At 42.5% G+C, this 144179-nt stretch overlaps 1 long non-coding RNA gene across 1 annotated transcript; it reads right to left on the bottom strand.

Moving 5' to 3' along the window:
• Positions 1 to 24181: 24181 nt before the first annotated feature.
• LOC142664376 (uncharacterized) lies at positions 24182 to 94235 on the bottom strand. The gene is made up of 4 exons (XR_012851280.1): positions 94183 to 94235; positions 73438 to 73566; positions 26003 to 26110; positions 24182 to 24288 (listed from the first exon to the last, which is right to left on the bottom strand). It is a non-coding gene; the product is annotated as an uncharacterized LOC142664376 (long non-coding RNA).
• Positions 94236 to 144179: the final 49944 nt, after the last annotated feature.

Genomic DNA, 144179 nt, shown 5'->3' on the forward strand with positions numbered 1-144179 from the left:
AGTGGCCAGGGAACTTGGTCGAGCTCTTCCAACCTCTGTCCGATATTTCTAGCTGTGTGACATGTCGCATTGTCTTGCTGGAAGATTCCATCTGTCCCAGGGAAGACAAACAGCATGTACGGGTGGATGTGATCTGCAACGATGGGTTCATACCCAAATCAGATGAGAGTGCCTTCCACATGAATGAGTGGGCCCAGGGAATGCCAGCAAAAAAATTCCCCAGACCATAAGGCTGCCGCCACCAGCTTGTGTTCTTCCAGCAATGGCTGCAGGGTGTTTGTTCTCTGATATTTCTCCCCTGACACGCCAACGTCATCCGTTCGATGAAGTAGAAAACGTGACTCATCGGAGAAGGCACCCCTTTGCCAATCATCGGTGGTCAAATTCCGATACTGCTGTGCAAATTGAAGCCTTTTTCTCTAATGTACCTTTGTTAGCATAGAAGCAGTGACCATCCGTTTGCTTCAGAGTCCCTACGCAGTAGGGTTCGCTGATCGGTTGTTTTAGACACACGTCTGTAGCCCCCTGGTTGATTTTCACGGTGAGCTGCTCCACTGTAGCATGTCGTTCGGTCCTCGCACACTTTCGTATCCGACGTTCACCTCTTACATCAATGACACGTGGTGCTCAGCAGTTTCCACGTCGGTTATTCCCAATGATGCAATTTGTCCACTCACGATAGACTTTCACCAAAGCAGCATGCGAACAGTTCATAATTTGCGCTGTTTGAGAAATACTGCCAACCTTGGCCCGAAAGCCAATAATGAACCCTTTTTGCAACTCTGATAAATTGCACCTTTTACCCATGGCAACAACGAGTGATATGTGTTCAGACAGTCTATCGCACACCTTATATACCCACCAAATCAGCCTACGACACATCACTTCCTTCATGGACTACGCGCCGACATCGAAAGTAGGAGGTGGTCATAATAATGTGATTCGACTGTATATAACCAATATTATAATATATTAATAATAATCTTTATTTATATAGTGCCAACATTGCAATATATATCAGGGGTATATAAACAGTTCAGCCACTGACAGGTGAAGCGAATAACATTGATTATCTCGTTACAATGGCGCCTGTCAAGGGTTGGAAATATGTTAAGCAGCAAGTTAACAATTTCTTGAAGTTTTTGTGTTGGAAGCAGGAAGAACGTAAGAATCTGAGCAACTATGACAAGGGCCGAATTGTGAAGGCTAGACAACTGGGTCAGAGCATCTCCAAAATGGAAGGTCTTGTGGGGTGGTCCCAGGATTCAGTGGTTAGTACCTAGCAAAAGTCTAAGGAAGGACAACTGGCAACAGGGCATGGCGTCCAATCCTCATTGATGTGTGCGGGAAGCGAAGGTTAGCCCGTCTGGTCCAATTCCACGGAGGAGCTACTGTAGCACAAATTGCTAAAAACGTTAACAATGTTTATGATGGAAAGGTGTCTGAACACACAGTGCATACCAGCTTTCTGCGTTTGGGACTGCGTAGCCATAGACTGGTCATATTGTTCATGTCGACCCCAGTCCATCGCAAAAAAGCGCCTACAGTAGGCACATGAGCAACAAAACTAGAATATGGAGTAATGGATTAAGGTGGCCTGGTCCAATGAATCAATTTTTGTTTTACATCATGTGGACAGTCGGGTGCATGTGCGTTGTTTACCTGGGGAAGAGATGGCACTAAGATGCACTATGGGAAGACAGCAATCCGGCAAAGCCAGTGTGGTACTCCGGCCAATGTTCTGCTGGGAAACCGTGGGTCCAGGCATTTACAGTGAAGGAAATAAGTATTTGATCCCTTGCTAATTTTGTAAGTTTGCCCACTGTCAAAGACATGAACAGTCTAGAATTTTTAGGCTAATTTTACCAGTGAGAGATAGATTATATAAAAAAAAAACTGAAAATCACATTGTCAAAATTATATATATATATATATATATATATATATATATATATATATATATATATATATCTCAAGGCAGCTCGGACCACAGTCACCAAGAAAACCATTGGTAACACATTACGCCGTAATGGATTAAAATCCTGCAGTGCCCGCAAGGCCCCCCTGCTCAAGAAGGCAAATGTACAGGCCCGTCTGAAGTTTGCAAATGAACATCTGGATGATTCTGAGAGTGATTGGGAGAAGGTGCTGTGGTCAGATGAGACTAAAATTTAGCTCTTTGGCATTAACTCAACTCGCCGTGTTTGGAGGAAGAGAAATGCTGCCTATGACCCAAAGAACACCGTCCCCATTGTCAAGCATGGAGGTGGAAACATTATGTTTTGGGGGTGTTTCTCTGCTAAGTGCACAAGACTACTTCACTGCATCAATGGGAGAATGGATGGGGCCATGTTCCGTCAAATCCTGAGTGACAACCTCCTTCCCTCCACCAGGACATTAAAAATGGCTCGTGGCTGGGTCTTCCAGCACGACAATGACCCGAAACATACAGCCAAGGCAACAAAGGAGTGGCTCAAAAAGAAGCACATTAAGGTCATGGAGTGGCCTAGCCAGTCTCCAGACCTAAATCCCATCGAAAACAAATGGAGGGAGCTGAAGATTCGAGTTGCCAAGCGACAGCCTCGAAATCTTAATGATTTACAGATGATCTGCAAAGAGGAGTGGGCCAAAATTCCATCTAACGTGTGCAAACCTCATCATCAACTACAAAAAACGTCTGACTGCTGTGCTTGCCAACAAGGGTTTTGCCACCAAGTATTAAGTCTTGTTTGCCAAAGGGATCAAATACTTATTTCTCCGTGCACAATGCAAATAAATATATATAATTTTGACAATGTGATTTTCTGCTTTTTTTTAAATATAATCTATCTCTCACTGGTAAAATTAACCTAGCCTAAAAATTCTAGACTGTTCATGTCTTTGACAGTGGCCAAACTTACAAAATCAGCAAGGGATCAAATACTTATTTCCTTCACTGTATGTGTACGTTAATCTGATATGTACCTCCTAACTAACATTGTTGCAGACTAAGTAACCCCTTCATGTCAACGCTATTCCCTAATGGCAATGACCCACTTTCAGCAGAATAAGGCACCCTGCCACACGGCAAAAATTGTTCAGGAATGGTTTGAGGAACATGGCAACAAGAGTTTAAGATGTTGACTTGGCCTGCAAATACCCCAGATCTGCTGGGATGTGCTGGGAAAACAAGGCGGATCCATGGAGGCCCCACTTCGCAACTTACAGGAGTTAACAAAATCTGCTGTTAATGTCTTGATGCCACATACCATAAGACTCTTTCACAGGTGTTGTGGAGTCTATGCCTTGATGGGTCAGTGCTGTGTTGGTTACACGAAAGTGACCTACACAATATTTGGCAGGTAGTTTTAACGACGTTACGGTTGAAAGATGTATAAGGCAGAGGAACCATCAGATTAAAAATCAAAAAGGAGCCTCCATTGTGATACTGGTTCATGCAACAATATCTTCCCTCCCAACCTGGACAAGATGGCTGTCACGTTTAGTTTGTGGACCCACTGGGCCGTACCGCCTTGGCGGTATGGCAGCTGGCCAACAGGGCGCAGGTAACAGTCTATAGTTCGTATAGGGTACCTGTGGACAGTAGCAAGGCAGGCTCGGCTGGGACTAGGCAGCAGGCAGAAGTCAGGCATGGTGTAGCAGGACAGGCATGGTATGCAGCACAGCCCGACTACAGCTCAGCACGGCACTTGACCAGGATAGCACGGGATACAGGGTACAGGTACGGGAAACACTGGGAACTGGTAGACACTAGGAGACCATTTTCATAGACAAACTTTGGGTATGAAGACAACGCTCAGGCATGGGAGGAAGGGGCTGGGCCCTTCTTATAGTCCAGGGTGCTCATGGGCTAATTAAACATAAAAGTCTGCTGCACGCGCTGCCCCTTTAAGAGCAGGCACGAGCGTGCGCGCGCACCCTACGGGACCCGAGGTGAAGTGAGCGCTGGCCTCTCCTGAGTAGGATACTGGGACCAGCGCTCCCAGACCCATGGCTGCGGTCGTCAGGAGGTGAGTGAACCTAGCGGCCCGTGGCCACGGACATGACAGTATGCCCCTCTTACGCCCCTTCTTCTTGGGACCAGAGCGAGAGAGAAACTTCTTCAGAAGGATAGGAGCATTGAGGTTCTCCTCTGGTTCCCAGGACCTCTCTTCAGGACCAAACCCCCTCCAATCCACCAAATAAAAAGTCTTTCCTCTTACTTTCTTGATATTCAAGATCTCCTTAACCTCGAAGTTGTCTGAAGGACCGCTGGAGGCAACTGCAGGGCTAGGAGTCTTGGTAAAGCAGTTCAGAACCACCAGTTTCAGGAGGGAGACATGGAAGGAGTTGGGAATCTTGAGGGTAGGAGGCAGCCGAAGCTTGTAGGCGACGGGTTGATCTTCTGTAGGATCTCGAAAGGTCCGAGGAACCTGGGAGCAAATTTGTAGGATGGAACCCTTAGTCGAATATTCCTGGAGGACAGCCAGACCTTCGTGCCAGGGAGAAACTGAGGGGGTTCCCTTCTCCTTGTGTTCGCCTTCTGTTTCATGCGGTCGACATACAGCAGGATGGAGGATCGAGTCTGCTGCCAGATCTGCAGAAAGTCCCTAAAAGCAGTGTCAACAGCTGGTATCTCGGATGTATCAGGCACCGGGAGAGGAATTCGTGGGTGTTGGCCATAGACAATAAAGAACGGTGTCTTCCTTGTGGACTCGCTAGAATGATTATTGTATGAGAATTCAGCCCACGGGAGCAACTGCACCCAGTCATCATGCTGCTTTGAGATGAAGTGGGGTAGGTAGTTTGATCTGATTGATCTTCTCGACCTGACCATTGGACTGAGGATGGTAGGCTTAGGAAAAGTCCAACTTTACACCTAGGAGTCCGCAGAGGAAAGTGTGTTGGATGAAAAGCTTGGCCAGTTGAGGAGCAGAAGGAAGACCGGCCAAGACCTGGTAAAGAACAGCGACCACCTGACCTGACGAGGATTCAGCTGTTGGGCCGTCTGGCGATAGGTGAGATTCTTGTGGTCTGTAAAAATTAGGATAGAATGAGCTGCGCCCTCTAGTAGATGTCTCCATTCCTCCAGAGCCAATTTGATGGCCAGTAACTCCCGATCACCAATTGAGTAGTCGAGTTCTGCAGAAGAGAAGAGCTTAGAGAAATATCCACATACCATTGACTTGTCCTTGGAACCTCTCTGGAACAGGAGTGCACCAGCACCGACAGAGGAGGCGTCCACCTCCAACGAGAACTGTAGAGAAACATCTGGATGATGGAGGATAGAGGCTGACGTGAAAGCACTCTTCAGGTTATTGAATGCAGACGTCTCAGGAGTCGACACCTTGGCGTACATGCCCTTCTTGGTGAGGTTAGAGATAGAAGAAGTCAGTGAGTAGAAGTTTGGGATGAACTGTCTGTAAAAATTGGCGAATCCCAGAAAGCGCTGTATGTCCATCAAGCCTTGAGGGCGTGGCCATTCCAGGACAGACTTTACCTTTTCAGGATTCATCTCAAGAACTCGATTCGAGACGATGTAGCCCAGGAAGGGTAGAGCATCTTTCTCAAACACGCACTTCTCCAACTTAGCGTACAGACGATTCTCCCTTAACTGCAGTAAAACTTGATGGACATGTCTCTGATGAGTCATAGAATCTGGAGAAAAAATCAAGATGTCATCAAGATAGACTACTACACAAACATAGAGGAGGTCACGGAAGATGTCATTAACGAACTCCTGGAAGACCGCGGGAGCATTACACCGGCCGAAGGACATTACTAGATATTCATAGTGTCCATCACTGGTGTTAAATGCAGTCTTCCATTCGTCACCCCGGCGAATCTGGATCAGGTATTAAGCCCCACGCAGGTCTAGTTTGGAAAAAATCTTGGCACCACGTATGCGATCAAAAAGTTCTGAGATCAATCGCAATGGATACTTATTTTTCACCGTGATCTGGTTGAGCCCCCGATAGTCGATACAGGGACGCAGAGAACCATCCTTTTTCTTGACGAAGAAGAACCCAGCTCCTGCCGGGGAGGAATATTTACGTATGAAGCTTTGCTCCAAGTTCTCTTTAACATAGGCGGACATGGACAGAGTGTCTGGTAAGGAGAGAGGATATACCCTACCATGGGGAAGGGATGCACCAAGAATCAGCTCGATAGGACAGTCATACGCCAGGTGGGGGGGCAGCGTCTCCGCCTCCCTCTTGCTGAAGACGTTCGAAAATGCAGCATAATGACAAGGCAATCCTGCCAATGACTTAGGCAGAGGAGGCTGAGCCGAACGAATCTGTCCCAGCCAACGGTTGTGACACTCGGGGGCCCCACTGGGGAACCTCTCCAGAGTTCCAATCCAGGATTGGGGCATGTAATCGGAGCCAAGCCAGGCCCAGCAGCATGGGGTTAACGGCCTTGGGCAGGACAAAGAACGATAACAGCTTGGAGTGGAGAGCTCCCACTTGGAGCCTCAGCAGCTTGGTCACAGCTATAACTGGGTCTGGCACAGGTAGTCCATTTACCGATCCAACCGTCAACGGACTCTCCAGAGGGGTAGTGGGTAATTGAAGAAGATCTACCAGGTCTCTACAAATGAAATTAATACCGGATCCAAAGTCCAGATACGCAGAGACCCGGTGCGTTTTCGCGCCGGACACTATGGTCACGGGTATGAACAATTTAGACGGAAGTCCTTTTTTACTCATGGTTGTCTCTCCTAGCAACCCTTGGCTTTGGGACTTTTGGGTACACAGACGCCCAAGATGGCCTCCGAGGCTGCAATATAGACAGAGTCCCGAAGTGCGTCTGCATTGTTTCTCCTGGGTGGATAGCTTACACTGGTCCATCCTCACAGACTCCTTAGGAGTGTCGGCACCTGAAGACAGCAGAGGTTGCTGCAAGGGTGGGACCAGACTAGGAAGGCCTCCCTCCCGTTGAGCTTCTTGGAGCCGTTCTCAGATCCTTATATCAATCCGGGCGGACAGAAGGATGAGGTCATCCAGAGTAGATGGTAGCCTCATTGTTCCACAACAGTGAATGAAGCCACCAGGGTGCGGAAGTGGATGGCGTACTCGCCCACGGAGGTGTCTCCTTGGCGTAGGTTTAGCAAGGAAGCCGCTGCAGATGAGACTCGTCCAGGCTCCTCAAACACTATGTGAAAAGTCCGGTGAAAGCCCTTGAAGTCACGGGTCTCTGAACCTGGTCTCTCCCAGATAGGATTCGTCCATTCAAGGGCCCTGCCAGTGAGGAGAGAGATGATGAAAACGACCCTTGCGCTATCAGACGAAAATGCCCTTGCATACAGGCTTAAGTGGATCTGGCACTGGTTAAAAAATCCACGACAGGTACCTGCTTCTCCATCATAGCGGTCGGGAAGTGGTAAACAAAAACGGGGATCAACACTGCCTGGAGGTGTAGTCTGAGGATCAACACTGCCAGGAGGTGTAGTAGGAGGAATGGCAGCTTGTGCCTCCTGCCGACGTGCGAGAATATTCAAGGCCTGGAGGAGTTGGTCCTGTCGAGACCGGAGGTCCAGCATATCCGCCTGCATCTTTTGTGACGTCATCTTGGTCTTGGATCGACCAACGGGGTCCATGGCCTGAGCGTACTGTCACGTTGGGTTCGTGGAACCACAGGCTCGACTGCGACTAGGCAGCAGGCAGATGTCAGGTGTGGTGTAGTAGGACAGGCATGGTATGCAGCACAGCATGACTACAGCTCAGCACGGCACTTGACCAGGATAGCACGGAATACAGGATACAGGTACGGGAAACATTGGGAACTGGAAGACACTAGGAGACCATTTGCATATTCAAACTTTGGGTATGGCAACAAAGCTCAGGCATGGGATGATTAAACCTAAAAGTCTGGTGCACACGCTGCCCCTTTAAGAGTGGGCACGAGCGTGCGCGCGTACCCTACGGGACCCGGCCGAGGTGGCTGCGGCCGTCAGGAGGTGAGTGAGCCTGACGGCCCGCGGCCAGTAGCGTACCTATAGGGGTCTCAGCGTTCGCTGTTGCGACCGGACCCCTGAGCCTGGGGGGCCCACGGGCCCCCGTTGCCATACAGCATACATTTTCTGTGCCGTGAAGCCGGCACTTCCTGGTAACGGTCACATGGTACACTTAGTGTACCATGTGACCGTGTTGTCACGTGACACGTCTTCCAACAAGTGCAGTGGAAGAGTCGGTGCGGAGGACTCCAGGTGAGCAGCAGAGTCTGTATTGTAATGTATTGTGTTGTGTTGTGTTGTGTTGTGTTGTTTTGTAATGTAATGTTTTGTGTTGTCTTGTAAGGTAATGTATTGTGTTGCCTTGTAATGTATTGTGTTGCCTTGTAATGTGTTGTGTTATGTTGCCTTGTAACATGTTGTATTGTGCTGTTTGCGGTGGAGGGGGGCCCGTTAAATTACAGCCCCCCCTCCTCTCTCCACCGCAAACTGCACAAAACAACACAATACATTACAAACTGTGGGTCGCGTCCCCCTGGGTGGTCGTGTGAAGACCTCCGGGGGGTCGCGAGTCACTCACGAGGTCTCAGTTCCATTCAATGCTGGAGCAAGGAGTTGACGTCATGCTCCAGCATTCACTGTGCCCTGAGCGGCTCGACGCAGGCAGGCGGGATGTAGCAAAATCATCGCGCCTGTCTGCGCCGAGTCACTCATAGCACACACCGGAGGAGGTGAAGGAACGGGGATAGGTAAGTAATTATACTATTTTTCTATTATTCACATATGGGGGCATTATACTCTATGGGGGGCTGATATGGAGGGGCATTATACTACATGGGGGGGCTGATATGGCATGGGGGCTGATAAGATGGGGGCATTATACTGTATGGGGACTGATATGGGGGGCATTATACAGCATGGGGGGCTGATATGGCATGGGGGCTGATAAGATGGGGGCATTATACTGCATGGGGGCCGAAATGGGAGAATTATACTGTATGGGTGGGCATTATACTGTATGGGGAGTTGATATGGGGGCATTATATTGTATGGGGAGCTGATATGGAGGCATTATACTGTATGGGGAGCATTGTACTGTATGGGGGCATTATACTGTATGGGAGCTGATATGGAGGGGCATTATACTGTATGGGGGGGCTGATATGGAGGGGCATTATACTGTATGGGAGCTGATATGGAGAGACATTATACTGTAAGGGGGGCTGATATGGAGGGGCATTATACTGTATGGGGAGCTGATATGGGGGCATTATACTGTATGGGTGCACTATACTGTATGGGTAGCTGATATGGGGGGCATTATACTGTATGGGGGGCACTATAATGTATGGGGAGCTGATATGGGGGGCATTATACTGTATGGGGGGCTGATATGGGGGGCATTACACTGTATGGGGAGCTCATATGAGGGACATTATTTTGTATGGGAAGCTCATATGGGGGCATTTTACTGTATGGGGGCAGCTATGTGGGGCATTATACTGTGGGGTCTGATATGGGGAGCATTATATGGTATGGGGCTGTTATGGGGGGCATTATACTGTATGGGGCATTATACTGTGTGGGGGCAGCTATGGGAGCATTATACTGTGTGGGGGCATTATACTATGGGGGCTGTTGGGCAAGGTGTCTGGGCATAGGCGCGCGCAGGGTTCTGATGATGGTGGTGTTGGGAAAGGGTAGGGGGGCCCAAGCTGAATTCTTGCACCCGGGCCCATGAGCCTTTAGCTAAGCCCCTGCCCACGGCCATGGACATGACAATGGCCCAGCATTTATGCAGTTTCAACTTGGACCATTTCTACATTGGCAATGTGGACCTAAACAGGATTACCCTTCTCTATAGGCACTGCAAGATTAGCCAATCAAGGAGAGGGTGCCAGTGTAATGATGGGGGTAAGGAAACAGACAAGTGAGCCCTAATCTACCCGCCACTCAGTCCCTGCCTACTTGCAACGACCCGCCCTAGGCGACGGGGTACAACTGGGCGACGGTCCCTACACTCAATAAGTGCACGACAGACAAACAGACAAGGGTACACAGAAGCAAGGGAAAAGGGGAGTTGCCCACGGCAACACCGTGAGCAACAAGAGTGGTGAACGAGTCGAGAAAAACCAGGAATGTACGAGGTACCAAACGCAGAGCAGGAGAGTAGTGAACAAGCCGAGTCAAACCAGGAGTGTACGAGGTACCAAACGCAGAGCAGGAGAGTAGTCAGTAAGCCAGGGTCAATATGAATCAGGGTCAAATAGTTCAAGAAGCTGCAGCAGGGCCAGGAAACCAAACGAGAAGAATCACAAGCAAGGAGGAACAGGAAAGGCAGGTATAAATAGACCGAGGGCGGGAGCTAGCTCCGTCTGGCCAGGCTGTGATAGGCTCTCCCACTCCTAAGCCTGCCATCCTGAGTGGTGGAAGATGGAGTCAGTCACACAGACATAGAAGCAGGTGCAGACTGATTACCTATGGGCGTAGATACAGAAGCTGTGCCTGGCAGATCCTTAACAGCCAGTTTGATTTTTACTTGCCCCTACTACCCTCTTTCCATTGTCCTATTATGTACCTGAATAATTCTACATATTCCCCGACAACAGAGCCTTTTGTGGTTACAATTTTTTTATTGGGTTTTCAGGCTACCTTTTATTAAACACAAGTTGCTTAGAATATCTATTTCTGTGGAAGAACTCATTAGTTGTGTACTTTCAGCATTTCCATTGTCCTTATGCCTGCACAAAAAGAGCAAACTCAGTATGCAATGGGAGGGCTAGATGGAAATACACTCCTCAACATTGAAATTGCAACACCAAGAAGGAAATGTTTTGGGATTGTGGGAATCACAGGATCAATAGACATGTTAATGATATGCAAATGATAAAAAAAATGGTAACAAAATATTCCAAACATCTTGATTTATTCAGTATCGAGTATGAGCGCCACTCGCAGAAATACACCCACTTACACGCTTTGGCATGCTGATAATGAGGTTATTAATGGTTGTCTGAGGAATGTTATGTCACACTGAATGCACTTGGGCACACAAATCATTAAGATTGGCTGCTGGCAGCTCCTTCGCAATTGCCTACCAATGATGTCCCAAATGTGCCCGATGGGAGACAAGTTCAAAAACGATGCAGGCCATGTTAGCACCTTTAGGCCACGCAGGCTGTTCAAAGTAGCACGAGCAGCATGCGGCCTTGCATTGTCCTGTTGAAAAACGGCTTCTGGGACAGAAATGGCTGTACCACCGGTTCCACCACCAAATCAATGTAACACCGAACCGTTAGTGTACCTGAAATGAAGATTAGAGGGGTCTGGCTACGAAAAATTATGCCACCCCACACCAAAATCCTGGGAGTAGGATTGGTGTGATGTTTCCTTGTGAAGGCCTCCTCATGGCGTTGCCCACGTAAACTCCAGACCAATCTCTGGCTATCATTGCATCTGAGACAGATTGCTGAAAAGATAGACCTCCATACCAGCCTCATTTGCCGTCTTGCTGTGCGCCATGATAGCATTTATAAGTGGTGTCAATAGAACACCTGTAGCTGGACATCTGGCTCATAGCTCAATGTCGTGCAAAAGCCTTCTAAGGGTTTGTGTCGCCCCTGGTTGTTGCCCTAGGCTTGGGATGTGATGCCTGATTTCACTTGCAGTACAGAATGCATCACTATGCACAATTCTTCCAATCAGACGATCCGTCCCTTCAGGGGTTCGGCTCCACGCACCTCTTGCTGTCATTCCTGTTTGCTGTTGTTCTCCCAACCTGCTGAAATCTCGGCCTAGGCGCGTAGCGGACTGCCAGAGTGCTAAACCAAGGTCTCTCAGTTCAAGAAATCTGTCCCTCTCAGTTTGCGACAAGTGGTGATAACTGGCACGTCGATGAAGGAAATATCGCACAATCATCCCACACCACTTGATCCGATTTTTGAGGTTTCACGCTCTCAATTTGACTTTTATACCCCTCCCTCCCACATGCCACAATTTGTAGCTAGTTGCTTGAAAATCAGATCATTTGCAGATGTTATTGACACCTGCTACTTCCTCGATTTTCATAACTGTATGGCTTGCCCTTCTTGGTGTTGCAATTTCAATGTTGAGGCATGTATTTCACGTTCAGACATGTCAAGGAAATGTGATAGATAGTTCCAGAATTTAGGACTCCAGTTCTCCACTCCCTTTGACAGTAAAGCAGGGTGTATGTGCTTTATGGCAGCTGAAATGAATGGGAGTCAATTGACAGAGAAAAATTATTTATTACAGTCTCTATTATAGCCCCTCTTCACAAGGCATATGCAAACAGAACCTTATCTGTGTGTATGGTGTAGAAGAGCGGTCTCAAACTCGGCCAGGTAAATGGGCCGCTTATAGAAAAATTTTGAAGATGATGGCCGCATTACTTTCAAATTTGATACAATACAAATTTATTATTAAGAAATTAGTTATTTGAACTACTACAACAATACTACATTACTATAATAATACTGCATTACTATAACAATACTACATTACCATAATAATACTACATTACTATAACAATACTACATTACTATAATAACAATTCTTCATTACTATAACGATAGTACACTACTATAACAATACTACATTACTGTAATACTACATTACTATAATAATAGCGCTAGGTTTAAACTTAACTGAAATTTGCGCGTTTACTCTACGTGCTTATTTTAACAATCTAGTTTTCCAATTTAAGTGCCGCTAAATGCAGACTGGCTGCTCAGTTGGCAGTGTTTGGCAAGCACAACAATGTCAAGATTGGGCTTGATATCATGCGCGGTAGCCAATCGCAATAATGCACGAACATGTTAATCTGTAAGTCTTGACCGTAACGCTAATTTGTTAATCTTCATTGAATTGAAGAACTGTTCAGATATGTACGTACTGCCAAACATGGCCATGATCCTGGCAGCGGCGTTAACAAGTTTTGGAAACTTTTCTAGTGAGACAAAATTGTAGAATTCTGGAACACCAATGTCCATATACTTCTGTTCAAGAACAGTGTCACACTGCAAGTCCACAATCTCCATCCTCATATCTTCTGAAACGCAAGCAACGTCTACTGCAAACAGAGTGGCAAAGAGTGCAAATTCAGGTTCAAGATCCCGGAACTCGTGAAAACGTCAATCAAACTCTTGCCGTAATTGAGAAGTGATATCTGAGTAATAACTTAAAGGGCTTTTCCACGTTCTGAAAACTGGTGACCTATCCACCGGATAGGTCATCAGTATATAATCGATGTGTGTCCGACACCTGGACCCTCTGGCTGCCTCGGGGCATCGGACGATGATACGGAAGCAGATGGCTCCTGTCAAAGAATAGCGGCTAAGCTGCGGTATTGCAGTGAATAGGAGCAGAGCTGCAGTTTCGCCGAACGTCCGCTATGCAGTGGTCGGAGCCATCTGTTTCTGGCTCCAACTACTGCATACTGCATCCCGTTCCAAACATCCAGTGCACGGAGGCAGTCGGAGTTGCGGATCGGTGTCGGACACGCACCGATCATATACTGATGACCTATCCGGTTGATAGGTCATCAGTTTTCAGAAAGTGGACTACCCATTTAAGCATTGTGGTTCAACTTGTAATGACTGCATAGCTGAAAAATTAGCCAAATTGCCAGACTGCAGCTGTCATACATCATCAGAATCATCTGCTTTGGGCCCTGGAGCTTCAAGTTGAATGCGTTGAGGGGTTCCGTGACATCTGTTAGAAACGCTAAATCAGATAGAAAAGCTGGTTCAGAAAGTTGGAAAACATTGTTATATTTCAGTGCCATAAAAAGCTCTATCTCCTGTCTTAAAGCAAAAAAACTCTTCAACACGCTTTCCCAACACAAACATCTAACCTCGGTATGATGCCACAGTACCCTCTGTAGATATTGTCACAGTGCCCTTTGTAGATACTGCTACAGCACCCTCTGTAGATAGTGCCACCCCTGTAGATAATGCCACAGTGGCCTCTGTAGATTATGCCACAGTGCCCTCTGTACTTAATGCCACAGAGCCTTTGTAGATAGTGCCGCAGTGCCCTCTGTAGATACTGCTACAGCACCCTCTGTAGATAGTGCCACCCCCCCATAGATAATGCCACAGTGCCCTCTGTAGATTATGCCACAGTGCCCTCTGTAGTTAATGCCACAGTGCCCTCTGTAGTTAATGCCACAGTGCCCTCTGAAGATAGTGCCACAGTGCCCTCTGTTGATGGTGCCACAGTGCCCTCTGTAGATAATGCCACAGTGCCCTATGTAGATAATGCCACAGTGCTCCTTGGGCTGCTTGTTTGAGGCCCCTGGTGTAGACTGTTACAGCCCTGCCTTATCTAGGCCTCCAAGAGTAGATTAGAGCTGCCATTAACTCATACACCCTCTCATGATAACTCTGACTCTGCTCATGCTGTCCTAGGCTATACAGCAAAAATTAAAGTAAGTTACAGAAGACAGGAAGTGTCAAACTTGTTGTGACTGCTCTAGTGGAAAAACTGACATGGAAAAAAAAAAACCACCAAAAATGTGTAAAATTTATTTTTATTAGAAAAATCAGATTTAAATCAAATGTAATTTTCTGATGATACATGCCCCGTTTACCAGCTGCCAACCCATGACGAGTATGCACTGTTACTGTGCCCATGCGATCAGGAGTGGGGCAAAGGCTGTTACACACAGCTGCAACCCTTCTCTAACATGAAATATTATAGAAAACGCTGATCTCTGTCGTTTAACCCTTTATATGCCAAGAACAACGCTTATTGCGACATATAAAGGGAGATATATATATAGATATAGGCCAGTAGTATATTGTAGTTAAATAAAAAAAAAAAAATGGTCTATGCAATTAAAAAGAAAGTATCATTTAAAAAAGGCACAAACAAAATATATATTTTTTTACAATAAAGTACATTTTTAAAATTTAAGTCCAAAAACATAAAATAATAGACATATATGGTATTCCCATGACTGTAAAAATTGTACAATAAGTTTATAACATCAATTATGATAATCAGGGTATAGCGTAAACAAAAAAATGAAATACTAACTGCATGGGAATTGCTTTTTTCTGCATTTTTGACAAAGTAAAAATGAAGATAAATTCAAAGGCTAAAGCATATATACAGAAAAATGGCACATAAATAAAGTACAACTTGTTGTGTGAAACAAAGCAAGGCCTCATACAGCCACATTGAACAGAAAATAAAAAAGTTATGACCGTCAAAAATTCTTGTCATTAAGTTCAAAATTGGTCCGGTCCTCAAGAAGTTAATGTGATTTTTCTTGTGTTCCCTGGTGTGTGATGTGGTGTCACAGAACTGTGTCAGCCAATCGCTTCTTGATGCACTGATTTCACTATGAGTATGAAGGAAACTCCTCCCCATAAGGCGGGTGACAGGTTGTGGACACTATAAACCATTTGTTATCTTGCACAAATGAAAACAGTCGTGGGAGTATTGAGAATTGGTGTGTGATTAGTCCTTTTTATATCTAAATTCAATTGCAAATTGTATGGTGTAGTTACTCCATAAACTTGTTTAACAGACACTGGATGTTTTAGGATTTCCTTTATAGACTTTTAGAAAATTGTGCATGGACATGAATATATTGGTGTTGGCGATCACAACCCAACACAGCCCCCCTACTGCACTTCATCAGCAAAGCGGGGGGCATGACAGGGATCGCACCCAACTCGCCGCTTCACTCCATCTGCCCAGCAGGGCGCTCCTGGGCTCTGCTATCCCCTGCCATGATGAATCTTGAGCCGTGATGTCCTGTTTGTTATGTAATCACTGGTTGAGCAATTCCCAGGGAGGATGTTTATGGAATTGCTAGGTGAGTGATTCCCCAAAGGCTGCTGGAGACTGTCAGAAATGAACGTGCAAATAAATCCGCAACCCCAAATCCATCACAACTCTGATCAACAGAATCTAAGGCTACTCTATGGTTTTCGCCAGAGCCCACCGCAAGGCAGGTTGGAATTTGCATCATACAACACAGGTTGTTTTAACAGAGTTGGGTGTTGGATAAGAGGTGCAATGTAGGTAATACCAGAGCAGATAACAAGACAGCCGAAGGGTAAACAGAAAGTCCAAATCACAAAGCTAGTGGATATCAGGGATTGCAGAGGTCAAAACCAGCCGGGAGCAGAAAGTCCAAATCAGTAAGAAAAGGGTAATCCAGAGACAAGCCAAGGTCCAGTTCCAAAAAGTGCAAATAGTCAAAGGTACAGGGTATAGTCAGTAGCTTTATCAAGCACACGGAGACAAGGAAAATTACAAGCAAAAGAAAACAGAACTAACCCAGATTTAAATACGTTACACTTCAATCTGATAGGAAGAAAGACAGAGAAGTGGAATAGGCTCAACAACTAAAACCAGAACCGCCCAGAAGCTAGACTAGTAGTCATGGTAATCTTAAAGGGACGTACGTTTCCTAACACTGTTGCTAGGACAACGCAACAACTCCCTGCTTTGCACACTGTGCGGTTGAGCGGCAGGATCAATCACGGCTGCAGGAGATGACGTCAAAGGCTGAAGACCTTAAAGGGGAACTGCTGCTGTAATTCCTTGCTTGTTTCTATACCCTGGTGGTGAGTTTCCCGGCATTTTCCCTGTTGTTCCTTGTGATTTCCTGTGTTTGACCCAGCTTGTCATGACTTATATCCTATAATTCATGTACCGACCTCTGGCTTGACCCTCACCTTGCATCCTGATACGGATGTAGCCATCTTTATCTTGACTCTGATAACTTGCTGTAGCGTGATATCGCACAACTAAAGCCATTGAAAAGTCATTGTAACTGTCAAGATAAAGGGTCTTGCCACTGTGTATTTAATGCGTTAAAAGTCAAGATAAAGACGGCTACATCTGAAGCTAATTCTGGACCTAATGCAGCAATGGATAAAGAACGGGTTATGCCTTTGACTACGCACCACTAGTGCCAACTTAATAATTGTTCCTGTTATTTTTCCTCTTTGTCTGCTGCCAAATTTTTCCTGCTTTACAGTCAACTCCACTTTCGACAAGCACGTATAGTGCCACTGAAGTTTATTCCTGTTTTGTTGTACTACTCTGCATCACAGCTCATGAGCCTTTACCCAAGTTTTGACCTATGCTAGTCGGAGACCGGCATCCAATACGCTATTTGGCTTATTGCCAGTATGGAGCGTTATAATAGGTGCATTACTTCTAATTACTACTACTACCAACATGGAACTCTGTATAAGATCTAAAGCAGTACTTTTATGTCATAATGTAAATCTTATATAAAAATTACATAAAAGTCTGATCTGTAGGGGTCCAGCCACTTGGACCCCCACCAATCCCGAGAAAATGGGTGCTAAGTTTATCTTCCCAGTGGAGAAGAAGTTCTGCATGTGCTGTCACTTTCCATTAAAAGGTCCATAACAGTTACGGAAAATAAAGTCATTGCTGTGGCGTCCATGGCCTCGGGCCACCGGGTTTACTCCCCCCCCCCCGATGGCCGCAGCCATGGATCTGTGAGCACTGGCTTGCATCTCCTTCCTAGGAGACGCCAGTGCTCACTTCCGCTCCGGTCCGCTGTGTCCCGTAGGGTGCGCGCGCAAGCTCGTGCCCGGTCTTAAAGGGCCAGCGCGCACGCATTTGGAAATCATCATCATCAACTACACATGATTTCCTAGACTATAAGAAGGGACCTGCCCTTCTGATCCTTGCCTGAGCGTTGTTAGTGTATCCCATGTCAGTCTTGCAAATGGTCCCTTAGTGTTATCCCGTTCCAGTTGTTACCCGTGCCCTGTTATCCTGTATCCTGTGCTGTTTTCTTGTTCCTGAGCCTATTAGTGCTGGAGTCGTGTCCTACTGCACCTGCTGTCATTTGCCATGCCCAGTGTCTTCTGCCACATCCAGTGTCTTCTGCCACGTCCAGTGTTGTCTGCCACGTCCAGTGTCGTCTGCCACGTCCAGTGTCGTCTGCCACGTCTAGTATTATCCGCCTTGTCTGGCGCAACCTGCTGACCCACCTCCATCCATACTGAAGCCTCAGCCACTGTCTGGACTAGTTCAGGTACCCGTGTGTTACGAACTGCTATAGACTATTACATAGACTGTGACTAGGCCAGCTGCCTCTCCGCTATGGCAGAGCGGCCTAGTGGGTCCACATACCCTGTGATCGTGACAATTGCGCTGAAGCGAATATGCTATTTAAGCCATTTATTGGTGAAATTAAACTGTCACAAAAAAGGTAATGGACCAATCTTCCAAGACTACTTCTTTTTTTATAACACAAGTTGGCTATTAGTTTGTATAAAGTCTTGACTTTTTGCTTCTGAGAAAGAGACTGTTGTATTAGAAGTATTAGAAATCATCTCTCTCTAAATTGTTGTAGAAACCTTCAAATCCTCAATGATCTCAGAGTAATTAATTCATTTTCAAGCAAGAAACGTTAGAGTTGACCACGTTGTAGTCAAGCTTTGAGCAATACAGTTGGGTAATGGGAATACAGCACAGCTGGAACACGCTGCCTGTTACATTCCAAGCTGTCCTGCCCCCCCTCTGCCGTTACAAGATCGTGTATCCCAAATGTTGAAAGAGTTTTGTACACAAACCGTTCTTATGTGGAACCTCACACAGGCTGCTAGATTTAACCTTTCATTTATCAAGCTTTCAGCAAATGCGTTGCATTGCTTCTTCTAATGGCATCTTCATTCAAACCATTGTTTTTGGGGAGTAATAACATGGTGCACATGCATCTATCTATTCCTTATTTTTACAGGTATAGCTCCAATTATTAAAGCAAAACAGATTTAAACATAACACATGTGGCCCACGATGCCATTCTGTGAATCTCCTAATCAGAACACAGACATGCTTGCAACGTATAGCATGCCAACCTCTCTTCCCTGCACTGATCATAGGTATAAGTGCAGTTCTTGGAGAAAACATTTGAGCGCCCTCTAATGGCTGTTTACCTATATTTTCCATACCTATATTTTCCATGTCATAGAGAAAAGTAACTGCGTGCAGTGGCATGCTGCTGCCACTTCCAATGGGGGGCAATGTCTGACTGGCATCGTTACCGTTGCCACTGTGTGGCTGGCGCTGTTATTGGGGCACTTTGGGGCTGTATGAGTTCTATTTGAAGCGACTTATTAAATGAGCAACTTTGTTATACCTGTTGATATGTCATAAATGGCCAGATGGGAATACCCCTTTAAGTTTTAATGTTACCCTTGTGGCCCATGGACCAGAAAAGTTTGTACACCCCTGGTTTTAAAGGATATGGGGATATGGTAAGGAATTACATATTAGTGATGTAGAAATGTGGAATTTGCTGTCTTCATTTGTCTTGTCACATATTTTTAGATTATAAACCCAAATTTAGCAGGTAAGTTGTATCTTAAATGGTAATCACAGTTTTATGTGATTATGTAATTTTCCTATGCACACTAGATATTCAATTAACTTTATTTGTCAGGTCTGCAAAATACAGATATATATTCACTAAAGAGAAAAGTAAATATGTTATATGGTAAAAAGTAATTGAACAAGTATACCCTTTGTAATGTAATGAGAACTAATGTCAATGCTGAATTCTGCAAAGGGACAAGAAGAAGCTTGGCTACTTTTGGCAAGCATAGGACATGATGGGGTAACATTGGCAGTGTGAATAGGCAAAACGGCGGAGGACAGCTTCTATTATTTCCTCTATTGTACAACCCTTTTCTCTGTGCCCTGTTATTGGCATATAAATGTCATTGAATGTAGCAACCCCTTTAATGATCTCCATATGCTTTACCAGAGCATATTGAAGGGCGCCGTCCAGATGAGTTGAGGTAAAAAATATAATACAATATGTTGAGGCAATGAAGTTCAAAAGTAGAGTGTATATCTGCAATTAATGGGGTAATCTCATGAAGACAGGTTCTTCTCTAAATATCGAAACAGACAGGCCTCTTTTATGATTAGCATATGCCCTTCTGTTGCCAAAATCACCAATTGTTATTTTTCTAACCATATCATCTTTTTTTTTACATTTAACTTAAGACCTAAAATTAAAATAAAACAGGACTTCATTGCAATGCACTACACTGGTTCTTTCATGCCGGAGGGTTATATCTTCCATGTATTTTCCAGTGGTTGCCGCCACAGATAACCAGATAAATAATTCAATATTGTATATGAATGTGACATATGATCTGCAGTATAGTAGAAAAACCCAAGCACTCTATAGAAATGATGGACATAGAAATAGATTTACTCAAATCATTGTTTTTTTTTATTCAAAGTAATTCAACTTTTTGTTATGTTGTTTTTTGTCAGGCGATTTTGGCCAATCTCAGGCCTTTGTCATAATCGCTGTATAAGAGAAGGATGTCTATGTCCTGTTATGGCATCTGCCAGACGCTCCAAAGTGAATCACACAAAACTTGAAATTTGCTCTGAGGGCTTCCCATTTCTCTAGATCATCTTTGAAATGTTTCTACACCTTGATTGGAGTCCACCTGCGGTAAATTGATTTGATTTGACATGATTTGGACAGGCACACCCCTGTCTATATAAGGTCTCACAGCTGACAATGCATATCAGAGCAAAAACCAAGCCATGAGGAGGAAAGAAATGGCTGTAGAGCTCAGAGACAGGATTGTGTGGATGCACAGATTTGGAGAAGGGTGCAAAAAAAAACAAAAAAAAACTGCTGCACTGAAAGTTCCCAAGAGCACAGTGGCCTTCATAATCCTTAAATGGAAAAAGTTTGTAACAATCAGGACACTTCCTAGAGCTGGCCACCCCACCAAACTAATTAATCGGGGGAGAAGGCCCTTGGTAAGAGAGGTAAACAAGAACCCAATGGTCACTCTGGATGAGCTCCAAAGATATTTTGTGCAGATGGGAGACACTTCCAGAAGGTCAACCATCAGTGCAGCACTCCACTAATCTGGGCCTTATGGCAGAGTGGCCAGAAAGAAACCTCTCCTCAGTAAAAGACACATGAAAGCCTGCCTGGAGTTTGCAAAAAAGCACCTAAAGGACTCTCAGACTGTGAGAAAAAAGATTCTGTGGTCTGATGACACCAAGATTGAACTTTTTGGCCCCAATTCTAAGTGTCATGTGTGGAGGAAACCAGGTGCTGCTCATCACCTGCCCAATACCATCCCACAGTGAAGCATGGTGGTGGCTGCATCATGCTGTGGGGGTGTTTATCAGCGGCAGGGCAGGGAGAATGGTCAAGGTTGAGGGAAAGATGAATAAAGCAAAGTACAGAGATATTCTTAATGAAAACCTGATCTAGAGTTCTCTGGACCTCACACTGGGCTGAAGGTTTACCTTCCAATAAGACAATGACGCTAGGCACACAGCCAGGACAACACAGGAGTGGCTTATAGACAACTGTGAATGTCCTTGAATGGCCCAGGTAGAGCCCTGACTTGAACTCAATCGAATATCTCTGGTGAGACCTAAAAATGGCTGTCCACCTTAGGTCCCCATCCATCCTGACAGAGCTTGAGAGGATTTGCAGAGAAGAATGGCAGTTAATCCCCAAATCCAGGTGTGCAAATATTGTGGCATCATACCCAAGAAGACTGGAGGTTGTTATTGCTACCAAAGGGGCTACAACTAAGTACTGTATAAAGGGTCGGAATACTTATGTCAACGCAATATATTCGTTTTTCCTTTTCAATAAATGAGCAAAGTTACTAACATTCTGTTTTCACATTATGGGGTATTGAGTGCAGAATGATGGGGAAAAACTGGAATGTTTCTTTATTTTAGCAGAAGGCCTCAACATAACAATGTAAAAAAAATGTAAAGGGTTCATCATATACATATATACACAGTTGAGTCACATTATTATGACCACCAGCTAATATCCGAAGTAATTGCCGTGTGCAGCACGGACAGCAGCTAGACGGGCTGGGACTGACTCAAACAAGGTGCTAATAGGATGTCTCCGGTATCTGGAGCCGTGCTGACTGCAGTGCATCCCACATTTGCTGGAAGGCGTGTGGGGGAGAATCCATAGAGCGAACAAGACGATCGAGGTGGTCCCACAGATGATTAATTGGGTTCAAGTCTGGTGAATTAGGTGGCCAGGGAAGAACTTGGAAGTCTTGGTCGTGCTCTACCAACCACTGTTGGACATTTCAAGCCATGTGACATGTCGCATTGTCTTGCTGGAAGATTCCATCTGCCCCAGGGAAGACAAACAGCATGTGTGGGTGGACGTGATCTGCAACGATGGATTCATACCCAAATCGGTTCAGATTGCCTTCCACATGGTTGAGTAGGCCCAGAGAATGCCATTTAAAAAACCCCCAGACCATAACGCTGCCACCACCAGCTTGTTGCACGGTGTTTGTTCTCTGATGGTGCTCACCTGACACGCCAATGTCCATCTGTTCGATGAAGGGGAAAACGTGACTCATCGGAGAAGGCAGCCATTTGCCAATGATCGATGGTCCAATTCCGATACTTTAGTGCAAATTGAAGCCTTTTTTCTGATGCACCTTTGTTAGCACAGGAGTAGTGATCATCCGTCTGCTTCAGAGCCCCATACGCAGTAGACTTCACTGTACTGTCGTTTTAGACACACATCTGTAGTCCCCTGGTTGATCTTCACGGTGAGCTGCTCCACTGTAGCATGTCGTTCGGTCCTCAATCACCTTCGTTGCCGACGTTCACCTCACACGTCAGTGGCATGTGGTGCTCTGCAGTTTCCACGTCGGTTAGTCCCCATGGTGCCATTTGTCCACTCACAATACACTTTTACCACAGCAGCACGCGAACAGTTCACAAACTGCGCTGTATAAGCCAATAATCATGAGTGATATGTGTTCAGACAGCCTATCACACACCTTATATACCCACCAAGCCAGCCCACGATACATCACTTCCTTCATGGGCTACGCGCTGCCGACGTTGAAAGTAGGAGGTGGTCATAATAATGTGACTCAACTATGTGTGCATGTGTGTATATATGTACATATATATATATATATATATATATATACACACACACACTAAATATAACACTTGCCTGTACAGAGCTAGCTGCTAAGATTGTGGGTAATGCCTTTTTGTTTTTTTTATCTGGCTAGTCACCATTATGAATCTAAGGATTTTTCTTGTAGATAAAGTTGTACATCTTTAGATCAGATCCTAGACATGTATGTTGCACAGTTATCCACAATGAACCCCTAAAAGATAGAAGCACAGGATTACAAGAACTGTGATGCAACCCTATGGGAAACAAGGTAGTGGGCAACCTTGCCACAGTCACAAAAAGTTTGCAGGTGTCACCTTAGCCTAAGGAAGTGATTAATTTACTTACTTTTTCAACTCCAATTCCTTTGAACATTTGTTATTTATAAACCACCAACATCACATGTTCATCCAACCATTATTCTGGAGGGTTTAAGGAAACCCAAGCAAACACACGGAGAACAAGCAAATTCTACCCAGATGTAGCTCAGGCGCTTTGAGGGCCACATTGTTACAATATGGAACTCAACATCTAATTTCCCTTGATATCCTTTATTCATATGTAAAATCCTCTGATCTTGCTGCAATATGCGGTAGTCTCAGGCAATGCTGATTTTGTGACAATCCTTGTGGTCCACATTACACATTTATTATATATCAGATGCTTGTGATCTGTTTTGATTGTGACTGACCTACAGCCATAGTCACTGTGGATGGTCTGGAGATCTGTCAAACAGATTATGTAATGCTAAAAGCAAGTAGGAAACTGCAAAGTCATCGATAGGCTTTCTAGGGAAGTCACGGCGAAGCCTAAAATCTATTCATTTGTAAAGCTGCTTCTCTTTCATACAATTTCATAGTCACTGATGCTGTGTAACCACCAATGACATCCCCAAGGCAATATCTAACACTCACAAAACCTCAGGTTCATTTTCACAGGAAACTGACAGGTTATCTTTTTGGATTTACTGATTGAGTCCAATAAACCTGGTACTTAACACAATTTGTCTACGATTTGCTTTGGATCGTAAATGCCGACATAAACTGACAACACAAGCACAATGACACACGGCAAATCTCATCCTTAATTACACAGATTAAGAGGAGCCAAGTGGCCCACTAGTGACATCACTGAATTGAAATAATGGATTGCCTACACCATGTGACCTAGGAGATTAAATAAGCAGCTAGAACGGCATGGTGATTCCTAAACTAGGAAGCATGGAAAATTGCATGATAAATTATGGGCCATTCAACAATCCAATTGCTCATATAAAATGGCTCAATTCTAGTAAATTGCTTGGGCCTGGATCACACTTGCTTTTTTTTTTAAAAATTTATTGCATGTTTGTTTTCTTTTATTTTTCTCTGCAACTGATCTAAATGGAAAAAAAAAAATGATAAGCAAATAATAAAAAAATTAACAATATGAAGACTGTTACAAATTGTTGTACTTTACCCTCAGTTTTTAGCCCATAAAACTTAAAAGGATTTGTCATGTCTGTCATATGAAATTAAAATATGCATTTGTATTAGAAATCACTTTTTCCAGGATCCATTGATTTCTATTGGGAGATTATGGGCGTCATTTGACATCTGATGTAGCATGCTGTGTATTGATAAATGGGGACCGTATGGAAATACAAGTAAAATACAATAAAAGCATATGGATGTGTGAATGTCTCCATTGATCTAGGCTTGAATCATCACAACACCGGGAAATTTCCTGATGTATTGGTTGACGGGCCGATAGACTTTAATGGGCCAATATATGCCAAAAGGGTGTCTTGTATACAATTGGCTAGGATACGCTGGGATCCTGCAGCTCCAACTGTGTTTTTCAGTGCAATTATTACACTTTTTGGATTGAAAAATAAAAATAGAAGTCAATGGCATGTATAGGCACGCAGTTACATATGTCTTTTTATATGTTTGACATTACCATTTCAAACTATTCCGTAACTGAATGTAGCGTCGCATACGGTGTATTTCTAGCATAACATTGGCTCTGAATTGTGGAGGAACCTTAATATAGTTATAGTTTGATATATAGCATGATCCAATACCAGATGGCCTTTTATCTATTGGTGATTATGATCGGATAGTATAGATAGGTAGGAGAGGCAGAGATCCTGTCTCCCTTTTCCTTACCTGACAGCCCATGGATACATAAATCAAGTGATTTCATTATGAAGAGTCGTTCAAGTGAAGTTGCACATTTGGAGCCACTTCAAATAATATAACAGGGAACTAGTAACTCCTCGACATAATGTAAAGGAATAGGATTCCTTTAGCTATGGAAATATTAGTAATATACATGCTCATAGGGGGTATTCATGCAAACTTTAGATTATAGTTTTAACATAAAAAGCATATGAAAAAAAACGCACAATTGAAACATTTCTAAAATGTGATATAGATATAATATGTGTTGCTGTTACAGAGGAGGTATTTGTATTTTTATTTCATTGTGTCATATTGTCATATTAAAGTTGTACACATTTTCCTTTCATCTATAAACAAAACGAGTCATTTAGCATATGTATCTTACTATAATTACTAAGCGTATTTATTATTAATGTATTGTAAAGGAAACGAGCTGTAATAGTCCTTGTTTCACATTGCCCTCTCCTTGTATTCTTGTACTATGTGCTTACTAGCCTGAGGCAGCGAAATACCGACAACTATTTGAGAGGATTAAGTGCAATATGGGCAAATGTTCTTCGCTTTACTGCTATTTCACCAATCAGAAATACAGCCCCTTTTAAATGTAAGAATCCTGCAGGTTTACTATACACCGGTTAATAGACCGAATCCTACCATTGTTTTCACTGATATGTTGAAATTCTGATTGGGGATTGGGACATACATTGGAAAAGAAAGAACTAAAAAAATGATGACGTTCAAGATGATATATTAATCTTACACATGATCGCTCATGGTATTTGTTTGCTCAATTGTGTGCTATCACGTTGCTAAAAGTTACCTGTGCTGCATAGGGATAGCCATTAGCAAGCTAACTAGTGATATTGAATAGCAAGTCCTGTGGGTATGGTACTACAAAAAGCGTAACATTTGTTTATGAGAGCGTACCTTATGGTCAGTGTCATCATTGTCTCCTTTCCAGTGATAGGATATGATCATCACAGAAGGACAAATTTCTTTTGTCTTGATTAACCCATTCATTGCTCTGACTGTCCCCTGTAGTCGAAAAGGGTTAAAGGTTAATGTTCGTGAAGGAAGCAAAAGAACACTCAATTAGCTGAAGAAACCCCTTGACCCTCATTGACATGATGTGCCCTTTGGCCTTTCCTCTTGAGAACCAAGGAGTCTTCTTCTCTATACCTTTAAGGAACTGCTTTCACAAGCCTCCTAGCATATGTTCGGAAATCTGTTTTATTCTGAAAGCAATGTGCTATCATGGGCTAGCCTTAGGTCTTGAATGATGGACTTTTACTCCTTCAGTGTCACAGGTCTATTATCGATAAAGCATTATATTGGGAGAAAAGAAAATCAGGAGGCAATTGTTCAGGTTTCCATTTGGAGTGTGAGCTCTTCAGCCCAAGAACATAGGTCCCAATGTTTGTTACACCCTAGTAAACTAGTGGACCATAATTTAAAAGCACTTCATATATATATATATATATATAGAGAGAGAGAGAGAGAGAGAGAGAGAGAGATAGATACATACATATATATGTATATATATATATATATATATATATATGTATATATATATATATATATATATATATACGTATCTATATATATATTCTAATTCATGATTTATACTTAATTCTGTTGTGTTCTGATATTCGAAAACAAGATGCAAAAAGCTTTTGTACTTCATACATTCTTCCTTTTCATATTACACTGTAGATCAGTATTGCTGAGAAGCCTGGGACTGCCCCAACCCCCCTACACTCGTCCTAATAGCAGTCAGTCCGCTTTTTCTTTCCTCATATAGAAACCCAAGATGCTTTTACATCCCTACATCTTGGTAACATTACCTAAGCATTCCCTCTCCATTAAAAATGACTATGACTTTATTCTCTAGAGTAAAATTTAATACCAGACTAACAAAAGTGGGCGACGGATCCCATTTCGGGGCTGTTTGAACAACAAGTGAGTTTGGGTTGATCCTATAATGTGTCCATTGATTTGTGTAAAAAATACCACAGCCTCTAACTGAAACTAGAAGACTGGGCCCACCTCGCTTGGGTTAAATTTTTTGACCCCTGTTATATCCCAAGACCTTTTTCGCTGGTGAATTTAAGACCTGTGCCTCCCTCTCACTAACTGGCTGGGGTAAACAGTGTGGTTATGTAAGTAAACAGTTTGTTTTACTAAGGGAAAGAGAGGACACATCTAATTGAACCCTGCTGACGGACAAGTAGTGCAGACTGCAGCATGTCCTATGTAGAGAAAATTATAGACAGGAGAAAGAGTGGCTTCATTTATATACAGTATATAATATAATTTACATAAACTATAATATTTTAAGTCTGATTCATTACTTAATTTAAAAAAAAGGACAATGTAAATTGAAAATATCTAATGGAATATATTGATAAATATAAAAAAGATTTCTAAAACAGTAATAATTTGAAAGATAAATTGATCTCAATAAAATAGGTACAAAATTTAGGACTCTGCATAGGAGAGTTGTTTATATATTTTTTTCATTCTGATCTTTTTTTCTTCCAAAAACAGGATTGGATTTCAGTAAAATGATGAGGGAATCCTTTGCCTTTTCCCTCTTGGAATCAAAATCTTTTCCCCTGTTCGTCAAAAAAAAAAACAACAAAAAGAAACAAGTACGGAAAGGGAAATGGACATGGAATGTGCTGTTGTAAAGAAGTCATTATTGAATTTAGTACTTTAGTGTTATAAACAATGATCATTGATAAGAATCTAAATCAAGTCCATGATTCAGCGTCCACAATTACATCGACATTTTTAGTATCTGTCAATGGGCAAAGAACAAAATAAACAACTAATAAAGTATAATGAATAATATGTATTTCCTATAGACAATTTATTCTGCAGTGCCTTACACAGATTGTCACCATCAAATCACGGTCCCCAATGGGGCTCACAGTTGCATACACACACTTCATAAAAATCCAGCTAAGAATTGTATGGGAGTGCCCAGAGGCAACCCACGCCGGTGTCAACACAGTGATAACATACAGGCGCCATGCAGAAGTTACCCTTGAGTGGATTTAAAGCCAGGAACCCAGTGCTAACCGTCAAGTCACCATGCTGCCAACTTATATATTTGTACCCCATATATTCATTAAAAAAAAAAAGCCTGTTCAACCCAAGAGAGAACTTGATATGTCAGGCCTCATATGTAAGGATTAGTATGATGAAAAGGTGGAGCAGATGTAGGTAACAAAATTAAAGAAGTGGTCTGGTTGGTTGCTATGGGCAATAACTCAATTTTTTTCTGCATTTGTTAAGTACACTGGCCCTTTATGTGCTTAGTTTAAAGCAATTACAAGTCACCGCAACTTCTGTTTTAAGATGTGTGGAATAAATGCAATTCCAATATTAAAAAAAAGATTTTAATGAAGAAAAAGCGCTCATCTCTCTAGAGCTAATCAATTTTTTCATTGCCAATGACTGAAGAATACATCTATTCAATTATAGAATTCCATAAAATGTCTAATTAACACAAATTGATTCCAAACACATTTTTACTATTTTTTTAATTATTCTTCTCAGGTAATTATTAAAACGAAATACAAATTATTTAATGACATAAAAAGAAATTGTCTGGTTATTTTATGCATCCTGTTGAATTCTATTAGATCCAGTAAGTTTATGTTTTCTAAATGTTTATGTGTGTTTCTGGGAAGTGGTTAATAAGTATACGGCTTCCAAGCATGAGCTCATATGGAGAGAAAAAAAAGAAATAAGACTTCCCAAATCATTTTAAAAAATAAACTAGGAGTGGAAATAGTTTTCCCAAGAGACATGGAGGTAAGAGGCGCGGATTTCAGTCCTCAGCTCCACAATGTCAGATGGAATCAATATGTATACACAGGCAGTGCAATATTACAGCATCTCTTAAACAATTAATAAGCCATCAGGTCATTTCTCTTGGCTTTTATTTGAAAATGTTTCGGCATATCCTTAGCATGTCATTTTTTTTTTGTGAAAAGTTCCCTAGCGCTTTACATTAAGAAGGTAAACAGAACCCACCATGCATAGGCCGACTGCCAAGAAAATGAGACGTAGAAGAGTTGATGGGAGGAAAACCTGAGTTCTCTAGGGTGAATTTAGAATGTGGAAAATGAAATGTCGAGGAGATTATGTTGCGTTGCATATATATGTAAATGTGTATATAATATACAAAGTGTATGTGTGTGTATATATGCTTAAGAGGAGGTTTTTGGGATTTTGACTTTTGTCTCTGGTATGTTTGTAGACTGCTTTCATCTGCCTAAAATGGTCTTGTATATCATCATTTACATCTAGGCCATTTCACTTACTATATTTATTCACGTATATTACCTTTATTGTAGTCTGTGCAGAATAAATGATAAGTAATGGCAGATGCATTTGCAGTGACAGGATAATTGAAGAAGAAGAAGAAGTAAGAAAAAGGAAAAAAACATGGAGAAAGGGAGATTTCTGTAAGTAAACAATAAGGGTTCATATTCAGTAGCAACAAGCAAAGATCTTGAAAACGGTGAGAAAGTAAATTGGAAACTTCTATAATGTTTCAATATACAATAGTAACCTTTATGGATTAGGGCCTCTTGACTGTCCCTTGACAGCACGGAGGTACGGGCTTTATGGATTTCAACATGGATTTATACTTTTATTCTTTTTAGAGATAAGCCACTGCCATAGATGTCCAGCAGGGGCAGCAGCTTGTCTCCATATCACCATTGAAATAAACCTGCATACTCGGCTGAGCATAAGTGCTTAATTGGGAATCAAGGGAGATAGCTTTTGGCCAAACAAGCAATTTACTTACCATTAATTTATGTGTCTGGATTACTTTCTCTGGTTTATCAGTATAATTTCATTTTGTGCTTATTTTAAGGTTATATTCAGATCAGGAGTCCATTAAAATGATGTAGACAGTGTTTTATCATTTTGACCGCTGGTGAGCCCTAGGTATCATCATGTTCTACCTTGTAAGATGGCGGTAGAAAACATTGGATAAGCCCTAGTCTAAAGGAACCACAGACATTTTCATGTATTTCAAGTTGGAGGGTGGGCGGGCTTGCAAAATTTATGTCGCCATTTTTGTTTTTTTGCGTCCTACAAATAAGTGGTACTTTATATTGAAACACACCATCCCATCCTCTGGATTCATTCCTATGTCTTGAGCAATGACTTTTACTAGATACTTTCAAGGGTGCCCAGTTTTACAGCATTGCCATCGCCTTGCTAGGACTTCCTTGCTTTCATTTCCTCTGCTATATTATATGAAGGATTTTCAGACAATACTAATTACAGCAGCCGCACTTGTTTATTTGCATCCTCGCTTGGCTCTGTTGGCAGTGATTGCGAAAACAGTACACATCTATATTTCTAACAACTAGTTTAGGTGACAATCAGAGCTGACTGTGAAGTGTTTGATTCTGTTTTATCCCACAGGATAATTAAAATAGAATTACTGAGGCTTATGGGAAAAGAGAATATTTGTTTGAATTCAGTTCATCTTGCTGTAGCAGAATGGAGAATACTCATTGAATCATTTGTTAAGAAATGGTGGTACAAAGCTTTTTGGATTGTTTTGAAAAATTTTGTTTTTTAAGCCAAATAATTGTAAGCATTTTTTTGTTTTTAAAGGGAAAATATTTTTTTAAGAATAGATGTGTATCAGACATCCTGTCAGGCTAATGATCACTGAGTGCTTTAATCCTGCAATTTTACTTGCTAAGATATCATCCATTATAAATCACTGCTTCACCTAATGATTGCATTTGTCTTGTGTTTTCTTTCAATGCAGTCAGATTTTCTTTGACAATTAATACTTAATACCAAAGGTTATCATGGGCTATATTTTTCCTGAACTCTCTAAGTGTTCTCAGGCTACCGATTAAATAAACTTTGCGGCCATATAAGCGATTTGCCTATATCTCCTTGCATTACAATTTTACTATTTATTTTTGACACCGTCATCCTTGCATAAAATACTTCATAAACCTTCGATTACATGAATTAAGATTATAATTTGCATTTTATTTCAGCATATTAGTACTTCAAGTCATTCCAGGGGGGACTGGGGGGTTGCAGAGGCACATTTTGGAGATCTTGCAATATATATATAATATAATTTATTATTTATTTATTTTTAAATTGGAGTCATTGGCAGTACCAATGTGCAAGTATACAGTTGCATGCAACTGGGGCATACATTTGATGGAAATCTGTAAACATGCATGTCAAGTGTATCCCTCAGACGCATTAACCACATTAAAAGAAGACAATTCTTAAGGCTTGTGTGACATTTTTAATGCCAGAAAAAAGGCACAATTGCATAACAAAATACTGTATGTCATAAGAAATGTCATATTTATTTATGCACTAAACCTCATAAACAGTTGGACCTTCCAGATGGTGCCATAACATAAAATATACTTAAGACGATAACTAGCTGTTATTGCCAGAGGAAGCTACAAAATCTTTTTGAGCCCACCAGGGTGGGAACTGCTCTCTACAGATCAGGTTCATAGGGAAGGGTCACGAGTTTGCGACCCTATAAGGCGTATGAAAATGGGCTCTCCTGATTGGGCAACACCTGAAAGATTTTAGTCATAGTAGAGTCTTTTTTTTAGAGTGCATGGAGCCCATCAGGGGCCTGTCCACAAAAATAAAAATAAGAAGCCCACCCACCGCCGCTGTCCATTCCCTCTCCACCCACGCCACTGCCCATATAAAATTATTCCCACTGATCATGTTAATTTAGAGAAAGAAATTGGTCACATTATATTGCAGGACCCTGCTTCACAAGACTGACACTGACCAGTATCATTACATTATGTTCATAAAACATTCTGGCCCTAGTGTCAGGATTGTCAAGCGCCAGATATGAAGCAGCTCCCAGAAGAGAAGAGGCGCCTGGTGGGAACTGGAGGCAAGAAGACCCGGGAGCAGTAAATACAAAGAGGTCTTCATTTTTAAGGGGGAGAGAGTTTGGTCTGGGGTGTAAATTAATTTAAGGGTCAGATCTGTATTAATTTGGGTGTCTGATTGGGGGTGTAAATTAATTTAGGGTTCGTGTCTGGGGTCTGAATTTATGGGTTTGTAGTCTGAATTAATTTTGAGGCCTGGTTGGGAGTCTGAAATAATGTAGGAGTCTGGTCGGCTGTCTGAATTAATTCACGGATCTTGTTGGGGGTCTGAATTAATTTTGTCATCTAGTCTGGTGTTTAAGCAGGTGAATGTGGCGTCTATGCAGCAGCCAGCCCTGAATCTTGGTGAGTTACTTTGTGGTTTAAAAGCAGCAACAGCTTCAGTGCAATGATTTTTTTTAGTTGTTGTGTGGCCCCCCTACACACCTAGTCTTTTCCCATTGGCCTCCCACAGGACCCCTGCCCATCTGTCTCCCCACGCCGCTCAACAGTATCCTTGTCAGGGTGTGTATACCCCCCTGGAGCTACTCCTGCCCGTGCCACTTTCTGCTTGCTTAGCACAGAACGCTGATACCTAGTCTCTCCCCCTTGTCCCCTGACAGAGCCCCTGCCCACTTACTGTCTCTGCCCTGCCCCTCCACAGAGCCACTGACAGTTTTTTTAGTATACATAAGTAATCGCAGAATCATAAGAACAGGGAAGGTGGGCAGGAAAGAGGTCCAGAACAGACAGAGGGTTGGAAAAAAAACATTCGGAAAAAAGTGAACTTTTTCATACAAACGAAGCATACACAAACACATAATAATACATTCTGCAGAAATGTTATATCAACATGAGATACTTGGTTTTATTTTTAATCCTTAATTCAGCCTTAATCGTTGCTCATCAAATTTTCACTTTCATTAAAAAGTATTGAAGCATCTAACAAGCGTCAAAAACATCCCCAGGTTTACAGGTTACATCAGTATCCCTAAGAACATTAAAAGGAAAATTCTGGATTAACACATTTCCTGTGTGAGATGCAAACGCAAGCAGAAAATTAAAACTGATAGAAATATTGACTGTGTGAGCAGTTTTCGAGACCTCAGGCCTTTTAGCCTGTTTTACTAAATTCTATTAAATATTCAGAACAATGTAATATGTCTTATAGTCGGCACTTCTGTCTTCTAATAATACTCTTTCATACAAGAACATTACAACTTGATGGAACTTTTGTTCAAATAAGAGGCGTAACTTGAAGCCTCTGGACCCCAATGCAAAATTCATAACCGAACCCCCCACATACCCCTCGTGTGTGACAGAGGGGCCCTGACTGCTACAGCTGCACCCCCTATAGCTACACACCTGGTTTAAAAAAACAAAAATTTCAGGAATTATCTTGACATAAGGGATCATTTACTTACAGACTTTGTGAGAAGTTTAAAAAATTGGATATGTTAATACTTCCCACTGAATTTAGCAATTTGACAACCAAAAATATAAAATAAATAAAATAAAAGAAACATTGAAAAACGTCCGTTTCATTTTATATTACTTTATGATTTTTTTAAGGCTGAATTCACACACAACGTTTAGGTCAGGTTTTTGTCGTGGTTTTAGTGTTTGTTTCAACCGTTTTCATTTGCTAGTATTTGACTATGCGGGTTGTTTAAAAAAAACACAGAATGCTAGCATGTAACATTTTTCTAGGAAGATTTACACCCAGAGACCTTCATTTTAACAAACACTACATCAGGCTTTGTTCCGATTTTTTTAAGTGTTTTTTTTTATAGCTCTTTGTAGTACACTAAAGTATTCATGTGTGAAGTAGGCCTAAGAATTGAAAAAGGAGGTGGAAATACTAAACCATTTTAAAAACTCTTTTTTGTCACCCAATTGTCCCATGTCAGACAGAAGCTAACCCACAAGAGGCAAGCGGGGGCTTGACGTATGCAAGAGGGGGGACATTGTGGCTGGCATTGTGCACTGTAGCTGACAAGGGGGTCATTTTGGTTTGCATGAAGGGCATAGTGGTTGTCATGGGGGCATAATGACTAGCATAGGGGCATTGTGGCTTTCCTGGGGGCAATCTGTGGCTGTCTTGGGAGGTATGTGTTGTAAAAGTGAGAAGCCTGGGCAGCAAACTCTGCAGAGGTGCATTATAGCTGAATAATACCTTTATACCTGTCTGGAAGTATTCGTGAAAAATGGGATCGTGTACGGCGCTGCTACTCAATAATGATGCATGAGTTATTATATGATGTTTATTTAATGAAGGCTACGCGTTTCAATGCCGCACCGGCATCTTCCTCAGGCCATATATGATATATATTGATATGGCCTGAGGAAGATGCCGGTGCGGCATTGAAACGCGTAGCCTTCATTAAATAAACATCATATAATAACTCATGCATCATTATTGAGTAGCAGCGCCGTACACGATCCCGTTTTTCCCGAATACTTCTTTACTTTGCACGGGGGCCTATTGGCGTGACCATTTGGGATTTCGGCAGCAGCACTCACTGCTATTCACCTGTCTTAAAGCGATTGATCTACCCTTCTGTGGTAAGCATCCATTCGTCATCAATTGACTGTCATTTTGGGCTTACTCACACTATGTGGCGCCGTGTGTGTTTCTTTCATTTATTTATTTATTTATACCTGTCTGGGCCTGATAGAAGAGATGGTGAAAGTGAATGACTACTATCAGAGCAGGCCACGCCGTAAGTTCTTGGAACTAATTGTTGTTTATTCTCTGACTACGCTTTACCAGAACAGTATTTACCTGCCTGTTGTATATTGGTAATATTTAGTCATGTCATGGCAGTATTGTATGAGCGTCATAATAAAAACAAGTATCACACAAAACACACAAATACCACTGTAGCTACATAACCTTTAATGTTTTTCTATGTGTCTTAGTGCACATGAGTCTGGTTATATCAAGAAAAACAGTTATAGAATAATCAATCAAATTTGTATAATAGTATTGTCATTAAATGAACACATAAAGTATGGTGTAGCCTCAGAAAAAGGCGTTTATGGTTGATAACACTCCTACACCATGGGGGCCTATTAACATATGTGAATTCTATGGGATAGTATATGAACTGATGGCATGGCCCCATGACACAGAAGAAGTAGAAAAAAAATGGAGTATGGTAGACAGCTTGAATACCTTCACTCGGTGACTAATAACCATCTGCTGCTTATTTAATACACAATAAGGGTCAGAGGTACACTTGTTCTATGATCTATAGTTCAGGATATTCTAGTGGAAAATCAATAGCTGCAGACTGCAGACCATTAAACTGCTAAGCTAAAGGGGCATTTACAGTAAAATTCAACTGTCCTAATGTGGCCAATGGAAATTGGACCTGCATATTATTTTCCCATTTATTTTTATAATAAAGAGTTGAAAAGCTCAGACGCCAATGGATCCTTATTGAATTGTTCTCAAAATTCAGTTGTTTCTTTATGAGCAGTGAGATGAATGCTGTTTGGCTCATTCACATAAACACCTTCTAAGGCCAGTTTACATTTAAGTGCCTGTTTTACAACACCCGTCACTTGGACTTCCACGGTTCTACTGAACCGTACTTAGATCACCATAAGACTTTAAGGCACACCTGTATTTGCTGTGCATTTGTGGATGCCTAAAAATATATAAATTTGCATTAGTGTCACAGTCAGTTTTCTTGTTCCTGTTGTTTTTTAGAGATAGATCCTGAAAGTAGGAGGAAGTATAAAGAAAAGTTTTATACTTATCTTAGCACTATACTATGGGGTAGATTTATTAATCAAAATGTGTATCAATTCTGGCTTAAATTGAGTCCCAATTTTGGCGCACATGATGTGAGCCACATTTATAAAGTGTCCTAGACACTTTTTTAAACAAGGGGGGCATGGTTTAGTGGAAAAGGGGGCGTTGTTTAAGATACACCAAATTGCGCCAAAGTTTTGACGCAAAAAAGTCTTGTGTAAGTTCGACACGTGGTGGTATAAATAGTGTCTAAAGATGCGCCAAATTTGTCGTCCAATATATGCCGCTTGTAATAAAATTGGCACATCTACTCTTATTCTAAACTGTCTAAATTTAAGGTCGTATTAGTTAATCTGCCCCTATGTCTTTTGATCCTGGTTTAGAACCGGACTACTGAAAACCAATTGAAAAACAAACTAAAACTAACATCTGATGTCCAATCAGTTTAGATAATGTGTACAAAAACAATGCACTGGGCCAGATTCTTGCTGCAATAGGCCATTTTTAGTAATCCATTTGCCCATCGTTCACAGTTTTCCATTCGTACTAACCGAACCTAGCTGAATAAAGTAAATACATGGTTTACATCCAACCTAAATGAATACAATTTGTAAAGTAAATTGGGCTTCACAAAAGTGTCACACATGGTCCTACCTTTACCTCTCTGCAGCTCTAGTCTTGTACAGTGTAAAATTACCACTAATTTGGGTCAGTCCATAAATTTGTGTGTGGTGTTTAGACTAAGATTTATCTCTTAAAGTGTGAAAACACTAAATGTCAAACACATCTATTAAGGGTGTACATATCGGTGAATGTAGAGTTCGTCCACCATGACGTGAACATTCATTTATTTGCGTAACGCGTTTTGAGGCAATAACTTTTTTTCAGACCCTTAAAAAGTCAGATGTCTTCATCAAGGCAAGTTATCACCTTACCTGAGTAAACAAAATGTTTTATTATTTTCTGATTTTTAGCCTGATGTTCTTAATGTTTTTGATTTTAGGTTCTGACTTTGCACAAGCATGAATTATTCCTTAGTCGAGGTGTTACTGACCTGGATACCCTCTATACTTTGAAGGCTGTTATTTGTGAAATTACAGGAATTGGCACGGTCCTTGGCCCCTCTCAGCTACTTTATAGAGTTAAAAAAAAATTGGCCATGGGAGCTGAATAGCCTTAGTGCATGTACAAGTATACAGAGAAGCAATGCTTCTAGGGTAGAATATGCACACATTATCACACAGTATCTCTAAACTCATCATCACACATACTATACATTAAAGGTATTTTGTCAGTTACGGTAAATGGCTTAAAAAAAAAGAAACCGATGGTGGAAATGCATTTTTCATGCATTTAGCCATTATAAATAGTTCATGTTAATATGTGCTCCAAAATGATTTCTCCAAAAAAAATCACAGCTTCAAACAGCTATGTAGATATAAAAATTAAAATGTTATGGCTGACAGAGTACGTAAAGGCAAAAACGAAAAACTTTCTGTGGTTGTGATCGCCAAAATTGTCTTATTTCTTAAGGAGTTAAGATGTACCCTGACACCCAATTTTTTTGTTTGCACTGTAGAACTCTTATCAAATATAAAATAGAAAAATAAGCTTTTCAAATGGCCATTGGAAAAAAAAAAAAGAAAAAGAAAATTGGTTGCACTTGGCAATAGCTTTTAGTGAGCCATTATAATATTTCTTCATAGATCAATGGAAGCACTTTTGAAACCTCATATTTTAATTTCAAATCATGCCGGTCAGAGAAAAAGAATCGCATCATTTAGCAGATCACATTTTCTACAAATCATTTGAAAAATATGACTGTACCATTTTTAATACACTATTAAAATAGAAATAGCTTTGTAAGGCTGATCCAGTGTGCGTTTCCAGTCACTTAATCAAATAAGGTTTCTCCTTACGGCATGCATAGGAGATGTTAATGATTTAGCAAATTTAGGGCATAAGAAAAGGAAGATTAACATGTAGAATAAATAACAGATTTTTTCCAGTGATTTTTTTTCATTCTGATAGTAAGTTTTCAAGGCAGTAAATTCATTGAGTTCTATTTTAGTGATTTAGAAACTTGCACAAAAAGCACATAACCCTATATAAAATTATTGGTTAATGTATCTAAGGGATAAAGTGTTATTTTGTTGATATTCAATTTGTAATAATGGGGAAATGTTTTACCAGGTGCGTGTGTGTGTGTGCGTGTGTGTGTGTATAAATTAAACACAATGGTCCAGCCACACACCATATATGATGTCCTGTATATTATTATTTTTATTATATATAAAGCACTGACATATTTCACCGAGGTTTACAATTTAGGGAAGTAGCAGGAATACAAAAAGAGCACATGTACGCGGCCGCATATGGATCCATAATATGATACCCATAGACTTCTATGGGACTATTTTCTAACTGTGCAGATATATTTGTACTTTGTACAAAGTTTATTAAGAGCATCTAAAAAACTTAGACGTGCACATCCAAGTTTAAATTTTGAAGATGTTCTTAATCTTAAATTTTTAGTGTTTTTTAAAAAGATTTGCCGACTCCTGGAGGACCACAAATACAATTATATCTAACGCGTGTTTCCCTGAAGACCAACTCTGTGTTTCTCTCTGATATACCTGCAAGCTGTGATTCCAGGATGGGGAGCTGTTGTCTACTTCCGTGTGCCTTTGAATTTATGCAGGGGGAAGACAAATTTTTCCTCACGGATTCATTTAAAATCTGTGAGAAATATATCTTGACATGTTTTAACGCATATCATATATTACAGAGACATTCTCCCCTAGAAGCATTGATTTTAGGGGAGAATACAGTTTCCTAATGAATACAGAAACATTGGGACCCTGAGGCCACCTCAGGGTCTATGCATGAGCCTTTGCTCAGAAATATGATGAATATGGGGCAGGCCAAGATCTGGTGCCAGTGGCGTAACTACCGCTGTAGCAGCTGTAGCGGCTGCTACGGGTCCCGCAGCATGAGGGGGCCCGCGCCGCCCGCCGGCACGGGCCCCCACATAGCCGGAAGCTCCGCTAGCAGCTGCTATGGCTGCTACAGCGCGACGCCGCTGAAGGGTTTGTTCCGACAAAAGACATGCATCCCCTCTCCACAGGAGAGGGGATACATGTGTGATCGCTGGCAGCGATAAGAACAGGGGACCGAAAGTCCCCCGAAGTTCTCCATGACAAACCTCGGACTTCCGGGGTCTGTCGGCAGCTCCATAAAAATTACTTGCACACCGGTCGCGCTTGTGCGCACGCGTGATCAGCGCTCCTGTAATGGCAGGGGGTAGGGAGACGGACAAGTGAGCCCTAATCTACCCGCCACTCTGTCCCTGCCTACTTGCAACGACCCGCCCTAGGCGACGGGGTACAACTGGGCGGCGGTCCCTGCGCTCAGTAAGTGCACGACAAACACGACAAACATACAAAGGAACACAAGCAAGGAAAAGGGGCCGTTGCCCACGGCAACACCGTGAGCAACCAGAGTGGTGAACGAGCGGAGTCAAGCCAGGAGTGTGCGAGGTACAAAACGAAAAGCAGAAGAGTAGTCGGTAAGCCAGGGTCTGTATGGAGCAGGATCAAAAATAGCAGGAGCTGTAGCTGGGCCAGGAAACCACAAGGAAAGAATCACAAGCACCGAGGGACAGGAAGTGCAGGCTTAAATAGACCGAGGGCGGGAGCTAGCTGAGTCTGGCCAGGTTACGATAGGCTCTCCCACTCCTAAGCCTGCCAGCCTGAATGGTGGAAGCAGGAGTCAGTCTCAGGGATGTATTCTCAGGTGCTGACTGATTAGTTCTGGGAGTTAACCCCGAAGCTGTGCCTGGCAGATCCTTTACAGCTCCTTTCATTTTTATTGAACTGCGCAGACTCCGGAAGTCCGAGATTTGTCATGGAGAACTTCGGGGGACTTTCGGTCCCCTGTTCTCCTTATCGCTGCCAGCGATCACACATGTATCCCCTATCCTGTGGATAGGGGATACATCTCTTTTGTAGGACAAACTATAGGCCATTTTTTTTTGGGGGGGGGGGGTTGGTGACTGTATGGCGTTACCTACAGGGGAGGCTGTATGGCGTTATCTACAGGGGCGCTGTATGGCGTTATCTACAGGGGGGCTGTATGGAGTTATCTACAGGGGGTTGTATGGCGTTATCTACAGGGTGGCTGTATGGCGTTATCTACAGGGGGCTGTATGGTGCTATCTACAGGGTGCGCTGTGTGGCGGAATCTACAGGGAGGCACTATCTACAAGGGGGGGGTTGTGTGATACCCAGGGGAGGGGGGGCCCCAGTCAAAAGTTTGCTATGGGGCCCAGTCTTTCCTAGTTACGCCCCTGTCTGGTACACATATTCATACATGTTGGAAAAAGTGGCGCAAGGGCTGCATAAATATGGCCTCCGTCCCATATGGCTGTAACGCGGAATGTGGATAATTGGCTGACGTGATGTGATGTCACTGACTGGAGGAAAGAAGACTGTGAGCTAACTGAAAATATTTTTACTTTTTTTGGGCGTCCTGTAAAGTAAAGGGGTGTTCTGTAATCCACTCAGATCTCACAAAACTCCTTTAAATTTTTTTTATTTAATCCAGAAATAATAATAATAATAAACCTTCAAAGAATTCTAGAGTTGTATTTTTCTCTCAAGTTATTAACCCCTTAAGGACGCAGCCTAGTTTTGGCCTTAAGGCTCAGAGCCCATTTTTCAAATCTGACATATTTCACTTTATGTGGTAATAACGTCGGAATGCTTAAACCTATCCAAGCGATTCCGAGATTGTTTTCTCGTGATACTTTGGGCTTCATGTTCGTGGTAAAATTTGGTCGATATATTCAGTCTTTATTTGAGAAAAATTGCAAAATTTAGAGAAAATTTAGAAAAAATATCATTTTTCAAAATTTAAATGCATCTGCTTGAAAAACAGATGGTTATACCACCCAAAATAGTTACTAGTTCACATTTCCCATATGTCTACTTTAGATTGGCATCGTTTTTTGAACATTATTTTATTTTTCTTGGACGTTACAAGGCTTAGAACATAAACAGCAACTTCTCATATTTTTAAGAAAATTTCAAAAGCCTTTTTTTTAAGGTACCTCTTGAGTTCTGAAGTGGCTTTGAGGGGCCTATGTATTAGAAACCCCCATAAAGCACCCCATTTTAAAAACTAGACCCCTCAAAGTATTCAAAACAGCATTTAGAAAGTTTTTTAACCCTTCAGGCATTTCACAGGAATTAAAGCAAAGTGGAGGTGAAATTTGCAAATTTCATTTTTCTTTCTGAATTTCAATTTTATTCTAATTTTTTTCTGTAACAAAGAAGGTTTTACCAGAGAAACACAACTAAATATGTATTGTCCAGATTCTTCAGTTTTTAGAAATGTCCCACATGTGGCTCTAGTGCGCTCGTGGACTAAAACACAAGCCCCAGAAGCAAAGAAGCACCTAGTGCATTTTGGTGGTGCTTTTTTATTAGCATATATTTTAGGCAGCATGCCAGGTTTGGAGAGGTGTTGAGGTGCCAAAACAGTAGGAATCCCCCAAAGCTGACCCCATTTTGGAAACTGCACCCCTCAAGGAATTAATTTATGGTTATTGTTACCATTTTGACCCCATAGTTTTTTCACAGCGCGTATTTGAATTGGGCTGTGAAATTAAAAGAATGACAATTTTTCCAATAAGATGTCATTTTTGATCAGAATTTCTTATTTTCACAGGGAACAAAATGCCCCATTTTGTTGCCCAATTTGTCCTGAGTGCGGCAATACCCCATTTGTGGTGATAAACTGCTGTTTGGGCCCATGGGAGGCCTCAGAAGGAAAGGAGCGCTATGTGTTCTTAGGAGTCCAGATTTTGCTGGATTGGTTTTCGGGTGCCATGTCGCATTTGCAGAGCCTCAGAGGTATCAAAGCAATTGAAACCCACCAAAAGTGACCCCATTTTGGAAACAAAACCCCTCAAGGAATTTATTTATGGGTGTTGTGACCATTTAGACCCCACAGTTTTTTTCACAGAACTTATTTGAATTGGGCTGTGAATTTAAAAAAAAAAACTTTTTTCCAATAAGATGTAGTTTTGGCTCAAAATGTCTTATTTTCACAACGAATAAAATACCCCATTTTGTTGCCAAATTTGTCCTGAGTGCGGCAATACCCTATTTGTGGCCATAAACTGCCGTTTGGGCCCATGGGAGGTATTAGAAGGAAAGGAGCGCTATGTGTTCTTTGGAGCCCAGATTTTGCTGGATTGGTTTTCGGGTGCCATGTCGCATTTGCAGAGCCCCAAAGGTATCAAAGCAATGGAAACACACCAGAAGTGACCCCATTTTGGAAACTACACCCCTCAAGGAATTCATTTATGGGTGTTGTGACCATTTAGACTCCACAGTTTTTTCAAAGAATTTATTTGAATTGGGCTGTGAATTCAAAAAAATTTAATTTTTTACAATAAGAGGTAGTTTTGGCTCAAAATTTCTTATTTTCACAAGGAATAAAATACCCCAATTTGTTGCCCAATTTGTCCTGAGTGCGGCAATACCCCATTTGTGGTGATAAACTGCCGTTTGGGCCAATGGGAGGCCTCAGAAGGAAAGGAGCGCTATGTGTTCTTTGGAGCCCAGATTTTGCTGGATTGGTTTTCGGGTGCCATGTCGCATTTGCAGAGCCCCAAAGGTATCAAAGCAATGGAAACCCACCAGAAGTCACCCCATTTTGGAAACTACACCCCTCAAAGAATTTATTTATCGGTGTTGTGACCATTTAGACCCCACAGTTTTTTCACAGAATTTATTTGAATTGGGCTGTGAATTAAAAAAAAAAATATTTTTTCCAATAAGAGGTCGTTTTGGCTCAAAATTTCTTATTTTCACAAGGAATAAAATACCGCATTTTGTTGCCCAATTTGTCCTGAGTGTGGCAATACCCTATTTGTGGTGATAAACTGCCGTTTGGGCCCATGGGAGGGCTCAGAAGGAAAGGACCACCATGTGGCCTACTGGGAATTTTCTGGTGCTAAGTCATGTGTGCAGAAGCCCCTGAGGTATCAGTACAGTTGAAACCCCCGAGAAGTGACCCCGTTTTAAAAACGACACCTCTTAAGGAATTCATCTAGAGGTGTAGTGAGCATTTTGACCCCACAGGTATTGTGTAAAAGATAATGCGCAGCAGATGGTGCAGAGTGAGATTTGCAATTTTCTATATATATATGCCATGTCAGTGTCCGATATATTGTGCCCAGCATGTGCCACCGGAGACATACACCCCATAAACTGTAATGTGGGCTCTCCCGGGTGCGGCAATACCCTACATGTGGCTGTTATTAGCTGCCTGGGCACACGGCAGGGCTCAGAAGGAAAGGACCACCATTTGGCCTACTGGAGCTTTTCTGGTGCTAAGTCTTGTACGCAGAAGCCCCTAAGGTACCAGTACAGTTGAAACACCCAAGAAGTGACCCTGTTTTAAAATCTACACCCCTTAAGACATTCATCTAGAGGTGTAGTGAGCATTTTGACCCCACAGGTACTGTGTAAAAGATAATGTGCAGCAGTTGGTGCAGAGTGAAATTTGCAATTTTCTATACATATATGCCAATTCAGTGTCCGATATATTGTGCCCAGCATGCGCCACCGGAGATATACACCTCATAAACTGTAATGTTGGCTCTCCCGGGTACGGCAATACCCTACATGTGGCTGTTATCAGCTGCCTAGGCACACAGCAGTGCTCAGAGGGGAAAGATGAGGAGTGGTAAGCTGTGTGAAGTGGATCAGAGCGAGTAAAACTGGGGTAAATTAAAAATAAAGGGATGGATGATAAATTTTAAAACACTCTTTCATACAGAGCTCTGGTTTTTCGGGACATGTGTCAAATTGATATATTGTGTCCTTCCTTATCCCCCTCTTATAGCAGACTCTGCACCTCATTTGACTTTTTCCCTTCTTGCCAGTTTGGGGAACTTCTCCTAAAAAGTGTTGCCCTGGTACGATGCCTGTGGCCCCGCTTCCAGAAGTACTGTAAGGCTTCAGGACTTGATCTGACAAGTCCACCCCTCCCATGTACCTATTGTAGTCCAGGATGCAGTCTAGTTTGGGGGTCCCTGTACTGGTACCTCGTACAGGTACATGGGTACTGGCGTGGCATCTCCCTGGTCTTGTACTTGACACACAATATGTTGCTGCTAGAATGTGCCCTGCTCTCACCCCTTCTGAGTGTTTGCCCAAGCAGAGTCTTAGGGAGGCCTCTCAGGTTTCTTCTAGCAGTGCCACATGCCGCAGGACTTCTGGAAGCGAGGCAGTTGAAGAGTGGGACGCTGGTATAAAAATTATCCAGGTAGAGGTGGTAACCCTGGTCCAGCAGTGGGTGCACCAAATCCCACACAATTTTTGTATTAACTCCCAGTAAGGGGGGGCATTCTGGGGGCTGAGTACTGGTGTCCTTCCCTTTATATATCCTAAATTTGTAGGTATACCCTGATGCACTCTCGCACAGCTTATACATCTTCACGCCATACCTTGCCCTCTTACCCGGCAGGTACTCGCGGAATTGAAGCCTCCCTTTCAAATGTACCAGGGATTCATCTATAGAAATACACTTCTTGGGGGTGAATGCTGGGAAAACCGGGCACTGAAATGGTCTAATAGGGGTCTCCGTTTATACAAACGGTCAAAACTGGGGTCATCTCGGGGTGGGCACGGCTCATTATGAGTATAATGTAAGAAGCGAAGTATTGCCTCATTTTTATTTTATTTTTTAGTTTCCAGCTCAGTTCTGAAGTTGCTTTGAGGGGCCCATATATTAGACACCCTTATCAAACACCCGATTTCAGAAACTAGACCCCTCAAAGTATTCACAACAGCATTTAAAAAGTTTATTAACCCTTTAGGTGTTTCACAGGAATTTAGAGCAAAGTAGAGGTGACATTTAATTAATTTAATTTAATTTATTAGGCACCATGTCCGGTTTGAAGAGGTCTTGTGGTGCTAAAACAGTGGAAACCCCCCAAAAGTGACCCCTTTTTGGAAACTAGAGACCTTGAGGAATCCATTGTAGTTTTCTTGGGGTGCATGCGACTTTTTGATCAGTTTTTATTCTAATTTTAGGTGGCGTGGTGACTAAAAAAACAGCAATTCTACTATTGTTTTTTTATTCCATTTTTTTTACAGCGTTCACCGTGCGCTATAAATGACACATTCACTTTATTCTGCAGGGCGATACGATTACGGCGATACCCTATGTTTATAGTTTTATTTTATGTCTTATGGCGTTTGCACAATAAAATACATTTTGTAAAATATAATTTATTTTTTGTGTTACCTTATTCTAAGAGCCATAACTGTTTTATTTTTCCATCAGGAAAGTCGTGCGATGACTTATTTTTTGCGTAACGAACTGTAGTTTCGATCAGTACCATTTTTAGGTACATGCGACTTTTTGATCTCTTTTTATTCCATTTTTTGGGAGGTGAAGTGACCAAACAATTCTGATTGTGGTACGGATTGTTATTATTTTCTCTTACGGCGTTCACCGCGCGGGATAAATAACGACATCGTTTTGTAGTTCAGGCCGTTACGGACGCGGCGATACCAATTATGTATAGTTTATTTGTTTATTTATATATTTTTATTAATAATAAAGAACTGATAAGGGAAAAAGGGGGACTTTTACTTTTATTACTTTTAAATCTTTTATTTTCTTATTTTTACACAACTTTTTTTTAACTTTTTCACACTTTTTTTACTTTGTTCCACTAGGGGACATGAGGGCAGGAGGCTCTGATCGCTATTCTAATACACTGCACTACATACGTAGTTCAGTGTATTAGAGCTGTCAGCTGTTCGCTGACAGCAAGCATAGTGGGTCCTGATTTTGTCGGGACCCACTAGGCTTCCGTCGATGGCGTAGCCAGAGTCCATTGTTAGGATTCTGGTTGCCATAGTAGCCATCACGGCCCGCTATCGTGTAGCAGGCCGGCGATGGCAGCTTAACCCCTAAGAAGCCGCGATCGCTATTGAATGCGGCTTCTAAGGGGTTAATCGGCGGGGACCACCGCGATCGGTCCCTGCACACTAAGCTGTGATAGCCTGCTGTCAGAAACAGCAGTTATCACAGCTCAAGCACGCGCCGGGATTAAATGGCGCCGTGTTTACTCAGGTCAGTACTATTACTGACCTGAGCGCGAACGATGTACTTAGCGCGACGTAATAGTACTGACCTGAGCGCGAAGGGGTTAAACATTTCTTCTAAGATAAATCTGCCTCTGGAAATGATGGATGATGGACAACTAATATCAGGATTGTTACCCAGCTTTTCCTGAATCCTGAATGGCAAATTTGTCTAGTTATGCATCAACAGGGAAGAAGGGAACATTGCAGATATGACATGCTGGGGTCACGGAAAGGTGGCCCTGCTTCTCCAAAAGCATTAAAAAAAAAGAAACCACTGAATAGAATTTACAACAACTTGACAAACAATTTATATTAAATAGGTTTTCTCATCAGGGACATTTATGGCATATCCACATGGAAGTGAATGGCAGTTACGGAAGCAACGTAGCTCGCGTGCTCTGCTGTTTCCATAACTGCTATTCACTTCTATGGGAGTTCTGTAAACAGTGTAGCTGAGCGAGCTACGCTGTTTTCTACTTACATGGTCGGAAATTACAGGTCACAGCGGGAACAGAGAAAGATAGAATGGGGTTTAGGGGGCCCCGTTCTAGAGATAGGTACTTGTCCCAGAGGTCCCGCATCTATCTGACATTTTATGCCATAAATGTCCCTGATGGGAAAATCCCTTTAAGAGGAGGTTTATTGATTTTAGGGGGCAAGTATCTTTAATACATAACAAGTACATATAATACCTCACCGGGATGTAAAGAATTTAACGGAGATATAGCGGTTATTTGCCTCTTTAATACATAAAACATCAGTTCCTGAAACTATTGTATATACATAATGCACATATTGCCCGGTTACTATGATTTGCTGTGGATATAAATACGCATGTATATACATCTTGGATTTTGTATGAACAGATTCATTTGATTTCACCGCAGATGAATTCTCAACCCCTTATTGGACCAAGGCAATTGTGTTTTGTTGATGAATCGTCCATCATGGGCCAATAATTCCAGCCACAAACTGAAGACCATGAGTTATTCTTCCCATTTCTGTGGTCCCTATTGAGGTAATACCCATCACTTCCTCAAAGACACAATGGCTTTAACAAGTAGTAATTAGGGATGAAGAAAAGACAAAAGGTGCTTTGCAAGGGCTTAAGTCTTTTACAGATTCTCCATGCAATGAGTTCCCCGCCCAAATCTCTCATTATGTTGGGTTTTGTTGATTGAGAGGGGATTACTATTGCTTTGTTTTGTTAAGAGGAAAAAAAAGAAAAACAACATTAATTGATATATTCCTGTTTTTATCTTCTGTGCTATAGCCCTGTAGGGATTGGGTTAAAGGGTAGAAAAGTGGAAGTAAAGACTTCTGTGTCACGACCACTCATGTGACCTCGGCCATTTGTTTCAATGGCTTCAAAACGCAGATTTATATACCCTTTATTGTGCAAGAATTCCGACACAGGATATAACTCACCTGGGTTCTGCCGTGCTCTGATGCTTCGTCTTAGTGTAAAGCGGGTCATAGAAATTTAATTGTCTGTCTGACAGCCATTACCTCCAACATGTTACTATCACCAGCTGAACTGGCAGGAGGCATAGACAGCTTCTAGTTACATCTGGTGACGCTTATCTCAGAGGCAGGTCTGGGTTTATAGGAAATGGGGCTATGGGCAATAAGCGAAGCAGAGTCCCCCTCCCCCGCTCGGTTTTTAGACATGTCATTTCAAAGGCTGCATGTATAAAAGAATACCGCTATACAATGTCTCAATAGTATTTCCATACAATTTTCAAATTATACCACCATGTAATGCCCTTAAAACACTTCTATTCTAATATGGCCATACAATGCCTAAATACTCCCATGCATGTCCACACAATACATAGTTGATAAAGTTGAAAGAAGACACAGGTTCATCAAGTCAAACCTATAACTCTAAAGTGCTAATACACAGGAAGGGGAAAAAAAACCTATGAGGCAAATGCCTCATATTAGGAGGAAAAATTCCTTTCCGACTACAAATATAGCAATACAAATAAATCCCTGGATCAATGACCCATTTACTGTAATCTAACAAGTATAACTTGTTATATATCTTTCAAGAAAGACATCCAGGCCCAACTTGCCCAACAAATCAACTATCACAACATCCTGTGACAAAGAGTTCCATAGTCTTACTGTTCTTACAACAACAAAAAAATCGCATTTATGATGATGGTGAAATCTTCTTCTTTCCCCTTTCTGTAGTGGATTCTCCTTGGCAGGGTTACAGACCCAGGTATAAAAAGATCATTAGACAGCTCTTTGTACTGTCCATTTATATATTTGAAGGTCAGATATGTTGAAAAAAGAACCACAGTGGAGCGCTGCTACCATCAAGAAGGGACCATATAAGTAGAAATAATTGTGGCTTTATTGTAAAGGATATGCGTTTCAACGCTGAACAGGCGTCTTCATCAGGCCAGATGACGCAGTTATCATCTTATCTGCGTCCTTTTTGTTCCTCTATAGTTTTGTGATCTGCAACATGTGGTGCCGTGTTTTCTGTTCTCTCTTTTAGATTGATATATTTGTACGTAGTTTTTAGATCGCACCCTAAGCCGTCTTTTTTCCAAACTGAATAACCCCAGGTTTCATAATCTTTCTTGGTACTGCAAGCCTCCCATTCCTTCTGCACCCCCTCCAGTTCATTTGTGTCCTTTCCATGCACAGGTGCCCAAAATTGTGCAAAGTATTCTATTTGTGGCCTGACTAGTACTTTGTGCAGAGGCAAATCTATTTTCTTTTCATGTACATCTATGCCTCTTTTGATGCATGTTTTTTTTTGTCTTGGTAACAGCTGCCTGACACTGACTGCTATAGATAAGTTTACTGTACACGAATATCCCCAAGCCCCTTTCAGTGTCAATTTTACCCAGTGTTACTATTTAATACGTAATTGTAAATATGTTTTCTCGGCCCAAGTGCATAACTTTACATTTATCTACATTAAACTTAATTTGCCATTTTCTGCCGATGCCTCCAGCTTTCCCAAATTACTTTACAATATTATATTATCCTCTTTCTCTGTGTTGGTTACTTTATAGAGGCTTAAGGCCCTTTTACAGGAGCCAATTATCGGGCAAACCCTTGTTCATCTGCTGATTATGAAGTTTTAAAAATGAAAAACTATTATCGTTGTCGGCAGCACGTCTCCCCGTATTTTTTTCTTTGTAATTATTTAATGCCTTGCTTTAGTATTGTAAACGCTTTCTTTTTGTCTTTCATTGCCCCCTTACAGTTTTATTCAACCACCATCGGTTTCCTCCTATTTCTAACTGGTTTATTCCCACAAGGTACAGTATATATCTTACACAGGACCTAATTAATATGCTTTTAATTATGTCAAATTTATATTGTATACTTTTAATTTTGAGGACATTTTCCCAGTTTATTTTACTAAGATCATCTCTTAGCAGATGAAAATTGGCCTTCCTGAAGTTAAGTGATTTTTATAGCTCTTCTACTAAACATCTTGGTAAAGGATCAATGAAAACTTATCATGTTGTGGTCACTATTACTTAGCTTATCCTGTTCAGTCTATTTGTTAAAATGAGGCCCTTTCTTGGACCTTCAGGTTTCTGCCTTCCAGTTTATACCAGGGTAGTTATAGTCCCCCATAATAATGACTTCATTATGGTTTTCTGCTTCATCTATTTTAGGGTTGTCACGATACCAGAGTTTGGATTTCGATACCGACACTTAGAGTAGTATTGCGATACTTGATACCAAAACAATACTTTGGCAAGAATAAAAAAAAAACTCGAAAATATAAAGCCCTTCCATTTTCTGATGTGAGGCACATGGTGTTATGAATTTTGAACCTCCATATGTCTCAAATTAATGGTAATTAACCCCATCTTGTACCTCACATTAACCCAATGTTGCCCATTACAACTGTGAGCGAGGTACTCGATGTGATCACTTACTATAATGATTATAGTGGGCCTCATTAAGTTAATGTGTGACGGAAATGATGTGGTTAATTCACATGGCTGTGTTTGGTGCGTGAGGTACAGACTGTATGTCACCCGCTTTTCTTGGATCCAACATAGTTCAGAAAGCCGTGCTCCCGTACTGAAAACATGATTACACTACAGGACAGTATTCCCGCGGGGAGGCAGTGACTCACGGCATCATGGATGACTATAATGCTGGGACCCCGGCTTTCTGAACTATGTTGGATCCAGGAAAAGCGGGTGACATGCGGTCTGTATCTCACGCACCGAATACAGCCAATGGAATTAACCACATAATTTCCTTCACACATTAACCCGATGGTGCCCATTATAATCATTAAAATAAGGGATCCCATCAAGTACCTCGCTCACAGTTGTAATGGGCAACATTGAGTTAATGTGTGAGGTACATGATGGGGTTAATTACTGTTAATGTGAGGCACATGGAGGTACTAAATTCATAACACCATGTGCCTCACATTAATAATAAGTGACTTCATAATTTCCCTCACACAATGGCAACATTGGGGTTAATGTGGGTCATATTAACTACAATGTTCCTCAATGCTGGATGCCTTTATTTCAAGCTTGTGCCCTGCTGTAATACCTGCCTGGGGCCGATCCATCACTTCACTGCAGCGTGAGCGACAAAGGCACGTCATCAGGAAACCTGTGCCGCACGTGACAGTCCCCTCCCTGCCCCTTTCTCACATTCTCAGATTATCATTGGTGGCAGGGGAGAATGGAAGGAGGAGCGTTCGTCCCCCCTACTGTGATGCGGACAGCATTAATGATAAGCGGGCCGCCACAGTAGGAGGGAGGAATGCTCCTCCTTCCTTTCTCTACTGCCACCAATGATAATCTGAGAATGTGAGAAAGGGGCAGGGAAAGGGTCACTGTAAGAAAAGAACGGGCGCTTTAGACTGTGCGGCAGCACAGCTTGGTATCGAAATACATAAATTGACGGTATTGGACCGTTTGCCCCCGCACAGCATCAATATTTCAATGCATCGTGCATCCCTAATCTATGTGCTTTATTAGTAGATTTTCTGCTGCTTCCAATATACTTGGAGACTTATAACAAAAATCTATCTGTATTTTATTACTCTTCCTTATTAGTATGATCATTTCTCAACAAACTGTAACCCTGTTCACTGCCCAGTCATAACTATCTTCCAGTCATGTCTCACTTATCTCCACCATGTCACTATTCTCCTCCAGCATTATCAATTCTAATTCCTCAATCTTGTTATTGAGGCTTCTGGCATTTGTATACATGCACTTTATATGTTTATCTGTATTGCTTTTGTTCTTATTCCTATTAACCCTTCTCTCTATTCCACCCCCATTTTCATTACTCAATCCCAGCTCACTATCTGCACTGTCTTCCCCTCATGTACTATAATTGCCCTCCCCAAATCCCACATGTAAACACTCCTCCAAACTCCTAGCCATCTTTTCTCCTAACACTGTTGCACCCTCCCCGTTCCAGTGCAGCCCATCCCTACTTTAGAACCTGTAGCCAACAGAAAAGCCGGCCAAGTTCTAAAAAAAACAAAAAAAAACCCTCCTTCCTACACCAAGTCTTGAGCCACTTATTTGCCTCCCTAATCTCTCACTGCCTCTCTGGTGCGGCTTGTGGTACAGGTAGATTTTCAGAAAAAAACTACATTTGAGTTCCTTGCCCTAAGCATCCAGCCTAAGTCCCTGAAATAATTGTTAACCCCTTCTCGCCCTATGAAGTACAATTACGTTGTTGGAACTATACAATCTGTGAACTGACGTAATAGTATGTGACAGCGATTTGGCAGGCACAGGAGCTATCCCTGCACCATCACTTGCAGGTACCTGGGTGTATTATACAGAAGACCATCTCCCTCCACCCATCTCTAATAACCAGAATAGGAGATGATAACAAATAATATTAAAGAGGCTCTGTCACCACATTATAAGTGCCCTATCTCCTACATAATGTGATCGGCGCTGTAATGTAGATTACAGCAGGGGTTTTTATTTTGAAAAACGATTAATTTTGAGCAAATTATGCACAATTTTAGTGTCATGCCCATGGCCGCGGGCTGTCAGGCTCACTCACCTCCTGACGCCTTCAGCCATGGATCTGCGAGCGCTGGCCCCAGTCTCCTCCTCAGGAGACGCCAGCGCTCACTTCCGCTCACCTCGGCCGGGTCCCGTAGGGTGCGCGCGCATGCTCGTACCCGCTCTTAAAGGGGCAGCGCGCGCACCGGACTTTAATGATTAATTTGGCCATAGTACCCTGGACTATAAGAAGGGGTCAGCCCCTTCCTCCCACACCTGAGCGTTGATGTTGTACCCTAAGTTTGTCTATGCAAATGGTCTCCTAGTGTTTCTCAGTTCCCAGTGTTCCCCACTCCTGTATCCTGTGTCCCGTGTTATCCTGGTCTAGTGCCTTGCTGAGCTGAAGTCGTGCTGTGCCGGATCCACGCCTGTCCTGCTTCACCACACCTGACGTCTACCTGCTGCCCAGTCCCAGCCGAGCCTGTTTTGCTACTGTCCGAGCTGCCACAGGTACCCTATACACACTATAGACTTTAACCTGCACCCTGTAGGCCAGCTGCCATACCGCCAAGGCGGTACGTCCCAGTGGGTCCAAGAACCCAACGTGACATTTAGATTTATGCTTATTAGTTTCTTAATAGACAACTGGGCGTGTTTTTCCTTTTTTACCAACTGGGCGTTGTAAAGAGAAGTGTATTACGCTGACCAAGTGTTGGAAGTTTGAATAGACATCGCATCCTGGCTGGAAGTGATGTCTATTCACTCCCAAGACACTTCGGTAAAGTTAATTTGGGAGAATGTGACTGCACAGAGTGATCTCGCGAGATCACACTGTGTTGTGAGTACTGCTAAAAATGAATGGAGAGAAGTGTATGACGCTGATTGGTCAGCGTCATACACTTCCCTGTACAACGCCCAGTTGGTAAAAAAGCAAAAACATGCCCAGTTGTCTATTAAGAAACTAACTAGCATAAATCTAAAATTGTGCATAACTTGCTCAAAATTGATTGTTTTTCAAAATAAAAAGCACTGCTGTTATCTACATTACAGCGCCGATCATGTTATGTAGGAGATAGGACACTTATAATGTGGTGACAGAGCCTCTTTAAAAAAAAAAAAAGTGTTTTCCCTTACAAAATGCTTTATTATGGGAAAAAGAAAAAAAAAGAAAAAACAAAAGCTTACAAAATTGGCATTGCTGCATCCATAACGACCCATTATATAAGATAAATATGCATGAAGGGGTTTTCCTAGTTATTTAAAAAAATTGGCCAATGGAGGAGGGGTGCAAAAAAAAAGAGCCATTATTTACCTCACAGATCCCCATCAATCCAGCGCCAACGCTCCGTTGCTCCCTGCCACTGTGTATTGACATAGGTACAGTGATGACGTGCCATATACAAAGGTGATCGCTACAGCCAAGCACTGGCCTCAGCGATCCTGTGCCATATGCCCACTGAGACCAGTGATTGGCTGCAGCAATCATGTGGGTATACAAGCACATCATCGCTGCAACTATGTCAATACACAGCGGCGAGGAGGGACGGAAGTGTTTTTTTGTAAAAAAAATTGGTTTAAGTGTGCAAAGATAGCAAAACATAAAAAACCTATAAATTTGATATAAACACAATCGTGTCGACCCTCTGTGTTCAGTGCAGAACGAGCGCTGTGTCAGCAATGAGTCCTCTCACTGATGCTCTGGAGTCCTCCATATTCATGAGCTGCGGCCTAATCACGCCAACCTGCCCCAGATTTACATCTTTCTCCCTATGTACAGCAATAGGGATAAAGCTGTCAATCAGCGACGGGAGGAGCCCGCTGCGCTCGGCTCACACTCCACCTGATAAACTGTGATTTTATGAAAACTATATTAACAAGTAAGTGACAGCCCGCTGAAATAAGGGTGTCTGTCACAGCTTTAGGTTGCCCTCGGATAGGACAGCATAAGGGCTTATTCAGATGAACGTTGCGTTTTTGCGCGCGCAAAAACCGCTTGTCAGCTCCGTGTGTCATCCATGTATGATGCGCGGCTGCGTGATTTTCGCGCAGCCGCCATCATAGAGATGAGTCTAGTTGACGTCAGTCACTGTCCAGGGTGCTGAAAGAGTTAACTGATCGGCAGTTAACTCTTTCAGCACCCTCGACAGTGAATGCCAATCACAATATCGAGAAACCTGTTAAAAAAAAAGAAAAAGTTCGTACTTACCGAGAACTTCCCTCCCGGCTGTTGCCTTGGTGACGCGTCCTTGGTGACGTGCCTCTCTTGACATCTGGCCCCACCTCCCTGGATGACGCCGCAGTCCATGTGACCGCTGCAGCCTGTGCTTGGCCTGTGATTGGCTGGAGCTGTCACTTGGACTGAATTGTCATCCCGGGAGGTCAGACTGGAGGAAGAAGTCGGGAGTTATCGGTAAGTCAGAACTTCTTTTTTTTTTTACACGTTCATGTATATTGGGATCGGAAGTCACTGTCCAGGGTGCTGAAACAGTTTAACTCTTTCAGCACCCTGGACAGTGACTATCTCCTGACGTCGCGTACCGGAAATTTTTTTGCCGGGTTCGGCCAAAACGAGTTCGGCCGAACCCGGTGAAGTTCGGTTCGCTCATCTCAAAGACACTCCGTTTGGATGTTTGTAAACAGAAAAGCACGTGGTGCTTTTCTGTTTACATTCATCCTTTTGACAGCTGGTGCGCGAAACAGGCAGTTCGCACGGAAGTGCTTCCGTGCGACCTGCGTGGTTTTCACGCACCCATTGACTTCAATGGGTGCGTGATGCGCGAAATACGTGGAGATATTGACCATGTCGCGCTTTTTGCGCAGCGGACAAACGCTGCGCAAAAAGCACGGACTGTCTGTACTGCCCCATAAACTTGTATTGGTCTGTGCGTGGCGCGTGAAAACCACGTGGCCCGCACGGACCCAATACACGTTCGTGTGAATCCACCCTAAATCTGGTGACAGATTCCCTTTAAATAGTAATGTGCGACCAAACCAAGCTCCATAGTATGCTCATCGTGTCCTTATATCATATGCATATTAAAATTACATGTATTTTCAGTGCAGTTTCTATGAAGGCTAATAAAAGTTCTCACAAAATGGGAAGCATCTTGTTTCAGATCAATGTAATCAATACACAACAAACATGCTGTTGGAAAAAACAATATGGTACCATTGTTAGGGAAAATTTGAGTTGGAATGTACAGAAATTGATATATGTCTTCTGTCACCATGGAGATCTTCTGCACATGTAACCCATATGTATTCTCATTAACAACTTGCAAACAAAACTTACAAAGTACAAAGTAAAATAATTAACTCCAAATATGACTAATGAATATTAATTGATGATTTAACTATGCCTTGTCTACTAGCACAGTGCATTGCTTCTGTAAATTGCTTTATATAGATTGGCATAGCGAAGAGTATTATTGGATGTCTGTGTCTTCGCCATCCTCCCTACCCAGTCTGTATCTGCATATAAAACATAATAAACTGAGTGAATCTAGGTTAAGGAATTGCAAATGCAGCAGTCCACTAACTTATTTATTCTTATACCTTTCCTTCATAAGAGGGAACACAGCCTATAAATGGCAACCTGAAGGGCAGCAATGGGGAGTTTTATCAAATGAATTAGAATAAATTTCTGGATCATGGATACAACCACAGTCGTATACTTCCTATAAAATAATATTATTGCACTTAAAGCATTTTAAATATGATGGTGTTTATGGAGTAATAATATCTAATGTCCTCCAGTTGCCCCCCTCTGCCATGGATCCACCGTTTTAGGGTTTCCTCTGTGCTGTCCAAAAATGGCTGCAGCATTTCTTAGACTACAAGTCTGAGACACTCCCACTGTTCTCGGATTGGCCGGAGCTGCTCACGTGAGCAGTCCTGTCCAATCCATGAACTCAGTCTGAGAAGCACTGCAGCCATTTCGAGACAACACAGAGGGAACCCTAAAACAGCAGATCCATGGCAGAGAGGGCAACTAAAGGACACCAGGTAATATTACTCCATATATCCAATCACATTTATAATTTTGTCCTTGGATCGGAGTGCCACTTTAAGAAAGAAAACTATTCTTGCAGTGAGAATCCCCTTCTATATTTGTGTAGAAACTTTGATAATCTTTCTGGGTTCTGTAGTCCGTCCATTCGACTAACGCCTCATGCACATGTGACTCAAACGTAATATTATCCCTCCATAAATAGCTTGTAAGGCCACATCTAGAATATGGAATTCAGTTTTGGGCTCCACATTGTAAAAAGGATATAGGAGAACTGGAGAGGGTTCAAAGGTGGGCAACTAGATTATTAAATGGGATGGGAGGCGTCTCTTTCAATGAAAAGCTAGAAAAATTAGGCCGGTTCAGCTTGGAAAAAAGACGTCTTAGAGGGGATCTTATTAATATGTATAAGTACATGTCTGGTCAATACAGATAACTAGCACATGATCTGTTTCTTCCAAGGACTCTACAAAGGACAAGGGGACTCCCATTGCGTGTGTAAGAAAGACGTTGCAGATGTCAATATGGGAAAGGGTTCTTTACCGTTAGAGTGGTCGAGCTATATGATGCCCTTCCCCAAGAGGTAGTGATGGCAGATACTATGTCAGCATTTAAAAAAAGGCTAGATAATTATTTATTGACGAATGGCATTGAGGGTTATAATTAATCAAGCAATTAATGACGGGTAATTTATTGAGAAAGGTTGAACTTGATGGACCTGTGTCTTTCTTCAACCTATGTAACTATGTAACTATGTAACACATGACCATCAGAACGCAAAAAACCCTTGTGCATCCTTGTGTTATCCGGACGCATGGATCCACAACAATTCACATCTATTGGTGAATCCTGTCACAGTCTAGGGGTATGTGGATCCACTAGACCGCTCTGCCGTAAAGAAGTGGCAGCTGGCAAAACAACAGTCTACATTAAAGTCTATGCAAAGTCCTAGCAAAATAGTACCTGTATGAGTCCAGACAGTAGCAGAGGCTTTGGCACGGATGGTACTTGACGTGGCAGATGTCGCCAGATGTGGCGGATGATACCAGACGTGGTATATGACAGCAGGTGTGGCAGATGACAGCAGACATGGCAGATGATACACACGATTCAAACTAAAGGCTTAGGTACAGGAGACAACAACAGCAACAGGATACAGGAAGCAGGATACGAGAACACTGGGAGCAGGATACAACTAAGGGACCGTTTGTAATACGAACATGGGTAGACAACAACAACGCTCAGACAAGGAATGGAAGGGTGGAGCCCTTTTTATAGCCCAGGGTGATCTGGGGATTGGATAGGGATGTAAGCGCGCACACTGTTTGTAAGCGCGTGCACTGGCCCTTTAAGGCCAGGGACGAGCTCTAGCAGCCAGTCCAGGGCAGGACGGCCGCACGAGCTGGCGTCTCCTAGGAGGGAGACGCTGGCATAAGGCCAGGAGTTTGCGGTCGCATGCCTCCAACAGAGGAGAGCGGCGGCGGTCTGCGGCCGCAGCTGTAACAGATCCGCAAATCCGGACTGTAAAATTACTTGTCCTGAGTTTTTGCGGTCCGGATTTTCGGCCCCTGCTTGATCCGTGTAAATCACAGTCGTTTGCATGTAGCCATAGAAAAGAACAGGTCCGCAATTTATCCCCAAAAATGCGGATAAATTGCAGACGCAAATATACAGTTGAGTGCATGAGGCCTAAGTCTTGGTGCCCAGAACCATACCCAATATTCCATGTGAGGTCTTACAAGATATTTATAGTGTGGTAAAAGTACATATTTTTGTCATGTGCATCTATGCCCCTTTACTTGCACCCTATGATCTTATTTGGCTTGGTAGCAGCTGCCTGACACTGGTTGCTACATTTAAATTACTGTTAGTTACTCTCAACTACAATTCCTAAGACCTTTTTCATGTCCGTTTTACCCAGTCTTTTCTCATTTAGTATAACTAAATTCCTATGTAAATAACATTACATTTATCAGTGTTAAACCTCATTTGCCACTTCTCTGCCCAAGACTCCAACGTATCCACATCTATTAGTAAAAGAATGCTGTCTTCTTTTTTTAAATTACTCTACCCATTTTGGTATTTAATAAAATTAACATTTACCTGTGCAGAATCGGGCCCAATAACTGATCGCTTTGGTACCCCACTAGTAAAGGTGGCCCAATCTGAGTATGTACTGTTAATTACCACCCTCTGTTTTCTATCATTGAGCCAGTTACTGAGCCACTTACATACATTTACCCCCAGTATTCTCATTTTATGTGCCAACCGTTTATGCGGTACAATATCAAATACTTTGGAAAAAGCGAGGTATATGACATCCAATGACTCACGCCTGGTCCAGTCTAGATAGATATAGATAGATATTGTTTTAATGGGCTTGATGAATTGAGTGGCTCCGACTTTCATACTAGGGCTTTAGAAATTGTAGTGGAAGCCGTCTTGTAGTTAAAAATTCTGTTCTTTTTTTTTTTATAAAGTAGTTTATTTGGCCCAATTTCTCATTCTGTGTTTTCTCTGGCTGCATCGATGATGAAAACACCGCCACATTTAAGAAAGACCAAGCATCCAAATTAAACATGAGTGTATTTGTCTTTCTTTCTTGTGAGTAACAAATGACGAGTCCTAATTTACTGGGCTATACGAATCTGCCAGATTAAGAAAAAACTTTGTGAAAAATGATGTGATCTCCAATGTTAAAATAACAGCCCTGTGCAAATGTAAGCTATTGGGTTCTATGTTTTGTCAGTATATCCCCTTATTTCAGTGAGTGCCGCATTCATTTTTAACTTGCTAGGCGGATGACATTGTCCAGTTTATCCAATCATTCACTCTTATTTACTGAAAGTTTGGAAAGGATCAATCTGCAAAGACTATACACAATGAGTGAGGAAACTAATGTAGTGTTTTAGAGCTGTATACAGGGGGATTCCATTTCACTAGGCATGTCACTGTGAGACTTCCTTTAAAGGAATACTAGTCCTGAGTTTTCTCTGCCATTGGACTTTTAGGTATATATGTTTTATTCAAAGAATAGAAAGGGAGCCAATACGCAGCTTTTATAGTCATTTATTCTATTGAGTCAATCAACAGAATACATTCTCATGGACATTGAATCAGCTCACAAATAGCCACCATTACTATGTACTAACAACAAATAAAGACTTTTCACTAAGGAAAACTTGCTCAAAAAGGGCAATTGCACAGGGGTCTCCATAATTTAGGGGTCCCTGCCACCCCGTCGCCACCATACACATTTCCAAACTTCTGGCAGCTTAACGAGAACTTAGGCTACAATATCCGAAGTGGTATAATTTAGGCACTACATGGTGGTATTATTTGGGCACAGTATAGGTGTAACGTACTTACCTTGCTGCAATCCAGTGTTGTCTTCTCTTCCCTCCAGCCGCCAGTGCAATGAGAGTCGTGGTAAGGCTGGCAGGGAAGCCAGGCGGAGTATGCTCAGGGTGCACGACTGTCTAGCTAAGTAGGACAAAGAGCAGGGTAATACAAGCCAGTCTTAAAAAAAAAAAAAAAAAAAAAGGGCAGCTGCATCTGCCTATCGCTGCCTGTTGCCCACTCCATCTGCCGCTGCCAACCTAATACAATTAGACCAATATAGCTTCAATTCAACAATGTGAAAGGAACAGTCCCCATAATATCACGAGGTCTATTTGTTTTAACTTAGTAAAATTATATGGGCCCCAAGCGACTGTCAGTACCATCTTCGCTTCTCCTTCTAGTCATAGGGATGGGATGTGGGTCTGCATGTGTGTGAGGATGTGAGTCTTACTTTGAGGTGCGCTATGGCAGCTGGAGTCCTGATGTTTGCCAACAGTCTGAAGCCAACCCAGTGCAGCAGTGTCAGCCCAGCAGTGCTAGACCATTCAGCAATGAGGACAGCCTGGAGAGAGTCTGCTTAGGTAGGTGTCACGTTGGGTACGTGGACCCACTCGGCCGTACCGCCTTGACGGTATGGCAGCTGGCCAACAGGACACAGGAAAAAGTCTATAGTTCAATAGGTGTACCTGTGGTAACTTTCAGACAGTAGCTGGACAGGCTCAGATGGGACTTTGGCAGCAGGCAGGCACCAGGCTTGGTGTAGCGGAGCAGGCGTGGACTCAGTGCAGCATGACTCCAATACTATACTTGGACCAGCTTAACACGGGATACAGGTTACAGGAAGCAGGAACGGGAACACTGGGAATTGGAAGACACTTAAAGGACCATTTGCAGAGACGAAAATAAGTAAAAACAACAAAGCTCATGCAAGGCAGAAAGGGGCAGAGCCCTTCTTACAGTCCAGGATCATGGGCTATTTACACAGCAGAGTGAAGCGGAAGTGAGCACTGGCGTCTCCTGAGAAGGCGATGAGGGTCAGCGCTCACAGGACCATGGCTGCGACCGTCAGGGGGTGAGTAAACCTGATGGTCTGCGGCCATGGATGTTACAGTAGGTAGACGTTTTCTGAATATCACCTTGTGCCCCTACTGTTCCACAGAGCTTCTGCCACCTACTATCTCCCTCCTGCCTCCACCACAGAACCTCTGCCACATTCTATGTCCCGTACCCCCCACGGAATCTCTGCCACCTTCTGTGTCAGGTGCCCCTCGCATAGCCCCTGCCAAATTCTGTCCTACCCACCCACACACTCCACCTTTTTTACCCTGGTCCAACAGAACACCTGTCACTTTCTGTGTACTCTGGCCCCCATAAAACTCCTGTCGCTTTCTGTCTCCCCTAACAGAGCACCTGCCAACTTGTGTTTCCCTCTTATCATCCCTAAAAATTGCGGTAGTCCAATACCCAGACTCTTTGTCAGTATGTGGCCCAGAAATTGCTGATGGTGGCCCTGCTGTAGAGCATGGAATTGTGTCAGATAATAAAAACTGAATTTAAAGAGGCTCTGTCACCACGTTATAAGTGCCCTATCTTGTACATAATGTGATCGGCACTGTAACATAGATTACAGCAGTGTTTTTTATTTAGAAAAACTATCATTTTTGATGAAGTTGTGACCTATTTTAGCTTAATGCTAATTACTTTCTTAATGGACAACTGGGCGTGTTTTACTTTTTGACCAAGTGGGCGTTGTGGAGAGAAGTGTATGATGCTGACAATCAGCGCTATACACTTCCCTCCATTTCTTTACACAGCACAAAGTGATCCTGTGTTGTTCACTTTACTGAAGTGTCCTGACCATGAATATACATTACCTCCAGCTTGGATGTGATGTCTATTCAGAATTCTGACACTTCGCTAACGTTTGTGTGAGATTTACAGCAAGGCAAGCGTAATCTCGCGAGATTACGCTGTAAACTGTCATTTAAAACGAGATTACGCCTGCCTTGCTGTAAATCTCACAAAACATTAGCGAAGTGTCAGGATTCTGAATAGACATCACGTCCTGGCTGGTAGTGATCTCTATTCACTGTCAGGACACTTGAGTAACGTTAATGTGTGTGTGTATGTGACTGCACATAGTGATTTAGTAAGATCACTATGTGCTGTGTAAATGAATGGGAAGAAGTGTATGACGCTGATTGGTCACTGATTGGTCAGCGTCATACACTTCTCTCCACAATGCCCACTTGGTCAAAAAGTAAAACACGCCCAGTTGTCCATTAAGAAACTCATTAGCATAAAGGTAAAATAGGTCATAACTCCGTAAAAAATGATTGTTTTTCCAAATAAAAAAACACCGCTGTAATCTACATTACAGCGCCGATCACATCATGTACAATATAGGGCACTTATAATGTGGTGACAGAACCTCTTTAAATGTTAAGATGAAAACATAGTTGTAATGGTTATCATTGCAATCTATGGGGGCCTCCTGGAATAGTTGTGCCCTATGTAGACTGGTATGATAAATGTACTGGTTTTCTAACATCTTATTTAATAAAAATATATGATGTGAATATTGCTAAGAAGCGGCAGCTGCTCGGAATAAGAATCTGAACATGCTGTCCAACATTTTCCCATGGAAGCTGGAAGAAAATAATCCACTCACCCCCCTTCCCCAAGTGATGCCTGAAACATCAGTAGATGTACCAGCAGGGCCCTTAACATCTTCTGCAGTCACTGCCATCTTGAGAACGGGTTGCATGGTCTGTGTTTTTCTAGCACCAATCGCTTCAATCCGAGAAGACAAGGATTTAAACAGAAGGTCTGAGTGAGTTAAACAAAGACGAGACAGCTGTGCGAGCCTGATCATTTTCCAAAGCACATGGTTTGCCATTAAATTTTCATAGGGCTTTTAAGTCAAGATTTTGCTTATCAGAAGGAAAGGACCTGGGGTAAAATATTGTTATTGATTTCACGATTTTAGATGTAACTGATCCTTTAAGTAATTTTTTGTTGAGTCTTTAGTGACACTTTTATGTATGTTGGAATCACAGTTTTCCTTTCCTGCTGAATGGTGCAGATGTCAATTTTACCATATCGTGTATATAAACTGAAACCACACAGAAACACTAGGCATAAGCATTGCAGTAGATAAAGAGGGGATTACACCAGGCTCCTGTATATAAGCAAATTGCCTTTGTAAACTATTCATATCCCAGTTATATTTAAAATCTGAAAGATCAATGATGAAAAATAAAAAATATCTCTCCACATTGAAAAAAATTATTGTTATACAAAACAATTTGAACTGTCTCCCATTTACACACAAAGGGGGGAATTAATGAAGCCCTCTACGCCTGGTGTAGAAAAGTTGAATTTTGTGCAAAAACAAATTATTTTCCAAAAATATTTTGCAACATTTCTATTTTTACTTTAAAGAAAAGTAAGCAGCACTTGGCGAAAGGGGCAGGGCCACTACGCCCCAATAAATTTACTATAATATAGTCAGAGAACTGGTGTAAATTATAGCACAAATTTACGACAGCCACTAGCTTGCGTAGATTTGATTTTCTGGCACACGGACGGCCGGAGGTGCGCCTAGTTTATTAGGAAGCGCATCTTACTACAACTTCTTTTACATGAAGACTGGCGTATGAAACGCCGGTCTTAATAAATTCCCCCTAAAGAGGTTTATCATTAGTTAGGTAAACAGTCTTATGTGAGTTAATTTGTGGTGTTTTGGGCACAACTTTTAATGCATTTTATTTTTTTAATTACAGCCAAGTACTTGGGGATAATTAAAAAACAAAAACAAGAAAAAACTTTTTAAAACCACAATAAAAACTGCAGCAAATATTGCACACGTGAACCCATACTTAATGATAGAGAACTAATTATGTTATTGGGCATTTATACAATTATCTGACTTTTTCTATTGCAGGGGCAGACTGAGAGGGGTCTGGGTCCCCTGGTGAGAATGGTCATAAACCCATACCAACCGCCATAGTTTTACTATATTTAAGCTAGGATAAGGCCTTTTTCACACGAGTTTTGATAAACATCTGTAATACGGATCCGCAAAACAGACATATTACGAATGATATTACATCAGTATGTCATCAGTATATCATTATTAATTATAATTAATTATCAGTAATACTGATGGGCTGTCTTCTAGGCAGGAAATTAAACGATATCAGACAGCTACTTTGAAAAACGGATGCAAAATGGGTAAAAAAAAAAACTTGTGTGAAAGCAGCCTTATACACAGCCTTTCCATTATTTTTTGCCTTTTTGCCTGACTCAGGCGCTACGGGGTCCCTTTGAGCCCTTTGGCACTGTATTCTTACCAGAATGGTCAGTCCAACCAAATACCAGAATGGTCAGTCCAACCATTATTTGTTTTTATCAGGATCCCTTCCCTGCAGCACATCAGCATACGCAAGTGGTCATGCACCAAAAGTGTAATTTCCCGGGTCTGTTGCAATGATGTGAGGACTATAGCATTACTCAGAGATCCCTTATTGGAAATTGGTTTATGTAAGACACATTAAGACACTAAGGCCTCATGCACACGACCGTAGCCATGTGTACGGCCATGATTTTTGGGTCGGCCGGCCGCGGAGTGTCAAATCGTGGGCCGTGCACATGGCCGAGTCCATTATTTTCTATGAGCCGGGAAACCACGGTCGTGTGCATGGGCCTATAGAAATTAATGGGGCCGGAATTCTCCCGTGGGTTTTCGGGGGAATTGCGGCCGCAAAAACACGTTCGTGTGCATGGGGCCTTAAAGTGGATCGGTTAGATGTTAATGCTGCCCTCTAAGAAGTGACAGGCACACTGATTTCAGCGTACTGTCAATTATTTGTTAATGATAAGTAGTCTATGAGAATTTAGAACTTATATTTGCTGATTGACACTTTTCCCACCATGCGGCTGGAGGACAGGGGAAGCATTAATAATGGACTCATACTTGCCGCTCTGGCCATGCGCCGAATGTATAAGTTCTAAATACTCTTAAACTACTTAACATTAACTAATAAGGGACAGCACGCTAAAATCAAACTGTCTATCACTATTTATGACAGGGCAGCATAAATATCTGACTTATCCACTTTAGCTGAGTTTTTTTTTAAATTCTTCTACATGTGAACCTTAGCAAAGACATTCGATAGTTTAATGTGGGTTTTCTGGAATTTAAAAATATCTTATTATCATTTCCAAAAAACATAGTTGTTATCCCCCAGTTCTCTGTCCACTGCCACTCCATGTTAACAGCATTTCATTGTCTCATCCAGATCACCTGACCGTGGCGGCTAATCACTGCCTCCACGGTGACATCTAACTTTGTCATCTAGCTCTATGGCTGTGTGACATACACTCTTTTTTTTTGGGTGGCATAACTGACGTAATTAGGATGAAAAATATTTTATGACATTGCATTGTTACCTGCTATATATTGAAATATTACACCTGCCTAAACAAACCAACAGTGATCACGCAGTCTAATATTCTTTGATCATATAATATATTATGTATTTCCATTACAATATGTATTAGCACCAAATGGATCTCCTATTCATCTTAACTTATTTTACATTATAAAAATCTGCCAGGCCTGAGTGAGTTAACTCCCAGCCATTCACAAGACTTGTAGCTTTCTCATATGCCGTCCAGCTGTAGCTAAAATGAAACTGTTCATGCAAATTAAATGCGTTTTAAACAATAAGCTGATTGCTCCTTATGGATTTTTCTCTTTCTTAAGTATTGATCCTCTGGTAATAGATTGCACAGGGTAAAAACTATCCACATTAAAGATAAACCGCACACTGAGAGACGCTGGCGCAGCATTCTCTGTTGGACCACATGGTGGGCGAGTTCATGGTTCCTCTGCATTATTAGCAAGCTTGTGCAGTTGGAGGATGCCTTGTTTTCCAAGTACAATGGATAAAGCAATTACAGATTCCGAGTATGCAGCATCACTTCATATCAGGAGGGCGAGAGGAATGTATACGAGGGTGTATTTATGAAGAATCGGGGTGCAGTCTGTTGTCTGCCTCCGGGGGACAGCCTTCTCCAATACTTAGGTGATTCTGGTGCCAGAAATTGAAATTTTAATTGTACTGCTACAGTCAAGCTAATTCTGGTATTGGCGCAAAATATCTATTAGTGCGGCATTTTAACAAAACTTTGAGCATGAAACGTTGGTATCGCTGTGATGGCAGATTGTTCTGTCAATAAAATTAATTGCTAAAACTGCAGCAGAGTTCATCTTGCTATCCAGTTGCAATGTCCTCATTAATATTTAAGTAGGTGTGAGACAGCTAAGGTCAGAAGACCAGACCCAGATGAGTTCATAACTAAACACACAGAGGAAAGAGGCTCAGATGTGTCAATATAGCTTAGTTTGTCTAATGTTTATATACATATATATATATATATATATATATATATATATATATATATATATATATATATATATATATATATCATGCAATTTATAATGTAACTACTGAACCTACTTTACCCACTACCCTAAGGCATCATTCTTTTTTGAGGCTCCAGTTTGAAGGCGATTATGGAAGTTACATTTTTAGTAAATCCCTATAGTAATGTTGTAGAAATCAATCCCTTTACATATGGCAGTAAACTGCCAGCTGCACAGGGCAGTAGTGGGTAAATCTAATTTCTTGCTGCATCCTCACAGACGGGGTCTGCAGAATACAGGTTTCAATGCCTTTCCCATGACTTTCTAATCATCAAATCCCCACAGCTTCACTGCGATCCCATGCTATTTACAGAATTTAGGCTTCTGCAAACAGTCTGTATTCTGATGATTAGTCATGAGGGAAAGTAGCTGTAAATCAAGTTCCCTATACTGCTCTATTATAAGAATTAGTCCTGTGTTGGATTGAAGTAATTCCTAACATTAGCTCAGAATGCAATTCCTTACTATAAAAGTGGCTCCAAACCAGAATTAGTTTACATATAATTAGCAGCAGGTCGAGGTAAAAAAAACTTATCTGCAGAAGCCTTTGTGACCTCTAGGGGACCAGCACATGATCTAACAGAGATCTAGTATTATATTAACTGACCCATTATGTACATTGCTATAAAAGCATGTATTGTCACATACATTTTTTTGTATAAGTTTATACAAATATATCAATTATAGTCTAAAGGGAAAATGTTACAAGTGAAGCTGCACTTTTATGGCTGTGATGCTGAGTACCATACGCTATAAACCACTCATGGTTATAGTCTAACAGTATAGTTAAATAAAGCTACCATTTGACATGCATATACACAGCTCTGTGTTATTGAGCAGAATAGTATACATGAAATCACTAACACAGGTATAATGCATTATAGATTGTGTAACATTTCACTGCTTGGAACACAAAAGGTATCACGGTTCCAAATACAATGTATATCTAATACAAAGAGTTACAAAAGCAACATATATAGAAGAATAAGAATACTGTAGAAGAATTTAGTGACAAAAAGGATATCACAAGAAGAACTCTTAAAAAAATGTTTACTAGAAGTACTGTTGTAAAAAGACTTACTGTCACGAGGCGGGGTGTGGACCGTACCGCTTAGTGGGATGGCAGCTGGCCAAACAGGTATGGTACAGAGTCTATAGTCCAGAAAAGGGTACCTGACACAATGTAGACAGTAACAAGGCAGGCTCGGCTGGGAACATGCAGCAGGTAGATGTCAGGCGTGGTGCAGTAGAACAGGCGTGGAGATGCAGCAAAACTTGACAACAGCTCAGCACGGCAGTAGACCAGGATGGTACTGATAGCATGGGAAACAGGATACAGGTACGGGGAACACTGGGAAGCTGGAAGACACTTAGGAGACCATTTGCAAGACAGACTAAGGGAAACAACAACAACGCTCAGGTGAGGATAAGAAGGGCGGTGACCTTATAGTCCAGGAATTCATGAGTTGATGATGATGATTTTCAGGTGCGCGCGCTGGCCCTTTAAGAGCGGGCACAAGCGCGCGCACACCCTCCGGGAGACAGGCTCGATACCCGGAAGTGAGTGCCGGCGCCTCACATGGGGACGACGCAGCACAGCAGCAGGACGTCCATGGCTGCGGTCATCGAGGGGTAAGTTACAACGACAGACCGCGGCCATAGACGTTACACTTAATGCCTTATTCACACGACCGGGTCCCGCCCGAGCCCAAGTGTCGGCCGATAAAATTGGCCGTTTTTCCCGGCCGGTTTGCATCCGTTCCGGGCCAATCATATCTGGACAGTGACATCAGGGGCAACTCCTGAAGGGGAATCCCCATGTGGCCGGTGATTCCACTTCAGGAAAAGCCCCTGTCGTCTGTGTCCATTTATGGACACTGAACGTTACTGGCTTCGCCTGGTGTGGAATCCCCGGTCACAGAGTGTTCAGGGATTCTGCGAAAGGAGTTTCCCCTGATGTCACTGCCCAGATATGGACAGAGACATCAAGCGCTTTGTCCAGGAGCGGAATCCCCGAACACACGGGGATTCCGCTCCTTTAGGGAGCTAAAGTGGGGCTAGCACATAGCAGAGCAGGGAGATACCTCCCTGCTCTGCTATAGTGGCGTCGGTACAGCAGTAGCAGCCGCAGCAGCAGTAGCTGCTAGTGGCGCCATCGGCCATGGAAGGTGTCGCCGGGCCAGGGCGCTTTTAAAACAGGGCGCTGTGAGGACGAAGCGAGCGACGGAATACATGGCCATCACTCGGGACACATTCCGGTGATGGCCGTGTATTACCCGGCCCCATAGACTTCTATGGGAGCCGGGCGGCCGGGTAAACGGCCGAAAATAGGACATGTCCCATTTTTTGACGGCCAGGTTTCCCGGGCCGTCAAAAAATCGGTCGTGTGAATAGCCCCATTAGGGGTCTATTGTTCCTACTGCAGCCGGGTGATGGCCGATTTATGAACGGCCGTCACCCGGCCGGGAAACCCTGTCGTGTGAATAAGGGCTAACTCATACATCTCATACATCAGGTTTCTGGCAGTACTGAATGAAGTCTGAATGACGTCTGTGGTACTTTAGGGTTGCACACTATAAAGTCCCTTTAACAGGGGCCAATGATCGGGAACAAGCGTTCATATGGGCGCTCGTCCCCGATCATTGTTCTTTGTAAACGGTGCAATGATCAGCCAATGAACGAGTAAATTTAGTTCATCGGCTGATCGTATCGTTTATGCTGCACAAAATATTATCGATGTCGGTAGCACATCTCCCTGTGTAAATAGGGAGATATGCTGCCGACATGATGGAAAGAAATGTGGACGAGCGATCGTAATAACAATCGCTGGTCCCTATTCATTACTGAGCATAGCTTCTTGTGAAGGGAGCAAACAAGCGCCGATCAACGAGCTGTCTCGTTGATAGGCGCTCATCTTTCAGGCCAATATTGGCCGGTGTAGAAGGACCCTAAGTTCTGATCAGTGTATAGTATAGATGAGTAATTTGATTTTCCAAGTTCATCATTCCAGTTCACAAATGTATTCATAATTTATAACAATTACAAGAGACCAATGAGATTAGTCACCACTTTAAGCTTTAACATTGGTCAATATATTTGGCGATCTGTAGTAATGGTAAAAGGTTTGTAAAACAAACGGCGAACTGAGAATTGGGAAATTGTGAAATTGAGTTGAGGAACTGGTCAGGCGATCAATTGAGAGGGACATGCTATTTTATGTAAAGCATGCTAACTTATAGGCATCCAATTCAGAGTCTGGGGGTGAGCCATTGGATTCACTTTTTATCTTATTAGGATACCTGATTGATGCTCTAATTTAGGGACAATTATCTCCATGATGAACAGTAAAATAATGTTTGAGGAGACATATACCAGTGCCTTACAAAAGTATTAACCCCCTTGGTGTTCTTACAGTTTTTTTGCATTACAACCTTGAATTAAGATTGATTTTTGTGTGGCTTGTACAATTTGATTTATACCACATGCCTACCACTTTAAAGGTGCAAAGTATTTTTTTACTGTGACACAAACAATTATTAAGACAAAACAGAGAGAACTTTAACCCCTTAGTGACCAGCCCATTTTAGTCCTTAATGACCAAGCTATTTTATTCGTTTTTCTATAGTCGCATTCAAAGAGCTATAACGTTCTTATTTTTTCGTCTACATAGCTGTATGAGGACTTGTTTTTTGCGGGATTAGTTGTGCTTTTTAATGGCACCATTTTTGGGTACATATAATTTTTATATTAACTTTTATTAACCTTTTTGGGGGGGATTATAAAAAAAAACTGAAATTCTGCCATTGTTCTATGCGTTTTTAAATTGACGCCGTTCACTGTGCGACGTAATTAACATGTGACCTTTATTCTATGGGTCGGTACGATTACGGCGATACCACATATGTGGAGTTTTTTTTATGTTTTACGACTTTTGCACAATAAAAACACTTTTGAACTAAAATTATTTGTTTTTGCATCGTCGCTTTCCAAGAGCCGTAATTTTTTTATTTTTACATCAATGTAGTGATTTTTTGGGCTTGTTTTCTGCGGGACAAGACGTAGTTTTGAATGGTACTGTTTTGGGGTACATGGGACTTATTGATTCATTTTTATTATGACTTTTTTGGGGGGCAATGGAAAAAAATTGCAATTTCGCCATAGTTTTTGGCGTTTTTTTTTTACGGTGTTCACTTTGCGGTTTAAATTACATATTAACTTTATTAATGGAGTCATTACGGTCGCGGCGATACCACATATGTGTACTTTTTTTTTTTTTTTACACTTTTACTAAATAAAACCACTTTTTATGGAAAAAAATGGTTTTATTTATTTTTTTACTGTACTTTTTATTAATAATCTTTATTTCACTTTGATGACTGATTTTATTAGTCCCACTAGGGGACTTTACTGTGCGATGTTCCGATCGCTGCTATAATGCTCTGGTATACTTCGTATACCAGAGCATTATTGCCTGTCAGTGTAAATCTGACAGGCAATCTGTTAGGACGTGCCTCCGGCGCGTCCTAACAGGCATATGTCCAGGGCAGACCTGGGGGCTTTTATCAGTCCCCCGGCTGCCATGACACCCCATCGGAGACCCGCGATTGCATTCGCGGGCCGCCGATGGGTGAGAGAGGGAGCGCACTCCCTCTGTAAACAAAGTTAAATGCCGCGGTCGCTATTGACGGCGGCATTTAACGGGTTAAACGGCCGCGATCGAAGTAAACTTCGATCGCGGGCGTTGGAGCAGGAGCTCAGCTGTCATCAGACAGCAGAGCCCCGGCTCCTGCCTGCACGGGAGACCCGTGCAGGACTTAGACTAGGCTGACGTGAAAAGGCGTCAGCCTAGCCTAAAGCCCAGTAGTGGATCACGTTAAAAGGCGTATTAGTGGTCACTAAGGGGTTAATGTGTATAAGTATTCACCCCCTAAAAGTCAATACTTTGTGGATCCACCTTTTGCTGCAATTACAGATACAAGTCGCTTGGGGTAATGTCTCTATTAGCTTACACATCTAGACACTGGGATTTTGCATATTCTTCCAGGTAAAACTGCTCCAACGCCTTCAATTTATTGTATTGGATTACAACTGTTTTCAAGTCATGCCACAGATTCTCAATTGGATTAAAGGGAATGTGTTGCCAGCAAAACATGATTTTTTTTTTTTTAGTTAAACAATTAGTGTATAGGTGATTAAACATTGTTCTAATTTTTTATTTTTTTTCACGAGTCAGGAAATATTATAAATTGGATTCAATTGGATTCTAATTTATAATATTTCCCATTGCTGGTCACTAGATGGAGCCATTCCCAAAATTGCAGCATTGCATGTGGTAAAGCAACCACATTGCTTTATGCTGCAAAATTGGGTAAAAAGCCCTCGCTCTAGTGAGCTCTCAGCATCCCCCCCTCCTTTATCCTGGCTAGTGCCGGGAGAAACGAGGGGTTTGAACGGTCTAACCTCCTACACTGTGTGTCGCCATTTTTTGAGCTAACACACAGTGTAGAAGGTTTACATACAGTAGTAAACACGCACTGAACACAAACATACATAGAAATCCCTTACCTGCTCCAGTCGCCGCCGCTCCCTCCGGTCCATCCGCTCCGTCTGCTGCCGCTGCTCCATGTGCACAAGTCCGGAAGCCGCGACCGGAAGTAGTAATCTTACTGTCCGGCCGCGACTTCCGGTCCACAGGAAAATGGCGCCGGACGGCGCGCATTTCAAATTGAACTGTGTGGGAGCGGCGCATGCGCCGTTCACACAGACGGCGTACACCATAGAGACTGCGAACGGGCCCCGTTCGCAGTCCCTATGGGACTGTGGCTGCCGTATTCCATGTCTGTATGTGTCGTTAATCGACACATACAGAAATGGAAAAAAAAATGGCAGCCCCCATAGGGAAGAAAAAGTGTAAAAATAAGAAAAAGTAAAACACAAACTAATCCAAACGTTTTTAATAAAGCACTAACATCTTTAACATATTAAAAAATTTTTTGTGGTAACACTGTTCCTTTAAGGTCTGGACTTTGACTCAGCCATTACAAGACATTTACATGTATTCCCTTAAACCACCCCAGTGTAGCTTTAGCAGAATGTTTAGGATCATTGTCCTGAACCTCCACCCCATCTCACATGTCTGGCAGACTAAAACAGGATTCCTCAAGTATTCCTCTGTATTTACTGCCATCCAGCTTTTCTTAAATCCTGACCAATTTTCCAGTCTCTGCCGATGAAAATCATCCCCACAGCATGATGCTGCCACCACCATGCTTCACTATGAGAATGGTGTTATAGGGTTGATGGGAAATGTTGGGTTTGTGCCACGCAGCAATTTCCATGATGGACAAGATGTAAAATTGTTGCCTTTTCTGACCAGAGAACATTCCGCTATGAGTTTGGGGAGTCTGCCACATGCTGTTTGGCATAAATATAAAGGTGTTTTTTTAAGCAATGTTTTTTTCTCTGGCCACTCTTCCATAAAGCTTCCCTTTGTGGAGTGTATGGCTTCTAGTGGTCCTATGGACAGATACATACATTTCTGCTGTGAATCTTTGCAGCTCCTTCAGTGTTATCGTTGGCATCTAAGTTAAATCTCTGATAAATGTCCTCCTTCCCTGGTCTGTGAGTTTGGATGGGTGGCCTTCTCTTGTCAGGTTTATAGTTGTGCCATATTTTTTCCATTTTCTTATAAAGAATTTAATAGTGCTCCGTGGGATGTTCAAAGTTTTGGATATTTTTTTATAACCCAACCCTGATCTACAGTATACTTGGTGGTTATTTTTGTAAGGTTTCAAAGCCATTTTTATGGGGTCTCCTTTCTTCTATGTATGCCAGTGCCCATCCCCACTCAATATATTTGGAGATGCAGGGTAAGAATTCAGTGAGCCTGTAGATAAAACCTCCTTAGTAGATTTTTGTGGGCCTATCTCTATATGCTACTTATGCTTTACTGTTATTTCTGTTTGTTCTAATTGCTGCTTAATAAAATAACATAAAATACACCTAAATACTAGATTTTCATGTTTCCTACTCATATTGTCCCAGTTGACTGCTATTATCATTGATATTTTCCTTAACTATGTTGGCATTACATTTTCAGGTATCTTGAGCTTTACTCACAAGTACATTTATCTCCTTAAATAGAATAGTATCTAGTTTAATACTTATATTTTTTCCCAGGAAAATTAGCCAAAATGATGTCGTCTCTGACATGTGATATCACTGTGTTTTGAATTGATTACTTAAATGCTTCCTATATTGTTACATTATGTCTTAATGTATAACGCAAGCTACACGCTCCATGCAGTCTGTAATATGTAAATGTATATGTATGTTTAGTTAATCAGCAGTGTCCTTGCACATAAATTTTTTTACCTTGCAAGAACGATAAAAAAAAGCAGGAAAACTCATCTCCAGATTATTGCTATTATGTTACAAGCATTACAACAGCTTTAAATGGCTGTTTAAAATTGATTGCAGTGTTAATGGAAGAACGCAGGCTGGTTTCAGTGTTTAACAGATTGTTGAAATATCGTGTTTGGCTGTTTCAGATTTTGTGAGCTTTGCAGGCGCCTGGGAGTGGGGAGGGGGGGGGGGGGAGCACAGAATGACCCAAGTCTCTCATTTATTTAGATTGTTTGATTGGTTTTCTGCATATACTTTTATATGTTTTTCCATACCTCTTGTTTCTCCATTTGGGGCTGTTTGATAAACTGAGACTTTAAAGGTGTAAACACGCCTAGGTGCATTGGATTGGAGTTTACCATTTTGTTGACAGCAAGTCCTAAGCTTGAGCTTCCTTTGATCCCCTGCAAGCAAAATTAACATCATGAAATAGGATAGTAAGGTCTATGTTTACAAATAGCACTTGGCAAGTATTACATTATGACATATTTCTGTAAGGAGAAACTTAGTGGAAATGTTAGGTGTGTTCTTATTATTCTTACATACACTAAATGGATTGCCCATCTGTACAACCCCCTAACATATGCCCTTTAGGGCATATGGACACCATAGAGGTAGGTCATGTTCTGACGGACTCAACACAACCATAAATTACATGGTTGCCAGTTCATTTAATAATACCACTGCGGGGAAAACCAGCAGCAATGCAGATCCTCCATGACAATATAGGCTCATCAACCGGGCTTACAAAATCGAAACCCACTGCGATCATAGGGCAGTTACATGGCATGTAGAGGTAGTCCAGATGGAGAAACCCTTTTAAGACTTTAAAATATATTTTTACTTTGGACCAAGGTTTCAACAGTCCCTACCTAAATTGATATGAAGAATTACAATTATTTTGTGACTTGAAAGACCAGGTGTGTAACAAGTAACCCTATAGCTCTTTAGCAAGCAAGTTCAGAACAAGGAAAGCTAATTATTATTTTAGTCTCCCTTATGCACAGAGATAATGCACACAGTGATGTCACAGTACAGGAATAAAGCACACAGTGCTGTCACAGTACAGGAATACAACACAGTGATGTCACAGTATAGGGATAAAACAAAGTGTTGTCACAGTACAGGATAATGCACAGTGAGTGATGTCACAGTATAGAAATAATGCACACAGTGATGTTTCAGTACAGGGATAGTGCAGACAGTGATGCCACAATACAGGGATAAGGCACAAAGTGATGTCAAAGTACAGGGAGTATGTACACAGTGATGTCACAGGACAGGAATAATGCACACAGCGATGTCACTGGACAGGAATGATGCACACAGGGATGTCACAGTACAGGGATAATGCAGGCAGTGATGTCACAATATTGGGATAATGCGAACATTTACGTTACAGCACGGGGATAATGTGTACAACGATGTGACAATACAGAAATAATCTTCTCAGTGATGTTACTGCAAAGGAATTTTACAGACAGTGATATCACATTACAGGAATAGTGCACACCATGATATCATAGCACAGGAGTTACACACACAAAAAAAGGAACCACGTATTTCTACAAACATATAACGGTCACATGCCGGTATAATGCACACATGACATCATGGTACAAGGATAATGCATATAGTGATGGCACAGCAGATGAATATTAAAAAAAGAACACCACAGAGAAGGGCTACACAGCAGGGGTTGCCATGGACCTCCATAGTAAAACTGATATTGGGGGGTGCATTTAATTTTCTGCTCCCCCTCCCAAAGTCATCACTAACTGTCACTTACATCTGAGTGGAGATGGGCTCTCTTACTTGTCAGGCTGTAATGCCTGCTACCCTTGTAGTTACACCCATGAGGAACACCCTTTTAAGGAGAGCATTTACCGTATGCCTTAATAAAATGAAACAGTGTGTGAAATTACCCCAAAATACCAAATTTGAAGTTGGAATGCAGAGCGCCCCTTGTAGTAATATGTGTCAGAGAGAACGCTTAGAGCTACTTACGAGTGATGAGAGGACTCACATTAGGTGCAAGAGACAGCATAAGGAGGCCTTTTATTGGGTACAATTACACATTCTATATTTACTTTTTTTTAGGATTACTGATGCCCTCAATGAGAGCCGTGACTTTAAAAAGTTATTTGCTAATGCAATGTAAAAAATGTTTCACTTAGCCATCTGAACTCACAATCGTACTTTTGAAATGTAAAATTCCTGCAATTACCCTTTTACTACAACTACAGCCGACTGCAAGCGGGGTAAACCAAACCATGAAATGTGTGGGTAGCTTTTCTTATTAACTAATATAAATAAATACCAGGACACCAATTTATACTTTTGCTGGAGGGTGATCAGCCACAGCTTTTATTTAAATTTTAAAACCAAAAACTGCCTAGCGGTGAAGACCGCTATATATTTTCCATAGCTATGAAGCGTTATGCCTACCGCCGGACTTATAAATGCTCTATATCCTGCATAATCTGATTGGTGCTGTAATGTAGATAACAGCAGTGGTTTTTATTTTGATAAACAATCATTTTTGAGCAAGTTATGAGAAATTTTAGATTTATGCTAATTTGTTTCTCAATGACCAACTGGGCGTGTTTTTACTTTTTACCAACTGGGCTTTGTAAAGAGAAGTGTATGACACTGACCAATCAGTGACCAATCAGCGTCATACACTTCTCATTGTTCCAGCCCAGCTTCTTTCACTACAGAATCACGCTGGAACAATGAGAAGTATACGACGCTGGTTGGTCACTGATTGGTCAGCGTCATACACTTCGCTTCACAACGCCCAGTTGGTAAAAAGTAAAAACTCGCCCAGTTGTCTATTAAGAAACTAATTAGCATAAATCTAAAATTGTTTATAACTTGGTTAAAAATTATCGTTTTTCAAAATAAAAAACACGTTGTTATCTACATTACAGTGCCGATCAGATTATGTAGGAGATAGGAAATTTATAATCTGGTGACAGATCCTCTTTAAATACAAGTAATCAGCGTCATAAACATTGTTGCAAGAAAACAATATTGCAAGATACATTTGAAACAGATTTGATCATAATAATAATTCTTTTTTTTACATAATCGAAACAAGGGAGGGAGGGTGGGAGACTCGCCTCCAAGATCCAGTAGAAAGAGGAAGGCACACAGCATGAGCCTACAATGTTTTTCTGGTGGACAGGACCAGGATCAGAACCTCACTCTATTGGCCCATATCTGACGAGTACCAGATCTATATCAATATATGGGGGGGAGCTCCCTAGATGGTTGCACCCTCATGTTAACTAGGAGATAAGAGTTTAACCCATTTGCAGCTACCCAGAACAACCCCATATTAAACTTCTGTCCCCCTTACAGTCAGTGTGCACCCTCCCTACTTAGTTGGATGCCCTCCATACCGTTTATGGCAGTCTATATCGTGCTCGAAACGGTCATCGATTTCTAAGTCAGGCGTACGAACAGCGCAAGATGTGACTCATTTATTAAAAGTTGTGCGCCTCCGAATAAATTTCTTGCATTGTACTACTACTACTACCGGCTTCTAAGACTGCCATATAAAACGCCAGTCCTAATACATATGGCCCATAGTGTAAGCAGAAAATTCATATTCAACATACACTGTAGTCTGTGTAATTATACAGTTTCCAATTTGAAAAAAAACCATATATTATGTTTGGCAGCTTCAGAGCAACTTTAACAACTACAAGTGAATAGGAATACCCAAATTATAATGTGAGTCAGGGCTGGCCTTTGGGCATGCGAGCTGTGCCATCACACAGGGCATATCACTCCAGCAGGTGTGCGCTGCATTGACTCCCTTCCCCTGCTTGTGTTTCTGAAGCTCCCGCGCACGGCAACTCTGCGCTCCTTCTCTGTGGTGGCGTAACTACCACTGTAGCAGCCGATAGCGGCTGCTACGGCGTCCGCGCCGAGACGGGCCTCCATTCCCGATGGCACCGCTAGCAGCCGCTATGGCTACTGTCACTGTTTGTGGGTATGTGGACCCACTAGGCCGCACCGCCGTAGCGGGGAGACAGCTGGCCAAACAACAGGGAATCCCAGCAATACAAAGTCCCGCACAAGGGTACCTGTATAGTCCAGACAGTGGCCGCAGCTCTGGTACGGATGGAGGAGGGTGCAACAGGTAATGCCAGACATGGAGGATGACAGCAGGTGCCGCAGGTTGCGCCAGACGTGGTGAGTCCCTCTGGACGGGTCAGATGACACAGGACGTAGCGGATGACACAGGACGTGGCAAACAACAGCAAGTGCAGTAGACACGACTCCAACTAGTAGGCACAGAACCAAGTACACAGCACGGGATACAGGAACAGGTAACAGGGCACGGGTAACAACTGGAATGGGAAACACTAAGGGACCATTTGCAAGACAGACTAGGGATAACTAACAATGCTCAGGCAAGGATCAGATGGGCTGGGGCCCTCTTGTAGTCCAGGAAATCATGTGTGTTGATGATGATGATTTCTTACATGTGCACACGCTGGCCCTTTAAGAGTGGGCACGAGCGTGCGCGCGCACCCGACGGGACACAGCGGACGGAGCGGAAGTGAGCGCTGGCATCTCCTAGGAAGGAGATGGGGACCAGCGCTCACAGATCCATGGCTGTGGGCGTCAAGGGTTGAGTAGACCCGACGGCCCGTGGCCATGGACGCTAAAGTATCCCCCCCTCTTACGCCCCCTCTTCTTGGGACCAGAGCAAGAGAGGAACTTCTTAACGAGAGCAGGGGCATCAAGGTTCTCCTCCGGCTCCCAGGACCTCTCCTCAGGACCAAACCCTCTCTAGTCCACCAAATAGAAATTCCTTCCTCCTACCCTCTTGCAGTCCAGGATTTCCCTCACCTCGAACACATCAGAAGACCCGCTGGGAGCAGTTGTGGAACAGGAAGTCTTGCTGTTGCGGTTCAGGACCACTGGTTTCAGGAGGGACACATGAAAGGAGTTGGGGATTCTGAGGGTAGGAGGCAGCCGCAGTTTATAGGAGACAGGGTTAATCTGTTGCAGAATCTCAAAAGGACCGAGGAACCTGGGAGCAAACTTGTATGAAGGTACCTTCAAACGAATGTTCCGTGAGGACAGCCAGACTTTGGTACCTGGAGGATACTGAGGCGGCTCTCTTCTTTTTGTATCCGCTTTTCGCTTCATGCGATTGACAGCCAGCAAAATAGAGGACCGGGTCTGTTGCCAGATTTGCAGAAAGTCCCCAAGTGCAGAGTCAGCAGCGGGTACCTGAGAAGTAGTAGACACTGGAAGAAGGACTCTAGAATGTTGACTGTACACAATGTAAAACGGAGTGGAAGTGGTGGAATCTCTTGTGTGGTTGTTGTACGAGAACTCGGCCCATGGAAGAAGCTGTACCCAGTTGTCATGCTGTAAAGAGATGAAGTGGCGGAGATAATTCTCCATGATCTGGTTGATCCTCTCGACTTGCCCATTGGACTGGGGATGATAGGCTGAGGAAAAGTCCAATCTTACATCCAGGAGTTTACAGAGGGCTCTCCAGAACTTTGAGGTAAACTGAACCCCCCCGTCGGACACAATGTGAAGAGGCAAGCCATGCAAGCGAAAGATGTGTTGAATGAAGAGACTCGCCAGTCGGGGAGCAGAAGGTAGGCCGGTCAACGGAATACATTGTGCCATCTTCGAGAACAGGTCCACCACCACCCAGACAGTGTTGCATCCTGCTGAGGGAGGAAGATCTGTGACAAAGTCCATCGCAATGAGCTGCCAGGGGGCATTGGGTACAGGCAGAGGTTAAAGCAGGCCGGCAGGCTTGGAGTGAGAAACTTTATTAGAAGCCCACACCGTGCAAGAAGAGACAAAGTCCAGAACATCTTTAGGTAGCGTGGGCCACCAGAAGTGACGTGCAATCAGGTCTCGGGTATTACGGACACCAGCGTGCACAGCCAGCTTAGAACTGTGTCCCCAGCGGAGAATTCTTCTCCTGTCTGCCAACCGAACAAAAGTCCTCCCCGGAGGGATGTCTCTAACCTGCAAAGGATTAGCAGTGACAATGCAGGATGGGTCAATGATAGTTTGAAGGGACTCCACCATGTCATCCGTCTCAAATTACCTGGACAGGGCATCGGCCCTCACATTCTTGTCAGCGGGACGGTAGTGAAGCACAAATTGGAAACGGGTGAAGAACAGCGACCACCTGGCTTGACGGGGATTTAGTCATTGAGCGGACTGAAGGTAGGTAAGGTTCTTGTGGTCAGTGTAGACCAAGATGGGGGTAAGCTGTGCCCTCTAGAAGATGTCTCCACTCCTCCAGAGCCAATTTGATGGCCAGTATCTCCCGATCTCCAATAAAGTAATTGCGCTCTGCAGAAGAAAAAAGTCTCGAGTAGTCGCCACATACTACTGCCTTTCCTTTGGAGCTCCTCTGGAACAGAAGTGCACCTGCACCAACAGAGGAAGCGTCCACCTCCAATGAGAACTGACAAGATACGTCAGGATGATGGAGAATCGAGGCTGAAGTGTAGGCTTTCTAGAGGCTAATAAATGCGGACTCTGCCTCTGGGGTCCACACCTTGACATTCACACCCTTGGTAAGGGTGGAAATAGGAGATGTCAATGATGAGAAGTTTGGGATAAACTGCCGGTAGAAATTGGCGAATCCCAGGAAATGCTGTCTGGACCTCAGGCCTTGAGGACGTGGCCACTACAGGACAGCTCTCACTTTCTCAGGGTCCATCTTGAGACCTTGATCCGAGATGATGTAGCCCAGGAAGGGCAGAGAACTCCTCTCAAAAATGCACTTCTCCAGATTGGCGTATAAACGATTCTCCCTTAATCGTAGTAGAACTTGACTGACATGCCTCCGATGAGTCGTCGGATCTGGGGAGAAAATCAAAATATCATCGAGATAAACAACAACACAGATATAGAGGAGATATCGGAAGATATCATTCACAAATTCCTGTAAGACCGCGGTATGGTTACATAGTCCAAATGGCATCACCAGGTATTCATAGTGCCCGTCTCGAGTGTTGAACACCGTCTTCCACTCATCCCCTTGATGGATTCAGATCAAATTATAAGCCCCACACAAGTTTAGTTTAGAAAAAATTCTAGCTCCTCATATACGGTCAAACAGTTCAGATATAAGTGGCAACGGGTATTTGTTCTTGACAGTGATCTGGTTGAGACCACGGTAGTCAATGCAGGGTCGAAGGGATCCGTCTTTCTTTTTAATGAAGAAGAACCCAACCCCGGCCGGGGAGGAAGACTTTCATATCAAACCTCTCTCCAAATTCTCCTTGATATAGGATAGAGACTCTGGCAAGGAGAGAGGATATACTCGGCCACGTGGGGAGAAATGCATTAGGAACCAGTTCAATGGGGCAGTCATAAGTCCGATGTGGAGGCAGCGTCTCAGCCTCCCTTTTGCTGAAGACATCTGCAAACTGAGCAAACTGGGGGGGCAGTCCCGCCAATGACTGAGGCAGAGGAGGCAGGACAGGATGAATCTGCAACAGACAACGACCAAGGCACTTAGAGCCCCATTGGAGAACCTCTCCGGAATTCCAGTCCAGGACTGGGGCATGCAGTCGAAGCCAAGGCAGGCCCAGCAGAATAGGATTGATGGCCCTGGGCAAAACAAGGAAAGAAATTAGTTCAGAATGAAGGACTCCAAACTATGGGATCCGGCAGAGGCATTCCATTCACTGAGGCAACAGCCAAAGATGTCTCCAGGGGGACTGTGGGCAACTGAAGATGATCCACTAGCTCCTTTTGGATGTAGTTTGCCGCAGACCCATAGTCAAGATAGGCAGAAACTTGATGCGTCCTCTCACCGGATACTAGGGTTACATGAATATTCAGCTTGGAACAGAATGCTTTATTAGGTACCATTCCACCTAGGGTTGTCTCTCCAACCAATCCTAGGCAATGGGGTCTCTCTGGTCTCTGGGGACACAGATGCACAATATGGCCTCCGAGGCCGCAATACAGACAAAGTCCAGAAGTGCGTCTGCGTTGTTTCTCCTGGATAGACAATTTGACATGGTTCATCATAGGATCCTCTGGTGGGACGACTAGGGAGGATAGTAAGGATTGCTGGAAAGTAGAATCCAGCCTGGAAAGTTCTCTCTCATAGCGTGTAGGTAGCGGCAAGAAGCTCGGGGGGTCGGCACAGGTACAGACAGGAAGTGTAGCAGGAGGAACAGAAGAAATGGGTCTGGTGACGACTGTGGTTGGAGCAAGCAGCCTATGGGTAATGGCGTTCACTGATAGGAGGAGTTGGTCTTGCCGTGTCTGGAGGTTTTGCATCTTGGCCAGCACGGCTTATGTCGTCAAGGTCTCAGGTTGACCAGCGGGGTCCATGGCCTGAGCGTACTGTCACGTTTCTGTCACGGTTTGTGGGTATGTGGACCCACTAGGCCGCACCGCCGTAGCGGGGAGGCAGCTGGCCAAACAACAGGGAACCCCAGCAATACAAAGTCCCGCACAAGGGTACCTGGATAGTCCAGACAGTGGCCACAGCTCTGGCACGGATGGAGGTGGGTGCAGCAGGTAACGCCAGATGTGGCGGATGACAGCAGGTGCCGCAGGTTGCGCCCGATGTGGCCAATCTCTCTCTGGACGGGGAAGATGACACAGGACGTAGCGGATGACACAGGACGTGGCAAACAACAGCAGGTGCAGTAGACACGATTCCAACTAGTTGGCACAGGAACAAGTACAGAGCACGGGATACAGGAACAGGTAACAGGGCACGGATAGCAACTGGAACGGGAAACACTAAGGGACAGTTTGCAAGACAGACTAGGGATAACTAACAATGCTCAGGCAAGGATCAGATGGGCTGGGGCCCTCTTGTAGTCCAGGAAATCTTGTGTGTTGATGATGATGATTTCTTACATGTGCGCGTGCTGGCCCTTTAAGAGTGGGCACGAGCGCACTGACAGTTTTAGCTAAAGGAAACCATTCCCATGCCTGCTCAACTAATTTTAAAATAGAATTTAAAGTATAATGTATCTAGTTACTGAAATGCATAGAAATTACAGCATCCTACAATATCTCATACAGGGCACAAATGTCAGTGTTTCAGATTTGGCACATATTAGAATCAGACTCTACTGCCTAGGGGGGATTAAAAGCACTTATTATACATCGACTGCTATTTATGGATAACCTGATTATGAATTCCAAAAACGCTTATATTCTTCTCTACAAGTTTAAACCACCCCAGACAGATATATCGGTAAAATACTGCTTTTATTAGCTAGAGTCTGTATAATAATATGGCAAAACATCACTTCTGTATATTAAGAGAAACCTCCAGCAGGGAGACATTGTATTTCCTGATGATTCCCTCCTCCTTCTCCCTTACTGCAATTTAAAAAGAAAAAAAATTGCTAAATTTTCATGCTCTAATACTCTTCCATCCAGTACTGTGGGCTGGCAGCCATGTTTTCCTGCAACAGGGCGGAAGTCATGGTGGCAAGACATACATACCCTAGGGCAGGGGTGGGGAACCTTTTTTTCTGCCAAGGGCCATTTGGATATTTATAAAATCATTCGCGGGCCAGACAAAATGATCAACTTAAAAATGTGCCTTCTATATTTGGTCAAAAATTTAATTAACTCAGCCCTAATGTGATGGCTGGAACTGCTTCTCTTTGGTGAGGCGTGTGATGTTAGCATTGATGATGTTGTTCCTGCGTCAGTCAGTCTGGAACGGTCAACTATTTGCAATGGGAAGTTTTGAAAAGAACTCGCAGCAGTAAGTCGTTCTGACTTACTTAAAGGGGTTTTCCCATCAGGGACATTTATGACCTATCCACAGGATAGGTTCTAAATGTCAGATAGATGCAGGTCCCACCTCTGGGACCCGCACCTATCTCTAGAACGGGGCCCACTAAACCCCGTTCTACCTCTCTGTGTTCTGGCTGATTTCCAACTATGAAGAAGAAAAAAAGCGTAGCTCGCTGAGCTGCGCTGTTTCCATAACTCTCATAGTAGTGAATGGCAGTTACAGAAGCAGCGTAGCATGCGAGTTACGTTGTTTTTGTAACTACTGTTCAGTTCTATGGGACTTACGTAAACAGCGTAGCTCAGCAAGTTACGCTGTTTTCTTCTTCATGGTCGGAAACCACAAGCTTCAGCCACAACAAAAAGAGGTAGAATGGTGTTTACAGACCCTGTTCTAGAGATAGATCTGGGACCCAGTGGTGGGACCTGCATCAATTGGACATTTATGACATATCCTCTGGATATATCATAAATGTCCAAGATGAAAAAAGCCCCTTTAAGTCTCCTGATCTCACTTTGAGTAAGTAGGGCACGCGGACGGAGCCAAGGAGGGAATGACATGGCAGCAGTGGCGGTCAGAGTGAGGTCGGGGCGTGCTGTGACAGGAATGGACCAGTTAAGTCACCTGACCTCATGTCACTGACTTGAGTTAAGGTGACTGGACTGTACCGGCCTGGGAGTGGACCAGTCCTAGCACCTGACCTCACGTCTCTTACTCAGGTCAGGTGATCGGACTGGTCCATTCTTGGGTCGGTACGCACCGACCTCACTAAGACCGCCGCCATACTTGGCTCCGTCTGTCCTTCTCCTGCTCCTAAATGTGAGTGATTAGGGCGGACTCACGACGGCAGCGGCGGTCACAGTGGTCAAAATTAGCTGCGTGTGACTGCACATAGACACTTTTTAAAAAATAAAATTTTGGCGTTGCACTATATTCTTCGTATAGGCTTCTATTGTACATTTTTCCACAGCGTATTTTTATGCTGCAAAAAATATAAGGCAAATACGCCACATGTGACTGCACTCTTAGGGTATGTTCACACGTCCTATTTACGGACATAATTCAGGCGTTTTACGCCTCGAATTACGTCCGAAAAACGGCTCCGAACCTTTTTTTTTACGCGTCGCTGTCAAAAGACAGCGCGTAAAAAGACGCCCCTCTCAAAGAGGTGCATATCACTTCTTGGGACGTAATTGGAGCTGTTTTTTATTGACTCCAATGAAAACCAGCTCCAATTACATCCGTAAAAGATGGCGCAAAAAACGCGTGCACTTGTCAAAACGTCTGAAATTCAGGAGCTGTTTTCGCCTGAAAACAGCTCCATAATTTCAGGCGTAATTGGCGTTGCCGTGTGAACATACCCTTAGGCTACAAACACATTTAGCTGCAAAGTTGCAGATTTTTCATTGTTTCTGCAGCAAAATCCAAAAAGTGTTACATGCAGATTCTGACGTAGATTTTCCTGCGGTTTCCACCTCGGATTTCACCTCTGCTCCACTGACAAGGATAAAATCCGTACCAAAATGAGCATGCTGCTGATTTGAAAATCTTTAGAATGTTTTGATTTTTGTAGGGTTTTATGGGGGTATTATGCTGTATGGGGGAAGCTATGGGGGCGTTATGCTATATGGGGAATTTTGTTTGAGCATCATACTGCATGGGGGCATCTGTATGGGCATTATACTGCATGGGAGAATATGTGTGGGCTTTATACTGTATGGGTGCATCTGTGTTGGCTTTATACTGTATGGGTGCATCTATGGGGCATTATACTGTATGGTGGCAGCTAGAGGGCATTATACTGTGTAGGGGCAGCTATTTGGTATTATACTGTGTGGGAGGCACTATGGGAGCCTGATACGGTGTGAGCTGAATCGGGTGTGTATGGGCGGGATTGGGTGGGATTAGAGGCGTGGCTTAAAACAAAAAAATTGTCCCTCTTTGTGATACTTGAAAGTTGGGAGGTATGCTTATATCAAGCTTTAGCCATGGGCCTAGTTAAAATCAATTTGTTGTTCTATTCATCAGCCAACCTATATTTATTTGGTCCTGTTTCTCAGAACATATAGAGCTTTAATATTGTGTAATAAAATAAGTGATATATTTAATTCTGATACAATGGGAGAGATGTGGAGGAGCAAACTCTGCAGTGATAGGTGTGGAGCGCCAGGATGTTTAGGGCACGTTCAGACGTGGCGGATTTGCTGTAGAATTCTGATGAGGACAGGCCATAGAGGAAATCCGCAGGGTTTTTTCTTTGGTTTCTATTGCTTTTTATGTAACTTAGTGCAGACACCACAGAAAATTACTGTACGGCATCCAGCTTGTGGTACGAAATTTACCTTCTGCAGAGTCTGCAGCGGAGAAGCTGCATATTTTCACTATGCAATGCAGAGGCCGAAATATGCGGCAAGTTCGCTGCAAAATCTTCCACGTTTGAACGAACTGTCAAATATGAAAATTTTGCTGCATATTCATTGCGTAATTGCCACGAATTTGTGTCAAAATCTGCAGGGATAAATTTCAGCAATGTCTGAACATGCCTTTATAGTCTATGGGCAGTAAACAACTGGTTAATAAGAAGCGATTCATTTGTCGTATCCGCTATCTGCTATCCGTGCACCAAAAAGGGAAATCTCTGCTGGCTACAGACTGGCGTAGTATCATTTACACCAGTTTATACGTTACTACTTTCACACAAAAACAAAACACTTTTTTTTAACCCCTTCCCGACATTTGATGTATCCATACGCCAAAGTCGGGTAGGGAAAGTATGGAGCGGGCTCACGGAGTGAACCCGCTCCATACGATGCGGGTGTCGGCTGCTTGTTACAGCCGACACTTCAGAGTAACTAGCGGCATCGCGCTCAAGCGCGATCCCGCTCGTTTAACTCGTTAAATGCTGCGGTCAATAGCGACCGTAGCATTTAAATCGTAAAAAAGAGGGGAGCACCCCCCCTCTAACAGCTCATCCCGCCCCTCGAAACGCAATCGCGGGGGGGCGATGGTTGCTATGGCTGCCTGGGGGCTTAATGAAGGCCCCCCAGGTCCGCCCTCTTTGTACATCTATTAAGCCTTGCCTCCGGCATGTCTTAATAGGTGCCTGTCAGAATCACGATATACTGCAATACATTAGTATTGCAGTATATCGTGCAAGCGATCTAACGATCTCTGGTTAAAGTCTCCTAGGGGGACTAATAAAAAAAGTAAAAATTTGTTAAATAAAGTTTTTTTTTGTGTAAAAAAAAATAAAAAAATATTAAAAGTTAAAAAAAAAAACCTTTTCCCATTTTACCCTTGGAGCATAGAAAAAAATAAAAAGAAACATAATTGGTATTGCCGCGTCCGTAAAAGTCTGAACTATTACAATATATCATTATTTAACCCGCACGGTGAACGCCGTAAAAAAAATAATTTGGAAACGCCAGAATCTCTATTTTTTGGTCACCTAATCTCCCACAAAAAATTAAATAAAAAGTGATCAAACCGTCACATGTACACCAAAATGGTATCATTAAAAACTACAGCTTATCCCGCAAAAAAATAAGCCCTCATACCCTTAATCGACGGAAAAACAAAGAAGTTATGGCTCTTGGAATTTGGCTACACAAAATAAATTTTCTTTTTTACACTTAGGTTTTTACATGTAAAAGTAGTAAAATATAGAAAAAACTATATATATTTGGTATCGCCGCAATCGTATTGACCCACAGAATAAAGTTAACATAATGTTTTAATTGCACAGTGAATTCCGTAAAAACGGCACGCAAAAAACCATGGAGGAATCGCTGTTTTTTTCATTTTCTACCCCACAAATAATTTTTTGCCCATTTCCTAGTACATTATATGGCAAAATAAATTGTAGTACGAAAAACTACAACTCGTCCCGCAAAAATCAAGTCCTCACAGTATTATATCGACGGAAAAATAAAGACGTTATGGCTTTTGGAAGGTGGGGAGGAGAAAACGAAAATGAAAATCTGAAAAAGGGCTGCGGCGGGAAGGGGTTGACTGTATGCATATAGCAACATCTAACCCAGGAGTCTTCCCCCCCCTTAACCCCTTAATGACCAGCCTATTTTAGACCTTAATGACCAGGCTATTTTTTACGTTTTTCCATCGTCGCATTCCAAGAGCTATAACTTTTTTATTTTTGCGTCGACATAGCTGTATAAGGTCTTGTTTTTTGCGGGACAAGTTGTATTTTTTAATAGCACCATTTTGAGGTACATATTATTTATTGATTAACTTTTATTAACTTTTTTTTGGGGGGGGATAGAAAAAAATCTGAAATTTCGCCACTCTTTTTTGCGTCCTAAATCTACGCCGTTTACCGTGTGGTATAAATAACACAATAAGTTTATTCAGCGCATTGTTACGATTGCAACGATACCAAATTTATATCGTTTTTGTATGTTTTACTACTTTTACACAGTAAAAACGCTTTTTTTTCAAAATTATTTGTTTTTGTGTCTCCATATTTGAAGAGCCGTAACGTTTTTATTTTTTCGCCGATGCAATTGTAGGAGGGCTTTTTTTTTGCGGGAAGACTTGTAGTTTTTATTGGTACCATTTTGGAGTAGATGCGACTTTTAATCACTTTTTAATCACATTTTTTTAAAAGTCAGGATTCACAGAAAACAGTAATTTTTCCGTCGTTTTTTTATTTTATTTTTTACGGCGTTCACCGTGCAGGTTAAGTAATGTAATAGCTTTATAGTCGGGGTCGTTACGGACGCGGCGATACCAAATATGTGTAACTTTTTAACTTTATTTTGTTTTTTTACTAGTAAAGCAATTTGTAAGGGGAAAAAGTGGGTTTTTCATTTTTTTTTCACATTTTTTTTAAATTAACTTTATTAAACTTTTTTTTTAACTTTTTTACTAGTCCCACTAGGGGACTTCACTATGCGATCCTCCGATCGCTATTATAATACACTGCAATACTTTTGTATTGCAGTGTATTACTGCCTGTCCGTTTAAAACGGACAGGCATCTGCTAGGTCATGCCTGCGGCATGATCTAGCAGGCATTCGCTCCAGGCAGACCTGGGGGCCTTTATTAGGCCCCCGGCTGCCATGGGAAGCACAGACACTCGGCGATCTTATCGCCGGGTGTCGGTGGGATGAGAGGGAGCTCCCTCCCTCTCTCCAAAACCACTCAGATGCGGTGCACGCTATTGAGCACCGCATCTGAGGGGTTAATCGGTTGAGATCGATATTTATATCGATCTCACCCGGCAGAGCAGGGACGTTCCCAGCCCTCAGCTGCCTCTGGCCGCTGAGAGCATGGAGATTTGACAGCTCCCTGCTCTGTTTACTCATTCCGATGCCGCAACGTAAAAAGTCTATGGCATCGGAATAAGGCCCGTTAGTGACCGACGTAAAAAGACTATGGGCCGGTCAATAATGGGTTAACCTAAAATAATATAACAACCGACACGTAATTCTCTTTTAAAGTGGGGTTGACCCGGGGGTCGGCCACAGCTTTATTAATACAATAAAATTTAAATAACATATTTACAAAATATATAAACACTAAATTACCTTAACAGAGGTCAATAAACACCCTGTATGCCTGCCTAACCCAAGGACATGTGGGTAAATCCCCTTCTACTACCGCCCGCTGTGACATAAAACAACCATAATACAAAATAACCCAGCAAGACACCATTGTGCCCAAAACAACCCAATAAACAAATGTTTTTCCACCTTGTGGAATTCCTCTTTTTTTTAATTTTTTTATTCTTAAACACTCTTTTCCTGCACACGGAACAGTACCACCTGCTCTCTCCTCAATTTCCATGTTTGTTTGTTTTTTGTTTTTTTTATAAACAACACCTTCCATATAACCGTAAAGTTTGAGGCCTCCTTTTTTTTTTAAATATACACTTTTCGCCACCCACCAACCAAATCATACCATTAAGAGAACCATACACAAGGGAGGGAAAAGAGGCCACACACCAGGTAAGCAGCCCCTATATACCTTTCCACATTACCCTACACCCACCGCTTTTCCTCCCCTAACGCCCCCTACCTAACTCTGACTCACCCACCACGCAAGTATCGAGGAGGGGGAGGGAGCTACTAACCCTCACTTAACCCCTTCACCGCAACAGTCCCTGGCTCAGCGGCTATATGCCTGTGAGCCCCCATAAAAAAAAGTATTTGTTTTTGTTTAGCCATATTCTACAAGTGATAACTTTTCTTCCTCTTTGTCCTATGGTAGCACAACAGGGATATTTTATTCCTCAATCCACATATCAGGACCGACCACCCAGCAAAAACAAACTCAAAAACAGCCATTAACTCATTAATTGCATTCATAGGAAGTATAAGAGACAGGCACGCCCAGCGCTACATGTGTTTTATTTTTTCCTCATTCCTGGCAGATGCAGTGTAGGGGTATGTTCACACGGCTTATTTACGGACGTAATTCGGGCATTTTCCGCCTCGATTTACGTCCGAAATGCGGCTCGATAGCGTTGGCAAACATCTGCTCATTCATTTGAATGGGTCTTACGATGTTCTGTTCCGACGGTCATTTTTTTTACGCCCCGCTGTCAAAAGGCGGCGTGTAAAAAAGATGCCCGCGTCAAAGAAGTACCTGTCAGGCTGGGTTCACACGACCTATTTTCAGGCGTAAACGAGGCATATTATGCCTCGATTTACGCCTGAAAATACGGCTACAATTAGTCGGCAAACATCTGCCCATTCATTTGAATGGGTTTGCCAACGTACTGTGCCGACGACCAGTAATTTACGCGTTGCGGAAATGCTGCGGTTCTGCCGCAAAAATCACAAATGAGAAAAAAAAAAGGTACTTTTTTAAATTTATAAAAAAGTTTAGACTTACCCCGGCCGTAGGCCTGGTGACGCGATCCTCTATTCTTAGCGCAGCCCGGCCTCCTGTCATGACGTTTCATCCCATGTGACTGCTGCAGCGGTCTCATGGTCTACAGCATCATCCCAGGAGGCGGGGCTACGTTCAGAAGGGAGAGATGCGTCACCAGGACTAAACATTTTTATAAATTTTAAAAAAGTGCCTTTTTTTTTTTTCTCATTTGTGATTTTTGCGGCAGAACCGCAGCATTTCCACAACAGAGGAGCAGCGATTCCACAGCATAAATGTACATGCTGCGGCTTAAAAAGCCACACTGCAGGTCAATTTTTTTTGCAGCGTGCGGATGAGATTTGTTCAAATCTCATCCACTCTGATGCGACTGTAATACGCTGCGGATTTTCCACAATAAAATGTGTTGCATAAAATCCGCAGTGTTCATGCCTAGTGTGTTCCTACCCTAAGGCCGGATTTACACAAGCATGTGCTTTCTGCGCGCGCAAAAAACGTGGCATTTTGCGCATTCAAAAGGTCCATAACAGCTCCGTGTGGCAGCAGCGTATGATGCGTGACTGCGTGATTTTCGTGCAGCACGTGGTGCTTTTCTGTTTTCATTCATAGTTTATACTGCTGCGGAAGTGCTGGGCGTGATTTTCACGCACCCATTGACTTCAATGGGTGCGTGATGCGCGAACAATGCAAAAAAAATATAGGACATGTCGTGAGTTTTACGCAGCGGACTCACGCTGCATAAAACTCACGGACAGTCTGCACGGCCCCATAGAGTAACATAGGTCAGTGTGAGGCGTGTGAAAATCACGCGCGTTGCACGGATGTATTACACGTTCGTCTGAATAAGCCCTAACAATAAGGCCCAGTTCACAGAGTTTTTGGGCCTTGATATTGACTCGGATACTGCGTCAGAATCAGCACCAAACAACTTCCAAAACCGCCTCCCATTGATTTCATCTGAAATCAATGGGAGCCAGTCGCGGAAAAAAGAAAAAGCAGCACGTCCTTTCTTGCCGCTGTTCCACCTCTGACCTCCCATCGAAATCAATGGGAGGCAGAAAATGCATTTTTCGCTGCGTTTTTTGTCTGCTGTCCTCAATCGCCGCAGACAAAAAACGCAGCAAGATAGTGTGGGCAGAATCTGCCTCAAAATTCGGTGCGCGGTTCCAGGCGGTCGCAGGTGCAAGCGCGGGTGGTCGCGGGAGCGTGCGGTCGCGAGTTCGCACACGCGGGAGTTTGCGGGTGCGTGCGATCGGTCGCACGGGCGGGCGGTGTTTGACGGCCCCCATGACGAGATGGGGGGCCCGCAGCTCACGTCATTCTTTTGGTGAAAAAAACGGGCCCCATTGCAGGGGCCTGTTTTTTTTCTACCAAAGGCAGCCCCTTTCAATTAGGTTTGGCCGGCCCCTCACATCAGTACCCCTAATACCCCCTGATGGCATCCCTGGGTAGAATGATATAGTGCTGGACGGAGTACCGTTAACAGGCGGTGCCATGGTAGGGGGGCCCAGAAAATTTAGCTGTATGGGGCCCTGAAATTCCTGATGGCGGCCCTGCCCTTAGGGTATGTTCACACGCACTATTTACAGACGTAATTCAGGCGTTTTACACCTCGAACTACGGCCGAAAACACTGCTTGAAAGCGTCGGCAAACATCTGCCCATTCATTTGAATGGGTATTACGATGTTCTGTGTAGACGGTCATTTTTTTTACGCGCCGCTGTCAAAAGACGGCGCATTAAAAAAGACGCCCGTGCCAAAGAAGTGCATGTCACTTCTTAGGATGTAATTGGAGCCGTTTTCCATTGACTCCATAGAAAAACCGCTCCAATTACGTCCGTAATGGACGCTGAGAAAAACGCCTTCACATGCCATTGCGTCTGAAATTCAGGAGCTGTTTTCTCCTGAAAACAGCTCCGTAATTTTAGCCGTAACGGACGTGCACGTGTGCACATACCCTTAGGGTATGTTCACACGCAAACGCAAAATACGTCTGAAATTATGGAGCTGTTTTCAGGCTAAAGCAGCACCTGAATTTCAGACATTTTTGCAAGTGCATGCGTTTTTCGCGGCGTTTTTTATGGACGTAATTGGAGCTGTTCTTCATTGGAGTCAATGAAAAACAGCTCCAAAAACGTCCCAAGTAGTGTCCTGCACTTCTTTGACACGGCCGTCTTTTTACGCGCCGTCTTTTGACAGCGACGCGTAAAATTATACCTCGTCCGAACAGAACATCGTAAGACCCATTGCAAGCAATGGGCAGATGTTTACAGACGTATTGGAGCCGTCTTTTCAGGCGTAATTCGAGGCGTAAAATGCCTGAATTACGTCTGAAAATAGGTTGTGTGCACATACCCTTACTCGCCTGCTTGCCCACCTTCGTTTTTTCTACCTAATTGATCTCGATCTCTGGGTGCTCTCTGCCTGATTCCGCAGAACTGGAGAATGTCGCACAGTACCAGAGGGGTATCTCTGGTCAAGTTTGCCATATGTCGCACCGTACTGGAGAATGTCGCACAGTGCCAGAGGTGTCTCTAGTCAGGTATGTTATATGCAAATAAATACCAGTATGGTGCACAGTACTAGAGGAGTATCTGGTCAGGTATTTCATATGTCGCACAGTACTATAGAATGGCGCACAGTACTAGAGGATTGTCTCTAGTTATGTATATCGTATGCCGCATAGTACTATAGAATGACGCACACTACTAGAGGAGTCTCTGGTCAGGTATGTTATATGACGCACAGTACTATAGAATGACGCACACTACCATACCTCCCAACCGTCCCGGATCCGGCGGGACAGTCCCGGTTTCTCACCACTGTCCCGCTGTCCCGGGCGGTCTGCAAAATGTCCCGCTGGGCGCTGCAGCTGTATCAAAACAGTTGATCGCTGCTGACAGGCGCCCCGCATGCCAGACGACTGCAGCAGCGATCAAAAGAAGGCAGGAGTCTTGCGGTGGTGTTCTCACTGGGATCTATGCTGGCACGGGAGTGGACCAGTCGCCGCAAGACTCCTGACTTCTTCTGACGGTGAATGAAAGCAGAGCGGAGAGTGGCAGTAGTAAGGCCGACTACCTCTTAAAAGGGGGTTGTGTTGCGCTACCTACGGGGAGCTATCTACAGGGGGGCTGTGTCTGGCGCTATGTACAGGGGGCTGTGTGGAGCAATCTGCAGGGGGGCTATATCTGGAGCTTTTTACAGGGGGGCTATGTGTGGAGCTGTCTACAGGGGGGCTGTATCTGGAGCTATCTACAGGGGGGCTGTGTCTGGCGCTATGTACAGGGGGGCTGTGTGTGGCGCTATGTACAGGGGGTCTGTGTCTGGAGCTATCTACAGGGGGGCTGTCTCTGGCGCTTTCTACAGGCGGGCTGTGTGTGGAGCTATCTACAGGGGGGCTGTATCTGGAGCTATCTACAGGGGGCTGTGTCTGGCGCTATGTACAGGGGGGCTGTGTGTGGAGCAATCTACAGGGGGGCTCTGGTGGATGATTTTTCCATTGACCAGTAGCAGAGTTACACAACTGGAAAAAAAAAATCCCCATCATGTAACTCTGCTACCTGTCAATTGAAAAGTCTCAGCCTTTTGGTTTGTCCTGCAGCTGCTGCCGTGATGAGCAAATGTTATACCCAAGATAGGAAACGTAACATAAAGACGATATAACCGGATCCATAATATCTGTGATATCCAGACAGTCTAGAGATCCGCAGTGAGAATGTGCGCTTGTTATTTGCAGGAGTAACTGGCCATGATTTGATGTGTTGATGCGGAATATTGGGCGTGGTTAGGGGGCGTGGCTTAAAATATCCCTCTTTTCCGAATTCAAAAGTTGGGAGGTATGACACTACTAGGGTAGTGTCTCTGGTCAGGTATGTTATAGGATGCACAGTACTAGAGATTTTCGCACAGTACTAGAGGAGTCTCTGGTCAGGTATGTTATATGTTGCACAGTACTAGAGATTTTCGCACAGTACTAGAGGATTCTCTGGTCAGGTATGTTATATGTTGCACAATAATGTTATATGCGCTCAGTACCAGAAGCAGGTGTCTTTTCTTTCAGAGGGCATTCTCTGGTTAAATTTACTTTTTATCTCCCAACATAAGGAAACAATATGATGCCATCTATTTCCAAAGAGTTCATTTTGGTCAATCTTTACAACTAGAGATGAGCGAACCGGGACAACCGAACCCGGTTTCGGTCCGAACTTCCGGAAAAGTTCGGTTCGCAGCGAATCCGAACTTCACCGGGTTCGGCCGAACCCGTTTTGACCGAACCCGGTCAAAAATATTATACAAATCGGCAGCCACTTGTCTCTATCAATCACTGATAGAGAAAAGAGGCTGCTGATTAAAAATAAAATAAAAAGCATTTCATACGTACCTGGTCGCTGTCTTGCGGACGAGTCTCTCTTCTTCCTCCAGTCCGACCTTCTTTTCTGACGCGGCAGCCTGTGATTGGCTGCAGAGGCCTCTGCAGCCCGTGATTGGCTGCAGAGGTCTCTGCAGCCCGTGATTGGCTGCAGAGGACTCTGCAGCGCGAGATTGGCTGCAGAGGCCTCTGCAGCCCGTGATTGGCTGCAGCGCTCACATGGGCTGCATCGTCATCAAGGAATGTCGGGCCGGATGTCGCGAGGGACGCGTCACCAAGGCAACGGCCAGGAGACCGGACTGGAGGAAGCAGGGAGTTCCCGGTAAGTGTGAACGTCTTTTTTTTTTTACAGGTACTCTATATTGTGATCGGTAGTGACTAGAATCATCCACCAGAGAATCATCCACCAGAGCCCCCCTGCCGATCAGTTAACTCTTTCAGCACCCTGAAGAGTGACTATTTACTGACGTCGCCTAGCAACGCTGCCGTAATGACGGGTGCACACATGTAGCCACCCGTCATTACGGGGCCTCATGCACACGACCGTAAAAACACCCGTTATTAAGGGTCGTAATTACGACCCGAAATAGCGGGCCCATAGACTTCTGTTAGCCACGGGTACCTTCCCGTTTTCTCACGGGAAGGTGCCCGTGCCGTTAAAAAGATAGAACATGTTCTATTTTTTTATTTTACGGGTCGTGCTCGTAATTACGACTCGTAATTACGAGCACGGCCGGCCGCTTTTACGAGCCGTGCTGTCATTATAAGGGTATGTTCACACGACAGCGTCCGTTACGGCTGAAATTACAGGGATGTTTCCGCCTGAAAACATCCCCGTAATTTCAGCCGTTATGGCATATGCAGGCGCTTGAACGCCGCGTCCATTACGGACGTAATTGGCGCTGCTATTCATTGGAGTCAATGAATAACGGCTCCAATTACGGCCAAAGAAGTGACAGGTCACTTCTTTGACGCGGGCGTCTATTTACGCGCCGTCATTTGACAGCGGCGCGTAAATTACGCCTCGTGTGAACAGACAAACGTCTGCCCATTGCTTTCAATGGGCAGATGTTTGTCCGCGCTATCGAGGCGCTATTTTTGGACGTAATTCGGGGCAAAAACGCCTGAATTACGTCCGTAATTAGTGAGTGTGAACATACCCTGAGTTCACACGCACTAATTACGGATGTAATTCGGGATTTTTTGCCCCGAATTACGCCCGAAAATAGCGCCTCGGTAGCGCTGACAAACATCTGCCCATTGAAAGCAATGGGCAGACGTTTGTCTGTTCACACGAGGCGTATATTTACGCGCCGCTGTCAAATGACGGCGCGTAAATAGACGCCCGCGTCAAAGAAGTGACCTGTCACTTCTTTGGCCGTAATTGGAGCCGTTATTCATTGACTCCAATGAATAGCAGCGCCAATTACGTCCGTAATGGACGCCGCGTTCAAGCGCCTGCACATGCCGTTACGGCTGAAATTACGGGGATGTTTTCAGACGGAAACATCCCCGTAATTTCAGCCGTTACGGACGCTGTCGTGTGAACATACCCTAAATATTATAGCAGCACGGCCCGTAAAATAGAAAAATAGAACATGTTCTATTTTTTTAACGGCACGGGCACCTTCCCGTGAGAAAACGGGAAGGTACCCATGGGTAACAGAAGTCTATGAGCCCGTTATTGCGGGTCGTAATTACGACCCGCAATAACGGGTGTTTTTACGGTCGTGTGCATAATGGGAGCACGGCTTGGAAAAACGACCGGCTGCCTGTGGCCGGCCGTGCTCCTCTCCTGAAATACTCTGTGCTGCCTTAAACTCTGTGGACAGGTCAGGATCCTGTTTCTTTTAAATACTGCTAGGGAACCCGCTCGATCCACTATATAAGGCTGCGCTACAGTGCAGCATTTAAAAGAAACAGGATCCTGACCTGTCCACAGAGTTTAAGGCAGCACAGAGTATTTCAGGAGATGAGCGTGCAGATTCAGTGCTGCTGTGAACTCTGCTCTTACCATTACGTAGCTCAGTTGTACCTCTCCTCCACTCCTGTCCTCAATAACACCTTCACATGATTGGCAAGTCACCACCCCGCACAAGATCCGCACGCTCATCTCCTGAAATACTCTGTGCTGCTGTGAACTCTACTCTTACCATTACGTGGTGACTTGCCAATCATGTGAAGGTGTTCTTGAGGACAGGAGGGGAGGAGAGGTAACAGACTGAGAGCTACGTAATGGTAAGAGCAGAGTTCACAGCAGCACTGAATCTGCACGCTCATCTCCTGAAATACTCTGTGCTGCCTTAAACTCTATGGACAGGTCAGGATCCTGTTTCTTTTAAATGCTGCACTATAGCGCAGCCTTATATAGTGGATCGAGCGGGTTCCCCAGCAGCATTTAAAAGAAACAGTGTGTGTGTTTGGGTATGTGTCTTTGTCTGTTTTTGTTTTTATATGTGTGTTTGTGTTTATGTGTGTTTGTGTATATATGGGTGTGTTTGTGTATATGTGTTTGTGTATATATATGGGTGTATGTGTATATGTTTGTGTGTGTGTGTTTTTGTATATGTGTGTGTTTGTGTATATGTGTGTATATGGGTGTGTTTATGTGTGTTTGTGTATATATGGGTGTATTTGTATATATGTTTGTGTGTAGATGTTTGTGTGTGTGTGTGTTTATATATGTGTGTGTTTGTGTATATGGGTGTGTGTGTTTGTGTATATGTGTGTGTTTGTGTATGGTTGTTTGTGTGTGTTGTATGTGTGTAGGTGAGTAGAAGTATTGTTATTGTTCACATTGATAACTGTTTTTTTATGTTGTTGCAGATTTTGATGTACCGATTGGACTACATCTTCGATTCGTTGGACTACTGCGTAGATCTACGTTTTTTTAAAATTTAATAAAATGGTTAACGAGGGTTTTGTTGGGGATTTCTTATTTCAATAAAAAAGAATTGTCTTTGTGTTTTTTTTTAAACTTTATTAGTGCCTAGATAATGGCAGTTGTCTGATTGACAGTGTCCATTATTAAGGCGGTACTTAGTGTTAGCCGGTGCAGAGGCTAGCACTAACCACCCATTATTACCCCGGTATCCACCACCACCAGGGGTGCTGGGAAGAGCTTGGTACGATCCAGTACCCGACCATCTGTTGTGATGGTCGGGTACTGGGGCGGCCGTAGGCTGGTATTATGAGGCTGGGAAGGGCCAAAAACAGTGGACCTTCCCACCCTTGTAATGCTAGGCTGCTGCTGCTGTGTTGTATCGGGCTGGTTATAAAAATGGGGGGGACCCCACGTCATTTTTTTTTGGGAATTTAACAAATTTAACAATAAACGTTGGGTCCCCCACATTTTTAATAACCAGCCATATACGCAGCAGTCTGGCATTACATGGGTGGGAAGGGCCACTGGTTTTGTCCATTCCCAGGCTAGTAACACTGTGTTGTATGTGGCTGGTTATGATAAATTGGGTGGAACCCCATGTCTTTTTTAAAAATAAATAAATAATAAAAAAAAAATGACGTGGGGTCCCCCCCACTTTTATAACCAGCCAGATACAACACAGCAGCAGCAGCCTAGCATTACAAGGGTGGGAAGGTCCACTGTTTTTGGCCCTTCCCAGCCTCATAATACCAGCCTGCGGCCGCCCCAGAGCCCGACCATCACAACAGATGGTCGGGTACTGGATCGTACCTGGCTCTTCCCGGCACCCCTGGTGGTGGTGGGTACCGGGGTAATAATGGTGGTTAGTGTTAGCCTCTGCACCGGCTAACACTAAGCCTCGCCTTAGTAATGGATGTTGTCACTCAGACAGCGGCCATTACTAAAGTGGTAGTAATAAAATTTGAAAAGAAAAAGACAAAGATATAGATAAAATATTTTATTGAAATAAAGCACCCCCAACACAACCCTCATTAACCATTTTATTGTAGAAAAAAAAACCGTCATCGAAGTAGTCCTCGAAACCGACGTAGTCCAAACACCAAACCTGTAAAAAAAAAAAAAAATGAAATAAAACATGTCGTAGGCTTAGATTCAGTTTAATGTGTGATACTGACTGTTAAAGCCTGCCGTGAAGTTGACTTAGATACAGGGCGCCAGCAGACAGTATCATACATGGCCATACAGACATGTATACAAACAAACAAACATACATACATGCAAACTATCATACATACATGCATACACACACACATGAAACCATACATACAAACATGCAAAGATACATACATATATACAAGCATGCACAAATATACATGCAAACATAAATACATGCAAACATAATTACATACATGCACATATATATAAACATACATGCAAAAATAAAAACATGCAAACATACATGACAACATACATACATACATGCAAACATACATACAAACATGTATACATACATGACAACATACATACATGACAACATACATACATGCAAATATACATTCATGCAAACATACATAAATGCAAACATACATACATGCAAATATACATACAAACATGCACATATATACATACATGACAACATACATACATGACGACATACATACATACATACATACATACATAAAATGCAAACATACATACATACATTCATGCAAACATACATGCAAATATATACATGCAAATATACACATGAAAATATACACATGCAAATATACACATACATGCCAACATACATACATACATGCAAATATACATACATGCAAATATACATACAAACATACATGCACATATATACATACATACATGACAACATACATGCATACATACATACATGACAACATACATACATGCAAACATACATTCATGCAAACATACATTCATGCAAACATACATACATACATGCAAACATACATTCATGCAAACATACATACATGCAAACATACATGCAAATATATACATGCAAATATACATACACACATGCACATATATACATACATGCCAACATACATGCACATATATACATACATACATGACAACATACATACATACACACATGCACATATATACATACATGCCAACATACATGCACATATATACATACATACATGACAACATACATACATACATACATACATACATGCCAACATACATACATGCCAAAAAAAAAAATAATACGTTCATACGTACTTTCCTCCTGCCCGGGCTCCAGCGATGACGTTTCATCCATGTCGCCGCTGCAGCCTGTGATTGGCTGCAGAGGCGGTCACGTGGGATGAAGCGTCATCCTGCCGTGCGTGACCGCCACTACAGCCTGTGATTGGCTGCAGCGGCGAAAGGGATGAAACGTCATCGCTGGAGGCCGGACAGGAGGAAAGTAAGTACGAACGTATAATTTTTATTTTTTTATTACATTTAAATTGTATTTTCCACGCGCCGAGCATGTACTGTCAAGGTTGCTGAAAGAGTTAGTGCAGCCCATTAACTCTATCAGCACCCGAGACAGTAGCACGCTCGGCGCACGTAAGTGACAGGTTCGGTCCGAACTAGTTCGGTCCGAATCGAACTTTTTTGTGAAATTCGGCGAACTAGCCGAACCGAACTTTTGAAAAGTTCGCTCATCTCTATTTACAACCTATATCCAGAGAGGAATCCCTAGGCTACTTTCCTTTTACCCGCAGTACCAGTTTGTCAGACCATTCATGATACCAGAAGGACAGTATACAGAGTTGTTTCCCCTGGGCTTCTGGTTAGAACCTGTGAACCTGTTTCTGAGGTCTGTGCTGAGCTGCAGCTACTAAGCAGCTAGGGGGTTAAACAGATATTATACAGTAAGGTCCAGAATAATTTGGACAGTGTCAATCCTCATGATTTGGGCTCTGCATGCCGCCACATTGGATTTGAAGTGAAACAATGGAGATGCAATTGAAGTATAGACTTGCAGGTTTAATTCAAGGAGTTGAACAAAAATATCCGGTGAAACGTTTAGGAATTGCAACCAATTTTCTACACGGCCTCCTCATTTCAGGAGCTCAAAAGTAATTGGACAAATTAACATTACCATAAATGAAATGTTTTTTTTTACTACTTTGTAGAGAATCCTTTGGAGGCAATAAATGCAGTGGCGTAACTACCGCCGTAGCAGCAGTAGCGGCTGCTACGGGGCCCGCGGCATGAGGGGGCCCGTGTCGCCCGCCGGCACGGGCCCCCACCATGGCCCGAGGCTCCGCTAGCAGCCGCTATGGCTGCTACAGCGGGACGCCACTGAACACTACGGCAGAGCAGGGAGGTATCTCCCCGCTCTGCCATTAACTGGTTCCCGACCGCTGGCTGTGTTTTTACGGCCAGCGGTCAGGGTCCTTAAAACCCGAGCCATAGACTTTCTACGGCTCGGGTTTTTGAACTTGCTGCCCGCGCGATCGGGCAGCTGAATGTCGGGTCTCCGGCTGTCAGTGACTGCCGGGGACCCTGAGGAGAGGATAGAAGCAGCTTTCGCTGCTTCTGTCTTCTCTGATCACTTGTACACAGCGCTGAATGCGCGTTGTGTACAGGAATAGAGACAGCAGCAGCGGCGCTGTCTCTATTCCTCCCGGTGATCATGTGACTGGTCACATGATCGCCGGGTGCCGTTAGTGGCAGACTGTTGCTGGGTCTAACTAGACCCAGCACAGCCCTATTAGTGACAATAGTCACTATGAGAGGGCTGATTTCCCCTGTAACTGGGGCTGCTGTGCAGCTCCAGCTCCAGTTACATTGGAAAAACATGGTGTAAAAGAAAGAAAAAATATATATAAACAGACCATAGTAATAAAAAAATAATAAAGTAAAGTGCAAAAAAAATTTAAATAATAAATACACATAAAATACCCACCCCAAAAAAAAACGTCCGTCCCCCCCCCCCGCCAATCATTGTTGTAACGCTAGCGCTGACCCAATTACTGTAATATAGACATGTAATATATAAAAATTTACGGTAGACAATGACGATCACAAATAAAAGGTCTATTTTAGGGTAAAACTAAGTTATTACCAAAAAAAATATTGATGAAATGTAAAAAAGCTTATTTTTTTACTATTATTTTCAAACTTTATGAATAAAAATTCTAAAATAGCAAAAAAGGTGTGTATAAAAACGATAAAATTGTGAAACCTGCATTGTCTACGGAAAAAAGGTCGCAAAAATCACGTCGTTAGCCCAACAAATAAAAAAGTTCTCCACAGGACATCCACAGGACAGGGGATACATGTGTGATCGCTGGCATTGACAGGGAGAACGGGGGACCGAAAGTCCCCTGAAGTTCTCCATCACAAACCTCGGACTTCCGGGGTCTGTGTCCGCAGCTCCGTAGAAATGAATGGAGCGCCGGTCGTGCTTGTGCGCATGCGTGACCAGCGCTCCTTTCATTTTTATTGAGCTGCGCAGACGCCGGAAGTCAGAGGTTAGTCATGGAGAACTTGGGGGGACTTTCAGTCCCCCGTTCTCCCTATCAATGCCAGCGATCACACATGTATCCCCTATCCTGTGGAGATCCTGTGGAGAGGGGATACATGTATTTTGTGGGACACATTGTAGGTCGCATTTTTTTGGGAGGGGGGACGCTGTATGGCGTTCCCTACAGGGGGGAGCTGTATGGCGTTCCCTACAGGGGGGGAGCTGTATGGCGTTCCCTACAGGGGGGGGGCTGTATGGCGTTCTCTACAGGGGGGGCTGTATGGCGTTCTCTACAGGGGGGGCTGTATGGCGTTCTCTACAGGGGGGGCTGTATGGCGTTCTCTACAGGGGGGGCTGTATGGCGTTATCTACAGGGAGCTGTATGGCGTTCTCTACAGGGGGGGGGGGCTGTAAAAAAGGCACTATCTACAAGGGGGGGGGGGTTGTGTGACACCCAGGGGAGGGGGGCCCCAGTCAAAAGTTTGCTATGGGGCCCAGTCTTTCCTAGTTACGCCCCTGAATAAATGCCTGAAGTCTGGACCCATGGACATAACCAAACGCTGGGTTTCCTTCTTTGTGATGCTTTGCCCGGCCTTTACTGCAGCGTCTTCAGTTGTTGCTTGTTTGTGGGTCTTTCTGCCTTAAGTTTTATCTTAAAGAGGCTCTGTCACCAGATTAAAAATGCCCTATCTCCTACATCATTTTATGGGCGTTGGAATGTAGTTAACAGCAGTGTTTTTTTATTTTGAGAAACAATTTTTTTCAGCATGTCTGACCTTTATTACATTTATGCAAATTCGTTTCTTAATGCCCAAGTGGGCGTTTTTTTACTTTTAACCAAGTGGGCGTATTACAAAGAAGTGTATGACGCTGACCAATTTGCATCATACACTTCTCTTCATTACACCCAAGCTTGTTTCACTGAACAGCGTGACCTCGCGAGACCACGCTGTGACGTCACTTCCGCCCACAGGTCCTTCATCCCTGCGTCTGAAGACTGAACATAGATAGTCTCCAGGCGTATGAGAAGTTACCGTCATCGGATTTGCAGCAGCAGCGGAGGAGGCAGCATCACACAGTGCAGGTAAGCATATGGAACTCCCTAGAGACGGAGTACCTGTGAGCGGAAGTGACGTCACACGAGATTGCGCTGTTCAGTGAAACAAGCTTCGGTGTAATGGAGAGAAGTGTATGATGCTGATTGGTCAGCGTCATACACTTCTTTGTAATACGCCCACTTGATTAAAAGTTAAAAAACGCCCACTTGGGCATTAAGAAACAAATTTGCATAAATGTAATAAAGGTCATAACTTGCTGAAAAAAGATTGTTTCTCAAAATAAAAACCACTGCTGTTAACTACATTCTAGCGCCGATAAAATTATGTAGGACATAGAGCATTTTTAATCTGGTGACAGAGCCTCTTTAAAGGGAAGGTGTCACAGAATTTTTTTTTTTTATATATAAAATTGCTTTTAGTATGTCATTAAAATAAAAAAAATGTATTTGTGTTTTTGTGTTGTACTTTTTACTTTTTTCTTTCTTTTACTTCTCTATGGGGGCTGCCATTTTTTTTTCATCTCTGTATGTGTCGATTAACGACACATACAGAGATGGAATACGGCACATGCATCCCCATAGAGAATGCGAACGGGAGCTGTTCCATTCACTATAGCGTACACCGTCTGTGTGGGAACGGCGCATGCACCGCTCCCACACAGACCAAAAGGAAGGTCTTTGGTAGGGCAACATCCGGCGCCATTTTCATGTTGACCGGAAGCCGCGGCCGGACAGTAAGATGACGACTTCCGGTCGCGGCTTCCGGCCATATGTTCAAGGCAGCGCAGATGCATTGACTTCGAGCGGTGGCGGCGGCAGCGGCGGCAGGAGCAGGTAAGTTATGTTTGTGTATGTGATGTGTGTGTGTGTATGTTAGTGTTATACTGTCTGATTACCACTGTATCTAATCCTCCTACACTGTGCATTCGCTCAGAAAATGGTGGCACACCGTGTAGTAGGTTTGAAGATTCAACTCCTCCTTCTCCTAGCACTAGCCTGGATAAAGGAGGGGGGATTGTGTGAGGACACTAGAGCGAGTGTGTCTACAAATTTGCAGCATAAAGCAATGAGGTTGCTTTACCACATTGCCAATGCTGCAATTTGGGGAATTGCTCCCTCTAGTGACCAGCACATGGAAATGTTATAAATTAGAATCTAATGTATAATATTTCCTGACTTGTGAAAAAATTAAAACAATGTGTAATCATTTATATACTAACTGTTTAACTGAAATAAAATAAAAAAAATTCTAGCGACACATTCCCTTTAACCCCTTAAGGACGCAGCCTAGTTTGGGCCTTAAGGCTCAGAGCCCATTTTTCAAATCTGACATATTTCACTTTATGTGGTAATAACGTCGGAATGCTTAAACCTATCCAAGCGATTCTGAGATTGTTTTCTCGTGACACTTTGGGCTTCATGTTCGTGGTAAAATTTGGTCGATATATTCAGTCTTTATTTGTGAAAAATTGCAAAATTTAGAGAAAATTTATAAAAAATAGCATTTTTCAGAATTTAAATGCATCTGCTTGAAAAACAGACGGTTATACCACCCAAAATAGTTACTAGTTCACATTTCCCATATGTCTACTTTAGATTGGCATCGTTTTTTGAACATTCTTTTATTTTTCTTGGACGTTACAAGGCTTAGAACATAAACAGCAATTTCTCATATTCTTAAGAAAATTTCAAAAGCCTTTTTTTGAAGGTGCCAGTTCAGTTCTGAAGTGGATTTGAGGGGCCTATGTATTAGAAACCCCCATAAAACACCCCATTTTAAAAACTAGACCCCTCAAAGTATTCAAAACAGCATATAGAAAGTTTTTTAACCCTTCAGGCATTTCACAGGAATTAAAGCAAAGTGGAAATTAAATTTGCAAATTTCATTTTTTCTGCTGAATTTCAATTTTATTCAATTTTTTTTTAGTAACAGAGAAGGTTTTACCAGAGAAACACTACTAAATATGTATTGTCCAGATTCTGCAGTTTTTAGAAATGTCCCACATGTGGCCCTACTGCGCTCGTGGACTAAAACACAAGCCCTAGAAGCAAAGAAGCACCTAGTGCATTTTGAGGCCTCTTTTTTATTAGAATATATTTTAGGCAGCATGCCAGGTTTGAAGAGGCGTTGAGGTATCAAAACAATGGAAACCCACCAGAAGTGACCCCATTTTGGAAATTACACCCCTCAAGGAATTCATTTATGGTTTTTGTTATCATTTTGACCGCACAGGTTTTTCACAGCACCTATTTGAATTGGGCTGTGAAATGAAAAAAATTATATTTTTTCCAATAAAATGTCATTTTTGATCAAATTTTCTTATTTTCACAGGGAACAACATACCCCATTTTGTTGCCCAATTTGTCCTTAGTGCGGCAATACCCCATTTGTGGTGATAAACTGCCCTTTGGGCCCATGGGAGGGCTCAGAAGGAAAGGACCACCATTTGGCCTACTGGAGCTTTTCTGGTGCTAAGTCATGTGTGCAGAAGCCCCTGAGGTACCAGTACAGTTGAAACCCCCGAGAAGTGACCCCATTTTAAAAACTACACCCCTTAAGACATTCATCTAGAGGTGTAGTGAGCATTTTGACCCCACAGGTACGGTGTAAAAGATAATGCGCAGCAGATGGTGCAGTGTGAGATTTGCAATTTTATATATGTATATGCCATTTCAGTGTCCAATATAGTGTGCCCAGCATGCGCCACCGGAGATATACACCCCTTAAATTGTAATGTGGGTTCTCCTGGGTACGACAATACCCTACATGTGGCTGTTATCAGCTGCCTGGGCATACGGCAGGGCTCAGAAGGGAAAGATGAGGGGGGTAAGCTGTGCGGAGTGCATCAGGGTAAATTGAAAATCAAGGGATGTATGATACATTTTAAAACAATCTTTTATACAGAGCCCTGGTTTTTCGGGACACGTGTCACATTGGTATATTGTGTTCTTCCTTATCCCCCTCTTATAGCAGACTCTGCACCTCTTTTGACTCTTTCCCTTTCCACCGGTTTGGGGACCTTCTCCTGGAAAGTGTTGCCCTGGTACGATGCGCCCCCCCTTCCTGGTCCCTAAAGATTAGATCTTGAAATTCCAGGAAAGTTCCCCTCTGGCCTGCACATCGACGTAGCACATACGCATTGTACAAAGCCATCTGTATGATGTGCCCGGCCAGCTTCTTATACTACACCGCATGGCGCTGTAGGGCTTCAGGACTTGATTTGACAAGTCCATCCCTCCCATGTACCTATTGTAGTCCAGGATGCAGTCTGGTTTGGGGGTGGCCTTTCCTTCATATATCCTAAACCTGTAGGTATACCCTGATGCACTCTCGCACAGCTTATACATCTTCACGCCATACCTTGCCCTCTTACCTGGCAGGTACTGGCGGAATTGAACCCTCCCTTTAAAATGTACCAGGGACTCATCAATAGAAAAACACTTCTCGGGGGTGTATGCTTGGGAAAACCGGGCACTGGAACGGTCTAATAGGGGTCTCCGTTTATACAAACGGTCAAAACTGGGGTCATCTCGGAGTGGGCACGGCTCATTATCAGTATAATGTAAGAAGCGAAGTATTGCCTCATTTATTTATTTTTTTAGGTTCCAGTTCATTTCTGAAGTTGCTTTGAGGGGCCCATATATTAGAAACCCCTATCAAACACCCCATTTTAGAAACTAGACCCCTCAAAGTATTCACAACAGCATTTAGAAAGTTTATGAACCCTTTAGGTGTTTCACAGAAATTTAGAGCAAAGTAGAGGTGAAATTTACTCTTTTTATACCATTTTTTTTATAACACAAAAGGATTTATCAGAGAAACGCAACTCAATACTTATTGCCCAGATTCTGCAGTTTAGAGAAATATCCCACATGTTGCCCTCGGGCGGTAATGGACTGAAGCACCGGCCTCCGAAGCAAAGGAGCACCTAGCGGATTTTGAGCCCTCTTTTTTATTAGGCACCATGTCCGGTTTGAAGAGGTCTTGTGGTGCCAAAACATTGGAAACCCCCCAAAAGTGACCCCAATTTGGAAACTAGACCCCTTGAGGAATCCATTGTAGTTTTCATGGGGTGCATGCGGCTTTTTGATCAGTTTTTATTCCATTTTTAGGTGGCGTGGTGACTAATAAACAGCAATTCTACTATTGTTTTTGTATACTTTTTTTTTTACAGCGTTCACCGTGCGCTATAAATGATATATTAACTTTATTCTGCGGGGCGATACGATCACGGCGATACCAGATGTTTATAGTTTTTTTTTATGTCTTATGGCGTTTGCACAATAAAATACGTTTTGTAAACAATCATTCACTTTTTGTGTTACCTTATTCTAAGAGCCATAACGTTTTTATTTTTCAATCAATAAAGCCGTGCGAGGACTTATTTTTTGCGTAACGAACTGTATTTTCCATCAGTACCATTTTTAGGTACATGCGACTTTTTGATCTCTTTTTATTCCATTTTTTGGGAGGTGAAGTGACCAAACAATTGTGATTGTGGTACGGTTTATTAATATTTTTTTTTACGCCGTTCACCGTGCGGGATAAATAACAAAATAATTTTGTAGTTCAGGCCGTTACGGACGCGGCGATACCAATTATGTATAGTTTATTTGTTTGTTTATATATTTTTATTAATAATAAAGGCCTGATAAGGGAAAAAGTGGGACTTTTACTTTTATTACTTTTAAAACTTTTATTTTCTTATTTTTACACATCTTTTTTTAACTTTTTTTTTACTTTATTACTTTGTCCCACTAGGGGACATGAGGGCAGGAGGCCCTGATCGCTATTCTAATACACTGCACTACATGCGTAGTGCAGTGTATTAGAACTGTCAGCTACTCACTGACAGCAAGCATAGTGGGTCCTGACGTTGTCAGGACCCACTAGGCTTCCGTCTATGGCATAGCCGGACGCCATTGTTTGGTGTCCGGTTGCCATAGTCACCATCGCCGGCCGCTATCGCGTAGCAGGCCGGCGATGGCAGCTTAACCCCTAAAAAGCCGCGATCTCTATAGAACGCGGCTTTTAAGGGGTTAATCAGCGGGGACACAGCGATCGGTCCCCGCTGTAGGAGCTGTGACAGCTGCTGAACAAGACAGCAGCGTCACAGCTCCTGTATGTGTCGGGAGGACGGCCGAAACGGCCGTTACTCCCGAGACGTACTATTACGGCATGGAGCGCGAACGATACAGCTGCCATGACGTAATAGTACGTCAAGGAGCGGGAAGGGGTTAAGCAAGTGAAATGCAGCTCGATCGGGTTGAGATCTGGTGATTGACTTGGCCATTGCAGCATATTCCACTTCTTTGCCTTAAACTCCTGGGTTGCTTTCTCAGTATGTTTTGGGTCATTGTCCATCTGTACTGTGAAGCGACGTCCAATCAACCTTGCTGCATTTGGTTGAATCTGAGCAGAAATTATATACCTGAACACTTCAGAATTCATCCGGCTGCTTCTTTCTTCAGCCACGTCATCAATAAACACTAGTGACCCAGTGCCTTTGGAAGCAATGCTTGCCCATGCCATCACACTGCCTCTACCATGTTTTACAGAGGATGTGGTGTGCTTTGGATCATGAGCCATCCCAAGCCTTCTCCATACTTTCTTCCTCCCATCATTTTGGTACAGGTTGATCTTAGTTTTATCCGTCCAAAGATTGCTGTTCCAGAACTGGGCTGTCTTCTTTAGATGTTGTTTGGCAATGTCTAATCTGGCCTTTCTATTTTTGAGGCTGATTAATGGTTTGCACCTTGTTGTGAACCCTCCGTATTTGCTCTCATAAAGTCTTCTCTTTATGGTAGACTTAGATACTGATACACCTACTTCCAGGAGAGTGTTCCTCACTTGGGTAGATGTTGTGAAGGGGTTTTTCTTCCCCATGGAAAGGATTCTGCGATCATCCACCACTGTTGTTTCCGTGGACGTCCAGGCCTTTTGGAGTTCACAAAATTACCAGTGCGCTCCTTTTTTCCAAGAATGTACCAAACTGTTGATTTGGCCACTCCTAACATTTGTTCGATCTCTCTGATGGATTTCTTAATTGTTTTTCAGCCTAACGATGGTCTGTTTCACTTGCATTGAGAGCTCTTTTGACCTGATGTTGTGGGTTCACAGCAACAGCTTTGAAATGCAAATTCCACACCTGGAATCAACTCTAGACCTTTTACTTGCTTAATTGATGATGTATTAACAGGGGAATAGCCCATGCAGCCCATTAAATAGCTTTTGAGATAATTGTCCAATTACCTTTTGTCCCTTGAAAAAGAGGCACCAACATATTAAAGAGCTGTAATTCCTAAACCTGCACTTCCTAAATGTGCACAGAGTCTGCACTTTAAGCCCATATTGATTATATAACTGTACATTCAATATGTTTTGGTAAATAGCTAAAATGCCGAAACATGTGTCACTGGACCTAACTTTAGCTGTCAGGGTGCTGAGCAGTCAGGGTGCTCTGATGGAGCAGCCTCTACTGATTATTTACCTGAGACAACCTGTGATCTGTGCATGTCTCAGCTGGAGGCGTCCTTTCAAAGGAGTCCTTAGAAGAACCACAAGTCCAAGCGCAGTTTAGGCATCAGTTGTATTCAGCCGCCGCCTGACGGTTTTGACTCTAAGATCTGTGCTGATTGTTCTTTTCCTGGCGGTAATGCAGCCAAGAGATATGGAGCAAAAAAATTTTTTTTCATGGCTCAAGACACAGCTGAAGCCATCTACATGCATCTAAGGAGGTAAAACATAGCTGCAAACAGAGACTCTGACTTGTACTCCACTCCCTCTGTATCTGACAATGAATTATCAGAGGGTAAAGTAGTTTCCTCCGAGTCAGAGATGCTGGTGTCTGAAGAAAATTTTCTTTTAAAATGATTTTAAAGATGGGATTCCTAGAGACGGCCTACTTTACCAGGTCTGAACATTAAAATTGGCGGCAGATTTTATGTGTGTTTTTCCTTTTAGATGTTCTCTGTGGTTCTTCAAAGAACCTGGTCCTAGCCAATTTGGTTAGAAAAGCGATTTGGCTCAAACCCTATAAAGGAGACATAGAATCTAAGAGCAATTTTGTTTCCTTGCCCTTTGAGCCAGAAAGATTATTTGGAACTGCACTTGACGACACGCTAATAGCTAACCAGGATGGTAAGGTGCTAGTGTTTCCTAGTCTTCCTAGAAGTTATAAATTTCATCCCCTTCATTTTGGAGCATACGGAGCCAGAAACCGCAGATGCCCTGAGTAGGTTAGAATTGGTGGTAGATAGAGCAATAGATGCCAGAACAGGTCTAGATGGAAACAGAATGTTCCCTGAAACCTAAATTATGAAATTTCTTTAGTTTCTGGCAGATTACTACAGACAAGTGGGGCCTGGAGTTTGTTAAAAAAATAAATAAAAGGGGTCCCTAGATTTTCTTCACCTACCGACAGAGATTGAGAGATTCCTTCTAAATCTCAATGTGTCAAAACCTTATAAGAAAATTCACGTTAAAAGAGGCTCTAGAGTTGGTACCCCAGGAACAACAGGGTTTTGGGGTATATTCAAGGATGTTTCCTGTACCCAAACCTAGTGGGGCTCATCGCCTAATCATAGATTTCCGTTACCTGAATTGTCACCTAAAGAAGACAAAGTTTAGAATAGAGACAATAAGATCTGTCACAGCGTTCCTGAAGCCAGAAGATTTTATGGCGTCTTTAGATATAACATATGCGTATCTTCAGATACCAATCAAAGAGAGAGACAAAACATTCCTAAGAATATTAGATATTGTACATCAGGGAGCAATTCTTCACCTGCAGTTCAGGGCCACGCCTTTTGATCTATCTTCAGCTCCCAGGGTCTTCATGAAGGTGGCTGTAGCTGCAGTTGCTGCCCTGGGATCCAGGGGAGTCAGATTGTACTGTATGTGGACGATTGGTTATTCATCGCATCGTCCAGAGATCCTACTGCCTCACTTCCACTCTATTATGGAGCTCCTTAAAGATCTGGGTCTCCCAATCAATCTAAAGAAATCCTACCTAGTTTCAGGTACCAGGAAGCGTTTTCTGTAGTTTGAAATAAAATGTCATTAAGTCACACACTTTTTCTTCCATCAGACAAGATGGCAACAATCAGAGAGGTAATTATTCACCTGATCAGAGCCGCTATGAGAGTGCTAGGGCATTTATCGGCCTCTATTGAGCCGGCGCCTTGGGCAAGGCCTCACATGTGGGAACTCCAGCAAGAGATCCTATCACAACCCTCCCAACCACCAGAAAAGGCTCCAGATAAGTTTTTATATCTAAGATACTCTTCAATGGTGGTTGATAGACAACAATCTTGCCATAGAGAGGTGCTTTATAATGTTGGACTAGGTGGTCATCACTACGGATGCCTCCAGTGGGGGGTCGAGGACTCATTACAACAAAAGATGACTCTTCCAACCTGAAGGAGCTGAAGACCATTAAATTGGCTCTTCGTTATTTCTGAAAAAGTGCAAGAAGATACTGAATTTTCTAGCTGTAGGTGCTCTGTACATTAGAGGATCTGTGAATGTTCTGCTTCGGAAAACGCTGAGTCCTGGAGAAAGGGAATTGAAGTTGAAGTATTTTCTGCAGTTGATGCACAAATGGGACATTCCTTAGATAGATCTGATGGCCACCAGGTCGAATTGAAAAAATAGAATACATTTGCTACCTGAGCAGATCCGACTCCAGGCCTGATAGATGCATTCTCAGTCAGTAGAAAGAACCACTATCGCTACATTTTTCTTCCGGTGTGTCTTCTAAACAGAATTTGGGCCAAGATATGTTAGAGAAGTCAACTGTAATTCTACTGGCTCCTTTATGGTCCTGAAGGATCTGGTTTTCCATCTTGTTACATATTTCGAGGGTAGAATACTAGAGAATGCCCCTACACAAAGATCTATTGTTAGAGAGGTCTGTTCCTGGACAGACTACATCTGACGGCCTGGTGTCTGAAGAATCCTATCTAAAAGAGAGAGGGCTTTCAGAAATAGTTCTCTATCTTTCTTGTAGCCAGGAAACTTTCCATTAATTCGTTATATTCAAGAATCTGGAAGTTTTTCTTCTCGGCTACAGCATTCATCTGCCTCGAAGCCAACACCTTGAGAGTCCATATGACTGCCATAAATTCCTTCACTGACGGGAAGCTTTCATCCCAGCATCTGACCTAGTATCAGACATCCAGTGGCTACCTAGGACTTGTGTCTAGTATTAAACAGATTAACCTTGTCCCCCTTTGAACCACTGGAAGACATAGAGAACAAGTGGCTCTCGTTTTTTAAAGTCCTTTTTCTGGTCGCAATTACATCAGCAAAAAGAGTGGGAGAGCTGCAAGCTTTATCTTCCTACCCTCTTTTTTCTGAAGATGTGCCTTCCTGCCGGTGTTCTTCACTCCTCCAGCAAACGAATAAGAGGAAGCCCTTAACCAACTAGATTTAAAAGGGCTGTAAATTGTTACCTGTCCAGAACAGAAGATTTCCAACACTTGGAAAACCTCTTCAATCTTCCCGGATCCAGGAAGGGTTGTGTTACATCGAGAGAATCTCTTGCAAGATGCATAAGAATGACTATCACATTAGCATATAAGTTGAAGATCTGCCTCCTCGTTTTCTTTAAGAGCCTATACTACTAGATCCAAATCCACTTTTTGGGCAGATGAGACGCAATTTTTCTTCAGGATTTCTGTAATGCAGCCTCCTGGTTATCATCCCTTACATTTGCAAAGTGTTACAGGCTTGATGTCTCAGCATCCAGGGGTTCAGCCTTCGGCACGGAAGTTCTTGAATCAGTGCTTAAAAGTTAAACCCTCCCTTAGGTTCTGCTATTCAGATCCCTGTTGTTCTGCCGTAGGACGAAGAGGAAAGTAAAAATGTTCTTACCTTATCATTTTAATTTCCTCAAATCCAAGGCAGCACAGATAACCCTCCCAATAAACTTTCACATTTGTACATTGAATTCAGACTATTTTATTACACATGTAGTGCTTAGCGTGCCTGTCTCTTATACTTCCTGTAAATGCAATCAATGAGCTAATGGCTGTTTTTGAGTTGGTTTTTGCTAGGTGGGCGGTCCTGATATGGGGATTTTGGAACAAAATATCCCTGTTGTTCTGCCTTGGACTCGAGGAAATGAAAATGACAAGGTAATAACATTTTTACTTTTTACCGCTGATGTAGCTGTATGAGGGCTTATTTCGGGAAGACTTGTAGTTTTTATTTGTACTATTCTGGCACCCAAATGACTTTTTGATGGCTCTTTATTGCATATTTTGGAAGACAGGATGAACAGAAAACAGCAATTCTGGCATTTTTCTTAATTTTATTTTTTTACAGAGTTCACCGTGCAGGTTAAATAACATTATATTTTTACAGTTTGGGTTATAAGGGACACGGCAATACTAATTATGTGTGGATTTATGTTTTTCGTTTTTATTATAAAGCATTTTTAAGGGGAACAAGTAGAGTACATTTTTTTGTTTTTATAAACTTATGAAACGATTTGTTGTTTCTTTTTTTTTTTTTTTTTAGTCCCACTATGGGATTTAACTATCCGATCATTTGATCGCTTTTATAATGCACTGCAATATTTCTGTATTGCAGTGTATTATGCTATCAGTGTAAAACTGACAGGCATTCTAATATGAAGGCAGACCTGGGGCCTTTGTTAGGCTGCCAGCTGCCATGGAAACCATCAACACTCAGAATCGTGTTGCAGGGTTGCCGATAGGATGACCGAGCGAGCCCCCTCCCTCTGAAACCACTTAGATGTCGCAATGAGTGGCCAACCATCTAATGCGTATGGCGGCTTCCTGACTCTCCCTCAGTGGAAGATGGGGGAAACAACATGTCTGATTCTTTTGTCGTTAATTGAAAATCTGCTGCCAAAGAAGTCTGACGGCGACTTTCTACCTTCACCTATATGGTATATATGGATAACATATGCACGCTCAGCCGAGTCGAGGATGAATTTGTATGGGGAGTCAGGATGAATAGCTGTCGGCCGAACGATGGTTTGGCCAACAGATATCTAATGTGTAGGGCCAGCTTTTAGGTCAGGACTACACTGAGACTTTTTGTAGTATTACTGATTGATTTTAACTCTTGAGTGACAGCTGCAATACACAAGATTGCATGCAACTCTATGTACTCATTTGGACTGCAGATGTACACTACCGTTCAAAAGTTTGGGGTCACCCAGACAATTTTGTGTTTTCCATGAAAACTCACACTTATATTTATCAAATGAGTTGCAAAATGACTAGAAAATATAGTCAAGACATTGACAAGGTTAGAAATAATGATTTTTATTTGAAATAATAATTTTCTCCTTCAAACTTTGCTTTCGTCAAAGAATGCTCCATTTGCAGCAATTACAGCATTGCAGACCTTTGGCATTCTAGCTGTTAATTTGCTTAGGTAATCGGGAGAAATTTCACCCCATGCTTCCAGAAGCCCCTCCCACAAGTTGGATTTGCTTGATGGGCACTTCTTGCGTACCATACGGTCAGGCTGCTCCCACAACAGCTCTATGGGGTTTAGATCTGGTGACTGCGCTGGCCAATCCATTACAGATAGAATACCAGCTGCCTGCTTCTTCCCTAAATAGTTCTTGCATAATTTGGAGGTGTGCTTTGAGTCATTGTTCTGTTGTAGGATGAAATTGGCTCCAATCAAGCGCTGTCCACATGGTATGGTATGGCATTGCAAAATGGAGTGATAGCCTTCCTTATTCAAAATCCCTTTTACCTTGTACAAATCTCCCACTATACCAGCACCAAAGCAACCCCAGACCATCACATTACATCCACCATGCTTGACAGATGGCGTCAGGCACTCTTCCAGCATCTTTTCAGTTGTTCTGCGTCTCACAAATGTTCTTCTGTGTGATCCAAACACCTCAAACTTCGATTCGTCTGTCAATAACACTTTTTTCCAATCTTCCTCTGTCCAGTGTCTTTGTGCTTTTGTCCATATTAATCTTTTCCTTTTATTAGCCAGTCTCGGATATGGCTTTTTCTTTGCCACTCTGCCCTGAAGGCCAGCATCCCGGAGTCGCCTCTTCACTGTAGACGTTGGCACTGGCGTTTTGCGGGTACTATTTAATGAAGCTGCCAGTTGAGGACCTGTGAGGCGTCTATTTCTCAAACTAGAGACTCTAATGTACTTGTCTTGTTGCTCAGTTGTGCAGCGGGGCCTCCCACTTCTCTTTCTACTCTGGTTAGAGCCTGTTTGTGCTGTCCTCTGAAGGGAGTAGTACACACCGTTGTAGGAAATCTTCAGTTTGTTGGCAATTTCTCGCATGGAATAGCCTTTATTTCTAAGAACAAGAATAGACTGTCGAGTTTCACATGAAAGCTCTCTTTTTCTAGCCATTTGGAGAGTTTAATCGAACCCACAAATGTAATGCTCCAGATTCTCAACTAGCTCAAAGGAAGGTCAGTTTTATAGCTCCTCTAAACAGCAAAACTGTTTACAGCGGTGCTAACATAATTGCACAAGGGTTTTCAAGTGTTTTCTAATCATCCATTAGCCTTCTAACACAGTTAGCAAACACAATGTACCATTAGAACACTGGAGTGATGGTTGCTGGAAATGGGCCTCTATACACCTATGTAGATATTGCATTAAAAAACAGACGTTTGCAGCTAGAATAGTCATTTAACACATTAACAATGTATAGAGTGTATTTCTGATTAATTTAATGTTATCTTCATTGAAAAAAACTGTGCTTTTCTTTCAAAAATAAGGAAATTTCTAAGTGACCTTAAACTTTTGAACGGTAGTGTACCTCAATAGTTAAAATAAATCAGTAGAACTGTTGCGAAGTAGCATAAACGCTGTGGAATTTCTGCAACAGAATTCTGTGCAGAATTTCCGCAGCATTTAAAGTAGCAGCAAAGTCAATGAGATTTGAAAAAAAAAATCTGCAGCGAAAACATTCATAAATTCACCCGTGGTGCGGAATTTTTTTAAAAAACGGCGCAGCATATCCGACCTGGGACCCGCGGAACCTTGTCTGAAAAATCGCACCACCTTGTGGTGTATTATTTTTTTTTTGGACAGAATTTCCGCTGTGGAAAGCAGTGCTTGAAAATAAAAAAACCTTGATACTTGCCCCCTCCCTCGTCTCTGCCCATAGTCCGGCCTCCTACGATGACATTGCAGGCCATGTGACGCTGCAGCCTGTGATTAGATGCAGCGGTCACATGGGATGAAACGTCATCCCAGGAGGCCGGACTGCAGGAAGAGCGTTCTGGGTAAGTATGATTTTTGTGGCGTAATCGTTGCGACGCACACGCTCGTGTGAATCCGGCCTTAGTCTGGAGTCCAGAGATTTGTTCTGCAGCTGTGTTAAGAGAAAATTGCCTAGACTAATTGTGACAAACCCTCAGTTGTGTGAGCCAGACTAGGTCAGGGCAGTTTTCAGCCTCTGAATGGAAAAATGAACATTTGTGTTCACTAACTTCAAGTAAAGATCTTAAAAATGGTGTGGAATTAAAACACAAAGAACATTCGAAAACTACATGACTTTCAATTGCTGGGGTTGTAGCTAGGCTTTCTTTAACCCAGAGAAGTTTCAGTTTGCCTTAGCCTATTATTTAAATACCGGAGCCACCTTGTCGTCAGTTGTTAGAACTGACAATCAATATGGCAGCAGATCTGGTTTTGGCTTTTGCAAAAATAACAATGAATGTAAAGACATAATAAAGCACATAAGGATGCAGGGGTCTTGGAAGCCCTATATAAAGGACATGGAGGGCTGCAGTTTTCCTAGAAGAATTAGTACATTGGACGTTATAGGGCTTCTGTAGTTGTAGCATTTGATGTACATTCCACTGAATACTAAATGTTAAGTGATTTTGCTATGTATTGTTAAAAACCTGTGTAGTTTTTGGGGATTGGCATTGTATGCACAGCATGCAGTGTTTTATGAAGTATCACCTGTACAGGCCCAGTCCCGGAGATTTTGATTTGGAGACTGAATTTTTAAAAGAAATACGCTGCTAAGTGACTTAACATTTAGTATATAATAGAATAAACTCTAAATGCAAACCCCATAGTAGGAACTAAACCAGGTACGTTCTGCTTGATTTTATAATGTTTGATAAATGGTAAGTATACTTTATATGACGATAAATCCCACTTTACAAAAGACTGACTCTATACTCCTCATTAAAGGGGTATTCCTATCTTAGACATTTATGGCATAGCCACAGGATATGCCATAAATGTCTGATAGATACGGGTCCCAACTCTGGGATCCGCACCCATGCCAAGAACGGGGGCACAAATTCCAGGCAGGATCTAGTGACATATACCATAAATGTCTAAGATGGGAATAGCGCTTTAATATCTAGTCGATATACCATTAAAGTTTATGGTGAAAAACCCAATTTAGCAAGGTACGCACATGTATAGTGCAGTAATGATAACCAGAATGTCAGAGAAGGGCCTTATGATCCCAGGTTTCAATGCATGGTCCAGATACAGTAGATGGGTTTCTCTTCTGCTAGAATCAATGGTCTGGTCTCATTTTGTCTTGAGATACTTCCTTTTTTTTGTTTTTTAACTTAACACTTTTTATTTTTGTAAGTTACCACTCACCAGAAATAGTCAATGATACAGATGATTGGCATTCTGGCCATGTTCACATGGCACTCCAAAAAAACGATGTGTCAAAAGCGCTAGCGTTTTTGTAAAGCGCTTTTTAAAATACAGGCGTGTTTTTGGCGTGTAATTAGGACTCTCATTGACTATTGGAATTGACATGACACTTCTTTTTTTTACGCGCCATGTTTTTTTAAACACGGCCGTGTAAAAAAACGCGTCCTATGCATTAACCGTGCGCTATCATGCGTTTTTCGACACATAAAACGCGCCCAAAAGGCGTCAAGTACACGCCGTGTGAACAGGGCCTAGCTGTCAGTTTTTGAAGGTATTCAGGGGAAGTTTCAATTCTTACCATGAACAGCTCAATGGGTTTTAAATTTGCCATCTAATAAAGAGATGATCCCAGGGCATACAAGTGGGTTCATTATTCCTTGTAAATATCCCACCATTGGTACAATTTTCTAAGTATGTTTTATTAAAAATAGTTTTTACTTTTTAAAATACAGCTCATTGTATCCTGTATACAGAGCAGCTGTATCGTGGGCTGAAACCTGTATCCCTCATGTCCGCGGGACTGATGTGTTCTGAGTCAGTGGGTCCTGCATGTCTGTGACACGAAGGATCGAGCTGCTATCCATCACATCTAAGTTCGTAACTTAAAAAAGTTCAAATGAAGAGGCAGCACTCCAAGGAAATTAGTGAAAAAAGCTGATGTGTTTTATTCACCCCCACAGGCAGGCGACACTTTGTAACTTAGATGTGATCGATTACAGGTGGATCTGGCGTGTCTGAGACACGCAGGACTTGCTGACAATGAACCCGTTAGTCCCACGGATCTGGCGGAGACAGGTCTAAGCGCTAGATACAGCTGCTCTGTATACAGGATACAAAGCAGCTGTATCTCAAAAAGTAAAAAACTATTTTTAAGAAAAAGGATTTTGAAAGTTGCACCAATCACACTGATAGATATTTTTATTTATATAAAAAAATCAAAAGTGTACATTAATTAAATTATGAGAAAATGAGAGTGATACTGCTCATTAATGCCAAAGTTTAAAAGGGGTTTCACAATCTAAAAAAATTGTGTGTAAATGTTTACCTGCAGTAAGATTAGTCACTGTCTAATGAACTGTCTTTAGCTAAAATGTCCATGTAAGCCAGTCTGACATGCGGTCACATCACCATGCTCCTGGTGTCACTCCTACTTGTGTGGCGCAATATACACTGAATTTGTTATCTTTCTCTTCCCCTCCCTGTAGTACCTGCCATCATATATCACATGCCTCTTATCTCCACTGTCTCCGGAGGAATGGTGTTTCACATGCTGGGCAGCATATAATGCAGAGTATAGCAGCGGAACAGTATTTCTGTGTCTTACTAGCAGAGAGACACATATAGGTACTTTTCTATGTTTTTCCTAAGCTTGGAAAAACCCTTTTAAGGCCAAATTGTGTTGTATCCATGTATTTTCACCAGTTACGGGAAATCTTATATCATCTTAAGCAACCCATACTTGGCATGATATTTACAGCCAATATGACTATCGACTCGTGTTTCTGACGATCGTAAATGCTCTATTTAAAAAAATCCTAAAGACTGCAGTGAAGTTATAATGAATCACTTAAACATTTTATTCCTATATTTTCAAAAATAACATATTCACTCATATTGCTGCACAGGTAAATAATTAAACCACAGAATATACCGTATTTTTGTCACATTATGATATGAGTCGAAGGCCATGAAAGGTTTGCTTGTAATACTTGACTAATTCACATTGCTTACAACTAGACACATCCAATAGAAGAGCGTTCATAATTGACCCAGGGGTAGGGAGAGTTGTTATAGATCCTCTGCACCGAAGTGTCATTCAACAGTAGGAAAAAGTCTTTAGAATATTTTATCTGTTTCTGTATCTAATTCTCCTTATTAGACCTAATATTAATAGAGGTGTGTGTGACATCTTTATTCAGCACAGCATGCCTGAGGCTCAGTCCTTCCTAGCAGTTCCAGATCAGATCCTATTAACGTCACATGTCACTACTTAATTGCATTATTACAAGTGAAGAAGTTGCAGCGCATCTCTAATTGGACGTGCTAAGATATGATACAGCACTAGATTTGTCTTAAAATTTATATTGACATATGGCTCTCGTACCATCACCCATCTCAGTTCTTATTACCATTTATGGGAAATACATGTCTCAACCTAAGCATCGTTTTTTAATACAATTTGTTTTCGCTTACTGTATACACATAGAAATCTTCATACTTATATCTCTGATCTGACCACTGTCTTGTTATCCTAATATTGATCTTGACTGTGGTAGTAAAAATAGGTTGAATTTGCTAAGTAGGTACACAAAAGTAGATGCATTCCATTGTGATGGTGTACCGCTAGCGGCCGCCGATCGCCACTATCCGGCTTCCCATGGCAGCAGCCAGCATCTAATACCTCCATGCTGGCTTTCCCCTCCTCCTTGGGGACACCGGCATGTACTGCTCCCACACGCTGCTCGCACCCATAGGGTGTGTGCGCGCACCCTGGTGACCTTTAAAGGGCCACCGCACGCACCTCAATAACCTTCCCATGCCTATCCCTGGTCACCCTGTCCTATTTAAATCCATCCTGCCTCCTCCCTGTGCCTGAGCATTGTTGTGTCTACCCATGTTCGTTTAGCAAATGGTCCCTTAATTGTATCCTGTATCCAGTGTTCCGTATCCCGTTTCCCGTAATTGTGTTTGTTCCAGTGCGAAGTGCAGTTTCGTAGTAGAGTTTGTTATCTGTGCGAAATGTCATCTGTGCCAAGTGTCTGCCACGCCAAGTGTCTGCAACGCCAAGTGTCTGTCACTCTTCTACCCAGGTACTCTTGTTCTAAAGACTTTCATTGACTATTGTTTGGCCAGCTGATACTCCACTCCGGTCTCTTGGGAGGATATTACCCTGTACATACACAGGGATAGAGGATCAGAAGGGAAAAGAGGGGATGCAGGGACTTGCAGTTTTACAGCGCACGCTCAAACCACGAGTCCTGCCTCATTACTGCAGCATGGTCGATATTCCGTCTACATCTTCCGGCTCTGGACATTGCATACTGTGCAATGGCATCCGGTTCCCGCAGGCCACGGGAGCGGCTGATCGGTGTGGGGTCCGTGTGTTGGACCCCCACAGATCGTATAGTGGACAACCCCTTTAAGGACAGTTAAAATGAATTTATTTTTAAGAAAGGTTTAATAAACAAGGCAATACATACCTCTTCTAAAAATCTATGAGGTATAAATGCACCGTACATAATAGTTCTATTACATACATCCAGATGTGTGTACACATGAGTATACTAAACATGTCATATTATTTTACCATGCACAGAATCAGATTCATTTGAAATACTGACACTAATGCATCCATGGTGTTCAAATCTGAAAAATCTCTCGACTCACCCTGCCAGCGGAATAGCTACACTTATAGAAAAAGCATTCGGTCTGCCCTAAAGGAAAATACAGCTAACAATACTCATTTCCTCTTATGCTTTCGTGGTATTGTTTTCATTTTACATATCATAAGCAATCAAGTTATCTACATTGTAAGTGTTTTTGCATTATGTGCAAACAAAAAGGCAGGAAAATGTATTAAGATTTTAGTGTCAGTGTAGTATACGGACAGTAACTATGGAAACGGCAGAGTTCAAAGAGTAAGGATATATATTATGCCTGCTAATGTTTTTCACCGCTTGATCGTCATTGTTATTTTAGATATACAGTTAATATATTTTGTGGCTCCGTATAGAGACAAACACAAATATGCGTCAGTCTTATAATAGGGTGAGAGCAGATCATTACTAAGATCATTCCCTGTCACAGAAAAGTCACGGTGAATCCCTAAAGGCAGGCGCAAATATATATCCATATGTTAAAGTAATCATCTCTTTTGCTTGTTGTTTAGTATTACTTGTATACTTGTAAATGCCTCGTACCACCTCATTGGTGGTACTGGGCTTTCCTTTCCTTAGGGCAAAGATTCATTTTGCTGCCATGGCCTTGTATCTAAGTACCCTGTCTAAGGAATAGTAGCTTGTTGGTGCACTTCAGTACCCAGCACCTGAATGTATAAATACTATATGGCTTTGTTCACACAGGGTGAATACGCTGCGTAAAAGCACACAGCGTATCCGCCCTTGGCACTGCCAGGAATTCTGGCCCAAAAACCGCACCAAATTGTGGTGCATTTTTTCAGCCGGAATGTCCACTGCGGAAAACTGCACATAAAAACCCCCCAAAAACTTTTCATATTTACGTAGCCATGGCGACGTGTCCCTCTGCCGTCCTGCAGGCCAGCCTCCTCGGATGACGTTTCATGCCATGTGACTATCCCAGGATGCCGACCTGGATGAAGATGTACAGAATTCTGAGGAAGTTTAAGAAAAAAATTCTGAGTTGCGATTTTTGCGGCAGAATCGCGGCTATTCCTCTGCACAAATCGCAACAGCTGCTATTTGTTGCGGGTTTTACCTCAATTGAATTCAATGGGAAAAACCTGCAACAAAAATGCAGCGATTATGCAAATACAAGTGACATGCTGCGGATTAAAACACCGCACCCAGGTCAATTTCTGAGCGGTGTTTCCGCTCAGCATTTATGCAGCGTGTGGATGAGATTTTTTTCAAATCTTATCCACTCTGCTGCTGCTGTATTATGCTGCGGATTTTCCACAACTAAATTTGTTGCGGAAAATCTGCAGTATTTACGCTACGTGTGAACTCAATTCTTGCCTGCTATTTATTTTCTTCATTCTTCCTTCTTTGGCTGGAGCGAAGATCTGTAACTTCAGCTCAGCTGCAATTCTTACAGTCAGTACTCTAGTGGAATCACAGATTGGTTTTAGGTTTTTAAATAAAAATGTCTAACTCAAAGGTGTCACATAGCCTTTAACAAAATGTGTGATTTAAATTCCATATTTTTTTCATGTGTTGAGTCCCTAAATTAAATGGGAATAACTGTATAAACCAATAGAAATGTTTTAATCACATATTAAAATCCACAATAATTGGTGAGGATCATTTCCACAGATCTGAAACCAATATGGTGCATTGTTGACTTTTTTTGTCGGAAAAGACGGCATATCAACTGTATGACAGAAGAACCCTGATTGGTTGAATCCATACCTCAGTCAATCAGAAAACATATTTTCTATAAATGCCATGTTGCTTTTTTTGATATGCGCTTTAATTAGGAAAGTGATGAGGGACAAATAATTGTAGATGTGAATACAGGGCTTGATTTTTTTATTCTTTTTTTTTTTTTAACCAATTTTCTTTGGACTTCTGAGCTGATGTTAAGGTCTGGAAAGTTGCAGGAGGAGAATCTGCAGTAGTCCATGGCTTGGTAGACTGTCTTTTTTTTTTTTGGTAGGCTTCCTCCTTATTAACCTCCACTTGCTGGATACATTATTCTAAATAAAAATGTATTCCACCTGAAGGTAACTTTTAGGATCCTGTGGTCCCATCATGAATCTTTCATGAACTTTCCATCATCAGAAAACACAATTTCAACTTGGATACTGAAGAACTCAATGAAGAAGCTTCTACTGTGCAGCTGGTTTAGCCATACAAAAAAAAAAAAAATGCATTTACAGATGTAGCCATCTTTATCTTGACTTTTAATGAATTACATATACAGTGTAAAGCAACTTTAACTTGAATTTTTCAATGGCTTTTGTTGTGTGATATTGTTGTGTTATTATGCTGCAGCAAGTTATCCGATTCCAGATACAGATGGCTACATCTGTATTCAATTAAACTTCCCTTAATCTGCACGGAATTGCTCTACATGTACCTGTAGGATCCATCTGTATATACATTTCTTGCTGAACTGGTCAAAATTAAAGGTAGGTTCTCGGCCTCGGTCTGCTCCATTTTTTTTTTTTTATTTGTAACTGTTTTTAACCAAAAACTGTTTGCAATTCTGTATATCTACTGCGTTGAAAAAGCATTGCAGAATTCCTTGTTGCTATATAAAGAGTAATAACAATAATTTAATACCGTTTAGTGACTGCGTATGAAGCCTGGTCTTATCCCTGCAAGGGCAAAATAAATGTAAATGATCTTATTATATTAAAAAGTGTAGGTCAGCAATATATGCGTCCCAAACACACATATTGGGTAAAACATGGGGTGGGCATCACAGACAAAAAGGGCTGAAGAAACCAATTATTAATTTGAAACGGTTCAACCATTCTTTATAACAAGGTAAAGCGAGCTGCAGAATTTTCGGTGCCTGATATTCACAGGGTTGGCCTACACAAGCCATTATTTCCGATATATCAGTCTTTCTCTGTAAAGTGATGACTTGCTGAACAACCCAGCATGGAATGGGTTATTTGCGGTGAGCCAGAAGAAGCTGAATGTTTTAAGTGTGTTTCTTGTTCCGTCGGTCTTAGCTAGGGGAAGAACAGTCCTTTAATGCAGTTTATTCAATCCAAATGTAATCACTACTTCTGCCCATCTAAAACAGCCATACAATATTGTACATTATGAGTACATTAACGTTCTATAAAGTCAGTCACCCCAGGACAGAAAATACTGGTTCATATTTCAGACCACAATAAGTGTGAATATGGCCTCAATTTAATAAACATTTGGAAGGAGGCTTAAATTTCTTGCAATTGGTCTTGGAAAGGTTACTTGCTTTCCAATTACTGCCTGCTTTAATCTGCTTAGGCCTTGCTTGGAGATCACTTGATGCCATTGAAAGAGACTCATTACAGAGTTGCTTGCAACAAGGAAAACAGTTTACATATTTCTGAACTTGATCCGAAAAACTGATTTAAAAATCTATACAAGCAATCAAATTTCCCTGAAAATATATACACAAAAGTCTGCTAGAAGGTGGCTGGGATGAAATAAATGTACTCTTGCAGAGACAGGAAGAACGCCAAAACAGGGGGTTATTAAAGATCTTTTCCGAGTAAATGGGCTCTTCAAGCAACCAAGGCTGAAACCCATCCTTCCCAGGGGAAAATTAAAGAGGGCAAGAAGACAAGCATGGGAAAAAAGGAAAGATGTGTGCGTCTTTTCTTCGGTGCAGCCAGCATTAAATATTCAGCAAAAAGAAGCAGATCAGTTTTCATGAGTCTTTTTGTTTCTTGTGTATCGGCTGACAGATGCTATAAACAGACATAGACAAACATGCCTGAATGCGTGCTGTGACAGACTGACGCAACGACAGGTGAATCACTGGGGGCGTGCCTATACCGACCCACCCTATGGGAAGCCCAGAATGCCACAGTAAATGCAGGGGCGGCGTCACATGGAGGAAGGTATGAAAGTGAGAATGACGTTTTTTCCTAATATTTTAAAATCCCTGGTCTAGTTATTTTTAATATTTGATTTTGGAAAAAGGTCTCACTCAAAACTTTAGAATTTTGCTTACTGTAACTAATGGATATATATTGGGTAGAAAATGGTGCAAAACATTTATAGAACACCCAGAGATTATTTTTTTGCATATTTAACTTATGTTCAACTGTTTTCATTTTGGGGTGGGGGTCCAATTCTTCACAAATTCTTTATAAATCGTGTGAGAAAACCTGTTGGCAAAATGATACTTCGGCTACCACTGTGTGTGCTTTTGAGTTGTATCATGCTACATTTTTTTGCAGCGAAATCTCTCAGTACACATACAATGGCTGCATGCACATTTTTGACATGTAGTTCCCTTAAGACAGTGTCGAGGTCCTGACGTTGTCCAGGCTCAAAACTCGAGTGCCATTGTACACTACATCCTGATGCTGGACAGCATCAGTACCCAGTGTGCTGGCGCACGGAGCTGAAGAGGAACCAGGAGGGTAAGTATACCAACAACCCTAGGCTCTCTCGACCTGACACGGCTGTCACACTTCCCACCCACTCGCTTCCCCTCAAGGATAGGCAGCTGCACAGCAGGGACAAGTTCTGGGAGTCTCGTTGCACGTCCTCCACCCTCACAAAATGAGTGGTCACACCCTTTGCCTAGTGGGTATATTTGCAAATATATGTAAATGATGTGTATTCATATTTTAATGAGACATTCAGAGTGCTGTTGGAATAGAAGGAGGACATCCATATATTAGGGTGTGGCCTACTAAATGGGTGGAGTCTAAGGCGCCAGGCAATCTTTGCTACAGGCTCCTGAGCTGTAAAAGTACTAGCCTTGTGTGAACCTGGCCTTATAGGTAAATAATGGTTGTTCTTCACACATCAGTCTGTTTGATGGTATCAGAACTATCAGAAGTGACTTACATCCTTTGAAATGTTTGATCTATTTATTAGACAGGATTTTATTGGTGATTGATTATAGTTATGTCAAGTGACCTGGATTTGGCCATAGACATGAGGGATTTATTGTCAGATTTAGCCAATTTTGGTATGATCTGCAGATAATTGAATCTCTGTAGTGGGCTGTAAACATCAGATTACTGGCAGAACCCAACAGAATTGATAAACTATGCCAATAAATATCTCATATCTCATTTTCAAGTTATAAATAATTCAGCGGTCGTAAATTTATGTAGATGATGAAGAATGTATCAATTGGTTTTGTTTATTGAAGATTTTATTAGAAAGAACCTGCCCGAAAGACTTTGCTACCCCAACTACTGGCAGCATGATTTAGTGACCGGTGCGAAGTGCCCCTTGCTCCAGTCCAAGCTGCCTGCTGATAATTTTTGCTATTGGGACTTTGGATATTAAAAGGGGCTCCACAACTTAAACATTTATCAACTATCCACATGATATGTGATCATTGTTAGATCGTTGGGGTCCGTACAGATCCAGCCAGCCGTGAAGGGGGGAGGAGACAATGAAATAGAGGCCCATGCATTTGCTACTCCATTATAGTCTATGGGAGTTCCAGAAGCAGTGATAAAGCCAATGGTAGAAATTATCATCAGTTGGAACCAATGTTTTTTTTTATAACATTGACATAATTGTAACTAATAATGATTTTCTTTACTGGTCTAATTGTAAATGATTATCATTGTGTCTATAGTCACCTTAAGTCTATGGTGCGCTGGTCACAAAAAACATAGATCACTTTTGTCTTTAACAAAAGTCATCGGCCCACATTTACTAAGACTAGGGTATCTTACGCAAATCTAAATAAAGGAAATAGTTGGAGTGATTTGCCCCAAATTTATTGAAAGGCACATAATAAATTTGGCACATATTGAACTAACTGATAGCCAGAAAATCAGATATACTCCTACTTTGAGCAGTGTAGGTTTGTTCCAAAATTTCAAAATTTGCGCCATTCCCCTTCCCCCATTTTAAAAAATAAATAAATGTGGCCTAAGCTATGGCTTTTTGGAGAACATAGCAACTTTTCTCATCATTTTCCAAACTTGTCAAAAATAAACTGGTGTAAAATGTTTTCTAAATGTGTCTCATTGTGTCCATAGTTGCATTAGGCTCGGAGGACAGACAGCTTGAAATAAATACCTTGTTCCACGTATGGCAACGCCAGTCTGGAAAATGTAACAGTGATTTAATATTAGTCACGTTAAACAGCACAACAAATGTGTATGTGAGAAGAACGTCTCTCTATATGTTTCTTATCAAGCCTGTAAATTGGTGAAATAATAGAGGTAACAATAGTATGGAATTAATATTTGAATTAATAATAATCTCTCGGATACAAGTGTTCTATAATGAAGCATGAGACACTGAGTATATATTATAATATTGATTAATCTCCATTAAGAATGAATTAAAACACATTTGTTAAACAGATCAAATTACTTTTCTGAGGCAAATGCAAACCACTCGCTGCTGGGTAACCGTGAGGATGTTAAATTACTGTGGAATTCATGCAAGTCACGCCATAGCTATGGGGTGCAGAAGTAGCAGTCACACCTGCCACACCTTTGCCACATAAGAGAACACACCTTGCATTGGGGTCCAGGAGCTAAAAATTATTCTACATACAAGTACTTAATATGATGGCATGCTGGGGGTTGTAGTTCCACAGCAGCTGGACAGACGAAGGTTGCTGCCTATTATGTTATTCCGTCTTATGGCTGTAAATATGTGATGGTACTGCCAGGCACAATTAATAGAATGTATTCAGTCCATATATAAAAATCCCTCCTGCCCATGTCCGCTGCATCAGGCAGAGCCACAATGGCTGCAGTGAGAAAGGTCTGACCTCCTCTAGGTGTTGAGATGAAGGCATTTAAAACATTCGCTCTATCATGTTTAAGGGATGTCATGGTTAATAAATGATGACTGTTTACAGCTCACCCTAAGTGTCTACGTTTTCCACTTGAGTGGGAGATCATGAGTATTAGATAGGACCTCTTATAACTTGTATTCCGTCCAATACTGCCCCTTGTACCATCCAGTGATTGCCCCTTTTTCATGTATGGATTATCATCAGATCTTAGCGCCTCGGACTGCCCAGTGTAAATCTGTAGAGGATCAGCCATGCACAAAAAAATGGCATTTATCATTGTAAAAATGATCCGTCTTTATCTTCTTTCCTTTGACTTGATACTAATCTGCAAATGAAATTGTTTATCGTACATATAACAGCAATATATATATATAAACAATCAACTTATGGTCATAATAATAATAATAATAATAATAATAATAATAATAATAATAGAAATAGGTTATTGGAAAAAAATAGTAGGTAAAGTGTATCTATCGTTACAAAAAAATCCAATACTTCTTAGGCTGCATTCAGACATCCGTCAGCTGTTGTGCGGCGCTAATGACGGATCCGTGAAACACGGATCGCACACGAATGGTTTCCATGTGCAGTCCTTTGTTTCACGGACCAAATCAATGAAAAGGGCGAGACTGTTCTGTCCTCCCAGTTTTAGGCAGAACAGGGACCTTCTTATATGTTGTGTTCTTTATCTCATTGGGGGAAATTTATTAATTTTTCAATGCCAGTTTTCTGGTGTAGAGAAGTTGCAAACGGCACAAAAGTTTCAATTTGTGGTAAAAATGACAACTTTTGTGCCCAAAAAGTGGGCGGCACTTAGTTAAATGGGCGGGCCTCCACAACCTCACAAATTTATCATATCCAACACCAAAAATTGGCGTAAATTTTATCCCAAAATTGATTTCATATTCTGCCTTATTGATGGCCATAGATGTGCCTTATTCATTTAGAGGCGTGCACCGCTCAGTCAATTAGGCACATTTTACTCCAACTTTCTTTATATTAAGATTGGCGCATGAAGTGCCAGTCTTAATAAATTCCCCCACTGTCTTGGCCCACGATAAAATGGCACTAGAGACCCTGTGCTGTGGTAAACCTGCTGATATGTTAGTCACTGATGTGATAGGTATGCTGCATTGTAAAAAACCTTACTAGTAACATTTCTATCACTGAAGCATGGAATAGGTAGATGGGATGGGTAGCATGATCTCTAGCATTAGAAGAGTATACTATATTCCAAAATTAGTTCCCTTTTATTTTTATGGATCCTCCATATGTAAACATAGCATGATAAAATGTATGCATTTACTCAATGTTATAGTCACTCTAAAAAAAATTCCATATGTTCCATTTACATCAATTCCTTTCTCCTAAACTGATGTGAATTAGCACTGGATTTGTATTGTTTCTATATTCAATGACTTTTACTGTATGTCACAATCACACAATTCACATAAGTAATTCTTAGTGTAGGAATGAAGTTGATCCTGTTGTCACGCGCACTTGAAAATCAAGATATTCCTTGCACTTACTGCATTAGACCAGTAGGTGGCGCACTTGCCAACAAGAAGTCCACACTGTGCGGCTTCAGGGGGAGTCCAAAGTGAGTCAGCGCTGTTATTAAACTGCTAAAATGATATTTACACTGAGACTCTTCCAGGGGCTCAATTAATTAACTAAAATGATAGTAATGTGAAGATGAAAGCTGTTTTCTCATTGGCTCTATGAGCTGAAGCTGCTTCATGTAGAAGAAGAGCAAAAATGCCAGTCAGGCAACTCTAGGCACGTTCCCAAGTCACCCGGTCACCCGGTCACCCTCCTCCGGTCAGTGACTACAATAACCCTCGCCCTATGTACAGGGAGAATAGCAGGATATTGCCGTGTTTGTGTATAAAGATAGTATGTTATTTGCATAGAATTCTTTGTTTCAGGTTTGTGACATATTAATAGGGAATGGACCCTAATTAAAATAAAACTAGTGATGTAGTAGCAAAATGTTGCATGTTTAACCCCTCATCTCCTACCCTACACTGTGCTGCCATTTACAGCAATGTAAAAGATAGTGTTGATCACAGAAAAAAAAATCTCCAGGATGACAGAATCACCGCTGATTGCTCTCGAGATCTTCTCCATAATTCTCCTGGCATCCCTGGAACTCAACTCCAATCACCGGATGGCCTCAATTCATGGGGGTCAAAATGTTATTACAGAATAGTGGTATTGCAATTGAATACATTATACAGCATTTTGCTCCACAATGGAACTAAAGATGAATGGTCCCTGACACTGATGTTCCTTTATTTCCCCCTTGATACTTGAGTCTGTGAATTCCAGTCGGGATGCCCATCAGTCCACCAATAATCACAGCAGGAGATGTTCATTGATTGAGGCTTCAGTATAGTAATCCATAACATTTCTATACTTTTATGGTTCATTAGAATGTATTCACTTTCCCCGGTAGATACTTGGTGACAATGGTTCGGTTCTCTTCTCTGACTTACAGTACAATCAAATACCATTATCCAATCACCATCCAAGACCTAAGTTCAGTGAAGAACGCCAAGCTGGGCCGACGAGTTAAAAAAAAAAAAAAATGTTCTTATACATACATAACGAGCCCAGTCTGAATGTAACACTGGGGTATATGAATCATTCTGCATGTTTTCTAGAAATGTTGATGTAATTATCACTGCCAGTGCCTATATATATATATATATATATATATATATATATATATATATATATATATGCGCACACACCCTTGATTTAGGCCAAGTTAACCCTTGCATACTTATTGGGGCGCTTTTCCTTACACATCAGATCCAAATGGATCAGTGAATTGTTAATCTGTTGTAAAATAGTTACCTATAGCTGTGGCATTAAAGTCAATGGAGAGAAACATTTTTTTATGAATCATAGTTTGTCCATATTAGCATCTTTTTGTTGTAAGTTTTTCTTTCTGATTGGAAACAGATACTCAAAATGCATCATTTTTTCAATCATTTTCTATTTTAAGGACTGAGATGTAATTTTTTGTTTCAATTCTGCAGATCCTGCCTAGAGATTTATGCATGACCCAGGACGTAGTCATGGCAACCAGAATAAACAAATCCATTATTACACTGCTGACCTGAATTCAGAGAACTGGAAAAATAGAAAAATTATAATTATTACAAAGTGACTTGCTTAATTTGTGACTAAATAGCGTTAGGCTTTGTTCATACTAACATCATGACGGCCATCCTTAAAGCGGTTGTCCAACAAATAAAGATATACGATTTATTTTTTTGCTTTCCTAAAATGAAGAAACTTTCTAATATACTTTATTTTTCAAATCTGCACAGATCGCAGGTTTTCAGTCCTTGTCACATGGACCTGGAAATTCGGAGCTGCCAGTGCTTGCTGATAAATTGAGCCAGGCAGCCCGCCCCTTCTTTCTTCGTCATAGACACACAGAGAGGAGGGTGGGAGGTCCTTCCTCCTGGAACCTGTGTCGACGCATCACCGCAAGAACTGCAGCTCGGAATTTCCGGATCCACGCAACAAGGGCTGAAGACCTGCGATCCATGCATGTTTGAAAAATAAAGTATATTAGAAAGTTTCTTCATTTCCGAAAAGCAAAAAAATTACGTTTTTCTTTTTGTTGGACAACCTCTTTAACAGTCAGGACCGGTATGACCGATACATTTTCAAATGGATTCCACAAATCCTGACGGATCTTCTTGACTTATACAGTCAAATTTCTGTCAGTGTTCTGGGATTTTATTCATGACTTCAAGAACCCTGCCAGTACACAGTGCTAATGCAAAAAGAGCTGTCTTTAAATTTAGTAACGTTAATTACATTTAATTTGTAGATATTATTTTTAAGAAATGGAGTACTGCCCCTTTCCCAGAGGCCTGGAATTTGCAGGCGAGCTGCATATAGAGCCTTATCTGCGTGTATATTATATAGTGTTAATATCCTGCCTTTTTCTAGGCCTTCAGCAGAACAATGGAGCTGCCATTAAATCAGTCACGCTGTCTTCTGTCATTAGAGCCCCTGATATTCACATAATGCTGATGAACGTACCCCAGTCTGCACAGCAAAGCTAAAAATTTTCGCAAAAAAAACAGGAAATGTCAGCCTATTGCGTGTGCACCAGTGTTTTATGTGAAAACGAGAATATTTCAGGATTCTTCTTTGTATGGATAGTCACATAAAAAAGCATTAACAAATATATGTATATATATATATATATATATATATATATATATATATATATATAAATATATACATATATATAAGGCTGAAAAATCGGAAGCAGAATGCCTACAAACATCTTGCCATTTGACCGGTTAACACTAAGCCCCGCCTTAGTAATGGACGCTGTCAATCAGCCAGCGGCCATTACTAAAGCGGTAGTAATATAGTTTAAAAGAAATTACAAATACACAGATTTTTTTTTTTTATTGAAATAAAAAAAACACACAACCCTCATTAACCATTTTATTGAAAATAAAAAAAGCCGTCCTCAAAGTAGTCCTCGAATCCGACGTAGTGCAACGACGAACCTGTAAAAAAACACACAAAAAAACCACTAGTAACACATGTGGTAGGCTTAGATACAGGGCCCATGTGTGATACTGTCTGTTAAACCATGTATCTAAGCCTATCACAAGGTAAGCTTTGATACAGGGCACCAGCAGACAGCAATCTCATACAGTATAAGATTACTGTCTGCTGGGGCCATGTATCTAAGAATACCATGTGGTAGGCTTAGATACAGGGTCCATGTGTGACACAGTCTGTTAGACCCTGTACCGAAGCATACCACAAGGTAGGCTTAGATACAGGTCCCCAGCAGACAGTAATCTTGTACTGTATAAGATTACTGTCTGCTCGGGCCCTGTATCTCAGCCTAACTAGGTAGGCCTAGATACAGGGTACATGTGTGATACAGTCTGTTAGACCCTGTATCTAAGCCTACCACAAGGTAGGCATAGATACAGGACCGCAGCAGACCGTAACGTTTCACTTACCCTTCTCTTCGGCTCCAGGTGCAGCAGATGTCCCAACACCATGAAGCGTCGTGACGTCATCCGCGGTGCACAGTGTCTTGACGTGATGACGCGAGCAGATGTCTTTACTTCCACTGCGCTCGGGAAGGAAGATGTCGTTACTATAGTAACAGGGGCCTGTTTATTTTATTACATAGGCCCCAGTTACTATAGTAACTTTAACTTTTATAGATGCGGTGCGGGTGGCCTCAGCCCGGTCGTGATTGCGACCGATGCGACCCAAATGTGGCAGTCGCCGGGGATACAGGGCACTGGGCTTGAGCCCCGAAGGCTTGGTGCTAGCGACGCCTCTCTATCTATCTATCTATCTATCTATCTATCTATCTATCTATCTATCTATCTATCTATCTATCTATCTATCTATCTATCTATCTATCTAGTATTATCACTTTCGTCATTCTATTATAAAATGAGCACATCTCTAGGTAATAGTCAGGCAAGGCCTCATTACTTAGCTGTCTTAATGAAAGTCACAATTGTTTTACTTGATTTTTGGAAAGGATTTCATAGTCAATGACTAGTTTAACTTCCCAGCCCTAATTCTTGGAGAATATTATCAGGACATCTGTCTTCTCACTGTGGCGCATGTATGGGTGTGTTTCTTATATGCCTTTATCTCTGCTTGCCAAAAAAGAGATTTGGCTTTTCCTACACCTTCTAAATGTGAAAGTTACCACCTACCCTGTTCATACAAAACTTTTCGGTTGTAAACAGACAGATGGGCTTTATAAATGTGACAGGCAATTTCACCACTTGGAAAAACATTACTAGAAAGATGACTTTCTCAAACACACTCTTTGGTGGGCAGCTTCAGCCAACACCGGCTCAATGATGTGCACCAATTATTTGGGCATTTGCTGTCGGGTGTTATTTCATGCTACACATCACTCAGCAGGTGAAACTGTTTAACATGGTTAATATATTTTTATCTGCACATTATTTCGAGAGCATTTGTCACCAGACAGATTCCTCTAAATTAAGGCTCTATTACATTCTCTGATAACATTAAGCTAGTGGACGCAGCTGCATTTAGTGAAGAGCACCCCCCCCCCCCAAACTCTTATGCACTATGTATCTATATGTAATTATATGTGAGCTTGTGCTGAAGGTTCCACAATGCACCCTCCCTCTGACTAATGGGCTCAGAGGGATCACATACGTAACTGGGTCCACAGCACTTTTCGTCATGTGATCTCTATCAGCCAATAAGCAAAAAAAGAACAAACGTCTAACAGAAAGGGTTCAGTTTCTTACAGCGCTTGGAAGAGGGGAGGTCAGTTTTTATTGGGCACAGTGAACATTCAGTAGCTTACTGTTTTTAGAAAATCGAATAAGTACCTTAATTTAAAGAGAGCTGTCTGAAGAAAGATTAAAAGTATGATATACAAGTTATTTTAATAATAACCACAAAAGGTTAAAAAATTTAATTTGTCAAAGGTGAGAAGCTTAGTATATCACATTGCAAATCAAGTATGTGAAAGCGAGTGCTATCTGTTATCAGTTATTCTGTCGTTTTATAAAGAAGTCGGTTGTAAGTTAAATCAAGAAGCCAGAGGAGGACGGATTGATTGGTTGGTTGGTGAACCAATGGGGTTGCCAGTTGAGAGGGTCCATTTCCACCAATTTTCGGCATCATACAGACAACATTACCTGAAGCTGCCAGTGGAGCTGATTACGTCTCACTCTACTGGACATTGATCTCCCAAATTTTCATATGGTAACAAATCATGAAATATGTCACGTTATATTCACATTTATTGTAAAGCAATGTTTTATAACTTTCTAGATCTTTTGTATTAGCATACTATAAGTCAGGGGTGGGGAACCTTTTTTCTGCCAAGGGCCATTTGGATATTTATAACATCATTCGCGGGCCAGACAAAATTAACAACTTAAAAATGTGCCTTCTATATTTGGTCAAACATTTAATTAACTCAGCCCTAATATGATGGCTGGAACTGCTTCTCTTTGGTGAGGCATGTGATGTTCGCCGGCATTGATGATGTTGCTCCTGTGTCAGTCAGTCTGGAGCGGTCTGCAATGGTAAGTTTTAAAAAGAAATCGCAGCAGTAAGTTGTTCCGACCTACTTACTTAAAGCGGTTTTCGCATCAGGGACATTTATAACATATTCACAGGATATGTCATAAATGTCAGATAGATGCAGGTCCCACCTCTGGGACCCGCACCTATCTCTAGAAGGGGGCCCCCTAAACTCAGTTCTACCTCTCTGTGTTCTGGCTGATTTTCGACCATGAAGAAGAAAACAGTGTAGCTCGCTGAGCTGCGCTATTTCCGTAACTCCCATAGTAGTGAATGGCAGTTACGGAAACAGCATAGCATGTAAGTTATGTTGTTCCCGTAACTACTAATTCAGGTCTATGGGACTTACTATGCTGTTTTTTTCTTCATGGTCAGAAATCACAAGCTTCAGCCACAACACAAAGAGGTAAAATGGGGTTTAGGGGGCCCTGTTCTAGAAATAGATTTGGGACCCAGAGGTGGGGCCCGCATCTATCGGACATTTATGACATATCCTATGGATATATCATAAATGTCCTTGATGAAAAAAAAACCCTTTAAGGCACCTGAGCTCACTTTGACTAAGTAGGACGGGCGGTCGGAGCCAAGGAAGGGAATGACACGGCGGCAGCGGCGGTCAGAGTAAGGTCGGGGACGGGAGTGGACCAGTCCAGTCACCTGACCACGTCAGGTGACCAGACTGATCCACATTTGGGCCAGAACGCACCAACCTCACTCAGACCGCTGCTGCCACTGCCATGCTTGGCTCCGTCCGCCCTTCTCCTGCTCCTAAATGCGAGTTAGTAGGGGGAATGGAGCCAAATAGCGAATTACGCGGCAGCAGCCTGGTCTAAGTGAGGCCAGGCCAGACCAAATGATGTTGCGGACCTTTTCGGCCTGCGGGCCGAACGTTCCCCACCGCTGCTTTAAGTAGAGGTTTAATGGTCTAACAATGTATATCTCTGGACAAAAACGTAAGATACTTTTTTTTTTAGGTTTGATCTGCTATCCCCAAAAATCTTGTAAAGATTGTAAAACTTCTTCTTGCCTACTTTCTCAATAGTTTGACAACTATGGACAGTTGTCACAAAACACCTATGATATATAAATAATATCCCCTTTGTTAGTTTTTAGTTCTGAATGTAATTTATATTTTTAATTGAGATAAAAATATTTTCAGTTTGTAGGTGTGATGTGAATGAACGAATCTGTGAAAATTTGGCTCGCCAGCGTTTCAGATTCCCTATTCCCTATTCCCAGATTAACCATATATCTCACGCTGAAATATTGCTTTATATTTCAACCATCATTGTCTTATAAGCAGCATTAGAGCTAGATAGTAAGAAATTTGTCTTTGGCTAAATAATACTGAAGAAAATTTAAAAACACTGGGTTGACCTCCATCCAGGAAGAATATTTTTATTTTTTAGCTTTGCTGGGGTTTGGTTGGCCTTATTTATACAGTGTACAGCAGATACTCCAATCTTATTACCATCCATCATATATCGTTAAGAAAACCATTAAGCACCAATGTTTGGAAATTGACTGTTCCACGGTTCCACTTGATTAATGTTGGACATTTGCCTGAAAATGATAGTGACACTTTGGTTGTAGATATTGCCCATGTAACAAATGGCACTAAAATGTGGAGAGAAATCTAAACAAGTACAAGGCCACCATTTTAACAACAATGTATTAATTCCCCAATATAAATAGGGGTATCCAACCTTTCTAGATAGAGCAACCCAGCGATATACCACATACTGGGTACTTACTGCTTTCAATCTACAGAAATCATACACACAACATCTAACCAACTCAAGGCATAAACATCAGGCTGCACCATAAAACTACTGCATTCATTTAAAAAAAATTCACTGTCTTATCTGTTTTGTCATGCAGATATGTCATAGACTGCTCAAGAGTAAAGGTCCTATTGGACTGTGAAAATGAGCACCGATCAACAGGAAAGCTTGTTGATCAACGCTTGTTTGCTCCTTTCATAAGGAGTAAGCATCGGTTATGTATGAGGACAAGCAATTGTTACTATGATCGTTCGTCCTCATACATTTCCATTATGTCGGCAGCACATCTCCCTTTTTACACAGGGAGATGTGCTGCCGATAACAAAAATATTTATTGTTGCATAAACGAGCAGATCAGCCGATGAACGAGCCATTTGCCTGGTCATTGGCTCGTGTAAAAGAGCCTTTAGACCAGGGTTTTTTGGGCCAACCAATGGAAATGATTCTGTGGGCCCAACTTCCATCTATACAAAACATGTCGACAGGGGTGGGATTCAAATTTGAAACAATTTTAAACAACAAATTTTGCCTACAAAGACATATGCGCCGGGGGAAGGGGGTCACAGTGTATCGCACCATGGAAAATGATTCTAATAAACAAATAAAACAATTACAATATTCCAAATACACCCAATATTAAAGTGGACTCTAAATAAAAAAAAATTCCCTGTCCAGAATATTTAACTTAATTTCCACGCTATGTTTATAATTACATAAGCGTACATACCTACCTACAGTACCCACACATTATATTAACCCATTAGGTATAGACCTATGTGCGCACAATCCATATCCTAAGTGTGCTCAGCCCATTTAGTTAGGCTGTGAGAGGGGTGGAGAACCGTTCGGCTTGCGCAATAAGCCGTGACAAGACACAAGAGTACCTGTAATAGTTCAGACAGTAGCAGAGGCTTAAGCATAGGTGGAACTTGAAAGTAGATGACGCCAAATGTGGAAGATGATACCAAGCATGCCAATTGACACCAGACATGGTGTATGACAACAGAGGTGGCAGATGACACCAGACGTGGTGTATGACAACAGATGTGGCTCCAACACTAGAAGAGGCAAAGGAAAAATCACAGCACGGGATACAGGATACAGGTAGCAGGGCAAGGGAACACTGGGAACAGGATATAACTAAGGGACCATTTGCTAAAACTAACATGGGAATACACAACAATGCTCAGGCAAGGAGTGAAAGGGCAGAGTCCTTTTTATAGTCCAGGGTGATCTGGGGATAATTTGTAATTATTTTCATGTGCGCGCACTGGCCCTTTAAGGCCGGGAACAAGCGCGCATGCACACTCCTAGGAGGGAGACGCTGGCTAGAGCACAGAAGTCTGTGGTCGAGGCCGTCGTGGGGTGAGGTAAATACAGTACCCTCACTTACGCCCCCTCTACTTGGGTCCAGAGCGTGAGAGGAATGTCTTAATGAGGTCAGGGGCATTAAGGTTTTCTTCTGACCCCCAGGACCTTTCCTTAGGACCAAACCCTCTCCAGTCCACTAAATAAAAAGTTCTTCCTCCTACTCTTTTGTAGTCCAGGATCTCCTACACCTCGAACACATCAGAAGAACCGATGGGAGCAACTGCAGGACTAGGAGATTTATTATAGTGGTTCAGAACCGCAGGTTTCAGGAGGGACACATGAAAAGAGTTGTGGATTCTGAAGGCAGGAGGCAGCCGAAGCTTATAGAAGACAGGGTTTATCTGTAACCTGGGAGCAAATTTGTATGAGGGCACCCTCAAGGGAATATTCCTTGAGGACAGCCAGACTTTGGTTTCAGGAAAAAACTGAGGTGGCACTCTTTTTCTGCTTTCCGCTTCATGCGATCGATTGCCAGCAGAATATAGGACCTGGTCTGCTGCCAGATTTGTCCCCAAATGCAGAATTAGCTGCGGGTACCTGAGACATAGCCAGAACAGAAAGAGTGATTCGTGGATGTTGGCCGTAGACAATGCAGAATGGCATGGAAGTACTTGTGTGGCTGTTATAAGAGATCTCGGCCCATGGAAGAAGCTCTACCCAATTATCATCCTGCATGGAGATGAAGTGACGAAGATAGTTCTCCAAGATTTGGTTAATTCTCTTGACTTGACCATTAGACTGAGGATGGTAGGGCGAAGAAAAGTCCAATTTCACATCTAGGAGTTTACAGAGGGCTCGCCAGGATTTTGAGGTGAACTGAACCCCCGATCAGACACAATATGAAGGGGCAAGCTATGCAAGCGGAAGATATGCAGAATGAAGAGATTTGCCGGTCGAGGAGCAGAAGGTAGGCCAGTTAGCGGAATAAAATGTACCATCTTAGAGAACTGGTCCACCACCACCCAGACAATATTGCATCCTGCTGAGGGAGGAAGATCTGTGACAAAGTCCATTGCAATATGCTGCCAGGGAGCGTTGGGCAGAGGTTGGAGCAGGCCAGCAGGCTTGGAGTGGGCAACCTTATTAGAAGCACAGACAGTGCAGGAAGAAACATAGTCTACAATATCTTTGGGCTGCGTGGGCCATCAGAAATAATGAACAATCAGGTCTCGAGTCTCACAAACACCAGCCTGCCCAGCCAATTTGGAGCTGCGTCCCCAGCAAAGGATTCTCCTCCTGTCAGCCAAACAAACAAAAGTCCTCTCCGGAAGACGCTGGTACAGTGTTGAAACGCGTAGCCATATTTAGCCTATAATAAAGCTGTTATAGCTTTCATACTACCCTGAACTCCTTCTTGATGCAAAAGGAGCTGTTTATGTTTCAGCCTTTTTATTTAAAATTTTTAAACAATTGTTAGTATGGCAGTGACTTTGTCCCTGAAAACACATGCACGTTCGGCCAAGCGTGTATATGTATGGGGAAGCCGGAAGGAATAGCTGTCGGCCTAAAAAGCTCGTTCGGCTGACAGCTATCTAAACTGTATGGATGGCCTTAGGCTAAAGACATTTATCTCTTTAACCACATTATTTTTAACAAGTGAAAGATTTGCCCGATTTGAGATCTGCAAAGAGTAAATAGCGAATAACATTTTCAAAGATTCGCTCATCACTATTTCATACTCCTACAGGCATAGAGTTAATCAAACATGTCTCTTCACAATGAGAGGGATAAGAGGATGAGCGTTCGCTCCCTGTGATTGGCTATTAGGAAGACCTGGGAGAGGAAAAAGAGGGCCAGTGATAGAGAAATTAGCTTCAGAGAATAGATATGAGTGACTCAATTCTACATAAATCAAATTTCATCCGAATTTCCCAAAAGTTTCGGACTCAACGAATTCGGAAAATGTTGGTGGTGGCGCACGAATCCTGGCAAAATTGCGGCGAGCGCTCGCCGACAGATGCTTTTTTACAGAATAGAAATAGGATCACATGTCATCAGCCTTGCTTCCTCATAATGACTTGCAGACATCGTTCCCAAAATGCACTGTGGTAATTCCTTCCTCTACCCCAGGGGTCTCAAACTCGGCCGGGTAAGTGGGCCACATATAGAAAAAATGTGAAGTTGATGGGCCGCATTACTTTCAAATTTGATACATTACAAAATTATTGATAATCAATGTTATTTGAACTACTATAACAATACTACATTACTATAATAATAATACATTACTATAGCAATACTACATTACTATAACAATACTACATTACTATAATAATGCTACATTAATATAACAATACTACATTACTATACATTATTATAATACTACATTACTATAATAATACTACTACATTACTATAATAATACTACATTACTATAATAATACTACTACATTACTATAATAATACTACATTACTATAATAATAGCGCTAGGTTTAAACTTAACAGAAATTTGCGAGTTTTCTCCACGTGCTTATTTTAACAATCCAGTTTTCCAGTTTAAGTGTCGCTAAATGCAGTCCGGCAGCTCAGTTGGCAGCATTTGGCAGACACACGAATGTCAAGATTGGGCAGCCTCTTTTTAGATAGGGCCACAGAGCCCTCTGTAGATAATGTCACCGTGCCCTCTGTAGATACTGCCAAATTGCCCTCTGTAGATATTGCTACACACCCACCCGTAGATAATGCCACAGTGCCCTCTATAGATAATTCGACAGTGCCCTCTGTAGATAATGCCACCCCCCTGGATAATGCCCCAGTGCCCTCTGTAGATACTGCCACACACCCACCCATATATAATGCAACAGTGCCCTCTGTAGATAATGACACAGTGCCCTCTGTAGATAATGCCACCCCCCTGGATAATGCCCCAGTGCCCTCTGTAGATACTGCCACACACCCACCCATATATAATGCAACAGTGCCCTCTGTAGATAATGACACAGTGCCCTCTGTAGATGCCACCCCTAGATACTGCCACTGTGCCCTCTGTAGATGCTGCCACAGTGCCCTCTGTAGATACTGCCACAGTGCCCTCTAGATGCTGCCACAGTGCCTTCTGTAGAAAGTGCACTGTGGCACACACACACACAAACACACACCCCAGTAGATAGCTCCGTCAGGGCTCCCTCTAGGGGTGGAATACCCAGCCATTGCCGACGCTTTGGCCGGGATTCCTCTGCTGGAGGAGCCCCTGACGTCACTGTCCATAGACAGTGATGTCAGGGGATCCTCCTGGAACAGATTGTGATGTCAGGGGCAACCACAGAGCCAGTGTCCCAGAGGAGAGCACTAGTATAGGCTCTGCTCCGGACCTCTGGGGAAGCCACTGACATCAGTGTCTGCCTGGGATTACAGCTCGGCTCCTTACATCCCTGTCCATATATGGACAGTGATGTCAGGCAATCCCATAGCCGGAGTCCCAGGCAGAGCGCTACTAGCGCTCTGCCTGGAACTACAGCTCTGCTCCTAACAACATTGTCCATATATGCACAGTGAGGTCAGGGACAACCCCAGAGATGCGGTCCCGGAGCAGAGCCTATACAAGCGGCTCTGTGTCCCGCGGCCCGCAGATGATAGCTTCAGGGGCCGCATGTGGCCTGCATGTTTGACACCCCTGCTCTACCCATATATGTTGCTGTTACATTCACATTGCTAATGCTGACTTGAAAGGTGTTCGATCCCTTCCTAGAAGACATCAGAAAGTCAGATTTGAGTTTTCAGGGCAATTGGGGTACTTTCGATTCGCTGCAAATTTATATAGATTTATGTGACTGAATCCGAACCAAAATGAATTTTGGGAAATTTGCTCATCTCTATCAAAGAGCTAATATGGTTTACAGTGGTAGCTATCAAAAAGCAACTTTCTGTCCCAAAAATTAAGGTATTTTGAGTGAGAAAAAATGTCTGGGCATGCAAGGAGTGCACACACTTACTACATGTAAGTCTAGAGAAGCACAGTGTTCTTCTTGTCTGGAGGTACACTTTAAAGATTCCTGGCTCCTTTGCTTCTCCAGGAAATCAGTGATCCCAATTTGAACTTTTTTAATGTTAAGCTGATAATTTCACAGTTTTAAGCACAGTATCTAACATTATTTCACTAGATCCACTTGGGTCCTATGTTTTGAGACATTACAGAATCCTCCATTAAACTGCATGTCAAAAGCCACTTTCTGGGTTTTGCTTGCTCTCTGTCTTGGTCAAGTTCCTGGTTCTTGCAACCCTATTTCCAAGCAACAGGAAGCAGGCCACCCCTATGAGCATGCTGGCAACCAGAGACAGGAAGCAGGCCACCCCTATGAGCATGCTGGCAACCAGAGACAGGAAGCAGGCCACCCCTATGAGCATGCTGGCAACCAGAGACTGGAAGCAGACCATGTGTGACTCTATAAACCCATCCCAAAATCCCAGGTAATTTATTGAAATATATGTACCAGCCCCCCCCCCCCCTGCCAAAAAGAACACTTTTAGGGCTGAAGTTGCCCTTAGCGATTATAAAAAATTCAGACTCTTTATATATTAGTAAAAGCAGCATAGTGTCTGGAATTTGGCCTTCCCTATAATCCAAACCTGACTAGCTCTTTTGAGTAGGGCATTCACCTAATTCTTTCAGTAGTATTTCTGTAGTCAGGTATGAGGATTTAGTATTTAGGTTTAGTGATGAAACACAGTTTGGGATGTTTTTAAGAATCATTGCCAAGACTGGTGTTGAGATGCTCTTATTAAACAAAGAGTTTACAATATTAATGATGTGGGAACCTATGTAAATGATCGTCTCTCGCTGTATTCTGCCTAGTTTAACAAGCTCCTCAGGCCAATCATGCATTTTTTTTTCAATTAGAAAGTAAAATCTCTCTGAAATTTTGGATATTTTCCCTTCTTCATGATGTGTGAATTGACGAGAATGAGACAGATGGGGCTGTGTTATCAGGTTACCTGTCATAGAAACACATCTGCCAATGCAATCCATCCTCCTGCTTCTCACAGCAGCGCCAGTGAACCCCAGCACTGGAGAAGCTATGAGAAGAAAAAAGGGTGAAGGGTCTAGTTAGGCAGAGCTGCAGATCGTTATTTTGTAAAAGTGACAGAGCTAAAACTGTACAAACTTTGGTTTTATCACACGCATGGCTTTCCCTGTTTGAGAATGAAACCAATCTTGCTTTTTAAAATAAATTTGCCCATTCTTCCTTCTGACCTTATTTAGCGCAAGTGGTGAAATTGCACAGACTTGTTCAAGATTAAAGGGGTTTTATGAGAGTAGCAAAATATGTCTGCTTTCATTCAGAAACAGCACCACTCTTGTTCAAGGGCCGTGTGTGGTATTGCAGCTCAACCTTAATGACTTGAATGGGGCTGAATTGCAATACCACACGGCCTATAAACAGTTAAGGCATTTAAAACGTACATACATTATATGGACAAAAGTATTGGGACACACCTCTTAATCATTGAATTCAGGTGTTTCATTCAGTCCCATTGCAACAGGTGCATTAAATGCTTCATCTAGCCATGCTGTCTGCCTTTACAGACATTTGTGAAAGAATGGGTTGCTCTAAAGATCTCATGAATTCCAGCGTATTACTCTAATAAGATGCCACCATTGTAACAAGTCAGTTCATAAAAGTTCTTTCCTCCTAGATATTTTGCCATCAACTGTGAGTGGTATTATTGCGAAGTGGAAGCCACGTAAAGTTATAGAGTGGAGTCACCGAGTGCTGAGGCGCATAGTGCATAAAAGTCGCCAATGCTCTGCTGACTCAATAACTGCAGAGTTCCCAACCGCCTTAGGCATTAACATCTGAAAAAAAAACTGCGCACCAGGAGCTTCATGGCATAGGTTTTCATGGCTGAGCAGCTGTATGCAAGCCTTACATCACCAAGCACAATGCCAAAAGTTGGATGGAGTGGTGTAAAGCACGCCGCCACTGGACTCTGTAGCAGTGGAAACATGTTCTTTGGAGTCATCATGCTTCTCTATCTGGCAGTCTGATGGAAGAGTCTGGGTTTGGTGAATGCCAGGAGAACGTTACATGCCTGACTGTATTGTGCCAGCTGTAGAGTTTGATGGAGGAGAGATAATGTTATGAGTTGTTTTTTTTAGGGGTTGGCTTAGACCCCTCAAGTCTAATGAAGGGAAATTTTAATGCTTCAGCATACCAAGACATTGTGGACAAGTGTTTCATTCCAACTTTACCCTTTTCTATTCCAGCATGACTGTGCCCCAGTGCACAAAGCAAGGTCCATAAAGGCATGGTTGGGTGAGTTTGATGTGAAAGAACTTGACTGGCTAGAACAGAGCCCTGACCTCAAGCCCATCGAACACCTTTAGGATGAACTAGAGATTGCGAGTCAGGCCCTCTCGTCCAACATCAGTATCTGACCTCACAAATGCTCTTTTGAATGATTGGGCAAAAATTCCCACAGACACACTCCAAAATGTTGTAGAAAGCCTTCCCAGAAGAGTGGAAGTCGTTTTAGCTGCAAAGAAGGGGACCTACTCCATATTAATACCTATG

This window comes from Rhinoderma darwinii, chromosome 12 (assembly GCF_050947455.1).
Source record: "Rhinoderma darwinii isolate aRhiDar2 chromosome 12, aRhiDar2.hap1, whole genome shotgun sequence".
In the NCBI taxonomy this organism is placed as follows: domain Eukaryota; kingdom Metazoa; phylum Chordata; class Amphibia; order Anura; family Rhinodermatidae; genus Rhinoderma; species Rhinoderma darwinii.